Source organism: Osmerus mordax, chromosome 10, assembly GCF_038355195.1.
Source record: "Osmerus mordax isolate fOsmMor3 chromosome 10, fOsmMor3.pri, whole genome shotgun sequence".
In the NCBI taxonomy this organism is placed as follows: Eukaryota; Metazoa; Chordata; class Actinopteri; order Osmeriformes; family Osmeridae; genus Osmerus; species Osmerus mordax.
The window spans coordinates 1,278,681-1,422,859 of record NC_090059.1 but is presented as its reverse complement, the minus strand read 5'-3'; the positions used below and the strand labels follow the sequence as shown (position 1 = coordinate 1,422,859).

Below are 144,179 nucleotides of genomic sequence, written 5' to 3'. Positions count from 1 at the left end.
ATAGCAAAGGTATGACCATTCATAAACCAAAATGATGCAGAGAAGTTAATTCATGCTTTTATATCCAGCCGGCTGGACTACTGTAACGCACTTTTCACTGGTCTTCCCAAGAAAACCACTGAAAGACTACAGCTCATTCAAAATTCTGCAGCTAGATTATTAACCAAAACTAAAAGGAGAGAACACATTAGTCCTGTCCTAGCTACTTTACACTGGCTCCCTGTTACCTTCAGAATTGACTTTAAGGTCCTTTTCCTCACATACAAAGCTCTACACGGACAAGGACCTAGCTACATTGCTAACTCCTTTATAAACTACACACCAGCTAGAACACTGCGATCATCAAATGCAGGCCTATTAGAGGTCACCAGAAGCAGTCATAAGAAGATTGGTGATTCAGCCTTTGTCAATTACGCCCCAAAACTATGGAACAAATTACCCATAAATATTAAGGAAGCTAACACTCTAGACATTTTTAAAAGACAGCTTAAAACCTACCTTTTTACCGAAGCATTTAAGTAATTTTATCTCAAAAGGGTTTTCCTACTTTTTAAAGTTGTTTTCTCTCTTGAACAGAGATCTTATTGGGATTTTTATTATTGTTTGAATTATTTATCACTTGTATTATTGTTTTTATTGATTTTATGTAAAGCACCTTGAGCTACAATTCTTGTATGAAATGTGCTATATAAATAAAGTCTTACTTACTTACTTACTTACTGTATAGTACAACTTTTGTCAATGTGAAACTTCTTGTTACTTGAAATGCAAAACCACTTATAAGTATGTGTATATTGTCTTCAACTGACTATTTCAGTCAGGAGAGACCTGGGATGAGTAAAGTGATGTTTATTTACAGAGATGATAAATGTACTACAAGTGTTTGGAGCTTAAACCCAATGGGGAATTAAATGATCAAAGGGCGTCTGCCCAGCATCCGAAGAGGAATCCCCAAAAGTACAAGGTCCGAGAAAACAAAACGTAATCACCGACCGGAGGGAACCATGACGACGCTGAGCGAATAAGCAAACAAGAATTAGAAAAAGAAAAGAGATGCCGACCGTAGGCGCTCAGCACCGATCGGCGCCACTATAATAACTACATGACAGTGCAACAAAATAGGTCCTAAAACCCATACATACCCTGGCCAGGAGATGGCAAGGCAACGGACAATCCCGTTGAACCAGTCCTATACCAACGACGGCCAGAGGAAAGCGATGCAATGTGAATGTACGCTACAGCCAGCCAAGGCTAGCCGACAGCATGCCCTAAAGTGCAATAGCCAGTGAAAGCCAGAAGACCGACGCCCACTTGTGTTTATGTGATAACCTGTGTTGCTGGAGGACCGATGCCCTCTGAATGTATGCAATGGCCTCCATGTAAAAGGCCTGGTGATATCCACCAGCAACGGAGAGGGCATCGATGCCTGCGGACAGAGGAAGCAGTTTACGCAAGACACAAAACGTTGCCACCAGTTATATGCAAATGCTCACTGAGGGCAATCATTTCTTAATAACTGGCAATCATTTCATAAGCTCTACTGCTTAGGCTAATTAATTTTTTACTCAAAAAGGCTATAGCCTATATTTTGCTCTAGCCTTTTGTTTTGTGGCTCAGAGCACTGATATTTAAATGTACAGTGCATTATGTACAGTGCATAATATACTAACCCCTTTGGGTTAGAATATTAGACTACATGATCAAAATTGGCCAACTATGGACATTTCACAAACCACATAATAAACATAATGTATAAATATGAAAGTGACTCTATTCACTATTTTGCCTAATGTATCCTACACATAGGCCTACCAACATTTGACAAGCATATCATGGCAAACTATTCAGTCTAATCCAAAATTACGCTCCTTGACTGGGGAATGGGGATGAACGCAACCATAGCCTATAAGCACAGAGCATGCAAGGAGAGTGGAGTCTCAATGCTTATACCTTGCGGGCAGATATGCATTACATTTACATTACATTTATGCATTTAGCAAACGCTTTTATCCAAAGCGACTTCCAAGAGAGAGTTTTAAAAAAGTGCATAGGTTACTGATCATAACAACGCGATAGCCCCAAATATTGCGGGTAGCCAAACATGATGCATACTTTGTGAAAACCAAGTAAGTCCCAAAGGGAAGAACAGTAAGAGCATGTAGTTAAACAAGTTACAATTTAACAGCAAGAACCTTAAAAGTGCAAGTGTACCTGTGGAAAAAACAAAGCAACCAACAATAATATATTTCACGGTGAGTACAATAGTTTTAAGAAAGTTACAACAAACCAACAAGTCTCTCAGTAAGAGACATTGTGATCTTGGAGGAAACCAACATCAGGTCCAGCCAATCATCCCTAAGTGCCGTTGTACTCCCGGAACAAGTGCGTCTTGAGCCTTTTCTTGAAGGTGGGGAGAGAGTCAGTGTCCCTGATGGAGGTGGGGGGCCTGACAGGAGAAGAGCTTGTGTTGGGACCGGGCGCTGTTGAGCGGTGGGACCACCAGATGGTTGTCAGAAGAAGACCGTAGGTGGCGGGTGGGGGTGTAAGTCTGGAGGAGAGACTTGATGTAGTCGGGTGCAGTCCTGTTCACCGCTCGGAAGGTCAGTACCAGGATCTTGAATCTGGTACGGGCCGTGATGGGAAGCCAGTGGAGGGAGATGAGGAGCGGGGTAACATGGGAGCGTCTGGGTAGATTGAAGACGAGCTGCCGCATTCTGAATCCTCTGGAGAGGGCGGTTTGCGCATGCTGGCAGACCGGCGAGCAGCGAGTTGCAGTAGTCCAACTTTGGGAGGACAAGTGCATTTAGGGTTTGAATGAGGTTGTAAATAAGTGATGGGGTTAAGATCAGGAGACTGTGCCAATCAGTCCACTACTCTCAGTTTATGCACCTGTCTGTTTCTTTGACCGCAAATGTTTTTTCTTCCAAATGTGACTTTTTCTTTGCATTTATACCCATAAGGCCAGCACCCCTGACTCTTCTTTCTTCTGTTGTACATGAAACTGGTGAGCAGGTAGAATTCAATGTCGGCTGAGGACATGTGAGGCATCTTTTTCTCAAACTGAGACACTGTCCTCTTGTTTAGTTTGACATCTGGGCCTTCCACATCTCTTTCTGTCCTTATTAGAGCCAGCTACCTTTTGTCTTTGAAGACTGTAATGTACACCTTTGGAGGAAATCTTTGCATAGTCTTCATTCCTCAACTGACTGATGACTTTCTAGAGAGAGCTGTCTCTTTTTAGCTATTTCTAAACTAATATTAAACTTACATTTACTTTATTGACACAGCACTCCATTGTATACTGTGGCGACTCACAAATACAAGACAATGTGAAGCTTCAAGATCCTGTGAAGTAAATTCCATGTTTTGCTTCTAAGTACATTATATACGTGTGAAATTAGTTCCTGAAAGCATGTGCAAAGCGCTAAAACTTTGTCGCACTGAAATGTGGAGTTAGACCGAAGAACAGTTTCTCTTCTGTTTTCAGATCAGGTTTTAATGGGCGGAGCCAAAAAATGCCCTATCTACGTCAGATCACTGAATGTCTCCTCCTGCTGTACTGTTATTGTAGCTTACATCAGCTAGCTAGCTAGCTTCAGGATGTCTCCCACCACCCGCAACTGCATCTTCCCTGGATGCAAGAACTCCAGCTGCGCTGCAACGCCATTTAAGTTCCCTGTTGATAATGAAAGGAAAAATAGGTGGATAGATTTTGTGAAGAGCCACGCTCATGGAAAGCTTCGGATAAACTCCAACAGCCGCCTCTGCGCCACTGACCATTTCACGGCGGACAGTTTTAACATGGACCAGAGACAGACAGGGTTCACCAACGCACTGCTTCTCTTGCAGCGCGGAGCCGTACCGAGCATCGCCCCCCCGGCCATTCATCCTCCGGTCGCACCTGGACCATCCACCGCCGCCTGCAGTTCATCACTCAGTTCTGTGCGCTTGTTATAATTATACTAGATAACTTTTCCAGAGGTATCTCTGCTATAATTAGTGCAAACCGCTAACTTCATATTAGGCTACTCGGTGTAGAATGATGGTATTTTGGTGAAATGGTAGCTAATGTGCTAGAAGTAGTTGGAGAGCTCACTGTCTGCTGTCTCTGCTGTAAATGTTTACTCTTGTGTTACAGCTCAGGGGAATATTTCATTTATATGCATCTGTATGTTTCACTTATTGAACAAAGACATTCTAATTCTATACTGTTTTGTTCGGCTTGACATAGCGTCCATTAGGTTCGTAGGTTGCTTACTTGAGAGGTGGCGCCTTCCAGCGAGGGGGCCGAGCTTCAGCTCCTTCAGGCGACATGCCCCCCCAGTCTCGAACAGAGAAAACTGCTGATTTTCTTACGATTTCAAAGCCTAATTTAACATACTTGTCGGTGTTTTCTTTTCATTCGAATTTGGATGGGTAGTTAATAACACATTATTGTGTGGTGTGGTGAACTTGAAACTCGTTTTTAATTTCACTTTACAGGATCTTTCATTTAACAAACCAAATATCTTTCACCTGGGTTTTATATGAAAAGTGATTTTATCAGACAAAATTAGAAATTTAGCATGATACTCAAGGATAAGGTTGGAGATATGGATGCTGGAAATGGGGCCTGTCGAGATGTAATTAAAAAAAAAAAAATATATATATATCTAATAGTGATGCTGCTCTTTATGTTACATTATATCAGTATTGTCCTGACTATACATTGTGATCATTTGAATGCAACATTGGTAAATACATTTACAATATACATTACTTTCCTTAAAAGCAAAAATGTTTGCCCCCCAGTGTATGTAATGTACAATCAACATTAGTAAGGCCTCAATAAAATATTTTTTACTTCCACTGAAACTGAACCTGTCTGGAACAGATACATACACTGATGAGCCAAAACATTCTTAGCACTCACAGGTGAAGTGAAAAACATTGATCCTCTCCAAACAAGGGCACGTCAAGGTCTGGTTACATTAGATGGTAAGCGGACAACCAATTCTCACAGTCAACGTGTTGGAGGCAGAAGAAATGGGTAGAAGACCTAAGCAACTTTGACACAGGCAGAATTGTTCTGGCCAGATGACTGGGTCAGAGCATCTCTGAAATGGAAAAGCTTGTGGGGTGCTCCCAGTCTGCAGTGGTGAGTGAAGGTTGTAAATTCCTGCTGAATAAACACGGATGTTATTCCATACATGAGCATGAACTTCAGCAAGACAGCTTGACAGACTGGAACCTAATAAACCATAACCTCTGCAACGCTTGGCACAATATTTGATACATTCTATGATAGCCTAATCACTGCACATGTAGACATACACATAAAATAGTCCCTGGACAGTACACTCACATGACAGTGAGTATCTACTGAAAGTGGTCCGAGGAGGGACAAACTACAAACCTGTGACATTGACATTGATGCATGTGGGCAATTCAGGCTATGCTGTCTGGTCCAAACTGACAGAAGGTCTGTGGTCTACTAAGTCACAGAAAATGTTCATGATGGTTACGTGAGGAATGTGTCAACAGTTCATCACACCCTGTTGTGTATGGGGCTGTAGAGGCCTCCACCTCACAACTTCTACAACTTGAAGGTTCTGCTGATGATGTCGTGGTGCCAGATACCTCAGGACACCTTTAGGAGTGTTGCCTTGCATGTAGGTGCTGTTTTGGCTGCACACAGAAGACTAACAGCATATAGGCAGGTGGTCATAATGTTTTAGCTCATCGGTGAATAGTCCTACAAAGCTAGTATTACTTATTCAGTTGAACCAATTTAGTTTGGTAATTACAGTGCCACGAAAACAAATGTAAACAATCACAACAATATTTATAAAAGTTTAGTTTATTATATTTTATAGTCAAATATGTTTACTGGCTTTTTAAATGCCAAAACATACAAAACATACAATCGATGAGACCACATACGACATCCAAAAGTTACAGAGAAACACAGTGATACAAAAAGATGAAAAAATAAGTACAAATTATTACACAAATGGGATGTTGACTGGCTTGGGCTGGGAATCATCACGCTTCTCAACCAATGAGAGCATTCGGGGTGCTGCAGCCTGCACATAAATCAGAACAGGACTGGCCGTACAGAAAAATTGAGAAAGGTACCGAAGTCTTACATGGACATTTTTATTGTAAATAAAATAACGTGGGACCACACCGTTGATGCTAGCAAATCACCCCGTTGATGCTAGCAAATCACCCACCCCAAAAAATAGTGGAGGGAGGCTTCAGCAGACTACGTTGGATGCAATTCGTGGGAGAAGTATAGATAAACAAAAACAAGATAAGCTGACAAATGCCATAGCGAAGTGGATAGCTACAAAATGCAGGCCGACTAGTATTGTGGAAGATGTCGGTCTGAGGAAAGTTATTACTCAACCGTTGAGATTTACAATAAATATTTTAGACTGTGTAAAGGAAAGACGTACCTTATTTGTTTAAAATGTTTGCAAACCAAATGTTATTGCACTTTTGTTTCATATAGCAGTACTTTTAAAATAAAACTGCGCAATACACTACTTAATTAATTATTGAATTTTGCACATAACAATATGCGAGTTGACCAAAGATATGCTTGCTGGGCTCTGTTGTAAACTAACGTTAGTAAACAGCATAGTTTAGGGTATAGTAGCTCTCATCTGTATAGTTAATAGTGATTAGTCTACCTTATTTCATTCTCAAATCATTACATTTAACTTGTTACCGGTTCCTTTGTAAATGTAATTATTTAAGTAACTATTTTATTGATTTAATATTGTCAGATTTTCACATTTGTATTTGAATTTAAATGTGTACATTTTGTATAAGAAGGAAACTTCACAGAGGGAGGTGTTGTATCTAAGTTATTGGATTTGAACTGTAGTTAATTGTTGTTATGCACATTGGCACACAGAAAATAATTTACACCAAAACCAATTAAAGTGCCTAATTTGTTGTTCTGTGTTGTTCCATGTTATGTGTGTGAAACCTTGCGGGGTTTGAAGGGGTTAAAGGAGAGGTCTTGTGGAATTCGTTTTCAGTTCTCCCTGCAATTATTCTGGAGTCTTGTAGCATGTATTAGTTAGTGGCGTAGGCTGGGGCCAGAAAAACAGCCTAGTGAGTTATTATATTGGTGTTGTTTTTACGTTGTGTCCGACTCAACTTATTTTCCCAGCTCGAAAGAGCTAGAAAGAGGGAGCTGATCTGGGGCGCGGAAAAGAGCGGCGGTGCTGACAAGCAGCCTGAGGTGAGAGCAGTGGTGGCTGGAGGACCGGAAACGGAACATCGACGAGTTGAGTGGGTTGGTCAAGGCTGCTTCACTGGTCATCGAGAAGGGCTCCAGACAGCGTCGTAACACCAGCTCCACCCCCATGCTGGGGATGTGGCCAGCCTGGCCATATGCAGCGGGACTGAAAACACACAAGCCCCTTCACCCCAACTGACCAGGAGTGGGGGAGAGGAGGCCATCAATGCTGTCGAAGCTCTGTAGCTGAAAAACTGTCAGGGCCTAGACGAGATCCAACAGAGCCAGTTGAAACAGCTGCTACTAGAGTTTTAGCAATAGCTTTGCATGGGGGAAGGAGGAGGTGGGGCAGACACACTTGGTTCGGCACAAAATAGACATTGGGAATGCCCGACCGATTAAAATACGACCCCGTCGTATCCCGCTGGCCCTCAGGGAAGCAGCAGACAAAGCTATCGTTGACATGTTGCGGACCATCCGATAGCCCATGGCACCGGTTGTCATGGTGCCTAAGAAAGGGGGTAAACTTAGGTTCTGTGTCGACTACAGGGTGTTAAATGCTGTCACCATAAAAGACTCCTACCCCATACCAAGGGTAGACGAGACGCTGGACCATGTGAGGGGGTCATCGTGGTTCTCCTCCCTTGACCTGCGCAGTGGCTACTGGCAGGTGCCCCTCTCACCGTTGGCACGGGAGAAAACTGCCTTCTCCACAGACAGGGGCATTGGCAGTTTTAGGTGCTGTGCTTCGGCCTCTGCAACGCGCCTGCTACCTTTGAGAGTCTCATGGACAGTGTGCTAGCTGGGATTCCTATATGTGAGTGTGTCCCCGGGGGGAAAAAAGAGGTGAAAAGCTTCCTGGGGCTGGTGGGTTGCTAACGCAGGTTTGTGAAGGGGTTTGCGGGGATAACTACTCCGCTAAACCACCTTCTAAGAAAGGACACAGTCTTCCAGTGGGCCGAGGAGCACCAGCAGCCTTTTGAAGCACTCAAACGCGGCCTAGCGGAGGCCCCTGTCTTGGCCGCACCTAACCCGAATCATGGACACTGACACCAGCAATGAAGGGTTGGGGGCTGTGCTTGCCCAGCTTGGGCAAACGCTATTGTGTAACCAGGAGGGAACTATTGGCGGTGGTAGCAGCGGTACGCAACTTCAAGTACTACCTGGGGGGCCTGCCGTTTGTGGTCCGGACGGATCACTCTGCCCTGCAGTGGCTTCTCTCCTTCAAGGAGCCAGAGGGTCAAATGGCCTGCTGGCTAGAGGAGCTGCAGCACTACGACTTCCAGATAAAGCACAGAGCTTGCTGTCAACACAGTAATGCCGACGACTTGTCTTGTCGCCCGTGTGCCGAAGACGGCTGTGGGTACTGTGCTAAACGGTTCGAGCAGGAACGGGAGCTATGCACGGAGGAGGGAGTCACTGCCACGGTGAGCCAGCTGGTGGTGGCAGAGTGCCGAGGCCTTGAGACTGGGGACGTTGAATTGCGCCCCATTCTACAGTTGGTGGGATAAGGAACCCGACCACCGTGGGCGGAGGTGGCCCCTTTCTCACCAGTCACCAAAGGGTTGTGGGCAAAATTTACTAACCTCAGAGTAGCGGAAGGGGTCCTTCAGAGGGGGTGGAAAAAGCCAGCAACCGGGGAAAAGACGTGGCAAGTACTGGTGCCTAAAGGGCTGCAGGGGAAGGTGTTACAGCAGATACATGGGGGGGTAGGTGCCGGGCATTTTGGGTTCTCCAAGACTTTAAAGCGTGTTCGGCAAGGCTTCTATTGGGCCAGGCACAGGAGAAATGTGGAGGACTCTTGTAGGAGGTGTAATGAGTGTGCTGCTAAAAAAGGACCCCCAGGCCGGTCACACGCTCTCTTACAACAGTTCCCAGTAGGGGAGCCCATGGAGAGACTGGGGGTGGATATAGTGGGGCCATCCCCTACCACAGACAAGGGGAACAGGTTCATTCTGACCGCTATGGACTACTTTACAAAGTGGCCAGAGGCCTATGCTATACCAGATCAGGAAGCAGAGACTGTAGTGGAGGCTTGGGTATTTGATTTATAGCAAGTGTGTGAACGATAAAGCATTGACAATAGACAATAGTATTTGCAACCCCGAGGTAGTGTGGGGGGTTCTAAATCTAATACTGCTTGGGCCCCTAAAGGCTTCCACCGGCCTTGGCTGCATCAATGAGTGAGGTTGAAAAAAGTACATTTGGGAGAGAGGGCATGGCCTGTCTCCCAAACTAGACCCAATTATGAGTTTTTGAATGTTTTTAACCTCTTTTTTTCCCCTAAATTGGTCGGTATTGTTCTACTATGTTATTTGTTTTTTAAAGGTCCCATGGCATGCTGTTTTTGTATGCTTTTATACAGGCCTTAGTGGTCCCCTAATACTGTCTCAGCCTTGGTGAAGAATTATAGCCACTACGAGCAGTCCCACAATGAGCTTTCCTTAGGACGTGCCATTTCTGTGTCTGTAGCTTAAATGCTATGAGGAGGAGAGAAGCGGGGCTAACTGCCATGCTTCCGTCATTTGCCATGTGTCAAAAACCAATGTCACGGTCGTAGATCATTTTCTCATTGGTGGGCCAAATTTTCTGTGCGGGCAAAGCAGAGAAAGGGGAGGTAACCTTTCCCCTTACGACGAAATAAGGGGAAGATTTTCAGATCAGAGCATTTGAGCTTTCATTTTTTCCAAGGCAGAGAAGAATTCCCAGGGATTGGTTTACACCTATCAACATTTCTAGCCACTGGGGGACCAAAGGCAGGCTAGAGGAACTCTTATTAATGTCAAATAAATCCTCATAGAGTGACATTTTCATGCCATGGGACCTTTAAGGTTGTATGCCGATGTGACTTAGACTAGTTTCCCACCGGGGATCAATTAATTTAGATAAATCTCTGTATACTATATTTGATTAAACATTGAACATTTAAATTTGTTAAGTTAAGTCTGAGTCAGACCATTAAGGTAATCCCTTTACCCGATAAGCAAGGAGATTTGCATTTCAATATTTCCTCAATAGCTCCAACTCATAGTATAGGTGCATCAGAAGTGCCTCTTCCAGATTCCTCTCTCCTTTGGTAAAGTATGATTATTTTGGCGTCATGGAGTCTTTTCCAGGTTTTCATCTCCAGGTTGTAGTCATGATTCACGAAGAAAATAATGCTGGTTTTCTTATGTCTCTCAAAATAGTAGTTTGAGTATTTACTGTGGTCTTCAGTAATAAATCCATACGCATCCACCTAAGAGAGCAGACAGATTTCATACATTTACTTGATTTGCATAAATAAAACTAGTTGAAACTAAGTGTTTTAGATAATGCACTGCCTATGAATTACTTAGAGGGAGACAGTATGCCACAGTTTGGTACTTGTTACTATTATCCTGACTGATTTCAATGAAACATGTTCAAAGCATGAGATACTTAACAATGTTCATGACAAAGGGCTGACTTGAAGACAAGAGCACGGTTTGGCCTAGCTAGCCTACCGTATTTTTCGGAAAATAAGCCACATTTTCTATAAGCCGCACCCCACCAGAATGGGAGCTTTGTGTTTGTAAATCGGAGTACAGATCGCACCGGAATGTAGGCCGCACTTTAAACGGGGACAACGATTCCGTAGCGCCGACTAGCATTGAGCAAAACAATGCTCACAACTGTTGGTTTGCTCAAAAAAACTTTTACATTGGACAGCTTGGATAGTCATCTAACTAGACAACATTCCCAATCAGGGTGAACACTCAAATTATCTAAACTACAAACCATAGCATTACACATATCAAAACAAAACGAACACAACAATAGAACTCCAAACTGGGGCCCGTTCTCCGTACATCGCTTATTACATCCGAGATCAAATGACACATCCAAGACGACTTCATCTTTCTAATCATGACCTCGCTAATTCGGTTCTTCGAACACCCATGTTGTTTATAATTAGTATAGCTGGATTGAGTTACGCGTTGGTCTAAAAGGGGGTATGTATCGATAGTAGAAACCTTTATCAGCAACGCTGCTATTGGCTGCTCACATAAGTCTATGGCTGCTCACCGTGGCCAAAATGAGCGCCCTGTTTTTTCCGCAACAGAGCCAACAGAGCAACAGCTTGCTCGAAGGCTACTCCGAATTTGAAGATTTTATCAGAACGCCAGGGAACACCTCAAAGTCTGCAAAATCCAAGAAAGAGGGCTGGCAAAAAGTAGCAGACGCGTTTTATCACTTATTACAGTAAGCTAGGCCTATGTTTTTTTTTATTTTCATATTTTCATTTATCATCTTTAATGTAATATGTGGTTTCAACAAATGTATTATGTAAATGACACCCTCACAAAAGAACGATAGGCTATCAAAAAGTATAGGCTAGCATTTGGCGCTGTGCTTAAGGAGCCTATCTATCACGCAATGAGCAATTAATTCGGTTTCATGTTAAATTCTGCTAATTATTCTTGCACCTCCTGCAACAGGTTCCTGTAGTAAAAACGGACAAGGCATGTCTGTGACAGACTTCCTGTATCACCTCTGCTTGTAAAGCCTCAATCTGTGTTTACATAAAATAAACCTGCTCCCGAGCAGGTTTAAGCTTACGGACCTGTTGCTATGACAGCAAGTCCAGGATGAGCTTCGAAGAACCGAACAATCCAAGATAATGACAAATCGTCAACAATCAAATCCAGCTAACTGAGTTAGCGACGTACGGAGAACGGGCCCCTGCTTATCTAACTAAGCTAATGCCTTTAACTTCGTAACTTTTCAACTTGCCACGGGGCATTGTGGGTACCAAGAGCATTGTACCTACAATACCAAGCAGTGGACGAGTATAGGCGATCTTACAGCATTGTGTATAGGGTTGCCACCTTCAATACAGAAAAATAAAGGATGCCTGCCGCAGCGTGAGACTGCGGGGCCACGATGACCACAGGCCCGATGACGTGCCAGTGGTGGTAAATCACAACTTAAAACACGTTTTCATAAAAATATTAAGATTGATACATGGACATTATAAAAATAGATCTGCTATGGAAATCAGTGTGAACAGATGCACTCAGTCTATCTCTATATCACAACTCAAGTGGTCATATCGTCATGGCTGAACACAGCTATGACGATCATAAACATAGTCCAACAAAGTTTGACAGTGAGACCACAAAAAATAGGCTTTTGGAGGAACTTGTGAGATGTGAACCATATTTTTTATTAACTTATTAAATTAACAGATCTATAACTTATTAACTGTAAATTAAACAAATGCTTTGATACTCAAAAAGGTATATTGTAAAAAATATATATAGTGCAGGAGACTTGCAAAGGATCTTCCATGAACATCATGAACATGATAACATCAGTGGACCAGAAGTAGTAGTGTGCAGTATTGGAGCATGTCAAGCCTACTTACTTTTATAAGTGTACTTCTTATTACGCGGGGGGGTATCTGGAGCATTCTTTCAAATCGACTCTCCACCAAGAGACCCGCCCTCCTCTGACTCTGATTGGCTGTGAACCTTAAACAAACCGATCAAACCAACGATGGCAGCGAGTATTACCCAATCAGGGGTAGAATAGGACGAGTCTTCACAGAATGCGGGTGGGATGATTTGCATGGGATGCTGCGTTGAAGATAACTCTGAAAATTGATTCAAAACGGGACGCGCTATTTTATTCTCAAATACGGGACGAATACGTATTTTAAGGGACGGGTGGCAACCACTTCGGTTGTGGATAGTATGTCCAGAAATAAAGCCAAGTCACTCATTTAGTGGCAAAATCCATTGTTATGTCTACAAAATTATTTTAGATATAGTATAAGGAGTCAGGTGGCTGAGCGGTGAGGGAATCGGGCTAGTAATACGAAGGTTGCCAGTTCGATTCCCGGTCATGCCAACTGACGTTGTGTCCTTGGGCAAGACACTTCACCCTACTTGCCTCAGGGGGTATGTCCCTGTACTTACTGTAAGTCGCTCTGGATAAGAGCGTCTGCTAAATGACTAAATGTAAAATGACTAAATGTATAAGTTTAGTTAGCTTGCAAGAGGCGGTTAGAACCGAAACTGTACTGACTGTAGCGAGTGGTACGTGCCAGTGGAGCAAGTGGTACAAGACAGTGCCTCTAATGTAAAGTCTGCTTTACATTACAGTCACACCATTACACTATATTCAACATAATGTATAAATTATGTTGAATATAGTGTAATGGTGACTACTTTGTACGCGACAGTAAACAAAAGCTGCAAGACACCCAATGCAACTGCCACGAGACACTTGCTACCACTATCAACAGAACAGTAACTGTCATGTGCCAGTAGAGGCGCTGTCACGTACCACTAACTACTGTCACGTACCAGTGGAGGCACTGGCACGTACCACTAGCCACTGTCACGTGCCAGTGGAGGCACTGGCATGTACCACTAGCTACTGTCACGTACCACTCACTAGTGATGGGAAGTTCGGATCATTTTACTGATTCGGTTCTTTGAATCTCGTTCAGTAATATGAACGATCGTTCGTTTCTTCTAGCTACCACCACAGAGCCTATGAAGGTCACGTGAAAAATGATCCAAAGACTCGTAGAAAGACCGAGTCGGGAAATGAACGAATCGTTCGTTTCCTCTAGCTACCACTACAGAGCCTATGCAGGTCACGTGAAAAATGATCCAAAGACTCGTAGAAAGACCGAGTCGGGAAATTAACGAATCGTTCCCTCTAGCGTTTCCTCTAGCTACCACTACAAAGCCTATGCAGGTCACGTGAAAAATGATCCAAATACTCGTACCCGAAGACCGAGTTGGGAAATGAATGAATCATTTCTGTTTACTTGGACGAGCCTATGCAACAGTCCCGATGCGTGGCCACGAGAAAATGAACGAATCACTCTTTGAGAGGACTCGTTACTCCCGAGTCCTTGTAAGGATTCGTTCAATTGAACGAATCGTTCACAAACGACACATCACTACCACTCGCTCCACTGGCACGTACCACTCGCTACAGTACAATACAGTTTCGGTTCTTACCGCTACTGCTACTGTAGAAGACCTTTCTATGTTCAATGGACAAGGGTGTTTTGTCCCTCGGGAGTTTCCGTAGGCATGATGATGACGTAAGCATTACGTGAAGTCAGTGAGGGCTGTTCGAATGGCGATGTCAAGAAGAGCAGTGGGAAAATAAAAGTTGTGAAAAAAGACTGCGTCTGTGTCTTATTGTCCACACGACCATATAAAATTATATCTAAACCTAACTCCAATTACCAACCTACAAAGAGCTTGGTTACTCTACCGAAGTAGAGTACCGATGTCATTAGCGATGCTAGCGTTAGTTTGCTAGCTGTATATAATATTTCACTAGGTCTTGCAGCTGCAGCTACATTACATTTACATTTAGACATTTAGCAGACGCTCTTATCCAGAGCGACTTACAGTAAGTACAGGGACCTTCTCCCCGAGGCAAGTAGGGTGAAGTGCCTTGCCCAAGGACACAACGTCAGTTGGCATGACCGGGTATCGAACTGGCAACCTTCGGATTACTAGCCCGATTCCCTCACCGCTCAGCCACCTGACTCCCAGTCAGCATTGCTACAGACGTCTGGCGCAAATTCGGTGCAGATCTGCATAGTGAGTGTGACTGCTGCACGAATCTGCTGATTCGAAAACGGATCTGGCACAGATGTAAATGCTGTCTGGGCAGTGCTCTCCGGCAAATCGAAAGGCGGTGGTACTTGTTTTTACATTAACAGTGGCTGGTGTGAATATGGGACAGTGATTCTGCAGCACTGGGGCCCGTTCTCCGTACGTCGCTAACTCAGTTAGCTGGATTTGATTGTTGACGATTTGTCATGATATTGGATTGTTCGTTCTTCGAAGCTCATCCTGGACTTGCTGTCATAGCAACAGGTCCGTAAGCTTAAACCTGCTCTGGAGCAGGCTTATTTTATGTAAACAAGATTTGATTGCGGCTTTACAAGCAGAGGTTTTTACGACAACAACCTTTCTCAGAAGGTGCAAAAATAATTGGCAGAATTTAATATTGTAATGCTGGGGGGTAGAACCTTGGGGGGTGGGACTGAGGAATAGACTGGGGGGGGGGGTTGGTTTACACAAGTTTGAGTGTTATTGGTTAATTGGGGGAGATGTCTAGCCTGGTTTGGGTATTGGTGGAAAGGTTGAAAGGTATGAGGGGCCGTGAGGGACATTATTCAGAATACCCTCTCACACACACAACTGAAATGCTTTCACAGACACTACTGAAAAGCTCTCACACACACTACTGAAAAGCTCTCACACACAACTGAAATGCTCTCACACACACTACTGAAAATCTCACACATACTAGTGAAATTTGCTCATATACACAACTGAAATGCTCTTGCATAATATTGTGGAATATAACAGTTCAGTGGTGAATACGAGCATTACAATTAAAAAGGAAAGCCTTCCTTTCAACTGAAGGAAACAGGTAGTCCACACCTGGAAGTGCATGTGCTTTTACTGGATTTGAAGTAGTACTTCAACCACAATGCATGTTCACCTGATCCTCTTTGTTTTTCACGTCCAAACTTTATTTTTTGAGGTGAGAGGCAATGAAGAGGATATTGTACGTTTTTTTACTAGTGCTCTGCAATGTATTGAGTCATTGCAAAGTGAGGAGTCGAACAATTTCGGTCAGGAGAGGCTTTATAGAGAGCTTGGTGATCATACACAAACTCTATCTGCATTTCTTGCTGTGTCCAGATATGATCATGACGATAGTGATGTGAGTAATCTACTAGGATCATTGTATAGATGCTTTCGCAACTTGCTTTATGAACATGCGGGCAGACAGGGATCCAGTGATGTGAGTAATCTACTAGGATCATTGTATAGATGCTTTCGCAACTTGCTTTATGAACATGAGGCCAGACAGGGATCCAGTGATGTGACCAATTTGATACCCCCAACAATCTTGACTGGCCATCCAGGTCGGCCCCCATACAGCATAGCCGCCATACATTAATTGTAGACTAAGGTGAACATTTGTAGACTTTATACAACAAAGTTGTAGACTTTATATATATTTTTTATATTACTTTGGAGGCCTACGTACCCTAGGTACTTTACCAATATTCACCCTATATTAAATAGGGTGACCAGATTTGATTTTGCGAAAAAGAGGACACTTCGTTTTGTCGGATACACTTTCCAAAACTTGTAAGGGCCTAATAGTTTGTGAAAGACCCAGAGAAACACAAATATCCGACAAGGCAAAATCCCGGACAATTTTGGAATCCCTGCCGGACGCATTTTTTAGGTCTCAAAAAGAGGACATGTCCGGGTAAAAGAGGACGTCTGGTCACCCTATATTAAACCTAACTACACAATGTTGGTAACGAACGGCCTTTACATGTGGTTATCGTGATGAAAACGAATGAAAATAAATGGATTGATCTGTTGAGCTGGCATGCACGTAGTTGTTTTGTTTGTTTGAGAGAAACGAGTTGTCACGCGTTGCACACAACACACACGCGCGTTCAGACACAGCCTAACAAGAGAGAACCCCCAAGTCGATTTCTAAAATCAGCGAAAAGTTCAAGGAGATGGACGACATCAAATTATTACGAAGTTGAAAAGCACAGGGAGTTGTATGACCCCCAGCAACAATTTTACAAGAATAACGTAGGCTAGATAAGGATCAATGCTGGGATATAGCCAATGCCATGTTTATGTACCATGTCAGCGTAAAGGAAAGCTCAGAGTACATTTAGTCATTTAGCAGACGCCCTTATCCAGAGCAACTTACAGTAAGTACAGGGACATTCCCCCCGAGGCAAGCAGGGTAAAGTGCCTTGCCCAAGGACACAACGTAATTTTTCACAGCCGGGAATCGAACCGGTAACCTTCAGATTACTAGCCCGACTCCCTAACCGCTCAGCCACCTGATTCCCTAGAGTAGCTGAAAAGCTTGGTGACCGGCACGGAGAAATGCGCTGGTGTGAACAGCTTTTGCTCAGTCGTAGCCAATCGTGGCGCTGCGCGGCGCTTCCAGGCGCTTCGCAGCCAGTGTGTCAGAGGCGTTAGACAATGTTCTGATTGTCTCCGCTGAGGCCAATATGTTGAGTAACGCCGTTGCTTTGGCTAAATTGCTTGAGGGCTGTTGAGCACATGGTTGAGCTGACATCCTTGTGCACCTTCCGTTTCATCTGAGGCACCTTCCATTTCATCTGAGACACCTTCCGTTTCAACTGAAACACCTTCCGTTTTCACTGAAACACCTTCCGTTTCAACTGAAATACCTTCCGTTTCAACTGAAACACCTTCCGTTTTAACTGAAATTTTCATATGTGTGTATGAGAGCTTTTCATATGTGTGTATGAGAGCTTTTCATATGTGTGTGAGAGCTTTTCAGTAGTGTGTGTGAGAACTTTTCAGTAGTGTGTGTGAGAGCATTTCAGTTGTGTGTGTGAGAGGGTATTCTGAATAATGTCCCTCACGGCCTCATAGAAAGGGGAGGGTTAACGTACGCGGGCTTTTGTACCTGACCGGGTAGGCAGACAGTTGGGTTTGGTTCTGAACGGGTTTCACCAACCTGGTTTATCTCAACCCCGGGGTAGCTGGCGTGTCCGCACAAGGAAATATATATATATATATATTTTATATATATATATATATATATCAGATATATAAAATATATCTGAGCTCTTGAGCTATCAAACTGACAACATGGTCTCTGCCTCTTGTGTCCTGAGTCCTGTCTGTTTCCCCCGCACGCTACAATATTAATCGCACATTGCATGATAGACAGATCCAATTATCACAGCGAGACAGGCTACTATACTTTCTGAGAGATGGCCTGGTTTTCTCGTGAGGGTGTCATTTACATCATTAATTAGATGATAAACAAAGTAATTATGAAAATAAGAAAATACAAAGACAAATAGGCCTAGCTTACTGTAATAAGCGATAAAACATCTAAGGTGGTCACTACATTTAATTTGTCTGCTAATTTTTGCCAGCCCTCTCGTGGATTTTGCAGACTTTAAAGGTGTTCCCTGCTGTTTTGATTAAATCTTCCAATTTGGAGTAACCTTCGAGCAAGCTCTTGCTCTGTTTGGTTCTGTTGCGGAAAACACGGGGCGCTCTTTTTGGCCATGGTGAGCAGTCAAAGACACATGTGAGCAGCCAATAGCAGCGTTGCTGATGAAGGTTTCTACTATCGTTACATACCCCCTTTAAGACCAACGCATAACTCAATCCAGCTATACTAATCATAACAACAAAGGTGTTGGAAGAACCGAATTAGCCAGATCATGATTAGAACGATGATGTTATCTCGGATGTGTCATTTGATCTCGGATGTAATAAGCGACATACGGAGAACGGGCCCCTGTTTTCCTGATCTGGAATCATTTTTTATTAACTGCAAACAGAAACGTTGCATGGGTTGTGCCAACAGTGCAACCGCACAGGGCCTCGCGCCACTGGGGGCCTCACGCCTGACTGCCTGTTATTTTATTTTTTCTACTTTCAATATTTTGTTATTTCTGTTCTTGACTCGATGTGCTCTAAAATGAAATTACCGTACAAGATTCAAGATTTACGTTACGCCACAGGGTGAGTGCGAGGAGGAAGAAGGAGAAGACCGGGAGAAACAATGTCAGCTACAAGAGAGCTCGACCGATTTCGCAAACATGAGTCGGTTGCTGAGTCTTGCAGAAATGGGGTGGCTCCGCAAGAACACTCACACACACGCGCGAGCAGTATATGACTATATAGCTGTCGGAATTATGGACAGTCCCCGTGTGGGTTGAACGTGATTGGGTTGGACGTCCCCCTGCGACGGCTCTGACTGCAAACCTTTTTACTCGCCACGCGAGTTCGCGTCATTCATCCTGGCAGGTGTATACATGCCTCCGCAGCCCAGCGCCAAGCAGGCACAACGTGTGTTCGCCGAACAGATATTGAGTAGGGGTGGGCGGATCGATCTAAAGTATCGATAGTATCCACACCAACGTTGGTATCAGTATTGATCGATACTCGCGTGATGAGATCAATACTTCAGTTTCAATTTCTCTTCTACATTCAGTACACAACTCCCTTTACATCCTAGTGGTTGTGCAAACACCGCTCTTCTCGCTTCGTTCAAGCTGACTTTGCCCCTCCCCTACTATGCTGTGTGTTGTTGCCGGCGTGCACGTGCATTAACGACTCAGCAGCACACTATACTAACAGTATTTTTGACAAAACTCTTTGTCCTGTGTTTTATTATGATCATAATCATGAACAATTAATTAAAGGTTAAATCATTCAATGATCATGAAAATTCAATGTCAGTTCAAATTCAATTTCCATTTTCATTCAAAATTGCATATTGATGATGCATTCACTTAATAAATGATGAGGCTTTGCTTTCCCCGACACGAAAGTAGATAAGCTGCTTTTCTAAGTAAAAAGTATCGGTATTGGTATTGGCAACACTGGCCCTGTATTTACTTAGTATCGGATTGATACCAAATTTTGCAGTATCGCAGACTGTAGCACTGGGTCACTCTGACCATGCCATGGTCCACCTGATTCCTGCATACAGACAGAAGCTAAAGCGCTGTACGCCTGCTGTGAGGACATCAAAACAGTGGACCAGTGAGGCTATGGAGGATCTGCGGGCGTGCTTGGACTGTACTGACTGGGACATGTTCACGACTGCTACCAATAGTCTGGATGAGCTCACTGAGACTGTGACATCATACATCAGCTTCTGTGAGGACTGCTGTATACCAACACGCACCAGGGTGAGCTACAACAACGACAAACCCTGGTTTACAAAAAATGACTAAATGTTTACAGCTAAACTCAGAAGGCTGAGGCTGGACAAAGAGGCCAGGTTTAGGAGTGGGGACAGATACAGTTTCAAGGAGTCGAAGTACATGTTTAATAATTAAGTGAGAGAGGCTAAACGACTGTACTCAGAGAGACTAAAACATCAGTTCTCTGCTAACGACTCTGCTTCTGTCTGGAGAGGGCTCAGGCAGATCACCAACTACAAGCCCAGAGCCCCCCACACCGTTAATGACTCTCGCCTGGCCAACGACCTGAATGAGTTCTACTGTCAATTTGAAAGTCAATTGGACTGTCCTGGACAACCCCTTCCCACACTATAGCCCTCTGCTCTTCTCCCTGTACACAAACAGCTGCACTTCAAGTCATCCGTCCGTCAAACTCTTTGCGGACAACAACATCCTCATTGGGCTCATCTCTGGTGGAGATGAGTCTGACTATAGGTGGAAAGCTGACAACCTGGTGACCTGGTTTAGCCAGAACAACTTAGAGCTAAATGCTCTTAAGACAGTGGAGATGGTTGTGGACTTCAGAAGGAATACAGCCCCACTCACCCCCATCACCCTGTGCGGCTTCCCTGTCAACACTGTGAAGTCCTTCCGCTTCCTGGGCACTATCCTCTCCCAGGACCTCAAGTGGGAACTGAACATCAGCTCCCTCACCAAGAAAACACAACAGAGGATGTACTTCCAACGGCAGCTGAAGAAATTCAACCTGCCAAAGATAATGATGGTGCACTTCTACACAGCCATCATTGAGTCCATCCTCACCTCCTCCATCACCATCTGGTACGCTACCGCCACTGCCAAGGACAAGAGCAGACTGCAGCGTATCATCCGCACTGCTGAGAAGGTGATTGGCTGCAATCTGCCTACCCTCTAGGACCTGCACACCTTAAGGACCCTGAGGGCGAGCGAGGAAGATTGTGGCCGACTCCTCCCACCCTGGACACACCCTGTTTCAATCACTCCCCTCCGGCAAAAGGCTGCAGTCCATCAGGACCAAAACCTCAAGCCACAAAAACAGTTTCTTCCCAACTGATTCTTCCCTGGCCTCTTCAACAAGGCCAAGGGCTCACATGGACTTTAGCCACTATCTGTACAATGACACCTTGACACCTTAATTCAAATTTGCACTATGTTACACTATTTGTATTTTTTATACTATTTGGATTTGTTATACTATTTGGATTTTTATATTGTATATTATCGCCATTTTATATTTCATATTCTTTCTTTTTATTCTTAGGATTAGTGAGACTTTGTAGCTTTAGGATAGGTAGACCACATACTTAAGTTAAGATTCCTAAATGTTGAATGTATACACCTTCCTGCCAAAGTAAATTCCTTGTCTGTGCAAACTTTCATGGAAATTAAAACCTTTCTGATTCTGATTCAGATTAATGCAAATGATCAATAGCCCTCCCCATTTCAGAATGGGTTGATAGACAAAAAGTTTTATCCAGATTTGTGTTCTCAACTCAAACTATAGCTACTGTAGCTGGCTAGCTAGGCCAAACTGTCCTCCTGTCTTCAAGTCAGCCCTTTGTCATGAACATTGTTAACTATCTCGTGCTTTGAACATGTTTCATTGAGATCAGTCAGGATAATAGTAACAAGCACCAAACTGTGGCATACTGTCTCCCTCTATTACTACAGCCCAAGGCCGTAATCATAATATATATTGGGGGGGGGACACATCCCCCCAATATTCAAATCTGGTCAAAATGTCCTCCCCAATATATTGATCTAAAAATATAAATGTGCTACGCTACGAAAGGCAACCATGCACGCTGTCTGAAATTATCATTAAAAATGTAATTCGTCCCCCCCAATGTTGACTCCATGGCTACGCCTTGCTACAGCCCACATCACCCCACCCCCATCACAACATGTACAAAATAACAACCATCGAGAATATATCAGTCGCAATACTTTTACTACTACTGTATACTGCTCTAATTCGTTATTAATTATTCAGGAAGATCTGTGTTTAGGGGCAAGATCATCAACTGAGTATTTAGTCAATTGAATTATCCTCTTTCCTCTCGCCTTAAGACTCACCACGTCACAGGTGTGCAGGGCAAGAAAAAGTGTTATTGCTCCATTAGAGGGTCTGACAATTGCCCAATTCTCTTCATTCAGGAATTCAGACTTCAAGAATCTATTTGAGGTGTAGGACACACATTTAAGTATAGTAAAATCAAAAGGATGAAGCAAGTAGGTACTTTAACCAGCTATTATCATTTGACCTGTTACGGATGTATCGAAGGAAGTCTGGGTGAAGAACGTAAAAGCGTCTCTCATCAAACTGTCCAGCATAGTATGTCCATGGCCTAGCAGAGAGAGGAGGAGGATGAAATGGGAATTCACGGTATTTGAACCCTTACCTGCCTTCAAGAGTCTCCACATACTCTTCTGTCTGTGCTTGTACATGTTGGGGCATTGCCTTCATTTTTCACTCCTTTGCTTCATTGGTCCACTCAATTTCAAAGGCTATCACTCAAACTATTAGTAGGCTTCTCTCATTGTATAATTTTTATTGGCTATTCAAACACTATTCATAGCCCCCTGGCATTAGCACTGATGCATGTTTGTTTAATATAGTACACGTTAGTCTGATATTGGCACAGATGCATGTGTGTTTAGGTGTGGTTCACAAGTCTGATATGCCTGATATGCCAGTCTGAGATGTTCCTGGAATTCATAGTTCCTGTATAGTTCCAAGAATTAAGATGTATAGAGGAGGAATGTATATTGAATATATACAAAATACTTACTGTATGCTCTGGTACAGCCCAGAGGAAATTGCTGTTTTCGCAAAAAGACCATCAAGCCACTGGTAATCAGCCAGACCCTCAGGAATCATCACATACTTTATACCCTAAAGGGGCAGAGCAACACAAAGAACCTGTTTATCCATTGTTGAATGCATCGCTCAGCTTTGGAGGGCACTACTTGAATGAAGTTGTAGGATTCAATACCTCATCATGGGGAACGCTTTTATACCCAAAGTCTTTAAAAAGCAGAGGTGACGCGGTTATGGAGAAGGCTGTGTGAACATAAACTGAAGTTCTCTTTCCTACATCCTCTTCAAAACCCTGTATGACAGCACCATTCATCCTTCAAAAAGACAGCACCATGAAGTCAAACATAATTAACAGGTATTAACATAATCATCATTAAATGAATAAATGCAAACTGCTTGGTAATTCTTATGTATGATTTTACATTTGGATTGCCAATGTAGAGCTGTATTGACAGAGACATAAAAAATAAATCCCCTTTGTCACTTACAGGGGTGGTCTTTTTTTTTTTGCTGGGCAGTTTTCGAAAACGGTACGTACCTCCTTGGTGTTATCAGAACAAGCTAGCACAGTGAGGCGTTTGGTTAGAGTGTCTGAAGGCCGAATTATACTTCTCCGACTCCGTTACAGACGGAGTCGGACAGATTGGTTGAATTTATAGTACTCCGAAGGCTGTGGGTGCTGAAAACACTTCACTGCCAGAAGAGTAGGTGGCGCTGCACTGCGATGCTAGCTAGGTTATCGAAAAGTCGGAGCTAATTTACAAATTAGCCGTTTCATATATAAAATAAGCACATTTTCAGCAACAACACTGCCCATTTCTCGTCACATTTAAATTCAGATGCTGATTTACATGTACTGTTCAGCTGAAATATGAATTGTAAACTTACAGCAATGGCGGTCAAAGAATTCTGTTCCGTCTTGTTGGTCACAGCAACCCCGCCCCTGACGCAAGCAGTTCTTAATATGGACCAATCACAGCCAAAGGGTATCCGTAAAATGACGGCCGGATAGACGGATAGTCAGGAAAATCAGGAGGTGCACGTAGAGCTCTCCGAGGGCACGGAGAGTGCATTCCCTGTGTCCGTCTCCGTAAAAACGGAGAAGTATAAATCGGCCTTGAGCCAAAAATCGAAAAACGGAAGGGGTACGTACCTCCAGAGAATGTCTAATATAGAGAGAACTGCCACTCTCGGGAAACTTCTGGGTTCTGAACTGGTTGCAGTTCCACTCTAGTTCCATATGAGGGCGCTAACGGTCGAGTGCAGAATGAATGGAGGTCTAATGGAGCTATACCCCTCAAAATCCACTTTTCTCAGGATACCATTTTTTGTCTAGTAATTTGAATACTGAATTCGAAAGGGGAGGCAAAAAAAATACACACCGCTGGGTGATAGATTTTTTTAAAGTCGCCTTTCTGTTCTAAAAAGCCTTTTAAAATCTCATTGACGTCATACACATTGTACGGCCTGAGATACTGCTTGACGGCAAGCTCTGGTTACTTCCACTTTTCTCTCGAGGCATTGACAGGTTGCCTCGAGCTGACAGGTTCTCCCTGTCAATACACATGCTAGAAAGAGTTTTGGTTTGCTAATGTTGTTGCTAATTTTGTTAATGCTCTGACATTCTGGTTCTGCTTCGGATGCCATCAAGCGGGATCTCTGGTCATAGTCAGTCCTTCACTAACCAATCAGCATTCGTTAGCAGAATGCTAGCGTGTTATGGGCAACAACGACTTGCCCTGTAAGAAATCGAAAGGACATAAGTACGCGTTCATTCAACTTTTGACCTGTAATCCATGTTGAACATGCAAAAACTACTATCAAATCTGAGATTTCTCAACGACAATCAGGTGAAAGAGACAAATTTAGCCGTTTAGCTCCATAGACTCCCATTCATTCTGCACTCGACCGCGATCACTCCCAGTGGAACTATGGTGGAAGTGCAACAAAATTTGGTACAATGGGGCTTAATAGGGAGTGGCCAGGCTCTCCTTAAACAGGCTCTGGTACTAGTGATGGGAAGTTCGGATCATTTCGGTTCTTTGAATCTCGTTCGGTAAAATGAACGAATCCTTTTTCGAGTCATTCGTTCATTTCAACGGGGGGGGGGGGGGGGGGGCTATCCGTCCACTGCAAACACGTATAATATTCTAATGTAGGTTAGTGCATGACATGTGCACCAGCAGATACTATTTTAAAAGAAATTCCAGCATTAAAATAATGTATTATGACAGTTTGTATGATTTGGTCATTTATTATCACACTAGCATTTAATTATCACGGCAAACAATTACACTGCACTAAACTGTAAGTGTAAATGTAAAGTGAAATCACAAAACCAGTCAGTATGATGACTTGAGCGAATATCATTCACATCTTACTAAAACAGCGGCCACGCGAAAGGCAATGAGGAAACTGTTTCCTCTACTAAAAAATACAATGCGGGTCACGTGAAAAAAGGATCCAAAGACTCGTAGAAAGACCGAGTCAGGAAATGAACGAATCGTTCGTTTCCTCTAGCTACCACTACAGAGCCTATGCAGGTCACGTGAAAAATGATCCAAAGACACGTAGAAAGACTGAGTCGGGAAATGAACGAATCGTTCGTTTCCTCTAGCTACCACTACAGAGCCTATGCAGGTCACGTGAAAAATGATCCAAAGACACGTAGAAAGACCGAGTCGGGAAATGAACGAATCGTTAGTTTCCTCTAGCTACCACTACAGAGCCTATGCAGGTCACGAGAAAAATGATCCAGAGACTCGTAGAAAGACCGAGTCGGGAAATGAACGAATCGTTCCCTCTAGAGTTTCCTCAAGCTAAAAGAAGAATGAAAAATGATCCAAAGACTCGTACCCGAAGACCGAGTCGGGAAATGAACGAATCATTTCTGTTTACTTGGACGAGCCTATGTAACAGTCCCGATGCGCGGCCACGAGAAAATTAACGAATCACTCTTTGAGAGGACTCGTTACTCCCGAGTCCTTGTAAGGATTCGTTCAAAATTAACGAATCGTTCACGAACGACACATATCTGGTACCTCCTTGGTGTTATCAGAACATGCTAGCACAGTGAGGCGTTTGGTTAGAGTGTGTGTGTTCAAGAACTTTGAAGAACGAAATAATGAAGAGGCAAAAGCCATCCGGGGCGGAATTTAAAGAAAAGAAAGGAAGAAGAGAAACGTGCAAAGTCGGGTCCGTGTACCTTGTGGCCATTGGTTTTTCTATTTTGCAACCCGTGTTGACAAACGTAAAATAGGGCCGTAATATCGTTTTGTCATTTTAGTAACTCAAACACACATTTAAGTATAACGGCTTGTTTTGGTTGTTTAGTTTGTTTTGGAATAATGAAATAACCATATAACACAAATGGTATAACGAGCCATTAATCGTTGTTTTGATTATTCTATATCCTTTATGCTGATATCTGCAAAAGATGAAAAATAGGCTCGTAATAACGATTTGTCCATTTTGGATGTCAGAACCAGATGATGGGGAAATGCGTGGTTTCCGTTGTTTTGTTTCATTTTGGAATTACGGAATAACCATATAACACAAACGGTATAACGAGCCATTTACTCATTTGTTTGATCGGCCGTATTATGCATACTGGCACAAGTGAAAAAGAGAGAGAGGGGGAGAGACGTGTAATGATTGGGGGTGTAATTACTATCGAACACCAGAGGGCAGCAACGACTAGCTTTTTTTTCTTTTCTTTTTTTCTGTGATCTGTAGGCCTACAATCTTGACAACATAGCAGCAGGTTCTTTAGTAGAAGACACACACACCAAACTGGAAGCACATTTTTGCTAGTTGATACTTAGTTAATAAATCTTTGATGAACCCTAGTTTCTTTAATATATATTAGAAACATTACAAGACGGGGCTCTAGTGTGTGTTCAAACAAAGCCAAAAGTGACAGACGGTATAAGTTGAAAAAGACAATCACACCCGTGCAAGAAACACTCCACAACCCTCCCTCCCCCCACCTAAATTACTGCTTTCAGTTCTGTTGTACGTTTTAATGAAGTGCATTGAGGCAATCATCGTAAGAAAGTTGAGGTCATGTGGGCTACCTTTGCAGTTTACATAGACACACAACTGACAGAGACTGTTGTGGATACTTTTTTCAAAGTTCTGATCATATTTTATGTCCAAATTCAACTCCTTCAAAGTCCAAAAACAGCACGGAGCAGCAATGAGAGGGTTCCCAGGAAAATCTGATTTCCTTCGTCTGTGCTACACCTTTTATATCCAACAAATTGAACTTTGAAAAAAGTATCCACAACAGTGCCTCTGTCTTTTGTTTGTTTGTTTTTATTTGGATCCCCATTAGCTTCAGCATAAGCTGAAAGCTATTCTTCTTGGGGTCCTACAATCTATCATGTGACAATACAATTTACACCATACACACAAGACATTATTCAGATTACAAATCATATTTTACAATTAACACAATTAATCACACACGAAAAATAAATAAAAATACTAATATTGAGAAAATTGACAAGATTAGGCTACCCCAAATACATAACATTACATTTAGTCATTTAGCAGACGCTCTTATCCAGAGCGACTTACAGTAAGTACAGGGACATTCCCCTGAGGCAAGTAGGGTGAAGTGCCTTGCCCAAGGACACAACGTCATTAGGCACAGCTGAAATCGAACTGGCAACCTTCAGATTACTAGCCCGATTCCCTAACCGCTCAGCCACCTGACTAGATTTTTTATTATTTTTATTTATTTTTAAATAAGATAACGAAAGCCATATGACTGAATCTCTCAAAATTTATCTTAGATATTGAAATGTCTTTGAAGGTCATAGTTCTTAAGTGATTTTTTAAAACCATACTGAGTGTTTTGTTGTTTGATGGTATTTGGAAGAGAGTTCCATTCACACATTGCTCTATACCTGACTGAACGTTGAATTGATTTGGTTCTCACTTTAGGTAAAATAAAACTACCTCCTACTGCATGCCTTGTTGGATAATGATGTATATCATTACTAAATGATAGTTTTGAATATACAGTAAAAGGTGTTTTGTTTGTTATAACATTGTGTAAAAAAAACATTAGTGAATACCAAAATCTGTTTTTAACTGTAAACCATGAGAGGCTTTCATGCATTTTATCCACATTTGATCTAAACCCACATGAGAGAGCCACACGTGTCGCTTTATTCTGCATCACTTGTAGTTTTCCTATATTAATTGTTGAGGTACTGGACCAAACAACAGAACAATAATCAAGGTGTGAAAAAAACAAAGCATGAATTACTTGTTTGACGGTCTGTGGTAAAGTGTTTTTCACACCTTTTAATAACAGACAAAGCGTTGCCCATTTTAGTTACCAGTTTTTGAACATGTCTATCCCAACACAATCTATGATCAATCGTCACTCCCAAAAGTTTAGCCTCTTCTCTTTGCTCTACATAATTTTTCTCTATGCTGAGTTCAAGTTTTGGTTTGGAACATAAAGAAGAAGGAGTTACAACCACTAAACAAGTAGTTTTAGATACATTGAGAATCAATTTGTTACTCCTTATCCAGTCCACCACTAACTGTAGCTCTATCTGTAGTTTTGTATTTAAATCACCAATATCAGTTCCTGCTAAATATATAGTGGAATCATCAGCAAACATTGAAATGCTGTGTTTCAGTTGTGTTTATATGTAAACTGCAAAGGTAGCCCACATGACCTCAACTTGCTCATGATGATTGCCTCAATGCACTTCATTAAAACGTACAACAGAGCTGAAAGCGGTAATTTAAGTGGGGGTAGGGAGGGTTGGGGAGTGTTTCTTGCACGGGTGTGATTGTCTTTTTCAACTGATACCGTCTGGCACTTTTGGCCTTGTTTGAACACACACTGGAGCCCCGTCTTGTAATGTTTCTAATATATATTAACTAGCAACTAGCAAACGCGGTCAACATGTGCAGTGTCAGTCATGTCCAGATCTTATCCAGAGCGACTTACAGTAAGTACAGGGACATTCCCCCTGAGGCAAGTAGGGTGAAGTGCCTTGCCCAAGGACACACCGTCATTTGGCAGAGCCAGGAATCGAACCGGTAACCTTCAGATTACTAGCCCAACTCCCTAACCGCTCAGCCACCTGACTTCCGGGTTACTGAAATGAATTTGTGCAACAGGCAAGGGATCCACCTGAACAATCAATTTACTTCATTAGAGATAGCCATTAGAATTATCTCTACCTGCATAGACTACAAGTAGTTAGATACTGTGGTGAACCTGGCTTGTTTTGCAGTGGTTTACACAGTCTCGCTAAACAGATGATCAGAGTGTTGTGATGGGCTCAAATAAACACGCATTGCTATGTTTTTACAACCGGAGGATTGATCGGAAGACTAGAAACCATTTTGTCAGAATAAAAAATTAAAAACTATGCCTCTGACTGGTTTTGAACCTACAACCCTTTGCTTACCAGCACAACATCTCAGCCAATTGAGACATTCCCAGACAGGGATTACACAAAACTGGATAATAAAAAAAGCTGTTTCTCCAATGGCGAGCATTGTCAGATTTGGTCGAAGTTCAAACAGCTGTAATTCAGTCATATTTCAACATATCAAGGTGAAACTTTGCATGGGACTTCAGGGTCACCTTAAAGCCTATTAGGTTTGAACCATCCTTCAAAAATACATTTGATTTAGTGACACAAACATATTGAGGCAATGTGGACATTTACATAAATACACCCATTTCAGCCATTTTGTACTTGATTCAATTGCCTTAAGTAACGTTTTTAAATACGTCAATGATAAATATCTGTACCAAATTTCAAGTCAATTTCACCTTTGGTTCAAGAGAAGAGGAATTTTGAAGGTTTTCCCAAATTATCACAGTACAGGAAAATCCATCATGGCGGACCTTATGGGTCCTTGAGGCTTTTTTGTTCCTCATGAAAAATGAGGCATGCACACCAAGTTTCAGAAGAATTGGAGCAATGGGGTGGAAATGCCATCACTTTGAAAATCGTCCCATAATTGGTGTGGGGGTACCCACTTGGATGTAGTATCAATGTGCCAAATTAGAAAATTTATGACCAGGGACTTTTTGAGATATTGGGGCGCAAGGAGAAGAAAAATAATAAGAATAAGAATAAGAATACCAACAATAACAATAGGTTCCCTCCTACCGGAGGAACCTAATAATAACCAACAACTTAGGAACGGTTCGCTTGACCCGATGTTAGTTTCCTCAAGGATCACAATGACTCTTGCTTAGAGACTTGTTGCTCTTGTGGTTAGTGGTAACTGACTTAAATTTTTGTACTCGCTGTGATATATTGTTTTTATTATTATTGCTTGCTTTTTCCACAGGTACACTTGCACTTATAGCGGTTCATGTTGTTTAATTGTAACTTGTTTAACTACATGCTCTTATGGTTCTTCCCTTTGGCACTTATTTTGGTTGGTCACAATGTGTGCTTCATGTTTTGGCTACTCGCAATGTTTTGTGGCTATCTTGTTGTTATGATCAGTGACCTATGCACTTTGTAAAGCTCTCTCTTGGAAGTCGCTTTGGATAAAAGCGTCTGCTAAATGAATAAATGTAAATGTAAATGTAACAATAGGTTCCCTCCTAACGGAGGAACCTAATAAACGTCCATTTACTATGATCTAGTTATATATATTTAAATATTCCACCGCTGAGCTTGCGTCACTTGGCGGATCCTCGCAAAGTGACACGGCAGATTCTTAGCTGAAAGAAGCTAATTACTACGTAAACATTAGAGGTATAATAATCCAGCTCTTGTTTAACGTAACAGTCATTTAACTCATGGCTACAATAGCAAACCAGCACAACAATGACAATTTCCACTCAACAAAACGAAATTCATGAAGTCACATTTGTATTTCGAACAAACGGCAAACTTATCAGCAAATTTTAACACTATTTACCGCCTTGCATCATGGGAATTGACCAGCCAATGAACCACGCTATCTTCATTTTTTCACGTCATTTCATTCTTCGGGCAGTTTGACAGTTTAACCTTCAAATGCAACCCTTCTGTCTGCTTCTTTCTCAAGTAGCTTTTTCGTTTTTTCCATTAATACTCCAATTGATAATTATTAGTATAAGATTATAGGGTTTCAGAATGTTTTGGCAGTAATTAAGGTTGCAGCTTCAGTAACAAAAAAGATTCAGTGTGCAATGCATAATAGACTTTCCTAGACATGAATAATTAGAATGAGATGGATCTAAAAAAATTTACCTGTATTGTACTTTTAAATTATTTTGGCTGTTTTTGCTGTGTAATAATAGAAAACGTACATCCTACTCCAGAAGAAATGTATACCATTTTCTGTTTCTAAGCATATCAAAAGTGAACTATTTTCTAAGTATACTTCTTACAAAAGTGAACTATTTTCAAAGCATACTTAAAAGTATATCAAAAGTGAACGATTTTCTACGTATACTCCTTAAAAGTATATCAAAAGTGAACTATTTTCAAAGCATACATAAAAGTACGTCAAAAGTGAACTATTTTCAAAGCATTTCTTAAGTATACTTCTTAAAAGTATATCAAAAGTGAACTATTTTCAAAGCATACATAAAAGTATATCAAAAGTGAACTATTTTCAAAGCATACATAAAAGTATATCAAAAGTGAACTATTTTCTAAGCATTTCTTAAGTATACTTCTTAAAAGTATATCAAAAGTGAACTATTTTCAAAGCATACATAAAAGTATATCAAAAGTGAACTATTTTCTAAGCATTTCTTAAGTATACTTCTTAAAAGTATATTAAAAGCGAACTAGTTTCTAAGCATAGGCCTACATCTTAAAAGTATATCAAAAGTGAACTAAAAGTGTACTATCAATATTTTAGTATACTTATATTATACTTTAATTTACTTCTTTTTTTGTAAGGGAAGTGACAAAACGATATTACGGCCCTATTTTGCGTTTGTCAACACGGGTTGCAAAATGGAAACACCAATGGCCACAAGGTAGGCCTACACGGACCCAATTTGTCCAGAAGTGAGGAATACTGGTAAAAATCCAAGTGTTGTATTGTCAACTTTAGCGAATGGATTGTATGTAATCTTGCTAGCTAGTTAGTTAGCTAGCCAGTGACTTGTGACGTTCCTTGTTATTGCCATTCAGTCGAAACATCAGTTCAAGTTCAGCTGTACCACAATTTGCGTCATTTTCGATGTGTCATGAAATAAAAATGTGAGTAATCGTAACGTAAGTTTTGGTGGAGCGAGCTAGCAAGTTTAATTAGACATGATTTTACTAATCAAATGCAGTCTTGCAGGGCAAAATAGCGTTTGAAAGTTGCAATTCCGTTTTCGTGCAAAATCGTTTTAAATTTTTTGTCCCACTTAGATATTCATCTGGGACAGTCGTTAATTTGCACAAAAAGGACAGTAGTGTACAATGACAATCACAGGGCTCTCAAGTTTTGAAGACAGGCAAGAGTGACATTTCCCCTCCCCCAGCCCCCCCCCCCTCAAATTAATTAATTAATTAATTGCTTTTTACCTGACATCTTTAAAAGGCAGCAATGATTAATGCATCCATGGCCAGGATATAATGATAAAGTATGACATGACTTTAAAAGTGACCTATAACATCGACTATGCAAAACACTTAAATGTATTTAGTGCTAATAAAATTATTAAGCCTATTTGGAAAAATATGTTTATAATGTGACAATATGTCAGTCATCGTGTGATAACGAAAATATGACTAGGCCTAGACTCAGGGGCGATTCTAGGATCAGACCTTTAGGGGTGCTCAGCCCCCAATGACAATGTGACATGAATACAGTGCCTTGCAAAAGTGCAAAACCCCCTTGCTAATAACAGGAATGCAAACAGGTCAAGGGTGAAAAAGGTGAGAAGGATACGGCGAACCCCCGACCCTCTAGGGGGGTCTGGGGGCATGGTCCCAATACATTTTAAAGTTAAACGCAAAATTAAGAGGCTATATCTATGTAGAATCTGTGCTCTTGTAAACAATGTCATGTTATTTTAACCATAAAGACATTTTTTGTATAGCATTGGTTCCAGAGCCAGTTGTAAAGTTGGGAAGCATGGGTAAAATGCTGTGTTGGCCACGGCCACGAATCACGTAGGTTACCCATTTTGGTTTCAAAAAGGTGAGGAGTTTGCATGCCTGTAAATAAATCCCTAATTTCACTGGATAAAAATTCATACATTTATGTAATATTATGCAAAATATTGAAAGAATGAAAAAACTAAGGATGTCCCTTTCTTCATGAACTTTTTAATTATTATTCTTTAAAGGGGTGCTTCAGCACCCCTAAAAAAGGTCTAAAATCGCCACTGCCTAGACTACTTGTTCTGAACAGGTGTTGTCAGTGAACAGGCTGTAAAACTGTTGGTTTAGTTACAGACACTCATGAAAAACTGATGCTAATTATCTGGGAAACATTTTTCTAACATTTTCTAAGTTGTCATTGTTTGTGTCAAACAAGTTGTTAATTAGTTGTAACATTAAAACAGGAGATCATGACTTGCTCTGTGCTCAAAGTGATGCTCAAGCTCACGTGGTTTCCTCTGTAGGTGAACGAAACTTTCAGAAGACGTTGTAGCAGAATCACGTGAACAATTCCAGGATATGCTTTTTTCCATTGGTTGTTGCGTTAAATCTTACCCAGATACAATAGTCGTATTTTCTGATTAGCTATTGTGTAGACCTTTTCTTATTTTGGATTGGGTGATAAGTGGCAGGCTCGACTAAGAACTTCAGGGGAGACGCACTTGATTCCTGCCGGTTCCATAGTGAGAGAGGCGCGGCCAGAGAAATTTCGTTTGGGAGCTGTGGCATATTAAATATATTATAAATAGTTTTTCCGCGTGAGAAATACAATGTGTGGCGGGAGTGCGTGACAAAAGACCGAAATGAGTGACTGTCACGCTCAATGCGTGACACTTGAGAGCCCTGCAATCACACTTTAATGGCACACATCTGGGGAGGTGGTCTCAACAGTTGAAGAGGAAGGTGAACCGAGGAAGAATGAAATTGGCCGGGTTTCCCAGATTCGTACAAGTTGTGTTCTTGTAAATATAGTTTGTAAGAGGACATGGGCCTACTACGCCCTCTAGGGGGGAGTGAGGCGGAGTAAAGGCGTTGCCAGAGTGACCTGTTCTGATTGTGTCTCCCCAAATGTGATCTGTGTTGAATGAAGAACTCAATAAAAAATGAAATGAAAAATATAGTTTTTCTTTATTTCGAGCCTTGTCTCTGGTTTTCTTTCTTTGTCCGGCTGTCACAGCGGAGCCGTAATATATACTGTCATACAAACGCTCACAAGTTCTAAACGGGTTTAATGTCATGTTTGATGTGATTTTGTGTCTTATTTTACTTGTCACATGTTAATATTGTTTTCAGTCTTATACGATTTATATTTTACAGGTTTAGCACAGTTTTGTGCAAGCAGTGGACCCAAATGTGTTACTTTATCTTCCAAAGGCGTCACATTTGGTTTGCTGCTTTTTTTTAAACTTCAGTTGTCTTTTGTTAATACAAAAATACTATGCCATCGGTTTTATTTGTTAATCATCATCACTAATCCTAACCCAATTTAAAAAGCAGATTAAGTTGCTGTTTTTGTTTATTTAGACTCCTTTAAACTCCTTTTTTATAAAAATGTATATAAAACATTTATTGACGTCAATGCTTAAAGGAAATCTTAAATCTCACTTACCGAAACACATAGTCATGTGCATCTATCTCCTTCCCCATGCCAGAGCCATTGAGAATGCCACCATTGGCCACCACAGCACAGCGCACACATCGTGTGGGATCCCCCTGAGCCATAAACGGGATGCTGTCCTCAGGGATTCTGTCCACGGCTGCCTTCACCTCTACACACACACACACACACCTCATCCAGACATGTCATTGTACAGCCTTGTTCATGACCACATATTGTAATGGAGCAATAGGCATAATGTCCTTAAGGTATGATATAAGTCAAGAGTGTAAAACTAGTTTACTCCATTCCCAAGGAAAAATTACACTGTAAAATCTATTCTAAAATGTGCATTTTAAAATTCAGAACAGACACAGTCCCATTTTGACAAATACACAGACCAGAATAGTTGTACTCCATGAAGCCAAATGGGTTGTTAAAATGTGCCAGTCTGTTCCATTCACTAACATTGAGGTGATCTTTGTGCATAAACAGCTGCACATTAGGAATAAAGGCGTGTTTGAAGCCAAAGTCCTCAGTGTGTTGCAGAGACCGGGGACACGTCTAGTAGTAAAGAAAGACAAAGAGACAGAGGAAGATAATTGACTCAGACAACACATGAATCAATCCATAACGGTAATTGTGAAGGAATGATAACATACTGCTGATCAATGCTGCTATACCAATCAATACCTCGTATGTATATGTATACACACATGTCATGTAATGCGTAAAGGAGACATGACATCCTGTTTTTTGATGCTTTTATATAGGCCTTAGTGGTCCCCTAATACTGTATCAGAAGTCCCATTACCGAAATTCAGCCTTGGTAAAGAATTACAGCCACTACTAGCAGTCCCACAAGGAGCTTTCCTCAGAACGCGCTGTTTTGGTGTCTGTAGCTTTAAATGCTAATGAGAAGCGGAGGGGCGGCACCATGCGCTAATGTTTACAATGGATGTATCGCAATGGCTGTATCCCCGTTGCTGTAAGATGCTTCGAATTTGCCCATTCTCATCTGATAACCCTGGTTTGCAGAGGTACACACTCAGTCATTTCAATGAGGGGAAAGGCGGATATCGCGCGCGCCATAACACCAACAGCAGAACGACATCCAAATAACAAAGAAGTGTACAACACTCATGTTACAGCATGTGTATTCACACACATACTTGATGCTATCTACCTTTCTATTAGCGACAGTAACTCAGCTGTTAGCTGCAGAGCTAATGTTACAGCCACATTCTAAGGGTAGCAAGCTAGGTAACCATATACAGTAAAGCTACAAAATGATATAGCGTTAGTTAACTTACTTGTCCGAGGTTAGTAGATGGACGAAGGAGAGTTAGTACTGATCCAGAATTTAATTTCAGCAAGGCCAGTTTTGTATTAGCTCAAGTTGAGGAAACAGTCGTGACTGAAGTGTTTGGCGCAGACATACAAAACAAATGCGCCGACAACAGAAGTTGTGTAGGCGCATTTCCAGAGAAAATTAAATTAAGATACTGGGTTTTCAGAGGCTCGGATGAAGGAACTGTAAAAAGATTTTTGTTTTCCTTTGTACATCCAAACTGAGCAAATGTAATGCTTTGTTCGTTTGCAAGCCATGATGTCTCTCGAGGATAAAAACACTTGCATGGTCAGAGCTCAGTTTCTTATGGGCAGGCCAGATTCTCTGGGCGGGCAAAGCAGAGAGAGGGGAGGTAACCTTCCTCCTTGTGACGTAACAAAGAGGAGATTTTCAAACAGAGCAATTGAGCTTTCATTTTCTGAAAGGCGGAGAAGAACACCCAGGGCTTGGTTTACACCGATCGAAAATTCTAGCCACTGGGGGACCAAAGGCAGGCTAGAGGAACTCATATTAATGTTAAATAACCTCCTAAAGTGAAGTTTTCATGTCATGTCACCTTTAATACTAATAGACATAGATATATATAAACACTAGATGTCTTACGGCGGAGTCTAGAACGTCCGCACGTGGCGGCCATCTTGCGACAGTCAACTCGCTCACCCATAACATTGTGTTGAATCTACATGTACTTTTTAAATGACCATAATTTGTGGCCGCCACGTGCGGACGTTCGACTCCGTTGTCCGGCAACGCGGACGAGACATCTAGTGTTTATATATATATCTATGCTAATATATACATATATCCAATGATTCTAAGTAAGTGGAATGCTGAGGTCAAGCAAGCCAGCATGGGAGTCGAGTCTGTGGCACTCAGGGTCTGGTGTGAGCACAGTGGGCTATTCAGCTCTGGGGAGCAGAGTGTCAAAATGAGAGATAAGGTGATGCTGGGACAGTAACTCTTCTCTGCTAAAGGACGAGTCAGACCGGCTGGTCTGACTTGCAGTTCGGATATACTCTGTTCTGAGGTCACATTCCCTTGGAGACCCTGCCCCTGTCCCCCCTTTCACACTACCCCTCCCCTTGGAGACCCTGCCCCACCTGCTTTCCCTTGGAGACCCTCCCCTCCCCCCTTTTCACACTGGATGATCTACCCCTTCCCCTTGGAGACCCTGCCCCACCTTTCCCCATACATCATCGACCCTGGCCTGGTCTGCCTCACCCCTTCTCCTGGAGACACGACTCCCCCCCTTCCTGGGAGGCGCAGCTCCCATCTCCCTGCACGCCATCAGGACCTTGGGGCGATCTACTCCCTTCCCTGGAGCCCCCCCTCCCTTGTATTACCTCAGACCTGTGGGTCTTGTCTGCCCCCCTCCCTGAGTAGACCTGTGGGTCTTCTCCGCCCCCTCCCTCTCCGAACATCACCAGATCCTTGGACTGCCCACCTTGTGCCACCATGAACGCCCTGGACATTTAATTGGACAACCACATTCCCACTCCACGGTCTTCTGACGAATCGCCTGTCACAGACCTCCCTCTCTGGGGGGGGGGGGGGGTACAAGACCTGTCTCCCGAAGACAGGGAGACAGAACTTGGTGTGGGCAGAACTCTCTCTGATCTCTGTCATGACCACTTTCTCAACGAAGGCCTTCGTTTGTTCTATTCTGAGACTCTGTTTCTGTGAGACTGCTGTTGCATCATCGACTGATTCATTGTACTAGACTACGAACATCCTGGTGTGTTGTTTTCATTGTGTATCTTGTGATTGCATCATTACTTACATTAAACTACAAATAACTTGGTCCGATGTTTAACCTTGTATTATTCTCCACTACCCAGTTACACAATCCTTAACATAATCTATCAACTTATTTTAACTTTAACAATTAACAATAAACACAATTAATTCTCCTGTCACTTCTTCACCACCGTCACCTCTGATAATAGTATCACACACCCATCTATGCTTGATACTAATATGCTCTGCCTAAGGCAATGCACATTATAGAATTTAGCACCCCAAAAAATATGTGTTACATGCATACATGAATTACTTATATATTGAATTACCGTCTGTCTTGTTTGAATATCCTGGACGTAAATTTCCTCAAAATCCCAAACAGGCACTTTACTAAAGTCCTTTTTGAAAAGAATAGGCATGAGGGTCTCCTTGTGTGCAGATGCAGTTGGCTTGCTTGGTCTCCTGGTTTGCCTCCCAGATGTCAGAGTGTTCCCAGTTTGGATAGTTGGGTTTGTCTTTATATAATTTGAGGTGTCACTGGTTGATGCAATCTCTGGAATGGTTATACTTTCTATTGGAGGGGAATGGCTGGCAAACGAGTCAAGTTGTTACAAACTTTCAAAAAGTCAGAGATGACCACACAAACATTTATCTCTTGAGGCCAATTAGAGTCAGCATTTCATGCAGGAAATAAGATATGCAAGAAAGTACATGTTACAAAGTTGTGGGGAAAATGTTATATTTTGACAACTTACCGCACACGGCTGTATCTGGATATATGTCCTAAAAACCAGTAGAGGATGGAACATGCCACCAACCCTCTAACTAGTAGATGAATTCTCCTGTAGTGTTGAAATTTCATTATGGACAATATTTTCTAAAGTTACACTTGGACTATTTGACCATGCAGCACTTGTAAAGGTGTGACGTGTGTGTGAAAGGTGTGTGTGCAGGGCCGGTTGCCCTTCCCAGGCTTCTCCTATCTCACCGGGCAGTGGACACCCATAACTCCTCCTTCAGGGTAAACTTCAGAAACGGATGCAGTAGTTTGCCTTGTGGGTGTACTTTGTCATATATTGACTAGCCCATTCCTACCAAATAATAATATTAGGACAATAATTGTAACACCAGTATTAGTGTTATCAATATGATTATATTTTCATATAGGTCAAAGAGAGAAATTAGTCTTTGGCTGATACAGACAGGACGGCACTACAGTGACGAACTAGACGCGAACTAGACTAAACGCAACACACAGCCACTTGTAATTGAAGAAAAAGGAAATATAATAGCAGCACATGTGTTTGGGTGAAAGTGTTAGGCAATCTGTAAGCTGATATAATCATATGGCCTGGGGGTAGAACCAGTTTTTGTGTCTACTAGCACAGGGATTTTCAAATCAAATAGTATTAATATAGCCTGCCATCTATAACCAGCCTAAACCCTTAGCAAGACCATGAGAATGTCCCAGAGAAAAAAATAAAGAAATCTTGGGAAGAGCAATCCAGTGAGGGATCCCCTCCTCCCCTTTCCATATGACCAAATGCATAAAAAAGATTGTGAAAATGGTTTATACCTCTTTGGAACCATTTTTGAAAGAATAATGATTTGTTGTGTAAAACTGGGTGTCACCTTGACCCCCCCCCTCTCATATGCTAAAATCTGGAGTTGCATTGCTAGCCATTTGTTGATGAGTAAGGATCAAGATGTGGTCTGATTGGTTGTTCTTGTGTTTAAAGTAGTGCCGTCAGTTAAACGCGTTATTAGGTATGTTCGACATCGACTGCATGAAACGACCGGCGAGAGATGCCGCTTGCAGTCGGGGAGGGGTTAACAACGCCTCCTTAAAGGTCGGACATTCCTGCTTCTTGTGGTTTGGTGCGTTGACGTCAGTCATGGCCGATCAAGCGCTGTTTTCTGACTTTACTTTATTTAGAATTAAACGTAGTCTTTCCGTTAGTGAAGAGGCGGACTAAAACCCTTTCTTCAACAAATTTTTTATTCAATTAAACTGTTTGGTCCGGATTTGAGCATCGGCGAAACTGAAGGTGTCAGAATAAATACAAAACACGCGTCAAAGTTGTCGTGTGTGATTCTGGCCAATTATCAAATAGCTGCGTCGTCATTAGAACCCATGCAGTTGCTCTTGAGAAAATGCGCTCGGCTACACAGCCGGCAGTTCTCGAATTGATCTCACGGTACTTTGATGGCTACGTCAGAGTGACCTAGCCTCGGCGCCGTCTCAAGTCGGACAAAAAGTCTAACCAGAATTCTGTGTTTCAAGTCAGCCGCTTGTAGCCGGCTGCGGCGCTGCATGAAGTCAGTCCATGTCGAACGCAAGTACCTATTAATGGCATTAACGCAAACCCATTTTAACAGCGTCAATTTTTCTATCGTGAGATTAACGTTCTTTTGGCCTAGCAAACTTTGTAGTTTTTTTCACATGCTGTTGCAACAACTACTGACGTTAGAAAAACTACAACACCACACCAGATCTAGCTAGACCGGAAACAAAACAACAGGCAAGCCGCACACACTTGTTTGGGCTTGCGAGCCGGCTAAAGAGTAGTAGGCTACGTTACGTTTTGAGTGGATGGCGAGCGCGAGACGCCGAAATGGATGCCAATAAGATTCTGAATGGAAAGTTTACTTTAAAAAATTTGCCAAATGGTTTCATTGACAAGACCAAAGGGATCTGTGTGTTTTGTCGTTGTGAACTGAGCTATCATCGCAGCACGTCCAGTCTGAAATAGCACTTGATGGCCAAGCACACAGCTGATGCTAATTCTCCGCCCCCTCGTCAAAGCCAGGTGATTGCATTGTTGTTTAAAAAAAAAAAAAAAAAAGCAATCAGATCCACTTTTCCATTTTGATAAGAGCATTAAAATGAGAAAGAATTATGGGACAAAAAGAAATCAAGGGACATTTAGAATAGATAAAAGTGAACTATGACATTAATGCAATTAAATATTTTAATCGTTTGACAGCACTAGTTTAAAGGTAATTATGAAGCATTGTTCTGTGGATTCTTCATCTCCTGAGCTCTGTCCTACTCCTTCTCCTTCCTCACCTCTTGCTTCTTCGCTGATTTACAATAATCATGGTAGAGTAGGTAGGAGGTAACCTATATTTTGTAACATATTTCCCTTTTAATTGATTTAATTCATTTGCAATGTTATTAAATGTATATTTTAATTTAACCTTACTCTTGACCATTCTTGCTCTGATTTAACACAGTCAAATAACTGTAATTATTTATTTATTTAAATCAGGCACCTGGCCCATATTAACATATACAGACACATACACAAAAGGAGAATACATAACAGCTAAATAATTTACCGAACATACGTGTCACCTAAACTAAACTTGCCCCCCCCCCAAAAAAGGAACATTTAAAAAAAAAAGCTACCTCTTGAAGGCCATTTTTACATAGTGCCTCCAGAAGGAGTTACGATTGTAAGAATCTGAGTGGGCAAGTGTCTGGATGATGGCATTATTGGAACAGAGTAGTTGAGAGACAAATGCATGTGTCAGTTTGCGGCGTCTAGTGTCAAAGGTATCAAGCCTGCTACTGGCAAATATGGTACTGGTGCTGGTCTGTCTACTGACAGCAAGCAACATTTTAAAGGTGCTACATATACTTTTGAGATAGCGCCCACACTGTAGTGAAATTTTTTTTGAGAGCAGTACATTGATGAGCAGTAAGCCGAGAACAAAATTATCTTCACTTCTGTAGTGCTGTAGCAAAACCAGCGAAGGAGTGAATTCGCTCTGGAATAAAAACCTCTGATGTGGCTTTGAATGGCTGAGTCGTCAGAGAGGTTGGGCGTGATACAGTAGCCCAGATAGTTGGCGGACGAAACATACTTTAAAGTGGAACCGTACAGCATCAGAGGTGGAGGCAGGTTGTTCATACAGAAGCGGCGACATGGGAGAGCACATGGTTTTCTTTTCATTAAACAGGATGTCGATATCTGCTCCTGAGAGCTCGCATACATGGAGTAACTTCTGCAGGGCTTTAGCGGATGGACAAATAAGGCAGATGTCGTCCGCATACATAAGGTGGTTAACCACGGTGGGACCCACACAACCAACAACCAACCCCGGGCCTTGACAACTCTACACTCAAATAAGAAACATACATTAAACAAAATCGGTGAGAGTAGGCTGCCTTGCGGCAGTCCATTAATGGGTTCTTCTTTTCTCTCCTCGATCCTCTTTACCACCTGGGAAAGGGGGCATCTTCCATTCCTCACCATCCTCTTCATGGTATGCAAGAAACTTTCAAATTTAAAGCCACTGCAGTTGTCCAACCCATCAAACAAAACGGCATCTGCAGTTATGTGGAGCATTGTGTGCGTATTGTACACAAGAAACGTTTTGCCATAAAGCTCCCGTCCTCTCACAACAAAGTACTGCAGTAGTTGTTGAGCGTATTGTGAATACTGCTTGAGAGTCGTAGAGCTCACTAAAATGCACATCGCCACACTGAAGGACAAGAAGTGGAGGTACAGGTCATCCCTCAGGATTCCCCTCAACACCACCTTACCGGTGTACAGCATAAACTGCCGGAATTCCGTGGCTTTCCACCTTTCCAGCTCTTCAAGACCTAGTGGTTTGCGGGAGAAGATGGAGGGAATTTCAGGTTTAAGGTGAAGAAGCCTGCTGCTCACCTCCTGTATTTGTGTCACAGACATTCTACAACCTTTCTCTCCTCTGCTCCAGATGAGGAGAAGCTTTTTCATGACACCCAAGCATGCCTGATGCATGTAGTCAATGGGGAAAGCTTTTACCATGTCGATAGGCAAGTTGAGCAGGGGAGTGTTGCCATGATGGTGCTCTTCTTGGGTTTGATGTCTGAATGCTTCGTCTGTTCGCAGGGTGAGTTCTTCTGTTTCCTGATATGTAACTCTGTTAAACCACTGTCCTTTCTGAGTGCATTTATCACAGCCGTAATAACCTGAGCACAGCTTTGTGTTACGGACCAAGGCTTTTGCTGGAGCATCGCACACAATGCAAAGAACATTAACTTTAAATGTTTTCTCTCTGTGTTGCAGGCCACTAGATAGTAGATCATTGAGGTCTGCCACCATGTCATCTAAAAAATGCAGGTCGTTTGGCCGCTTGTTTCCGCACGTCAGTGTGATTGGGAAAACAGTGATGGGCTTGAGGTGAACAGAACATAGGACAGGCCACATAGCTTTCCCTGAGCTCTTGAACAGCGGCAATCCATCAATGTTGAAGGACAGATTAACTGTGTCGTAGTCAGACAGCTGTTCAAATGGGTATTTCTTCAGGGTGTCTAGCAATGTATCACGCAATGGATAATTCAGATACTCAATTCCAGACTTCTGTGTTGTATTTACCTGCCTTGGTGTTTTTAGCAGGGTACGAGCGGAGGATGGGAGATCCGAGTGGCCATGATTCTGAAGAATCTTCAACAACTGATCAACGGCATTGTTCTTCACCTGACAGTGAGTGGCCCAGGTTGCCAGATCTGATGCAAGTGATGTACTTTCTATGTTGTTTTCTTGGTCGGATTCCTCATCATTACTTTCCCCAAGGTCAGTGGGTACCTCCCCATCATCCTCAAACGCTACCTCCCTGTCGTCTTCATAGGCTACTCCCCTATCATCCTCCAAGGCTACCTCCATGTCATCCTGCAAGTATTCCTCCAACTCTAATGATGCTGTAATCATGGACTGTGGGGATGACATGTTTTCAGTGTCGTCCACGTGGTTGTCCATGTGGCTGTCATCAATCAGATGCTCTGTGTCTATCTTTTTGAGCACACGTTTAGCTGATCTCCAGGATCGGAGGTATTGCCTTGATCTTTCTTGCTTCCCATAACTCATTCTGTTGAGAAATGTATTTAACAACAATTGTTGTGTTTTAGATTGTATCACACTTTGGGCCGCAAAGATTAACTTCTTATTTCACTGGTTGCGCAATAAATGGAAACATAAATGTACATGAAACAAAATAGCTGGCTTGTATGGAAGCAAATCGTTACCAAAATTCAAATGCAAATGCATTTCCAGAAATGCATTTGCATTTTAAGAATGTGGCTGCATTATTTGACTCATAAATGAAATTAGTAATCAATCATCCTATTTGCATTTTAATTTTCTTCTTCAAGAGTGCTCAATCTTTCACTTAATTAAAATGAAAAAGAAATAGACATTTGAGAATTAATTTTCAAAACATGCCCCAGCAAATAGATACTAAAATTCAATTTGAAATGTAAAATTTGAAAATTCATTTGAAAATTCATTTGAAAATTCATTTGAAAATGAAAATGCATTTCTGCAAATGCATTTGAATTTGAATTGTGGTCACGATTTTACAGCCACGTTCTTAAAATGAAAATGCATTTCTGGAAATGCATTTGAATTTTAATTGTGGTCACGATTTTACAGCCACGTTCTTAAAATGAAAATGCATTTCTGGAAATGCATTTGAATTTGAATTGTGGTCACGATTTTACAGCCACGTTCTTGAAAATGAAAATGCATTTCTGGAAATGCATTTTCTGGGTTAGGGTTATGCATTTTCATTTTAAGAACGTGGCTGTAAAATCGTGACCACAATTCAAATGCATTTGCAGAAATGCAAAATGAACGAAAAAGCATTCTGAGCGGCGCAGCAGAGTGACGTCAGTAGCCGCTCTTCTTCAGCTCCCTGCTGACCGAGCTATCCATCTTGTTCGGTAGGGGGCGGTGTGCACATCTGCATTGCATTACATTGCAAATGTGCCGGGAAATTGATTGAATTGCCGGGTCTTAAGAGCAGCGTTCCCCAACAGGTGCCCAGCGGTTGGGTCATTTCGTATCGGGCCACACAAAAAAGAATTAATAACATTATTTCCTTTTAATTGATTATCAGAGTCTGAAAGACGTTTTATTCTGAAAAATGACTTGATTCTCTCCTTCTCCGCGGGCCTTTTCCCCTGAGCAAAAAAGCTCTGCAAAGACATGTGTTTACTCATTTTTTAGCAAGTTTGTGGGCTTTATTGAACGGTATCATGCGCGTATCTTCCTCTTGACACATGACAAGTGATAGTTACCACTCAATGAAGCCCGTTTGAGACAACAACTCTATCGGTGTTTTGGATGAAGGCTATCCTGAGATCGCCACTAAAGCACTGAAAACCCTGCTTCCATTTCCAACATCAAGCGGGATTTTCTGCCGTGACAGCAATCAAACAAAATTATGGAATAGGCCTGAACTGGATATAAGGAACGCACTTCGGGTGTCACTGTCGTAGCTTATAGTCACACACAACAGTGGGAATGACACATCGAAAGCTAGCTAGTAACAATATAACGATGGAAAACCAGGCTAAGAAACTTAAAGATGGGTCAATTGAAAAACCGGCTGTTTATTTTACATAAAACTCCAAAAACTATTTTTCGCTCAAATCAGCTAAACTATTTTTCTCGCGCGCTCTGCGCGCTCGCATTAGGTGTGGAAGTCACTAACTAGGATCACATCAAACCCAGAATGTACATGCATTAGCAGCGCAGCTGTCCAGGGCTTATCTTTCCTCCCAGTCCGTCCTGCCGGTCCGTGAAAATATGTCTTACATGAAAGCGATCCGTGGCGCAAAAAAGGTTGGGGACCGCTGCTTTAGAGGACGCATCACAGACCATGGCGCTCCCTCAAATTGTGCAAACACTGTTAGAATTAGCTGAACAGGTAGAATCTAATAATATATCTGAGTCTGATGCCCGTGACCGAGTAGAACAAGTCATAGAGAGCTTGGCTGCATACTCTGCCGTCACAGATTTACACATTAGTAGTAGCTCTGCCACTGTTTTAGTCATTGTTTGACATCAAGTTGCTCAGTCTGTGATGCGTCCTCTAAAGACCCGGCAATTCAATCAATTTCCCGGCACATTTGCAATGTAATGCAATGCAGATGTGCACACCGCTCCCTACCGAACAAGGTGGGTAGCTCGGTCAGAAGGGAGCTGAAGAAGAGCGGCTACTGACGTCACTCTGCTGCGCCGCTCAGAATGCTTTTTCGTTCATTTAGCATTTCTGCAAATGCATTTGGATTTGAATTGTGGTCACGATTTTACAGCCACGTTCTTAAAATGAAAATGCATTTCTGGAAATGCATTTGAATTTGAATTGTGGTCACGATTTTGCAGCCACGTTCTTAAAATGAAAATGCATTTCTGGAAATGCATTTGAATTTGAATTGTGGTCACGATTTTGCAGCTACGTTCTTGAAAATGAAAATGCATTTCTGGAAATGCATTTGAATTTGAATTGTGGTCACGATTTTGCAGCCACGTTTTTAAAATGAAAATGCATTTCTGGAAATGCATTTTCTGGAAATGGAACTTTACATTTCAAATTGAATTTTGGTATCTATTTGCTGGGGCATGTTTTGAAAATTAAATCTCAAATGTCTATTTATTTTTCATTTTAATTAAGTGAAAGATTGAGCACTCTTGAAGAAGAAAATTAAAATGCAAATAGGATGATTGACTACTAATTTCATTTATGAGTCAAATAATGCAGCCATATTCTTAAAATGCAAATGCGAACTTGAACGAGGGGAATCATCCACAACACTCGGGAGAGGTAAGTTGTTTCATACAAAAGGATATGCTTGGTGTAGATTAATGGTGCCATTGTCACATAAATATTTGTTCATCAGGTATCATGATGTCGTGTATTTGAAGGTTACCGCCAGTAACGTAAGGCTGATCAGTACGTTAGCTCTAACGTTGACACCCAGCTCGCTAGCTCTAGCTTGTTCATTCGCTCGCGCAATTGCGTTTAGCCGTTAGCTCCGAGGTATAACTGTCACATTAGCATAGGGAACCTGACCTTACCAAATGGTTATAGTAAGAAAAATCAGATTAATAACTAAATCTTTCACATCCCCATCAACGCGTAAATACTTTACATTTACATGTACAACTACATACACAACTATAGCTAATACACACACAGTCTCACCTGATTGTTGGTCTTGGTCAGCTACCGTACCGTACAAACCTAGCTCTAGCTACTGTAGCTCTAACTGTAGCTACTGTAGCTCTAACTGTAGCTACTGTAGCTATCTATCTCTAACGCTAAAACTAATTTAACTACAATATACAGCAAAATATCTACAATAAATGACACTAAAAACACTAATCGAAAACGAAGGATTAAACTACATATAATATTAAACTATTCTTACGCTAAAAAATACAAAAAGCTAATCTATACACTAACGCCAATAACAACTATCAAAAACGATTAGGCTACTCTATATAAAAGATTAAATAACGACTGTAATAAAACTTATATAAATGCTAGCTAAACTCCAACTCTTATCTCTAGGTCTATACTGTACGTCTTGTTTTTCTGTAATCCACCAACAACTGCGAAGAATAACGTTAGCAGAATTTGAATGTTGCTGAACCATCCACGAGACGTTCCGACCATAGGCAGGTGCCGACCCGCAAGCTCAGTCTCTGGCTCTATTCAGCCAGCTTGATGTATTGCGCTTCTGTACCCAATGTAAATACAGACTTTTGTCCCATACGTGTTGTATAATCCAGTACTGTGTTAGTAGTACTGGGAACATGTTACAAACTTGTACAAGTATGTTTTCCACTCATGGACTGTTGATGTAACTGACATGCATTCTGTCAAAGTAACTTTGTGACCAATCATCTTTAATATATAGATGTTGATCTACTTGATACTACTGTAAAACGAATATTACCCTCATAGAACGTATCTTTGTCTCCAGTTTCAATTTCCCCGGTGTCCACATTTCTGAAGACGTCTCCTGGTCCCTTAAACCTCAGTGCAAGAAAGGTGAAACATTGGTAATGAAATGTGTTACACTTTAGTAGTTGTCTTAACTAAGACATTTATATTATAACATTACCCAAGAGATATATATTATAACATTACTTCCCATCATATGGCAATAGGATCACTAAGGAAGAGCTGCATCTCCTGAAATGTAACTCCAAGAACACTCACCTCTTGAGGCCATTTACCACTTTCAAAAAGTATACATTTGCATCTTATTCTACATTGAAAGTTTTGGTTTGCAATACAAAATTATGTTTTCTGACTCAAACCATCTGTGGCATGTGCGTGTCTGTCAATGATCACCTATGCCAGTCATTTTTCCCTCTGCCTCAGGAACGTCACACCAGACTGCCTACCGCTCCTGTTGTCCAACCACGCCACAACCTCGACAGTTCCACGTCTGCCATCCTCGCCTTTCCCTCATCAGCTGTCAGCAGTTTGTCCACAACCTTTAATACATTTACTTTTGCCAGTCCACTGATTGTAGCCAGAATACTGATTGTAGCCGAACATAGTGTAGTTGGGTTTGGTATGAACAAAAATACTGCTTCAATACTATAATGCTCCTCCAGATTTATTGACACAAAAGGACTCCGACATATTGATAATTGAGCTTCCAGCTTGAAGTTACTGTGAATACAAATAGACTAATCATACTCAATAAATGTAATTCTCAGAATAATAATACCATAATACGCCAGAGTAAAAAAATGAAACTGATGACACTGTTTTTAATCTGTGACTTGATAGGTAATATGGTTATGCTCAGTCTTACCCTTGATGGCACCAATGTTTTAGATGATAGGCTATTTCACAGTTATTTAAAGGTAATAATGCAGGCTATTATTCTTTTAAGCCATAATGTGCTTGTATATAGCTAGGCCTACTTATTAAAATCATACAACTGTTTTAAACATTGATCATTTTATTAATCTTCATTCTCCTTACAAAATATTTCAGAGGAATTGGGTTATATGTGTGTAATGTTGTGGTGACAAAGGTTTGTTCATCAAATTACGTCCTAGTTACGTATGGGCAACGTAACTGTATTAGCTATAGTTGCCAGGTGGTGACTTTGTGACCAACAGATAATTGGTCACAAAGTTACCATTGGGAGACGTAACCACAACGTCATGGATTGGTAAGATCTGGTTTAAAACTCCTGGTAATGAAATGACCGTCAAATGACGTAACCACAACGTCTCTAGCTGGTAAGTCAGAAACCGACCAAAAAGTACGAACATACAACGTTGCCGTTACGTCGTGTGTTACAGTGCGTGTCCCCTGCAGCGACGCGAATCGCTTGCCATCGCTCGCCTTCCCACAGTTCACCACGCTCAAGGGCGTTTCAAACAGATGAATGTAGAATTTAGTTCTCTAAAATCACTGTTGTAGTTCTCATGGCCAAGTGTGCAGACTTGGGGTTACGTAGTTGCAACATCGATCAAAATACAACTTGTATACAAAATACAAAACTGTTTTTCGTCCGGGCCCGCCCGCGGGACCGAAACACTGCCCCCTACTCCCCCTGTTACTACGCACTAAATGTTAATAAATATATTTTTTAGACTACTACACATGTTATACATCATTGGAAAGCTACGATTCTTGTGCTTGTAGATATGTAAACCATTTCAAGATCGAGTCACAACAACAAGTTTAGTCAACGTCTTTGTCCAGGCACCACTTTGGTGTTGTTTACAAAGCCAAACGTCTCTACTTACCCTCAAAGGTTCTGTGTCGTCCAGGGGGGTATTCGTCGTAGCTCGCTAAGCGGTTTAGCGAGCTAATTTTCAGGCTAAGATAAAAAACGCCCCTCTTTTTGGTTTGTGGAAGCAACTTTCGATAAATCACCATAGTAACATATCAATTAGCACTAACCTGCTCCAGAGCAGGCTAACGTAAGTGTAGCTGGATAACCACACCCCCGGAAAATAACATGGCAGCTCCCTTTTTGAGAGACCCAGTTGACCAAGGAGCTATATTTTAGTTCGATTAGCTTTCCATACCAATAGAGTTCTTCGCGATTGCCAAGATCCTTTATTTCACACGGATGACTTCTTGTTTGAGCGATATCGATTCAGCCGACAAGGACTCATTTATTTGCAAGACCTTCTCGGGCCGTACATTGCAAATATCACACGCCGCAGCAAGCTTTATGCTTTATTATGAGCTTATGCTGCTGTATGTGAATATGTAACGCTATGTTTTACGAAATGTCTTGTCTTATCTGTTGTGCCTGTGCTTTTTATATGTTTCACTGTGGGAGAGTGGGAAACGTCATATCGATTCCTTTTTATGTCTTGACATGTGAAGAAATTGACAATAAAGCTACTTGACACTTTAACTGTGCTTCAGACTGCATAGCCTTGAGGTTTTTTGCGTCAGGTAGGCTATAGGCTACATTTTTATACAGTATAGGCGATGCAGAAAACATTGGCAAAGCCGCAGCATGCGTTGCTGTAAGAAAAGTGTACTTGGCGCTTAACCAGCTGATGAATCAATTCATCATATTCCCTGGCCATGTCCCAGTCAATGAAATCAAAGAGGGATTTACACATAGGCCTACATGCATATACACATATATAGTACATGATATAAGCGCAGTAGCCTACATATATCCTCATAATTGTCTATGAATTCGTATCAATTAGATACTCGTTGGCCTTGTTTTTATCTAGCCTACTTATACTGAAAGAGTTGAGATCATTATTTTCGCTAGCAAGATCTCATTCGATTATTAATTTCCATTAAGTCTATACCAGCAGGCACATTTAAAGAAATGTGATCTGATTGATTGGGGTAATGAGGCACTTAAGATGAGCCTATACATTTCCCCAAAACTTTTGCATTTAGCTTATCGGCAATATTTTGCCAAGCTGCTTGTCTTGCTCTGGCAGCGGTGACGGTGTTTGACTTAGCCATGATAATATGCTTATTGTCTTCTTAGAGACTCATTATAATAGTTTGCTCGGATGGCGACAATAGCCTATCACCGCTCTCTCTTTCGTCTTTTCCGCCATCATACCGTTAAAAAATCACGGTTTTGGTGATCGACCTTTCCTGCCTTTTGAAGTAGGACGTGCACGTGCAATTTCCCTGATAAGTTTAGCCTGATTGAAATTAACCACATGATTTGGATGCGGATCAGCCGTTGACGAACCGATATTTGCTGTTCTCACTCATCTCGCTAATGTTAACGGGCTAAAGGGACAATTGATTAACTTAGCTTCAACCCTTACGACGAACGGGGCCCTGGTATGCAAACAACACATCAAAACTTGATCTGCGTACATTCCCAAGGGTTCAAAGTATCTAACCATGTAAAGTAATTCGTCCAAATACAATGTTTTACGTTCATGAATAGCCGTTATCCTTTGTTTCATTATGCAAGTTAGCCGACGGAAGAAACAACTTGTTCACATAAAAGTGTTCTTTGCTCCGGTTAGCAACGGAGTATTTACGATATGAAGGCATCAAATTGTCCGTTGAACCCTCCCCTTTTGATTGACACCTTGTTTGACCCAATAGGAGCTTCCATGCCCCGTTGACAGCCCTCTAAAGCCAACTAGGTCTGTGCGTCCCAAATAACTTCAGAGTGTCAGCTTTCAAAAGAGATCATTTACATGCATGTACTCCAAATGGTTCAAGAACAGCTTTCAATTTACTTTGGGTAAGCTGTTTAGGCGTTTTCAGGCAAATTTAACAGGAGACTTACACGTTGACATGTGTAAAAAACTTTTACTATATTCCTCAGTCTCTGCTAATCTGTCGATACGATAGAGAGTTCCAGCCGGGCTAGCTAGCTAGCTAGTTACTACAGAACGAAGTTACGTAATGTCACTAGACTGAATTAGAAAGGACAAGCACCAACAACTTCGGCAACCTTGCGCCATGCATCGTTTTTTTATTATTAACATCTCTGTACAAATACAGCTATGTATCGTACAGGACTGGGTAAGCAGCCACACAAACGATTAGTTTCTCCTCCACCTTGAAACCTAGAAAGCTAGAAATGTTTACCATGGTTGCTACGTTACGAGAAACAAGAAAACACTCCGATTGGCCATCGCTAGCGAAAATCGCTCCTCATTTGCATAAAGTTGAGAACATCTCAACTCTGTTGCGTCGCGTCGCTACCCACAATGCACCACGCAAGCGATTCACCTGGCTCCATAGAAAATGAATGGAAAACATGTTGTCGCTCGCATCGCGTCGCTGCAGTGGACACGCACTGTTAGCTGGGATTACAGGCGGAAAAGTTATCAGAGAGGGTTTGACCCCAGCGTACAGAGAAAGAGAGCGTATTGTACCAGACAACAATAAATCTAACTAGGTACATAGGTACACCTCGATCAATAAGTTTTTTAAACAACGTCCAGTGATTTACACGGTCAAATGCCTTCCAGGCGTCTAAAAAGCATGCAAACACAGAAGACCTCCTTTGACGATAGTACAGTAAAATCTCCTTGAGAGCAAAGATACAGAGGTCGGTACCATGCCTCTTTTTGAAGCCAAACTGGTTACAGGGGGAGAGTAAGAATTATTCGAGGCGTTTCAGTAACACAGACTCGATAAGTTTAGAAACGGGGCTTGCGATGGCAATGGGACTGTAATTGTCCATATTAGTAGCATTGCAGCTGGGCTTCTTCAGAATAGGAAGGTGGTACATAGCCGTGTCTAAACATAGCAGTGATTAACATCGAGAGCAGTAAGGGCAGCCGGGCCCCGGCATGTCTAAGATGCTCAGCTGAGATGCCATTTACATCACTTCCCATTGGGCAGCTTATTAATGGCCTCGCACACCTCCCCAACTGTTACCGTGGTAACATCGCTAACACCGGATTCCATTGAGTGCGAAACAGTTGGCTTGTGGTGGGTGGATTTAACGGAATTAAACAGGGAGCTGTAGTGGGTTTTCCACATGTTGGCAATTTCTATAGCTCCCGTGTGGCCATCAACTTTATGGGGAATGTCCCGTCAGGACAGGTGTTAAAATCACCCAAGATGCATATATTAGAAATACCTAGATTATTTGAAAGTACCTCTATCTTTTTCCATAAATAGCTCAACATGATTTACACAATCAGTGGGCATATAAACACACACAAGAAGCATTTGTCTGTCTCCAGACTTAACACTGGCAGCTAAAATTCTATCATTATCGAAACTCTCAATACTGACCTCCAGACCGATATTCTGTCTCCAGAGGACAGGTACGCCGCCATATGGGCGACCGTGGAGAAAACCCTCTTCCGTGTTAACGGGAGAGGTACCGTAAGCTAGGAAGTCAACATCAAGTTCAGATAAAAAATGCAGGTCATGCGGAAGGAGCCAATGCTCCTGCAATAGGACAATGTTAGACGATTTACAGAGGTCTTTCACAGTCTGGACAGAGTTCTTGATTGAACGGCAATTGTATGTCACAATGTTCAGTGAACTTAACTGTCCTTGGTGGTTATCCATCATGAATCAAGAGGGGCCTTACTTGGGTAGAACTTTCTCACCAGGATACCACTGGGCCAGAAGTCCGGCGACAAAATCTTTTCAGAGTCTGGCTTTTCAATCACCAGCTTAAAAGACGCGTAGGAGTCAAAGCGAGTCTTCAGTTTCTCACAGCCTACAAGCTCCGTTTCGTTGTCGTGCAGAAACTGAGTCAGGGATTCAGCGGATTTTTCCACACTGAGTCTGGACACAAACATCTCGACAGGTCGGGGCTTTGCCACTAGGAGGGATCCGTTGGATGCCCTACCAACGATGGCCTTGCCGCGACGACGACGACGGACTTTCGTGAAGCCGCTGTCCTCAGTAACACTGGGCCTAGCGGACGAGGAGGCCGACGTTGTTGTTCCTCTCGGAACTACAGCTAGTTGACGCTTTGGTAAACGAGGGGAGGGTGAAGGTGACAACTTACCCTGGCTTAGCACAGATACGTAGGATGTGTGCCCTTGTCTGTTCGGGGCGTCATTCGAGTGATCAGGTTTGTTGTTGCGAAGTAGCTGCACTGATTCGAGATTCGCGACCGACCGGGCATTGTCCGCCATGGTTTGGGTGAACTCCGACCTGAGCCCGATGTTAACCTTCGAGGCCTCTCATATCGTAGCCAGCTCCTGCCTGATCATCTTCAGCTCCTGCAGACAGAGATGCATCGATGTTGGTCAAATCCACAGCCGGCAGACGAATCGTTACTGAGGCGAACATTGGCACTTCTTCCGGCGGGGTAGAGTGCAGGACTTTAAGGATATCCAACATGTTAGACGTACTCTTGTTGGCACCCTGTCGTTTCTTGTATCTATCCGAAGGATTGCAAAGGTTGTACAGCAATTTCTTGCTGGTCTCAATGTCATCCTCAGTGTATGTCTCACAGCAGACTTTCACGATGAGGTCATTAGGCACAGCGTCCATTTTGTTGACGACATAGCACAGCAGGTCGTTCACAACAACACTAGTATGGTCACAAGTAGCGTTACTAGCACTGCAGTTAGTATCATAGTCACTGCAGCTCGTTGATCTGCTGTTTGTGATAGCGGAAAGGGACATAGCGGCATTTCTCGCAATTTAACGCTAGCTTGGTTTCCAACCAAGAGACAATTCTGTGTGGTACAGTCTAGCCGTTTCTCGTAATTGTTCGTAATTATATTGGTATTAGCATTATTTGGTTAATGTTAAAACACTGTTCAGTTTCCCCTCTTCCTTTAAACTTAAAGGAATAGTTTTGGTTGTTTGGCAAATATTAACCCGCTACAGTTGTTTGTTGCTTATTCAATCGGGTTATTTCAAGGGCCTGTTGTCAAAACCCGATCAAGAAAAACACGACATGGAAAATATTACATTTTGATTAATGGCAACTAAAATTTCAACATGCTACAAAGAAAATTCCCTGATATTCTTTGACTGTAGATTCTTTGCATATAGATTACTCCAGAAATTCCATGACTCATGAGAACCCTGTGGTTGTGTTGCAAAGAACCCCAGAGTGCACTGTGAATTTAAGGGCTTTATTTGTTGTTTGTACAGCTTGCCTAATAAGACATTTTTTAACTCCACTTTGGTATAATACAGCATACATGTTAGTAAATATATAACACTACGTATAACATTCAATATTTCTCAGTTTTGTACATTTTCCCCGATGGTTAAAGAGATACTATGAAGTAAAACACAACAACTTGTGATGCTTCTCCACATTTCCTCTTGTCCCTGTCTTGCATGGATAATCCCTTCACTATTAAGATAATGTTTTCCCTCTGAGCTATAATATACTTGCTTTGAAGTGCAACATGACATGTAAGTTAGCCATCAATTGATTATGCAAAATAATTATTTAACTTTACTCTGCAACAAAGGGAATTTTGTTTGAACAGATGAGCCTGTTTTCAGCTCATTTCCTTGTCATAGTTTCCAAATGTAAAACTACAGTAATTTTTATGGCTCTATTACAAGGGGGAAATCATGGTTTGGCTTTATAGGGGAGTCGGTGCCTTCACCGATTACATCATTGTAGATCAGAAACTACTTTAAGGAATAAAGTAGGGTTTTCAAACGGCCCCTCTGATTGGACAGAAATATCTGGTCTGACACAAATTTCATGAACCACCTAGACTTCAAAATAACCAAATTCATTAGGATGAATTGCAAAACTATTAATATTAGAAATTTAACATGCATTCCTGACACAATACAATTATTTGTTACCTGAAACAGAACAGGCACCTGTGATGCAAAATACAGTATATACAGCTTTTAAACGTTTAAGTGCTAGAACTTGCCTGATTAGAAAAAAAGGGGGAAACTATTATTATTACAAATATACAAAAGCAAAATTATGATTAGCGTTCATTAATAGTTAATTTTTGTACAACTGGTAGTTCCAATCTCAATATCTGACCGGTGGAAAATATTCATGTTTGATTAACAGACAGACATTTGGTTGTCTGAGCTTGGGTGGTTTCTTGAGTAGTTTTAACACCATGGGTTAAACCACAGCACAGTTACATTACAATTATTACTGTGCCACACATTCACTAGCTTTGGTTACTTAGGCTCATTTTGTGTTGCTATGAAAATGGCATTGCTAGCTAGTTTGCACCAGACGAAACAGCCATTACAATGCTAGCCCAATTGCAGTTTCTCATTTCAAAGATAGAAAAGAATCCATAAAACATTTTTTTAAATTTAAATACAATTTAGTTAAGCACATTTTAAATAATAATTGAAAGAAGGACTATGGGCCTTTGTCCATAATCTTATCATAATCTTTAACGATTCATTGAGTCAGTTATATAAAAAAAATATGATGCCTTGCATATGCAGTATATTAGCGTAGATTATTTACGTGACTTCCTGTCATTTATGGTTTTAGTTCGCAAAGCATGGAATTTACGGGTGTTTGTTTCCAACAGTCTAATAAGTAGCCCTTAATTCAAAAGGCAACAAGGAACTAAGATACTTTTAACATATTCTCTAACCTGCTTCCATTCCTATGATTATGTATGAAGGATTGGCAGTTGCAAGATCACAACCTGAGTAAGGTTTTAAACACCTGGGATAACTGTACCAAACCAAGAATCCCCTCATCCAAATTACCATGTGCAATACTAGTGACTAGAAGCAGTGCACAATTCTATACATTTCAGTTAAAAAGAAACCACCCCAAAACCCTGAGGAATAAAACTAAAATTGAAACATTTCTGGAGTTTTATGCCATATTCATAGAAATGGCGTTGTGTTTAACTGTATGTTGGGTCTGTGCAGTGTTTGTATGTTTTTGCGTTGAATATGTTGTGTATATTCAACATAACATCGACATAAAACTACACACTCTCCTATAACTCTGGCAGTGAGCATATCATCATATATCAATTGTGAAACCGAGCCCTCACTTATGTGTGTTCTCATTGTGTATGACCTGTGTGTACATGTACAGTACGTGTTTGTGTTTGTAAATGTGTATTGTTTCCATGTGTATTTCCTCAGTGACTCAATCTGGAGTCATACTGCATAGTGAGTTACAGCACAGACCACCGTGTTGCGACTGTTGATCCATTAGAATCTTATTCTAAGTATTTTTAAAGGTTAGGAGGTTAGGTCCTCAGACTAATTCCAAGTACAGAAAGTCAGATGGACAGTCTATTCAAATATACTGAGGTGAAATACTAAACATATGGATTAAATTGATGCAAAATACTAATTGTTAGCAATAATAAAAAAAGAGGGTTAATGTATGGTCCTTGATTTCATGTTGATTAGTGGGTCACTATCTACTTTGTAGCCAGTTGGCAAGTTTTTTCTGTACATTGCTAATACTAGCGAAGCTCCTCTATGCTACAATATGTAAGTATGTTTGCAATGTCATGAAGAATTCACTGCACATACAGATTTTAAGAGTTATGTAACACTATGCTAAGTGAGAGAGTAAGAAGAAAGTGTACTAAGATGAAAACAAGGCTTCACAAGGTGCAAGGTGGTGGGTGGGGTTTGTGTGCATAGTGCCTTTTACCAAAGGGCTTTAGGTTCAATCACAGCAAATACACCTATTCTTGTTGTTAGTGACTGTTATTCCCAGACTGATCCTATGATCTCCTTACATGTTTCATCGAAATGTGTCAGTCAGTTGTCGTGTGTCCTTCCTCCATGACCTATTGTAGTTGGCAGTGCTGATAGAACCCCCCAACATATTACAATGCAAGCTTGACCTTACCTCAATGTTAAGACACTGATGAAAAAACTGAAATATAGGAAATACAATTTGTGGTACAGATGTGTCTTGTTGATCCTTCAGTTAATGGAGTGCTGCAAAAAGCTAGAGGTTTCAGTGATTTGAGAACTTGATAATAAATACATTATTTACAAATTCAGTTGCAATCGCACAGGGAATCTGATGCAATGTTTCATGTTGCATTCAGGAAAAAATACCTTAAATGTTGGCATGGCTATAATCTTTCAGTGAGATTATCTCAACATTGGTGTTACAGGTGAAACTGTGGGTGTACTGTGGGAGTGGCCCTGTCACACTGCCGATGTGGCAGTAGGCTTGGTGCCACTGGGGCTGAGGATCAAGCTCTGAGTAATGTCATCCCGGTTGATCTTGTGAAGAGCTGTGCAGAGTTTGTCCATGCTGGCACAATCCTGGCTTGCCCAATCAGAAAGCAGTGCACGGACAGGATTTTCCTCCTGGAGAAAGTCAGCAATGCGTTCTTTCTTGTAACCCAGAAGACCGGCTAGATTGCACCAATCACTATCCTCTGAGTGATCCAACCCCACCCCTTCAGAGTCCTTGTACAAGAGCTTCTCCATCTCCTCTTGTGCGTGGAGGGGAAGGAGCAGGCAAGGTTCTTCATCTACAGAGACCACTGCAGGGAAAGAAACACACTGGATTAGTACTAACCAGAAAGAAAAAAAAAATGCTTAACTTTGTTTTTGTATGCGGTAAAGTTTACATTTACATTTAGTCATTTAGCAGACGCTCTTATCCAGAGCAAGTTACAGTAAGTACAGGGACATTCCCCCGAGGCAAGTAGGGTGAAGTGCCTTGCCCAAGGACACAACGTCAATTGACACGGCCAGGAATTGAACCTGCAACCTTCTGATTACTAGTCCGATTCCCTAACCGCTCAGCCACCTGACCCCACCTGAAAGTTGTCGCAATACGACGGTGGGTCACAATGACTGATGGGTCAGAATGACCCGAAGATAACAAAAGGGTTAATAAAATTTTTGGTTTCGACATGGGAACCTTCAATTGTGAACTGAGCTCGGGTAGCTGACGTCATGCAATCACAGCATGCACCAGTCAATATCAAAGACTACAAAAGCCTGCAAAAGCCTTTTTGAGACTATTTCGTTGTTTATGATCATTGACCAATGCACTTTTAGTAAACCTCTCTCTTGGAAGTCGCCTTGGATAAAAGCGTCTGCTAAATTAATAAATGTAAAAACTCCAGAGTCCCTTACAAAAAAGAAGTATACTTCAAGTTTATTTTGTAAGTATACTTAGTATAAAAAGTATTCTATTATCATGTTACTTAAAGTATACTAGCAGTGTACTTATTTATATACTATTTTTGTACTTATTTATATACTATTTTTGTACTAAGTAAACTGAATTGACCCATTTTTAGGTCACTTAGTACACTTTAAAGTACACTTATAGTGTATTTCAAGGTTTACTTTTGAATACTGTAAAGTAGCCTGTGTAGTGCACTTTCAGTTCATCAAGTATACTTCCTAAAGTACTTCAAAGTATACTTTGGAATACTCTAAAGTAGCCTGTGTAGTGCACTTTCAGTTCATCAAGTATACTTCCTAAAGTACTTCAAAGTATACCTTGGAATAGTCTAAAGCAGGGGTGGCGAACCTGCGGCTCTTTGCCTGCTGCTGTGAGGCTCTTACTGAGTGGCTGGGGGAATAAAAGAAATACAAAAAATATATACTTGTATATATATATACATATATGGACCCTTTCGTATTTCATATTGCGTATCACATCATTGTTTAAGACTTGAACAAACCACACAGAGCTGTCGCAGGGAGGGTGCCAGGTCGTGTGCAAACTTAACATGCGAGGCACTGATTATTGACATACACGTGATGCACGCGCAAGAATCACTTTCAACCAGCACGGAGACTGTCCATAATTTCCGACAGCCATTATCCTGCGCGCGCGCGGAGCCACACCATTTCTGCAAGACGTGCTGACAAATTTATCCAGCGATCCTCGAATCGACTTGTGAAATTCTTGCTTCTTTTTAGTTTTATTCCTTTTCTCAGCACCCGACTCATGTTTGCAAAATCGGTCTTGCTCTCTGCTCTCTTGTAGGTGACGTTTGTTTCTCCCGGCCGTCTCCTTCCTCCTCGCACTCTCACAGGGCGTGCACTAACGCCCTGTTGGGTAACGTAAATGATGAACGAAAAAATATGAGATTTCTTGACAAACGGGAATTTCATTTTAGATCGAATCATCGAGTCAAGATATTGAAAATAGAACATATTTTTGTGATTGCAAACCAGGCAGGCGTGAGGCCCCCAGTGGCGCAAGGCCCTGTGCGGTCGTATAAAAACGGTTATGCTTTGTATTATGACTGTCATTAGATCTGTAAGCCGCTGTTGTAGTGCGGGCGTGCATGTGTGGCTTCTGCTATGGGTGCTATGAGTTTTTTGGGGGGGCTTTATGCTGGACTGGTTAGCCACCCCTGCTCTAAAGTAACCTGTGTAGTGCACTTTCAGTTCATGAAGTATACTTCCTAAAGAGCCTCAAAGTATACTTAGCAATACTTTTAAGTGCACTATCAATTAATGTAAGTACGTCAAGAAGTAAACTTAATAAATGTAATTTTTCTATTAATTACTAATATATTATAATGTTTAGGAACCCCTCAAACGCCTCAGATTATAAGTCACTTAGCGAGAACGGGGGCCCTTGCAAAGTTACACTGCAGTTTCTTAGCGGAAAGAAGCTATTCACTGCACATGCGTTAATACTCCAATTTATAATTATTAGTATAAGATTATAGGGCTTCAGAATGTTTTGGCAGTAATTAAGGTTACAGCTTCAGTACCAAAAAATATTCAATGTGCAATGCATAATAGATTTTCATAGACATGAATAATTAGAATGAGATGGATCTAAAAAATGTAACCTGTAATGTACTTTACAATTATTTTGACAGTTTTTGCTGTATAATAATAGAAAACGTACATCCTACTCCAGAGGAAATGTATACCATTTTCTGTTTCTAAGCATACTTCTTAAAAGTATATCAAAAGTGAACTATTTTCAAAGCATACTTAAAAGTACATCAAAAGTGAACTATTTTCTAAGTATACTTCTTACAAAAGTGAACTATTTTCAAAGCATACTTATAAGTATATCAAAAGTGAACTTCTTAGAAATATATCAAAAGTGAACTAAAAGGGTACTATCCATATTTTAGTATACTTATAGTATACTTTAATATACTTCTTTTTTGTAAGGGGTAGGATGAAGGAAAGTTGATTTGATAGTTGTGGAGGGGCAACGCTCCTGTTACCCAGAATGCCCCGCGGCGAGCTGGAAAGCTACAAAGTTAAAGGTTTAAGCTTAGATAAGCATCGTTTGGAGTTTTATTGTTGTGTTCGTTCTGTTTTGATATGTGTAATGTGATGGTCTGTAGTTTGGATAAATAAAGTGTTCACCCTGAGTGTGAATGTTGTCCAGCTAGATGGTGATCTAACCTGTCTACAGCAATCTGGTACTACAGTTGTAAATATCTGGATACTGATTGTAGCATCTGGATGCTGTATGTTGTGCTCACCACATGTTTTGAATGAACATGTTAAATCAGAATCAGTAAAGGGTTTTAATCGCCATGAAAGTTTGCACAGACAAGGAATTTACTTTGGCAGGAAGGTGCATACACTAAACATATAGGAATCTTAAAACTTAAATATGTGCTCTAACTATACATAAGGTACTATTCTTATGAATAATGTATATGATTAAAACATGCGCAAATTCGCATTAGTTGTGACCATGTGCAGCCACAAGGTGGGTACATTTTTGTGGGATAGAGCGAGTCATGGAGCTGCTGGTCACAGCTAAAGAGAGTAATCTCTTATAATGCCAGGCCTCATGTACTAACGCTTTTGCGCCCACTTCAGGCGTATTTGTTTCGCAACGTGTGCGTAAAAGCATGCCGAGGTATGTACAAACATGCCGCACTGAGGTAAAAGCACAGATTGCCTGTCGCGGGAACTGAAAATGGCAAATTGTGCTTTTCCATGTCATGCATATGCATTCACTGGAGGGTCAGGGGAAAGTGGGAGTTTCCCATAAAGAGATGGGAGGGGATGCGTTAAGTGCGCCTAATTATGTATTCTGCGGTATGTACATAAAACGCCTGTGAAAGCGCACCTCTATTTTGCAGTGAAAATTCTCCGCCTTTAAAAGCAGGCTTAAACCAGGATGCGCAAATGCTTCCTGGTGAAATGGCAGCAGTAACCCAAGCAAGACGAAGACATAGGCCAGAGGATTTTTGCCACAAGGATCACACTTTTTGAGTTGAGTGAACATGAAATCAGTACGCGTTACAGATTAAGCAGCCATGCAATATTGCAGTTACTGGAGGAAATCAAAGATTACATCGAATTTCAAACAGTCATCACTGTTTTGACTTTGGTGGCTGATCCATGATAGAAAGAGAGAAGGCGGCCCATTCAATTGCACGTTTAAATGCTCGCAATGTACGGTATAGTGGGAAGAGAAAGGTGCTGATTACCCGATGACCTGCAGGTTTTCGTAAATATGACGTAAACTCAAGTATCAGAGCGTGCGCTTTCTGCATGGCCATGGCGCTAATAACGTTATGTTTGCAAATGTACATACATGAGGCCCAGAGTGTGTGTGTTTAGAATCAGAATCAGAATGGGTTTTTATTCGCCATGAAAGTTTGCACAGACAAGGAATTTACTTTGGCCGGAAGGTACTAAAGAATATATTGTGCTTATAAAAGTTATGAACTTAGAAGTGTGCTCAGGCTTAAACATTGGGTCTCACACTGGGTGTGGGAAGCAGGCTGTTCTTTGTGTTTCTATCTCTTCATTTTCAGAAACAACCTTGAAACCGGGTGGAGACGGCACCCGAGCAGGTGGGACGCGCGTAGGCAAGAACAACTCCCTGACGCACGAGAGAACAAGCTGAACCCTTTTTTGATACTTGTGTTTCAATTGCACTGTATAAATATATGCTGGGGAGGGACAGATAGCCAGTTGGACTTCGTGAACCAGCCCAAACTCTGTTGCGGGTAGGGAAACTTAGACAACCCCAGAGCTCTGTACTTGTTGATTTCCAACTGCTGCATTAAAGCTGATATTATCGGACCTCTGCGACTCCAGACCACTCTTTCTAGAACACAGATTTGTGTCATTGAATACCATCATTACATATTGGAATAGACATATAGAATATGAATCCTTCAGTACCGACCGAGGCAGCCATTATCGGCGCCCTCTTGAAAAATTTCTGCAGAAACATGAGGAGAGGAGAGAAAAAGTCAACCCCCAGACTATGCTCCTAGAGGAGTACAGTGTGGGAACAGGAAAAAACACCTCAGCACATAGGCACATACATTGTACAACATTACAGAACTCATGGCATGGGGGTGGAAGCCAGCGCAAACAAGCAGCATCTGGACCTGCGGCCGTAGAAGGCGCTGTTCACAGACCCGCCTGCCACACTGGGGGAACGAAGCAGGCAAAGGTGTTGGATGGGGGTGGGGGGGTGATGGCATATCTGTAGTAGGTGAAAGTTAGTGTATGAGTAGGCCTGGGCTGACGCCTTCGCCTAGGCCACAATCAGTCAGATTCACAGTTCGCAGATTGTATTGCCATGGAGACATCCTTGGTCGTGACCCAGACAGAGACTGCAATCCACAGGTGTCTGTGGGAGGGGGGAAGGGAAGAGAATACAAGAGAGTCTCACTGCAGCGCTCTCCAGGGGAGTTGTTGTTCCAGCAACGGCCTTGGCCAAGGCCTGTGCTGGTTACGGGGCCGAGAGCAGATAAGATTGGGGTTGTGGTTTGGTCGAGTAGCCGCATTCAATTTCCACGTCTACACATTATGGTCTCCAAGTCGGTCCATTTTCCATTGCAGAGCCACTAACTTCTCCATGATGTTATCCATATTGCGTTGTAAAGTCACAGTCTGAGCGCCAACAGCTCTGCCCATCGCATCAATCATGTCGGGCAGCCTTAGGGGGCTTTTGACAGCTGTAGCCGTTTAATCAATTTTCCGATATACCAGGGCAGCGCCCAATCCAATCAGCAGAAAGCCTGTAATCATGGTTCCGAATAGGAAGATGTCTTCAACGTCCTCCACGGAAAGCACCGCTAGGCACACAACACGCCAATTCTCCCACGCGTCCATCGAGTAGCCAGCTGCGAACGTCCCGTCAGGACAGTTAGGTTCCCCCGAACCCAAGCTTCTCTTCGAGAAGATGGTGTCAATTGCGTTGAGAGACCAGCTAATCAATTCCATGCTTGTTGCTTCGGAGAGTGATGCGGAGAGAGTCTCTCGAGTATATACAAGACAAGACGATAGAAGCCAAGCAGGGAAGGTCAGGGGAGGGGAGGGAGAGAAAAATGCGTCCGCCTTCGTCGAGAGAGAAAGTAAGAGGTGCACTTTTGTAAGTTCCCTTATATACTACGTCTTGAAGTGAAGAATAATTCTAAGTGTTGTGAAGGGCTAGATCCTAAGTCCAAACAGGCGCACTGGAACTCAGAGTTTGATGCAAAAGTTTATTCAGACACAAACGTATCTAAACAAGTGAGTGTGTTCCCGGGAGCAGACTGGAATTTTTCTCCGGACATTCCTCTTTTATATCAAAACCTTATCAGTTCTGTAATTTTGCTATTGGTACATTACTGTTTGTCACAGATGCATAATGCATTTTACACTCTATTGGTCTCTCTCTCTAAAGGCTTCAGATTACAGGTGCATAGAAAACTCTCTGGCCGTAAAGTCGTAAATGGGGAGTCAGGTGGCTGAGCGGTGAGGGAATTGGGCTGGTAATCCGAAGGTTGCCAGTTCGTTTCCCGGTCATGCCAACTGACGTTGTGTCCTTGGGCAAGGCACTTCACCCTACTTGCCTCGGGGGAATGTCCCTGTACTTACTGTAAGTCGCTCTGGATAAGAGCGTCTGCTAAAATGACTAAATGTAAATGTAAATGTAAATCTGTCCCATGATATCTGGGCCTTGTAGTTTTCTATGGAAGAAGCACACACACTATCTTCTCTCGCCCTCAGCCCCTAAATATCCAGATTTGCACTTTTAGGCTTAATATCTTCTACATATTAGTGGCAATACTCATCAGTCAACAGCTTTGCATCTGGTTTTCAGTAATATAGCACATAATGGTAAAAAAATGATTAAGGGGTTCATTTTCAATCATATAATCCATAATCGTAACCCATGTTCATAATTACAACAGTGTGATGTTTTTTTCACAACACTTCCTCTGCCAGGAACCTTGGGGTTACCATGGATGACAAGCTCTCCCTCACAGCCCACATGTCTGCAGTCTCCCGGTCATGTAGATTCACCCTCTACAACATCCGGAAGATCAGGAGATACCTGTCTGAGCATTCCACCCAGCTGCTAGTCAAAGCACTTGTCCTCTCCAAGTTGGACAACTGCAACTCGCTGCTCGCCGGTCTCCCAGCATGCGCAACCCGCCCTCTTCAGAGGATTCAGAACGCAGCATCCCACCTGGTCTTCAAACTACCCAGAGGCTCCCATGTCACCCCGCTCCTCATCTCCCTCCACTGGCTTCACATCACGGCCAGTATCAGATTCAACACCCTGGTACTGACTTTCCGAGCGGTGAACGGGACTGCACCCGACTACATCAAGTCTGTCCTCCAGCCTTACACCCCCACCCACGAACTACGGTCTTCTTCTGACAACTGTCTGGTGGTCCCACCGCTCAAGTGCACCCGCTCCCAACCAAAGCTCTTCTTCTGTCTGGCCCCCCAATGGTGGAATCACCTCCCCACCTCCATCAGAGACACTGACTGTCTCTCCACCTTCAAGAAAAGGCTCAAGACGCACTTGTTCCGGGAGTACAACCGTACTTAGGAATGATTTGCTGGACCTGATTTTTGTTTCCTCCAGGAAAACAATGACTCTTATTGAGGGACTTGTTTCTCTTGTTGGTTAGTTGTAATGTGATTTAACTTCTTGTACTCGCTTTGAATTATATTATTGTTGCTTGCTTTCCTACAGGTACACTCTACACTTTTGAGGTTCATTTTGTTTAATTGTAACTTGTCTAACTACATGCTCTTAAGTTTCTTCCCATTGGCACTTATTTGCTTTTCACAATGTATGCTTCATGTTTTGGCTACCCACAATGTTTTGGGGCTATCTCATTGTTTATGATCATTCACCTATGCACTTTTTGTAAAGCTCTCTCTTGGAGGTTGCTTTGGATAAAAGCGTTTGCTAAATTAATAAATGTAAACATAAGTGTCCTTTTTATAATCCAACGGAGTGCAGTGCCGCTATTGACGTTTATTGGATAAGCATTTTGACATAAAAATAAATAAAATTTGCCACCAATTTTGCTCGCTTTGTTCTCAACTCTCTGCCATTTTGACTTGACTGAGCTGCACTAAGATAGCTCTCGCGAGCCAAAATGATATGGAAATAGAAAGCCAAAAACAGGCACAGGAACCATTTTATTTGTCAGTGTGATACAGAAACTCCAAGACCATTTTACTGATGAAATACCGGCTAGCTAACTAAGAAAAATACTTTATTTAAAGTGGATGGTTTAATTTAGTAGATATAGCTGGAAGGTTGTTAACTACAATTAGTTCGTAGTGAGGTTTTAAAGGGTTTCCTTTATGGATGAAATGCTGGCTAGCTAACAGAACGACAATATGAAGTGGACACTTTTAATAGTAACCCTTTCATTGAATTTTGTCACATAAATCAATGTGTTTACTGATGTTAAAATTTCCTGCACATTGCAAATGTGCACAAAACTCTCAAAACCAAATCTACTACAATATAACCAGCTGCATCATGGACATGGGCACTATTCCTAGCACTTTAGCCTCCTTGATCGATCCCTTAACCCTTGTGCTGCCTTCGGATTACATGTCCATACCCCCCCCCCCCCCCCCCCCCCCCCCATCAACCGCTGAAGAATACTCCATCGACTGAAGTGAGACAGGTGACCAGGTAGGATCCTTTGAGACACTTTTCACTTCCCACCGTGCAACATCATGCCCTCCGGATCCCTTACCCTCTACCCTTCACAAGTCCGTCTCTGATGAAATCCTACCTTCTCTTTCCTCAGATGTCACCACAACACCCCCTCAACATCAGACTTCAAGATGGATCAAGCCACACCCCTGCTGAAAAAGTTGACCCTGATCCCATCCCATGTCAACAACTTACAGCCAGTATCTCTTGTCATTCCTTTCAAACCTCCGGATCACCATCCAGAAAGCACTCTGGACCCTGACCCTTGCCAACAAGACAAGCCCCACATATACTTACTTATATCAGATTATATCATCTGGATTCATTCCTTTATGCAATGTTATAGCATTTGTATTGCAATATTCCAGATCAAGCCTACCATTATCAAATCATGGAAATGAAAAACAAAAACCGTTGTTTGTGTGCGTTGGAATAGAATATTATTCTTTCCCATGTAAAAGTAATATCATTATTCCAACACTGGTCCTGAAAACTGACAATGAATGATATCCTACTACGTATTGACAAAAAATACTATTAATGTCCCTACTGATCACCTTGGTACGCGATGGTAATTAGCACGCAGAGAATTACCAATATAATACCAATATATTGCATTTCATGTTTAAGGTTGAATTTTCATGTAGGCTATTAACGTTAAAAATATTATTTAGGAGGAATGGTGGCACAGTGGTTTATACTGTCACCTCAAAGCAAGAAGATTTGGCTTTGATTCTGATGAAGAAAGTGTTTTGTCCGTCTCTTCATAAACGGAGTGACTAAGTTCAGTTGAGTTCTGGATTTGAATAAGTATTATCAATCTGCAGATTGGGAGAGGAAACCAGTCTTCTGACCATAAATGACAACACAACAGCAAGCTTAGGTCTCAACCAGGTCTCTCACAGCTCTGAAAGCCGGAGGACCATCTTTTATAGGGCACAAGAATGTAAACATAGATTGTGACAGTCAAGCAGGAATGACGTTACAACAGTCTCAGAGAAAAGAGATTCACTGCTCCCAACACATGACAACTCTCAGACTGGAGAGTTCATAGTTGGAGCTCTCCTTGTAGTCATGACAAGGGACATTTAGCCAGTACTTTCTCCTGACCCCGAACATCTATTAACCTGACACAGACACAATATACTCTTATTAATAGCAAGCTTACATGAGAACGTACTAACTAGTATCCAATGACTAGTTCTATTGATTAGTGAATAATGTAAGCACACAGGAAATCCCAATTTCTTCCACAATTCCCACTTTAGTCTTATTGGTGCTCGGGTATGTTATCTGTTATCTATAATTCTAACCACTACTATACAATGTAAAACAATAAATCAAAATAAAAGTACAATAAGAATAAAATAAGATATTTGTGTCCACAGTTAAATCTACTATGCATAGATCTACTATGCACAGACTTTAAATGCAGTTGAAGCACTTACAATCAAAAAGCTGATAAATAAGTTCCTGGCTCACCTGCTTTTGAGCTTTGATGCTCTGAAACCGCCTCCAAAGGGCATTTTTCTAAATGGCCTGTGGAGGGGGAGGGTGCCCAGGACAGTTAATGATGGCAGTGGCTGGCTCTGGGTCACCTTGACAACCTTACTGGCTACTATCAACCTCTTCAGTCTGAGTGTTACATACACTAATTGGTCAAAACGTATTCAGTAAAATACAGTCATCACCTTACTACAGATATGAAAGAGTTCCTTGTCCTGGTGCACCTACCCTACCTTATATACCTACACTGGAATAAATATGTTAGATTATTTCGCCAAAAATTGCCCAAAAGGTTTTTACAACTAAGCTCACCTGCTCTCACTATTTACAAATAAATTACTGCTTACAAAAGTTTACATGATTTCTTGACTACAGTTGATTATTATGTAAAAAGCAATGATCTTGTGTTTGTTCAGCAAAACTTTGTGTCTACATAACCAAGATACACTATATAGACACCTACAGCAGTTTTTATGACATCCCATTCTTAATCCTCTGGCAATAATCTGGAGAGGTGTGTGAAAGTCAGTCAAAGTTTTTCACACTAAACTCAACAAAACATTTCTGTATGGAGCTCACTTTGTGCATAGGAGCACAATCAAGTCATGACAGGAAAGGGCCTTCCCCAAAATGTTGCCACAAAGTTTAAAGCACAGAATTGTCTAGAGTAACATTTTATGCTGAAGCATAAATAAATCCATCAGTACAGCTAAGGTTCCAGGCCCAAACTACCAAGTACTGCCTCCATGTATAGTGGCTTGAGTGTGTGCGTGTTTCTACCTGTGTGTGTGTTTCTACCTGTGTGTGTGTTTCTACCTGTGTGTGTGTGTGTGCGTGGGTCTACCTGTGTGTGTGTGTGCGTTTCTACCTGTGGGTGTATGTGTTTATACCTGTGTGTGCGTGGGTCTACCTGTGTGTGTGTGCATGGGTATATCTGTGTGTGTGTGTGCGCGCATTGTGGAAGAAATTGGGATTTCCTGTGTGCTTACATTATTCACTAATCAATAGAACTAGTCATTGGATACTAGTTAGTACGTTCTCATGTAAGCTTGCTATAAATATGAGTATATTGTGTCTATGTGTCAGGTTAATAGATGTTCGGGGTCAGGAGAAAGTACTGGCTAAACGTCCCTTGTCATGACTACAAGGAGAGCTCAAACTATGAACACTCTAGTCTGAGAGTTGTTTTGTGTTGGGAACAGTGAATCTCTTTCTCTGAGACTGTTGTAACGTCATTACTGCCTGACTGTCACTATCTATTTTTACATTCTTATGCCCTATAAAAGATGGTCCTCCGGCTTTCAGAGCGGAGAGAGACTTGATTGAGACCTAAGCTGTCAGACGTCTGGTTTTCTCTCCCAATCTGCAGATTGATAAAAACGTATTATAATCCAGAACTCAACAGAACTTAGTCACTCCGTTTATGACAAGACGGACAAAACACTTTCTTCATCAGCGTGGGTCTACCTGTGTGTGTGTGTGCATGTTTTTACCTGTGGGTGTGCGTGTTTCTACCTGTGTGTGTGTGTGTTTCTACCTGTGAGTGTATGTGTTTCTACCTGTGTGTGTGTTTCTACCTGTCGGTGTGCGTGTTTCTACCTGTGGGTGTGCGTGTTTCTACCTGTGTGTGTGTGCGTGTTTCTACCTGTGTGTGTGTGGCTCGGGCCTTGTTGGTCCTGCAGGCTCTGACTGTCCACAGAGATGCCACTGTCACTGTGCAGTTTCTCTCCTTCCGCTGATGGGCTCTGAGTTTCATTGGCTGTGCAGTTGTTTGCGCCCTGCTTGTTCTGCTTACAGCTGTTCCACCTACAAAAGAACACATTTGGTTAAATCAATTCAGATCCTATTTGGAGATAAAGCATCAATATTAAGTCAGTCTGTTTGCAATTGCTTAGCAAACATACTGTAGTAAAAGGTGGAGAAATGTTGAAACAAGGAGGCAGATTGTGGGTAACAAACAGAGTAAAAGTGTGTGGCAAGCAAACAATGAATCCCAAATTTGGAAAAACAGATGTTCTGTGGACCGGTCTTTTAACGTTATGTTGTTGTAGCGGGGTTTGCTCGTTTAAGATTTGCAATACTTAATTTATAATTAAGTATGTAGTTCTTAGGGGCACCACCTCTTAACCTTAATTACTGCCAAAACATTCTGAAGCCCTATAATCTTATACTAATAATTATCAATTGGAGTATTAATGGAAAAAAAGAAAAAGCTACTTGAGAAAGAAGCAGACAGAAGGGTTGCATTATGCATTTGAAGGTTATACTGTCAAACTGACTGAAGCACGAAATAACGACGTGAAAAAATGAGATAGCATGGCTCATTGCCATGCTATCTAATTTTTCCCCAATTCCCATGATGCAATGCGGTAAATAGTGTTAAAATTTGCTGATAAGTTTGCCGTTTGTTCGAAATACAAATGTAACTTCATGAATTTCGTTTTTTAAATGTGTACTTTAGGAAGTGTACTTGATGAACTGAAAGTGCACTACACAGGCTACTTTAGAGTATTTCAAAGTATACTTTGAAGTACTTTAGGAAGTATACTTGATAAACTGAAAGTGCACTACACAGGCTACTTTACAGTATTCAGAAGTAAACCTTGAAATACAGTATAAGTACTTTAAGGTGTACTAAGTGACCTAAAAAGTGGGCCAATTCAGTTTACTTAGTACAAAAATAGTATATAAATAAGTACAAAAATAGTATATAAATAAGTACACTGCTAGTATACTTTAAGTAACATGATAATAGTATACTTAAGTGTAAGTATACTTACAAAATAAACTTGAAGTTTACTTCTTTTTTGTAAGGGAAACTCTGCCATAGCCTACTTTGTCGGTGTTATTAGTCAAAATTGCAAAGAAATCTGTGGTATGGCAGCATTTCATTAAAGTACATTTACATTTACAAAGTACCGGGTGACTCGAAAAACGTTGAATGCAAACTCTGCCAACAACGGTTTATTGTTCATAGTTCAACGTCGAATATGATGTAGCCTACCACCTGAAAAACGTAAATTGGCCTAGGCCTACTTCGCTCATGCTAACGTGCTGGGTTGAAAAATGAATATGCCTATTATAAGAATCACATCCAAATCGAATGACATTATCTTCTGTTGCCAAGACAACAAAATCTTTCTCTGTTGCACCGTTCCCCACTCAGCTTCTACGTAAGTTCGCATACTGCAAGTTTTCAGGCAGTGATAAGCACGCTCTGATGATTTGCATGTTAAACAAACTATATTTTTAATTTGTAGTACATTGTAAGAGATACTAAATACCATCGGCATTTGGTTACAACAGGACTGGTGATACGAGTCTTATTATTAGTAGGCTATTAGCGGCTGAATCTGCAATGTCCAGCAGCCATTGAGTCAGATCGGGAAAATGTTTGTACGCTTTTTTTTTTGTGAAAAAAAAAAAGCGTACAAACATTTTCCCGATGAAATGTTTTAATGAGATTCAAAAACACATACAAAAGTATTGGAAACAATTCCACCGCACACAAACATTCCAGTGTCCTTGGGCTGGTGTCTTCTCCAGATCACTCCACAGGTTTTCTAAACAGCTGTGATTGATTCTTTGGTCAGTAATACCTTTTCATTTAGATTTGATAGATCATATCATTGAATCATAGTCCTGCTGACCGATCCAAAAATGACCCAGCCTCCTGGTAGAGGTTTTGACCTACAACCTCCAGGGCCTTTTCAAGTAAACCAGTCCCACAACATGACAGACCCACCGCCGTACTTCCCACTGGGGATTAGGTTACTTTCTCTGTGACCAAACTGTAGCTCGTTACACATCAGGGGGGTATTCCAGGTAGCGGGTTTAACAAACTCTGAGCCTAACCCTAAACTCTGAGTTGAGTTACTCTAAAATGGGAAACTCAGAAAACTCGGCTCCAGAAAAGCTGATTTGAATTTGTTAACTCAACTCGGAGTAAGTCAACTCTGAGTTAAGCGTGGGAATGAGAACTATTAAAAGTCAACATCAATGAAGCTCCGATACTAGGATCCACCATGGCACCCGGCGACAAAAAACGTGGTCCTACTTCATCACACTTCAGATATAAGTTTTTATTTTGTGTTTATGGTCAATCTGAGCACATATTCTGGAAAAAAAGCAACACGGCTGTAGCAGCGTATTCAATTGGAGTGGGAGACAAACTGCCAAGTCAATGCATACATTTGAATGTAATAGCCAGTCCATACATTGAACATTTAACCCCACTGTCCGTTAATATTACAGGAGAAAAAGTGGTGGACTTAATAAAATAGCATGTTCAATGTTATATTAAATATAAAAACATACTACGAACAGCTAAGACATATTTTGCTTAGGCTATACGCTTGTGATTGTAGCCTCGACGTCACCTTGGTTTTAATCATTTTCGACATGATACAAAGTAAATATCAATTGGTGCCTATTTCAACTTGTAGTAGTAGTTTCCCCCCCAACAGAATGCTTTTCATCAAAGGATGATGATGATGATGATTAAGATGACGAAGAGACATTGACTGCTGCCGCAGAAATGGATGCAGAGAATTATGTATGGTAGCTACTGGTAGTTCTCTCCCTGTGTACTTTTATTTACAGGTTTGTGTGGAATTGTCAGTTACACTGACATTATGAGAATAATGAATATAAAAAACGATTTGCACATTCTGATCCTGTTGAACAGAGCATGGATGCAGTATACAGTGAGATGTTCTGCAACTGTGAAATGTAATGCAATCTCATGTATTCTCAGTTACAATTAAATGAGTTGTACAAACTGCACCTCATGAAGAAAATGCCAAAAACTGACCAAGAGATGGTGTAGGCCTACTTAGGGTAGAAGAATAAAGGCTAATCTTGAAAAAGATTTACTGGAACACCAGTTACAGGAGGATGCATGGTCACAGGTGATGTTAATTGTAGGAACAATAGCCTATATGAATATTAATGGTTGAATTTGCTGAATTTTGAACAAGAGATGGTGTACTTAGGGCAGAAGAATGAAGGCTGATCTTGTAAGGCTATCAACCTGCCCCCACCTCTCATATGGTAAAATAGGGAGTTACTGGATGGAGTCTCAACACATCATTGTGTAACTTACTGTAGCATTGCTAGTCATGTTGATAAGTAAGGGTCAAGATTGTGGTGTTTAGTTGTTCTGGGGTATAAAAGGCATTGTGAAGCATCTGTGGAATTATTGATCTCCTAAGACCTTCTCCTCAGCTCTGGCTTTCTATCTCTGGTTTACAATAATCATGGTAGAGTAGGTAAGAGTTAACCTTCATTGATTTCATTCATTTGCAATATGATTAAATTATTATATTATTTAACCTTACTTTGACCATTCTTGCTCTGATTTAACCCATAGAGTCAAATAACTGTAATTCCATTGGTAGGTATTGGCATTATTTGGTTAATGTTAATACACTGTTCAGTTTCCCATCTTCCTTCAAACCATAGGGGAATTAGTTTTGTTGTTTGGCCAATATTGACCCCATACAATCTTGAAATAGATTTGCTGAAACACCACTTACAGGACGGTACATGGTCACAGATGAATCATGTAAATTGTAGGAACAATCAGTGTGCGAATTACGGGGGGCTCGGACCCCCCTAAAAGAGGTAAAAACCACAGGTCGGGGGGGGGTCGATACATTTATATATCGTTCTTACCTGTAATCGTAAATATTACAATATATTACCATATTCATTCAGTAACAGGTTGGCGATACACAGAAATGTTGACTTTATGGCAGGGAATATCACACACAGTATTACACTGACTGCCATCTAGTCAAAATTCACTCAATAAATACAGCGCGAGTGACAAGTGCCCAATACAACTCAAGAAACAGCGTGAGTGACCAGGCAGTGTGCTGGTTCAATCACCTCAGTGTAGCTACGTAGCGGTACGTTCCGCGTCGTGAGAAAGTTCAAGAACAGTAGCGGAGCCAGAGGGGTGTTCGGGGTGGCACTGGACACCCCTGACATCTGATTGGCCACCCCGGGTGCCACCCCAAAATGTAATTCGCTACTGGAAATTTGATGCTGATTGACATCTCATTTGACCTCTTGTTGAAAGAAGCATTTATTTTCCTGCTTTGCGATGCATTATTGAAATCGAAGAGACGTTTGTTGCGAGATACAGAAGAATAAGAAGAAAAGACAGCAGAATAGAGAATATTTCCACAGCTCCACAAGCTCTTTTCGCGATTGAAAAAGGCATAATATTTGAAGTAAGTTTTAAGGTTTGCATTGGGTTTAGGTTTCCAGAATTTTTTTTACGATGTTGATTAGCGTACAGTAGCTGTGTAAGTTAATGTTAGAACTTCGACTCCAATAACAGACAAACTGAGACAGACAGTAGGCTTGTACTCCGATTTTACAGTTTTCTTGTGCTTGTGCGGTTTATATTTCGAAGCAGTTTATAATCCGGTTTTAGAACAAAAAAGTGGCTTCGTCTCAAGATCTCTACAGACCTTGCAGCTAATTTAATGCTCAACACTTGAATGGGGGCTTATTACTTGAAAGAGGAATTATTTAGGCTATTGTGTTGTCTCAGTTACACTATCAGGGCTTGGAAATACAGTGACTTGCTAAAGTAGGCAAATGGCTAGTCAGTAGCGGAGGGGGGGTTGGGGCTGGGGCGCCGAAAACCCCGGGCCCCGCACCCGAGGGGGCCCCCGATCTATGTATTTTTTTTCATAATTTCTCTTTGGCAACAAAACGTTGATTGTATCCATGGTAGACAGTTTTCCTAAATATATATAGGCCTACATTTTCCGAAACATTTTTGTCACCGCGATGCTGCTTGCAGAGTTCTATTCGGAGGATCTGTCTAAGGCCGATGATGTGGTTGACGAATTTGTTAAATTTCGTAGGCTACTATGTACCGTGAGCTGAGCATGGAAAAACATTAACTAAACACACACAGCATTTACATTTACATTTATTCATTTAGCAGATGCTTTTATCCAAAGCGACTTCCAAGAGAGAGCTTTACAAAGTGCATAGGTCACTGATCATAACAACAAGATAGCCAAAAAACATCGCGAGTAGCCAAAACATGAAGCACACATTGTGAACAACCAAAGTAAGTGCCAAAGGGAAGAACCATAAGAGCATGTAGTTAAACAGTTACAATTAAACAACATGAACAGCTATAAGTGCAAGTGTACCTGTGGAAAAAAGCAAGCAACAGTAATGAAACAATATTGTGATCCTTGAGGAAACTAACATCAGGTCAAGGGAACCGTTCCTAAGTACCGTTGTACTCCCGGAACAAGTGAGTCTTGAGCCTTTTCTTGAAGGTGGAGAGACAGTCAGTGTCTCTGATGGAGGTGGGGAGTTGATTCCACCACTGGGGGGCCAGACAGGAGAAGAGCTTGTGTTGGGACCGGGCGGTCTTGAGCGGTGGGACCACCAGGCGGTTGTCTGAAGAAGACCGTAGGTGGCGGGTGGGGGTGTAAGGCTGCAGGAGAGACTTGATGTAGACGGGTGCAGTCCCGTTCACTGCTCGGAAGGTCAATACCAGGGTCTTGAATCTGATACGGGCCATGATAGGTAGCCAGTGGAGAGAGATGAGGAGCGGGGTAACATGGGAGCGTCTGGGTAGATTGTAGACCAGGCGGGCCGCCGCGTTCTGAATCCTCTGAAGAGGGCGGGTTGCACATGCTGGGAGACCAGCGAGCAGAGAGTTGCAATAGTCCAACTTGGAGAGGACGAGTGCTTGGACTAGCAGCTGGGTGGAGAGCATCCTACCATTTCTCATTGACAACGACATGGACCGTGCTTTCCCCAACCTTTCCATTCTCTATCGCATTTACTTGACAATTCCCATAAGCAGTTATATGGCAGAGAGGACGTTCAGCCGTCTGAAAAGTTTCTTGCGATCAAGCATGGGAGAGGAGCGGCTGACCAACTTAGCACTGCTGTGCATCGAGAGGACGTCGAGATTGACATTAACAAAGTAATCGCCAGATTTGCTAACGATAAGGACAGATGATGATTTAAATAGGCAAGGGCATTTGTTGTGGCCTATGTTTCATGTCTGCATAGGCTATATTCTCTAACTAAAGTTAAATAATGTGTTTGTGTTTTGATCTGTGTGTAGGCTATGAGTTTGCTGGTTTTGAATATCCCAATACATGTCAGTTCGGAAAAGAAAATGATTATAGTCTAATGGAATTTGAGTTTAACTTTAGCATGCTGGCTGTAGGTGGCCTACTGCAGTGTGCGTCATGCGTGTGTTGCGGACTCGTTTTTTTTTCATGGGAGCTTGGTTCGCGCGTGTAGCTCGAGCCAAATTGTTGCTGAAAGAATTGTTGTATAGGCCTATGTTTGTTTATTATAAGTTGTCACTGTTAGGATGACTAGGCTTCTGTCTTTAACTTCATTTTGGGGGGCTTATGACCTCTTCATTGAATTTGAATATAATGTATTTGGTAAATGGACAGATCATTAAACCCATTTTATGCATGGATTTGTGTAGGCCTACAGTATACTGTGTGTGAGAGATTCTAAAGAAGGCTGAATGCGAGCCAACTGGCCTACATTTTGTTCGCACATTATGGGCTATGATGACTGAACAAATTTATTATAGGCTAATATGTGCTGTTCACAATAGAGGTTGCTATTGGTTACTTTTTATTGTTATATTTTATTGCACTGCAAAATATTAATAACAGGGGGCCCCCCAATCAGTTTCCGCCCCCCCTGAGACACATCCCTTGCTCCGCCCCTGTGGCTAGTAGAACATAACATTTCATAATAATTTCAGTTAATCAAACAGCTGCAAGACCCAGTGAAATTTTAAAGGTTAGCTAGCTCTAGCAAAATAACGCTAGCATCGCTAACAACCTTACTAATTCAACTTTGGTAGTGTACCGAGCTCTTTGTAAGTTCGTTTTAGATCTAATTGTATATGATCGTGTGGACAATAAGACACGGACTCGGTCTCTTTTCATAACTTGTATTTTACCACTGTTCTTCTTGACATCGCTTTTCGAACAGCCCTCACTGATTTCACAAATGCTTTCAGCACCAAGCCTACGGCAACTCCCGAGGGACAAAACAGCCTTGTCCGTTGTCACATAGAAAGGTCTGCTACAGTAGGCTATCCTCAGGATTTGCAAGTTAGCTAAACTTATACTATATCTAAAATAATTTTGTAGACATAACAATGGATTCTGCCACTAAATGAGTGACTTGGCTTTATTTCTGGACATACCATCCACAACCGAAGTGTGTTACACAATGCTGTAGAGGGGGCGGGGGGGGGTCCTTATACACGATGCGGCTTATTTTCCGAAAAATACGGTAATCAGATAGACGAGAGATCTGTTCCCAATTTAGCCTAACATTGTGTTTACATCTGTGTTAGTAGGTATAATAAATAATACCTGCACTGTGTAATAGCTTGTACACTGACATTCTAAAATTATACATCCAACAGGTTTCTTATCACACAGATTTAATTTGGTCTTGTTTTGGACAATTTCAAAACCTTTCTTTGCTATTAGTTAACATGATATATATGAACATAAATATTATACTGTAAATTTGTAATGTGGTTGGGCACCAAGTTATTTATATTTTTCAAGTCCATTTCTGCTTGATTTCTGCTACCTGTCAAGTCAAATTGCAGTGTTTTTTTGGGTGTGAAAATTCACTTTGTTTTGTAAATAAACTATGCACTGTGTTATTTCTGTAACACAGAAATGCTATTATAAATCCCTGGTGCTTGAGCTTTTTTTCCAAAAATATTTGGGATGTTCCAGCACTTATAGACCCAGATTATACTGTATATATTAATGAAAACAGTGACCCAAGACTCTGGACCCCCTGAAGTAGCCTTGGTCACCCCTTGGCCACCCCATGTATAAAACTCTAGTTCCGCCACTGTTCAAGAAAGGCAAGTTATCTAATACCCCCCAAAAATCTGTCACAAATGTATTTGTAATGGCAATTAGCTGTATAATATTCACAAGAATGTTAATGATAGAAACATGGTTAACCACCCACCAATTTAAAAGACAGCTATCGTTAGCTCTGTATCAAGCAATATAGTAGCTTAATTTATCTGTCTCATTGCTTTTCAGAATCTGGAGAGATTTCCAACTACCGTATTTTGTGATGAACAGTCAGATATGTTCCTCTGGTAGTTTTGTAAAGATCAACTTTTTTATTTCAGAAAGAAATGACTACAATAGTGTTTGTAGTGCGTGTGTGCCATTGCCGTTAAGTTGGTTGGGGCGGCGGCAGGGGTGAACGTTGTTCCGGGGGGGGGGGGGGGGCACTGAGTTGACCCTCCCGATTGTCATTGTATAATTCGCACACTGGGAACAATAGCCGATAAACATACTCATTGTTAGATTTCTATTTGTAGGCAATGAAGAAGACCAAATACAATTTCAATTATTTGTCATTATTTCAGTGCCAAAAAGCATTTGGTCAGTTCTGAGTGCACGTCCACGGCGAGTAACATATAGGCCTAAGGGCTGAGAATGTTGCTAAAATAAATTACAGATTGTGACAGGAAACTGTAACATTAACCTAGGTATTTACCAGGGAATTAAAGCGCATGGAATCGCAGTCTTAAAATCCTCTCCCGGCATATAACTAAGCAAATTAAATTTTGTTTGAGATCGGTCGACTGAACCAGGAAAGGATAACCCATGTCTGCCAACGCTATCGGGCTCAGAAAGTGGGAGGGGAGAGGTAGAAACACGAGTTTGGCATGGAAAACCTGCTAGCGAGCAGGGCTGCGTTTCCCGAAAGCATCGTAAAGGCCGATTTATACTACTCCGTTTTCACGGACACAGGGAACGCCCTCTCCGACATGGAACTCCCTCTCCGAGCCCTCTCTGAGCCCCTCGGAGAGCTCTACGTGCACCTCCTGATTTTCCTGACTATCCGTCTGTCCGTCCGTCATTTTATGGATACCCCTTGGCTGTGATTGGTCCGTATTAAGAACCGCTTGCGTCAGGGGCGGTGCCGTGACCAACAAGACGAACCGAATTCTTTGACCGCCATTGCTGTAACTTTTCACAATTCATATTTCAGCTAAACAGTACATGTAAATCAGCATCTGAATTAAAATGGGACGAGAAATAAACAGTGTAGTTGCTGAAAATGTGCTTATTTTATTGATGAAACGGCAATTTTTTTAATTTGCTCCGCTTTCTCGATAACCTAGGTAAATAAACACTCGACGACGACTTACAAAAAAACGTTGCGCCACCTACTCTTCTGGCGGTGAATTGTTTTCAGCACCCACAGCCCTCGGAGTACTATAAATTCAACCAATCCGTCCAACTCCGTCCGTCCGTCTGTCCGTAACGGAGTCGGAGTAGTATAATTCGGCCATAAGCCTAAATTGATCGTAGAGTCCATCGTACGATGGATCTTAGTTGTACGGGCCATTTCCCGAAACCATCGTAGCTAAAGAGGCACTTGAAAATCCTCGTAGATTAACGAGAGCTCCAGACCAGTCGTAGATCACTAAGTGCATCGTAGCGCAGAGACTCAGTGGAGACACACGTAGGCCGACCATGAAAACTACATTAGACTAATGCTGAAAGTTACTTCCGCTGGAAAATAAGATTATTTTGGTTCTCTTTTTTCAACAGTTACGCTGGAACTGGGATATTTCTTAGTGAACCATACAAGTTTAAGTGCCGAAAAAATATCAGAATCCGTTTTTTTCTCATGTAAATTTAGGTTACACAAAATAATTTTATTTGGTGGGTTTGGCGCATGCAATGAAGGTATTTAAAAAACAAATGTCAGTCTTATTCAAAGTACTATAAAATTGAAATATGGCTGTTGTAATGTGCAATAGTAACTAAAAAAGCATTAACGTAACACTTTTACAAGTACAATAACACAACAACAATTGAACATTGAAGATGTTTATTAGAATTATAGGGCTGGTAGCACGCCAAGCCCGGTGGATGAAGAGGCTGGTGGCAGAGCCGAGCCTGATGTTAGGAGATGGTGGCGCCCAGGAAATGGAAACACTCCACAGGGTTGACTGGGAAGTCACACAGGGTGAAGGGGCTGGGAGGGAGTGAAAACTCGTACAAAAATCATAAAAGCCATTGAAGATAGCCTAAGTCCTGCACCGCAGACTTGTCCCCTCTGGTTGTGGGGAATTGGATGTGGTCTAGTGTAAGGCAGAGTTTCTGGGTACATGTACAGCTTGTGTCTCTGTAAGGTCAAGAGGTCATACAGCGAGGCTCCCTCTGAGCAGAATATAGCATGCAGTCCAGACAGTGGGGAGACAGTGAGGAAAATCATGTACAAATAAGGCTTATGTGATTAACGACCACTTCACATGTTGAACGTTCTAGTGTATCAGTGTACTGACCACTGAAGACCCGTTAAGGAAGCAATTCTGTGCATTCTATGTTTGAACATGTCCAGATACTGTATTTAAGCACTCTTGTAAAAGAGAGTCTTCACTCATGCTAGCCACTCTGTTGTGGATTGGTGGCATGATCCGACGTCGAGCTAATAAAACCGAGTCAACCCTTTTCATAATTGTCGTGACTCCTTCCGGCCTGCCTTCTCCAGAATTTACATCTTATCATCTAGGATGTGGCAAAGTAATGCAGTTGTGACAGCCAGCACAGATCTTGACACTGAGGCCTTGGAGAGCCCATGTCCATCTCCAATAACCTCCAGAAAACTGCCAGTGGCATAGAACCTTAACACTGCCAGTAGTTGGGTTGCAGGGGTCAGTGCAAAGGACCTCCTTGTTAGTCTCTGCATGTCTGCTTCTATGTGGTTCAGGAGCAGCATGATATCATGATGTCATCTGACATATCTTACACTCATAATGAGTATAATTGATCAACCATCATTTAAAGTAGAGTTGATTATTCATGTCAGAAACAATGATTCCATGTTGAAGACACGGGGTATTCATTACTTATGTGTTTGTCATTTGTCACAATGTCATTTGTGGCCAATATGTGAGAATTATGAGATTGCAAACATGGTCTGGGAAAGCTTTTGGCCTATGCAAGATTGTAGATATAGTCAGCACTAGAAAATAAGACAGTAAATATGTTGGATTGAGATGCTTGTATTTGTACATTGAATTATTTAGGCTGCTAGCTGGGACATGCCATGTGTGATACCATTTATATGCATGGTTTTTAACCTTGTAGTTCAATCAAGTAGTAAATATAGGACTCATATATATATATTTGCCTATGGAAAGTGGAGTAGCCTATCAAGAAGAGTTCAAAACCAAGGCACAAGTAATTTGAGAAATATTTTTTTTTGTGGAGTTTGTTCTCCCTGCTCCTGCTCACATGGATCTATAAGGTAAACATGTAAGGATTAGACAGGCAACTCTGAATATATGATACAATACACAATTCAGCCTTTACTTAATTTAAATAAACATTGTATGCTTAGGCTATAAGGTAACCTAAATTTGACACTACCTTGTTGATAGGGAAGAAGAATAGGCACAGAAATGGAGGGCCTTGTGAACTTCATCTCTTCAAACAAGAGCTTCCTCACCTCAATTTGGAGACAAGCCCACTTAATTTCCAAGACCTCCCCTATTGGTATTTAGCATCCTGTGTCGCTGATTGCAGGTTCCTAACACCGGTGTAAAACTCAGATGCAGCATAGTTTGCACGTTCACCTTATTGTCTTTGCCTTCATGTAGCATCATACAATGTACATTGAAAAGTACTCAAATAAGTATCCTATAATAAATTGTAAGTTTTCTGTAGCGACAGAAAATATTTTTTGTGTCCCGTAATTCGTCAAATATTTTGGTTAACGTTTACATTTTTAAGTCTTAAAGTTGCGTCAGAAGAATCACATTTCAGTACAATGGACAGCGTCTTGTTAAGTGCAACTTAAGAGACACGTACGATGGTTCTCCTTAAAGCATGTTCGGGAAACACACGTAAGAAATAACGATGGATCGTTATTTTGATCGTAGAGAACCCTCGTAACAGCTACGATCCATCGTTATCGGGAAACGCAGCCCAGGTTAGTTTCACGAAGTAAGTTACCATGGAAACTTACCAAAAGGTTTCGTTACCTCTCTTTCTGGAACGGAACCCTGAGGTATTAAATACTAAAACGAGGGATCTGAATTTGGTTCTTCAGCTATCCCTAGACTCTGTTGCCCCTCTCAAACCAAGGAAAAGAAAGGACAAGAAACTGGCTCCATGGTATTCAGAGGAAACCCGCACTCTTAAGAGGTCCACTAGAAAACTAGAACATAAGTGGCGTACCACTAAATTGGAGGTTTTCCGCCTGGCCTGGAAGGACAGCCTAATGGAGTACAAGCAAGTCCTCATTAGGTCCTGATCAGATTATTTCTCTAGGTTGATTAGTAAGAACAAACACAACACTAAGTTCCTATTTGATACTGTTGCAAATCTCACTAAGAAAAGTACACTCTGTGTTAGTTCAGATTTCTCTCCCAATGATTTCTTAGATTTCTTTGACCAAAAAATCTATGCAATAAGGGACAAACTACAGACTAGTCCTGGAGGAGTGGCCATCAACACTGAACTTTCCCCTATACCAAGCATGCTGCATGTTGAGGCTCTCACTCACTTTAACCCTATTTCTATGGAAGCGTTCATCGAGCTGATAGACTCCTCGAAACCCACTAGCTGCCTTCTCGATCCCCTCCCTGCTAAACTCTGTAGGGAACTTCTCCCTATTATTGGACCACCCATGCTTAGTATTATTAATGAATCTATTGTAATTGGCCAAGTCCCCAATGATTTCAAACAGGCTATTATTAAGCCCCTTCTTAAAAAAACAAACCTGGATCCAGGTTGTCTTAGCAACTACAGGCCAATTTTTAATTTGCCATTTCTCTCCAAAATTTTAGAGAAGGCCGTGGCACAACAGCTCACTGAGCACCTCTCCTCAAATCAGCTTTATGAACCTCTCCAGTCTGGATTTCGTCTCCACCACAGCACTGAAACTGCATTAGCCAGGGTAGTCAATGATCTACTGTTAGCCTCTGACGCGGGTTCTATCTCTGTCCTGGTTCTTCTAGACCTAAGTGCAGCTTTTGACACGGTGGATCATGAGATTCTCTTGGAACGTATGGAGAACTATTTTGGGATTTCTGGTACGTCACTTCAGCGGTTTAGATCGTATCTATCTGATAGATCACAATATGTCCACTATGATGGCTGCTCATCCAGGAGTACCACAGGGTTCAGTTCTAGGCCCTCTGTTATTTTCTCTCTATATACTGCCCTTAGGAAACATAATTAGAAGCTCTGGGGTAAATTTTCACTGTTATGCAGATGATACTCAGCTATATATGTCTATAAAGTCTGGAGAATTTCCACATGCTATGGAAAAATTTGTTTCTAGGTTGAGAGCTTGGATGACTGCAAATTTCCTTCTTCTAAATTCGGATAAAACCGAGGTTCAAATTTTCGGTCCTAAAAAATATAAAAATAATTTTTCCAATCTGACCTTAGACCTAGACGGCGTCAAAGTCTCTCAAAGCCAGCTAGTAAAAAATTTAGGAGACACAATGGACCCAGACCTGTCGTTTGAGTACCATATTAAGCAAATTACCAGAACTGCATTTTTCCATCTACGTAATATTGCCAAAATACGAATATGTCTCTCAAAGGATGATGCCGAAAAACTAATACATGCATTTGTTACGTCCCGATTGGACTATTGCAATGTGTTGTTCTCTGGCCTCCCAATTACCCACCTAAAAAATTTACAGCGGGTGAAAAATGCTGCTGCTAGACTATTGACCAAATCAAGAAAGTTTGATCACATAACATCTACTCTTGTCTCTCTACACTGGCTCCTTATCCAAGCCAGAGCTGACTTCAAAGTTCTACTACTAACCTACAAATCTCTGCATGGATTGGCACCACTGTACCTCTCCGGTCTCCTTGCACCCTATTGCCCCGCAAGGACACTTAGATCTCAAGATGCCGGCTATCTGGTGGTTCCCAAAGTTAAGAAAAAAACAGCTGGAGGTAGGGCGTTCTCATATAGAGCACCTCTTCTCTGGAACAAATTACCCGTCTCAATTAAGGAGTCTGATACTGTTTCGACATTTAAAATTAGGTTAAAAACGTAATTGTTTAGTCAATTCTACGACTGTTAAAGGTAAGTATGTTACTAGTTGGAGGCAACGGGGGACGGGTTGCTTCCATCCTTATTCTATAAGTATAACTTATTTTAGAGTTCTCTTCCCCTGGAACAGATTTCATGCTCCAAATGAGGGGGGCTGTCGCTGTCTTGGTGTGTGGGGTTGCATCAAATTCCCCTTTTTTGCTCTGTTAAATTGCTGCACCAGTCCACACTTGACCGGTGGGGATCTCATTCTATTATGACTGTAACTGTTAGCTGCTCCTGGCATTCTCTAATCCCTGCTCTCCTCTCTCTGACCCCCCCCCCACACACATCCCTTGTGGTGTGGGGGGTTTGAGTTGTCAGCACCTGCCTGGTCGTCGGTCAGCCAACGCTGAACCTGGTCACGAGTCTCCCGGTCCTGTCCTACATCTATAAAGTTGAACAATGGATTTTGGTGTTTTAAAAACCCACCAACACTGTATGACTATGTTTAGCCTGTGTTCTGCTCCTCTCTCTCACCAACCGTCTCTGGAGGAGGGGATCCCTCTCTGAATTGCTCCTCCCAAGGTTTCTTCCATTTTTTCCTCCTGTTGAGAGTTTTTTGGGAGTTTTTCCTTGTCTTCCTTGAGGGTTTAGGTTGGTTGAGGGGCAGTTCTATGGGCATATGTGAAGCCCTCTGTGACATGCTTGCGTGTAAAAAGGGCTATACAAATAAATTTGATTTGATTTGATTAGATTAACCAACTCAGAGTTTTCACTAAACCCGCTACCCGGAATACCCCCCAGATCCGCCTCTGGTGTTGTCTTCTATCTTCTATCAACAATGAGAAGTGGATACAATGACATAATGCATCCTCCTTCCAACATGAAACATGTTTCATCAGAGCATATTTTACAATACTTAATTATTGTCCTAATAGTGGGGGCGTCCTGTAGCTATCTTCTTATTGCAATTTCTCGGTTTGTAAATGTCACAAAGAAAAATTTGAAGGTGCTTTATTGACTTGCGTATCAATAATTATTGACTTGACTGTATTCTTTAAACTTTTAGTCCAAAATTTGAGCTCCATGGATTTTAAGTTCATGCTAGTAAATCAATCGGATGTCTTCATAATGATCATATTTAACCGTATTTGAATGTCTTGAATTAGGGATGAAAAATTATGCCTATCAAAAGTGTTCTTTTCTTTTTCTTCAGTAGTTAATCAACATGTTGATTGCGTGAATCATTTGTTTTGCTGTTGGACAGAAAGTTACATTACACTTGCACTTATCTGTTAGTGTCCCCTCACCTTCCTCACCTCTTAAAAATAATGAAGGCCAAAAGGCCAACAACAACGGCTGCCAGGATGGAGCAGTAGATAGGAATGAGGTGTTCATTCAGACCCTGGTAGATGAACTTGGGGAAGTCCACACTGGTGGTGGGGCTCTCCGTGGTGGTGTCTGGCAGGAGATCCTCATCTGTGAAGGGGGGCATCGAGGACCCCGGAGAGAGAGAGGGCGAAATGGAGGACAAGCGAGGGTTTAGATCTGCAAGAGCAAGAGAGAAAATAAAAGAAAAGAAAGGAGGTTACTGTGTCCTGTTATGAAGAGTTGAGACATAGTCATTCCATTTTAGATCAAATGATCCATGCATTTTACAATCCTCTTCTGATATAAAATTCTCCTCAGTCTAAACATTAAAAAAGTTATTTAAATTATAGTTTGTTACGATTGTTGACAATTCAGAAGATGCAATGGGTTGTCAACAGGGTTCAACCATACACGACAGCCAGGGGCGGTTTTAGGCACGGGCAGTCCGGGCAGCCGCCCGGGGCGCCATGAAGAGAGGGGCGGCATTTTCCACATGTTATGTGTTTGGTGCCCTCTGCTGGCATAAAAAAGGTATTGCGATTGTGTTTGTGCCATTGGTTCCGTGTACTTGGTAGGGGCGGCGGGGGGTGTAAGGGAAAAACTTGCCCGTGGCGCCAAATGTGCTAGGACCGCCACTGACGACAGCTTGATACTTTAATCTGGCGACAGCTCCCTCCCTCACTCGAGGCAGATGGAAGAGCATACTGTTCAGTCTTTGATACCCTTCCCAGTGGGAGATCTTGGGGCTTTGAGATATGTTGGTATAGATCCACAAGGATCTGAGAGGCTGCAATGTGTCAGTTCAGGGTCATAAGCCCTAGGCCTAAAAGAACAGAATGTTAAACCACCCCTCCCTAAGCCCTACTCTGAGTGCTTCACTTCTACTACTGCGTCATCATTCAACTCTCTCTTCCACAAACACTTACTCCCTCTTCCCATCTACATAACTCGGTCATTTCCTACTCCCCTGGGGAGTCATTTACAGGGTAAGAGCTCGGGCATCCATCCACTCTCACCCACGTTACCTCGCAATTAATGCACATCAGACATTCTACTTTGTGCAAATGTAGAAACTTAAGTCTGTCATTTACTTCAGTTACTGACAATCTTCTTTGAAATGAGGCCAACATGTTATTCCTGGAAAACACACTGCTTATGCATGTATACATTTTGCCAGAACCTTAATTAATGCCTTTCTGGAAGCTATTGGACAGTCACCTCCTTTTCTCTTACTCTCTCCCACTCTCCACCTTCCCTCCTTCATAAATTTATGTTATTGCTTCCAGTAAAATAAATCAAATTTTTACTTTTTTACCTGACACATATGCACATCCATACTTATTGTCAAGCAAATGCCAGATAAGCTGTCTGAACCCTCAGGGGACATGTAAATACTGGGGGCAGCCCACCAACAGACTTCTGAATATTCAGGTACAAGTCATCTAGACTTAATCCACCAAGGACATTTTGTCAGAGCACCTGTAGACTTGGTGTGCTCGCATTTGAAGCCTTAGTCATCTAGTCCCTGTGTGCTCTGCTGAACAACAGAGGGCTGTATTCTGTGCAGCCGCCATCCTCTTTCATGTGGGTTTCTGTGTCCTCGTTTTCAGAGCGCAATACAGGAGGCAACCAGACAGAAGGGTGTCTCAGTTTTACTCATCAAGTACCCTGGCTGGTGTGTCTTAAAAGAGGTTTTGACAATGTAACCATCAGTATGGTTAGGCTCTGCAGCCTTTCAGTGAAAAAGGGTTGTAATCCTATTACAAGAGTCGTTTTACCTCTCTCAAGTCTAACTCATGTTACAAATAATCATTGTACACACTGTAAAAAAAAAAGTTGTAAAAAAAACTGGAACAATCTTTTCTTTTTTTTTTATTATTGTAATTTTCCTGTACCAAATTTACAAGATATATCTGTACTATTACATTACATGCTGTTCTTTACCAGTAAATACTACTTTAATTAATTAAACTTTAATTTAAAAATACAGCATTTTCAATAAATAAAAATATTCAATAAAGCCAAAACAAGATATCACAATTTAACATGTTCATTCAAAACAAGTTGTGTGCACAACATACAGCATCCAGATGCTGTAATCAGTATCCAGATATTTACAACTGTAGTGCCGGCTAGCTGTACGAATTGGAGAGGAACTTTGCTCGCTGCATTTGTCTTATTAGTAGTGATGGGTCGTTCGTGAACGATCCGGCTCTAAGAGCCGGCTCTTGAAGGTGAACGTCGGGAGCTGGCTCGCATTTCTGAAGAGCCGACTCTATTTTTTATAGATTAATACAGCCTATAAAAACTAAATGATTATGAAATAACTCATTTTAATTGTATTTAAAATAATTGAATAATTCAAAGAACAACAAAAAAATGATTGTAGGCTCAAAGGCGCACACGATCATCCTCACATTCTGTTCCTGTCAATCCTGCATGAGGGAGGGCCGAGCCAACTCACAGTCAGAGAGTAGTCAAAACTCGGAGAGCCATGACAAATCAATGCATTTTTAAAGATATGTGGTTACGGTCGAGTATGATTTCATTTCATAATTTAATTCAAATTGTTTTCACACCCATCATAGTCAAATTTATAGTTAAAACATGTATTTTTTAAAGAGCCGTTCGGGAGCCAAGAGAGCCGGCTCTTTTTGGTGAGCTGAGCCATACGAGCCGGCTCACGAAAAAGAGCCGGAATGCCCATCACTACTTATTAGACAGGTTAGATCATCATTTAACTGGACAACATTCACACTCAGGGTGAACACTTAATTTATCCAAACTACAGTCCATCACTTTACACATACCAAAACAGAACGAAAACAACAACAAAACTCCAAACAATGCTTATCTGACTCAGCTTAAACCTTTAACTTTGTAGATTTTTAGCTGGCCACAGGGCTTTCTGGGTAACAGGAGCGTTGCCGCTCCACAACTATCTAATAAACTTTCCTTCGTCCTACTCTAGAGTCTTTACATTTATTCATTTAGCAGACGCTTTTATCCAACGCGACTTCCAAGAGAGAGCTTTACTAAAAGTGCATTGGTCAATGATCATAAACAACGAGATAGACCCAAAAAGGCTTTTGCAGGCTTTTGTAGTCTTTGATATTGACTGGTGCATGCTGTGATTGCATGACGTCAACTACCCGAGCTCAGTTCACAATTGAAGGTTTCTATGTCGAAACCAAAAATGTTATTAAGAAGTTATTTGTCCGTGGGATGAAAGTAAATATCTGCAAAATAACTGTTAAAATAGCTAGTTTCGATTAAGTGAAATTATGTGTTTTAACAGAACATGTTGGTGAAAATTTTATTAATATTAAGTAACAATATATTTCTGTAATTTTAATGTTAATATATAAATTTACATTTTGCCATTGTCTTTCTATCTGTATTTCCTGTCATTCAGAAATACAGAAAAAAACACGTAAAATTTACAGGAAAAGTACTGTAATTTAATAGTTTTTTTTTTGTGGTTATCGGCGTTAACGCGCGTTAACGCGCTGTGACTCTTATCGGCGATAAAAAAAAATATCGCTGTTAATCTATTCTCAAACTTGGGTTGGGAGCTGGGTCTATACTACGCAAGCTATGATGACTTTCACCTTGATATTTTAGCACGGATGTATACCTAGCCGAATTGCACTGTAGGGGGCGAGAACGAGTCTTCGAACCTGTGTGTATGCCTTGTGTATGAAATTATCACATCAAACGTGACGTGCTAACATGGATGCAGCTATGAAGCCGCCTGGTTTGCTTCAGGGAAAATGTATTTTTAAGAAGCTTCCCAATGGAAACCTCAACAAGACTAAGGTTGTTTGCACCTTGTGAACCTAGGAGTTCTTCCAGTCTCAAATACCACCTAAACGCAAAGCATCCCTTAGCTAATGCGGAAGATGCCGGGCCAAGCACTGATGTAGCGCAGTGGAAGAGTCGTCGTCAAACTACGATGTTTGAGTGCAACCGAGGCAAGCCCGTCAGCACAGCTCTGTCAGCCAAGCTAACTAATCTAATAAGCAGTTAATTACATTTACATTTAGCAGACGCTCTTATCCAGAGCGACTTACAGTAAGTACAGGGACATTCCCCCCGAGGCAAGTAGGGTGAAGTGCCTTGCCCAAGGACACAACATCATTTGACACAGCCAGGAATCGAACTGGCAACCTTCAGATTACTATCCCGATTCCCTAACCGCTCAGCCACCTGACTCCAGTTAATAAACACAAGTACATCTTTTTGAACATAATTTGTTTTCATCACCAATTATCATAGTAGAACAGCTTTCTCAAGCAGTTTGTGATGCATTTTGGAAACAGGAGATGAGCTCCTGGTCTAATGCGCCACCTGGCTTGAGAAACCCGTTCTCAAAGACTTACTTTTAGTCATTATTTGGGTAGCACACATATTCTGAATGCCTTCGGCGGCATTCAAATGAGCCATTTTAATCTAGATTAACGCCAAGATTACAGTGAGATTAATCTAGATTTAAAAAATTAATCTATGCCCACCACTATTTTTTTTACAGTGTACTTTGTGTGGCGCTATTCTATCTGATGTGTTCTATCCTGTTACTAGTTTGTGCAACTTCTATCCTGGCCTTTAATCCATCTCCTTTCCTTTTCATGGTATTTGCTTAAGTTAAGTGTCTCTGTGTCTCAGGACCACACAGCAGAGCACTGCTTAGATGCAAGTGACTGGCCCCATGTCTTTCAACCACTGAGCTGCAAATATAGTCTTCTGTTAGCCTAGCAGCCTAACATTAGTTTTTCCACATGTAATGCTACCATATTCCCCCATTCCTCTATGTGGCCTTTCCTTCTCTCTTTTGACCCCTCCCCATTTCTCTCCAGCGCATCAACCCCCCTTCCCCCCTCCCCACATCCACACACACACAACCCCCACCCCATTAGAAAGGATACCAGACACCATACAATGACATAGCCCTCCTTTGTGAGACACAGATGCTCCTCCTGTCTCAACCCTCTCTAACTCTTGGAACAATCAGCCAAGCTCAGCTCCTCTCCACATGAGAGAATAATTCACTACTATTGGTTTGTACTGCCTCTAAGATCCCCCTTACTGTACCCTTAACTGGAGGATCTTTCCATCCATGTGATTGGATCTTTCCATTATTATGACTCATTTAGACATTTCAACACAGCACCTTTTGTATATTGTACATTTATGGCACTAAAAGTATTTGTTCATTTGACTACAATTATATTCCATTACGCAGGTGTAATCATTTGTGTCACTGAATGCATGGAAAAGCTGACGTTTTCTTCATTATAGGCTTTCAATTCAGCTTGGAGAGCCACCTCAAAAACACCAATAAGCTCAAATCTGGAAAATGACCAAGGAAGTCATAAGCACCAGACTGTAGGCATTGATGTATCCCGGCCCACCATCCACAGAAGACCAGCAGACCTCAGAGGAAACCCAGTACAAAGAAACCTATTAGGAAACCTGAAGAACATTAAGGTCAGGTTACAGTTCGCTATAAAAAAAATAGAGAGCCTGCAGATATGTGTAACAAAGTATTATGATATATGTAATCTGTCTGGGTATGGGTCACAGATTTCAGGCAGTCATTGCATGTAACGGATATGCAACCAAGTATACATGATATAACATCATATTTTACTGTCCAAGGATTTCTGGTGCTCACTTTACATATGCAACCCTAGGGAATAGTAGTGAATGCTGTGTGTATATGTGTATGTGTGTGTTTGAGAGTTCCTTCATACTCAAGACTCCTACAGTACCATTCAGCTTTCCAAATGCCTTCACACCTTGACTTTAACGGTGTTTGGAAGACATCATCCACTAAGATTGTTCTATATTATCTAGTATTACAATAAAACAGTAGATCATACGTTTCTCATGATTGTATATTTTCTATGATTTTCTCCCTGCTTCTTATTTCCATTATCTACAATATATTTCTCTTTTCCCTTTCCTACTGTCTGTTATGCAGTATCATGCATACACAGGCATGTTTACACATGCCTGTGTATGAGTGTATGACCATGTCAGGGAGTTGGGTTGCTTGTGTGTGAGAGAGATTATGTGTGTACAAAGGCACATGTTGTGCTGCAGTTGAAATGTTATTGTCGCACTTTGCCTGTTAAAATATAGACTGTTCCCTGGCTTTATCCAGAGAAATACTGTTAGAACTATACACTTCTGATCCTTAATTCTGCTGCACTTTCTACATGCACTATTTGAATGAAAGTGTATGCTAAATTAATAAAATGTGTGTGTTTGTGTGCGCTCTGCAGCAGAATGTGATCAGCACTCGTAGAGGTCACCCAGCGAAACCTGAGAGTGTAAGAGAGTAACTCCATCGCTTTTATCGACCAGTACACTCTTCTAAGCATCTGCTCAATCTGTCTCTGAGTCTCTCTCTCGGTTCCTGCACCACCCGTCTCTCTCTCTTTGTTCCTGCACCACCCGTCTCTCTCTCTTTGTTCCTGCACCACCCGTCTCTCTCTCTGTTCCTGCACCACCCGTCTCTCTCTCTCTGTTCCTGCACCACCCGTCTCTCTCTCTCTGTGTTACTGCACCACTTGTCTCTAAGTATCTCTCTCTGTTCCTGCACCACCCATCTCTCTCTCTGTTCCTGCACCACCCGTCTCTCTCTCTGTGTTACTGCACCCCCCGTCTCTCTCTGTGTTACTGCACCAGCAGGTGTCTCTCTCTCTCTGTTCCTGCACCACCCGTCTCTCTCTCTCTCTGTTACTGCACCACCTGTCTCTCTCTCCCTCTGTTCCTGCACCACCTGTCTCTCTCTCTCTGTTCCTGCACCACCTGTCTCTCTCTCTCTGATCCTGCACCACCCATCTCTCTCTCTCTGTGTTACTGCACCACCTGTCTCTAAGTATCTTTTCTGTTCCTGCACCACCCGTCTCTCTCTCTTTGTTCCTGCACCACCCGTCTCTCTCTCTTTGTTCCTGCACCACCCGTCTCTCTCTCTGTTCCTGCACCACCCGTCTCTCTCTCTCTGTGTTACTGCACCACTTGTCTCTAAGTATCTCTCTCTCTGTTCCTGCACCACCCGTCTCTCTCTCTGTGTTACTGCACCCCCCGTCTCTCTCTGTGTTACTGCACCAGCAGGTGTCTCTCTCTCTCTGTTCCTGCACCACCCGTCTCTCTCTCTCTCTGTTACTGCACCACCCGTCTCTCTCTCCCTCTGTTCCTGCACCACCTGTCTCTCTCTCTCTGTTCCTGCACCACCTGTCTCTCTCTCTCTCTCTGATCCTGCACCACCCATCTCTCTCTCTCTGTGTTACTGCACTACCTGTCTCTAAGTATTTTTTCTGTTCCTACACCACCTGTCTCTCTCTCTGTTCCTGCACCACCCGTCTCTCTCTCTATCTCTCTCTGTGTTCCTGCATCACCTGTCTCTCTCTCTCTCTGTATTCTTACACCACCTCTCTTTCCCTCGCTCTCTGTTCCTGCACCACCTGTCTCTCTCTCTCTCTGTTACTGCACTACCTGTGTCTAATTCTCTCTCTGTTACTGCACTACCTGTCTCTAAGTCTCTCTCTGTTACTGCACTACCTGTGTCTAATTCTCTCTCTGTTACTGCACTACCTGTCTCTTCTTTACTACACCCCATATCAATTTCACTGTACTTTTGTTTTGTTAATCTTTGTCTCATTATACTGTATTATTCTAATTCTGAATGACATGACTAAAGACCACACAGAACACCAACTCTGCACATTAAATGGGAAGTTTTTTTTTATTTACTTAATTTAATTTCCCTGTATGCAAGTGCTATGAGTTATGGGTGTGTTCAAATATGCCCTTGCATGCTAACAGGAAGGAATAGGAATGAGTGAAATGCTCTTATTATTTGTGAATGCCAATCCAATGAATCTATTTAGCAAATATGAGAAAACACAATTACCAATGCAATGAAGTCTCATTCATTTATATAAACTTGGGTATGAAGCAGGGCAAGTACACTGACAGTGTCACAAACCTATAGGAATTTTTGGGAATGGTTATATCCAAATTCTAAAATTGAGTCATCGCAGCAAGGAAACCATTCATTGTTTCTAGTTAGGAATTTGAGACATTAACTGCCTTCATCAGTATAAGGCTCACATTGTACTGAAGAGGTTAACAGGTCATAATCTGGCCATGGAGCTTTAGTGAAAAGAAATGAAACCAAAGTTGGTAAAAGAATGTAGTAGCCACCAGCCATGGTTTTAGACATTATGATGACACACATAAAACATTCAATGAAAAACTATTGGTCAGAGTTTGGGCACAGCTTTTGATTTGATAATTTTATTATTAAAAAAAATTGAATGTAGATGTAGGGAATACTTTCCTTGTCGCTTAAAAAAAAAATTCTAATGGAATCTAATGTCTCCCTTCCTCTCCCTCTGCACTCCTGCTTTCCACCCTGCCTGCTTTATTCCACAGAAATACCATGCATCCTTGAAATACCCCTCTACATCCACTCCCAACCTTCCATTAACCTTTGACCCTGTTAAGTGACCTACATCAGGATTGAAAACCTACAGCACTTTCTTTATCTATGGTAAGACTCTGCAAGACTAACCAGGGACAAACAACTTCAGGTATGTAACCAAACCTCAGCTAAATGAGAAGCTAACTGTAGAACAATGACACCACATTTAAAGAGGGTACAATGGTTACGTCTGTCACCTCAGTAGCAACTTAAATAAGGTGCAAGGACACAAAATAAAATACAGCTAAAATTAACAGTCAGCAGAGTATCCCTCAAAAAAAACTAAGCTATTACAAAAACTCAGTAAGGAGAGAACTTAAACAACCTCAGAATGTCATAAATATTTTTCTGTAATGCCAGAAAAATCTGCTCAGACTGCATTCCCTGGAGGATGAGACACCAAAGACGTCATCTAACTGGCCTGGAGGGAAGGACGCACAAACCACTTGTGTTTGGAGTCAGCAACCTGTGTTTATTTCCAAACAAGATCCCTTGAAGTTTTTTCTTCAAGTTCTCTGGAACATTGTGTGTTTATAAGGCAGATAAAGGAAGTTAGTTTAAAAAATATATATTTAAATTACATACAGATGTTTAGTAATACTACTAACCTGATGTCAATAATTCTATCAAAACAAGTGATGGGTCGTTCGCGAACGATCCGGCTCTAAGAGCCGGCTCTTGAAGGTGAACGTTGGGAGCTGGCTCGCATATCTGAAGAGCCGACTCTATTTTTAATAGATTAATACAGCCTATAAAAACTAAATTATTATGAAATAATGAATTTTAATTGTATTTAAAATAATTGACTAATTCAAAGAACAACAAAAAAATAATTGTAGGCTTAAAGGCGCACACGATCATCCTCACATTCTGTTCCTGTCAATCCTGCATGAGGGAGGGCCGAGCCAACTCACACACAGTCAGAGAGTAGTCAAAACTCGGAGGAGAGCCATGACAAATCAATGCATTTTTAAAGATATGTGGTTACGATCGAGTATGATTTCATTTCATAATTTAATTCAAATAGTTTTCACCCCCATCATAGTCAAATTCATGGTTAAAACATGTATTTTTTAAAGAGCCGTTCGGGAGCCGAAAGAGCCGGCTCTTTTTGGTGAGCTGAGCCATACGAGCCGGCTCACGAAAAAGAGCCGGAATGCCCATCACTAATCAAAACCAAATGGTTTTCCAGTTTTTCCTTAGTAACCGTTATCACCTACGAGATGAACACTGAGGGCCTCATGTACGTACATTCGCAAACGTAGCGTTATTAGCACCATGGCCAACCCGTAGATTGCGCACACTGTGATACTTCAGTTTCCGTCGTATTTACGAAACCTGTAGGTCATGGGTGTCAAACTCTGGCCCGGGCCAGAGGTAATTATATTTGGCCCGCGAGACAATACCAAATTACTACTAGAGCTGGCCCGCCGGTATTATACAGCGCATTCACCGCTAATACTACGAATCCCATAATGGTCTGCTGTCTTCCCATAATGCTCTGCTGTTTTCGCGCGCCAATCAGGACAGGACCCAGAAACGCTCTCTCCTCTGTGACAGTAGTCACAAAGGAGAGAGTCAGGTGGCTGAGCGGTGAGGGAGTCGGACTAGTAATCCGAAGGTTGCCAGTTCGATTCCCGGTCATGCCAACTGACGTTGTGTCCTTGGGCAAGGCACTTCACCCTACTTGCCTCGGGGGAATGTCCCTGTACTTACTGTAAGTCGCTCTGGATAAGAGCGTCCGCTAAATGACTAAATGTAAATGTAGTCATAGCAACAGACGCTCCAACTGTCAGCGAGCTAACCCTTCCCAAAAATGGCGAAAAGAAAGGCAGAAAACAGGAGCTTTCTGGACAAGTGGGAGGCAGAATATCTGTTTACATATGTAAAAGACAAACCTGTTTGTCTTGTTTGTGGAGTCAACGTGGCTGTAAGTAAGGAGTACAACATTAGACGACACTATGAAACGAAACACCATGACAAATACAAGGACCTGGACATGGCTCAAAGGAGCCAGAAAGTAGAGGAGATGAAAAGAAGTTTGGTTCCACAACTGAATATGTTTAAAAAAGCCACATCACAAAGCGAGGCTGCTGTAAAGGCTAGTTATATAGTGGCAGCAGAGATCGCAAAATCGGCCCGGCCCTTTAATGATGGAGAGTTCGTGAAAAAGTGCATGATGAAGGTTTGTGACCTCGTATGCCCAGAGAAAAAACAAGCATTTTCAAACGTGAGCCTGAGCAGGAACACAGTAGCTGATCGCACATGTGATCTTGCCACCAATCTGTATGACCAGCTGATGGAAAAGGGAAAAGATTGTGTTGCGTTCTCCCTCGCTGTGGATGAGAGCTGCGACGCATCTGATACTGCTCAGCTGTCAGTCTTCTTCCGTGGAGTGGACTCAAATCTGTGTGTTACGGAGGAGCTATTGGGATTCAAATCAATGCATGGCACAACCACAGGAAAGTAAATCTTTGAGGAGGTTTCCAAATGTGTAACTGAAATAAAGCGCACAGCGATGTGCGGTAAAAAGATTGTACTGGTGGGCATGGTTCGGGAGAAGATGCGGGAAGAGAACTGTGCAGGTGAGCTAACTGTTTACCACTGCATCATACATCAGGAAGCACTGTGTGCAAAAGTCCTAAAGATGGAACATGTTATGACCACAGTAACACAGGTAGTTAACTTTATAAGGGCCAAAGGTCTAAATCACCGCCAGTTTAAATCTTTTCTGGAGGAGTGTGGTTCGGAATACGCAGACGTGCCGTATCACACAGAGGTGAGATGGCTAAGCAGAGGAAAAGTACTGAACAGATGTTTCGAGCTGCGTGAGGAAATATGTCAATTCCTGGAAACCAAAGGGAAGGATACAGCAGAGCTCCGGGAGCAAAAGTTCCTGTGTGAGCTGGCCTTTCTCTGTGCCATCTCGATGCGCTGAACCTGCAGCTTCAGGGGCGGGGGCGCATCATCACAGACATGTACGCTGCAGTGAGGGCCTTTTTCTTGCTACAAGGCATGGGCTTGAATGGTTGATTAATTTATTATCATTTTATTTTAAAATTATTAGCCAGTGGAAAAAGTTTATTTTGGTATTTAAATCAGAAGGCTGCAAATAGAAAAGAGGCATACCATTTTTATTTAAATTTTATTTATTTAATAAATGAATGCCATTGATGTGTTTTGTCATTTGAAATTCGATTTTGCATGTCTCCACTATTAAATTATATATTGTATGGTAATAAGCGATGCTTGTTCCATATTCAATGTTAAAGCAAAACTTTTTTGGGTCCATATTAAAAGGTTAATTTGTTCAATGTTGGCCCGCGACTTTGTTCAGGTTTTACATTTTGGCCCACTGGGTATTTGAGTTTGACACCCCTGCTGTAGGTCATCGGGTAATCAGCGCCTTTCTCCGCCAACAATAGCGTACATTGCGAGCATTTAAACGCGCAATTGAATGGGCCTCCTTCTCTCTTTTTATCATGGATCAGCCACCAAAGACAAAACAGCGATGACTGTTTGAAATGATCCATGTAGCGAGTAGTTTAACAACTGCTGGAATGGAATGTGAACGCTGAGTCGGAGATTTCGATGTAATCTTTGATTTCTTCCAGTAACAGTAATATTGTATGGATGCTTAATCTGTAACACGTAATAATTTCATGTTCACTCAACTCAAAAAGTGTGATCCTTGTGGCAAAAATCCTTTGGCCTATGTCTTCATCTTGCTAGGGTTACGGCTGCCATTTCACCAGAAGGGCATGTGCGCATCCTGGCTTATGCCTTTTTTTAACAGGAGGAGAATTTTCACCGCAAAATAGAAGTGCGCTTTCAAAGGCGGTTTTTGTACATACCGCGGAATACATAATTAGGCGCACTTAACGCATCCCCTCCCATCTCTTTATGGGAAACTATCACTTTCCCCTTCACCCTCCCGTGAATGCATATGCATGGCACGTAAAAGCTCAAGGCCGCAATATGCTTCTGCGTCTCCGTTTACGGATGGGCGGGCGCACGGATACGCACGGATACGGACGGATAGACAGCGTTTATGGTTCTCCGTAGGCTGTGGGTGCTGAAAACAATTCACCGCCAGAAGAGTAGGTGGCGCAACGGTTTTTTGTAAATCGTTGTGGAGTGTTTATTTACCTAGGTTATCGAGAAGTCGGAGCAAATTTACAAATTTGCCGTTTCATCAATAAAATACGCACATTTTCAGCAACTACACTGCCCATTTCTCGTCACATTTTAATTCAGTCAGGTGGAGTCAGGTGGCTGAGCGGTGAGGGAATCGGGCTAGTAATCCGAAGGTTGCCAGTTCGATTCCCGGTCATGCCAACTGACGTTGTGTCCTTGGGCAAGGCACTTCACCCTACTTGCCTCGGGGGAATGTCCCTGTACTTACTGTAAGTCGCTCTGGATAAGAGCGTCTGCTAAATGACTAAATGTAAATGTAAATTCAGATGCTGATTTACATGTACTGTTTAGCTGAAATATGAATTGTGAAAACTTACAGCAATGGCGGTCAAAGGATTCTGTTCGTCCTGTTTATCCCGGCAACCCCGCCCCCGCCCCTGACGCAAGCGATTCTTAATACTGACCAATCACAGCCAAGGGGGTCTCCGTAGCTCTCCGTCGCTCACGACGGATAGTTAGAAAATTCAGGAGGTGCAAGTCAAGCTCTCCGGGGCTCTCCGAGGGCTGACGGAGAGCTCGTAGAGGGCGTTCCTCGGAGAAGAGGGCGTTCCCATGTGTCCGTTTTTCGAAAAACGCAGAAGCATATATAAGCCTTCACAGTCAGTCTGCGCTTTTACCTCAGTGCGGCATGTTTGTACATACCTCGCCATGCTTTTACGCGCAAATTGTGAAACAAATACGCCTGAAGTGGGCGCAAAAGCGTTAGTACATGAGGCTCTGAGGGCCTCATTTATCAAGCCGTTTGCGTCGGTTTCCAGGCGTTAATTGTTCACAAAGACTGACTTAACGATGCGGGGTATTTACAAACAGGCCGCACTTGGGTAAAATCGCAGATTGCCTGCCACATGAGCGAGAACAGGCAAGTTGCGCTTTCAATATGCGTTTGTGGGAGGGTCATGGGGAAAGTGGGAGTTCCACCCAAAAAGGTGGGAGGATACGCTCAATTATCAATTATATAGTATTTACAGTATTTACAAAGACTGCCAGTAAGAGTGCGCCTCTATTCTGCGGGGGAAATTTTCTGCTTCTTAAAAGCAGGTCTTAACCAGGAGCGCATTTTCCTGTGTGTACAAATGTACGTACCTTATTCAATGGCAGGAGTGATCCGAGCAAGGCGAAGACATAGGCCAATTATTTTCCTAGGGTGTGGATGTTCTTCGTGTTCGTATGCTTCATGTTTTGGTTACAATGTTTTTGGGGCTATCTCGTTTTTTATGATCATTGACCTATGCACTTTTGTAAAGCTCTCTCTTGGAAGTCGCTTAAGCGTCTGCTAAATGAATACATGTAAATGTAATTGTTCTGCCCTGTAATATGTTCAGGTTTGCTGTTACTTCATGCACGTCACTACATTTAAGCTTGCGCTTTCTTTTTCCCGTAGGAAGATCCATGATAGAAATATGCGAGCCCATTGTTCTTTTAGAGGCGCGCAAATTACGCTTGAGGGCGGAGTATGCGCTGATTGGCTGATGGGTGTAAGGTTTGATAAATACTACGCAAAATGAGGAAGCATAGCGGGTGCTATTACCAAACTCGCAAAAACAGACGCAGCGTAAACTGCACCATTGTTAGTAAATGAGGCCCTGAGTGTTTTAACCACATTATCAACAAGTAGGTAGATGGTCAGTGGTCGACCATTTAACCACAGATGAAGTGGTTCCAGGTTGAAATCCCCTTCTGTCAATCCCAAAAATAAATATGGGGAAAAAAAGAAGCCAACATGCTGCAATTGCAATTGTGTTGCATTGAACCAAGCCCTTCCAATGCAATGATCATATTAAGTGGTTAACATCTGTAGTCCCATGGAAGATAATATAACCTTAATTTAAAGTGTTGCCAACTTGTCTTGTTATTATTCAAGTATAATTGAGGTTAGGGTATAACTGCACAGATGTACCCCAAAAACTGTTTAATTTCACTAAGATCAAAAGTGGAAAGCTTCTGTTGAGGACTGATTTTACACTCAACATATGATATTTTTACCGACATTACACTCCTAAAGCAACACCAATGTTTTGTCAGCATCAAAATAATGTTTATTATCTGAGACAAATACTATAACAAAGTAAACAAAGGGGACAAGAGTAGAGTAGTCGCCTTTCTTAAATATTAACCATCAAGCATCCTCAGTTTGAGGAACTTATGTAGTGTATTAAGTGTAAATTGCAATGCTTTGACCAAGTCAACACAAACGTAGTTCAGTACAATAGTAGCATTGACGTAATGTGCAGAAATGTCTAACTCTGATTCTTTGTCTCTGTTGAAGTTATCTGTAGGTCCCTCAAATAGTCCAACTGCCCCATGAGCTGAAGACCCCGACACCAAAAGGGGATCTTAGGAGAGCACAAAAGATTCATTTTTAGTCCTGCAAACTGTCAGCACCATCAAGATAAGAACTGACCGCCTACAGCCCAGCAAACGGCTATTCAACAGACTCCCTTTATCGTTACCTCACAAAAGCGTTGATTTAATCGGGGTAGCATAGAACTTGGAATGTGTGGTGACATGGATCATGGGGAATTCATGTAATGCCCACAGGGTGGAATGACAGAAAAGTATCTCCCTGGCTTTGACCTTCCTACAGTCTTCAGGAGACAGAGAGAGGGTGGTCTTTGTATGGGATGAGCATGAGACATTTACATCTATCAGACAATAACAACCATAGTGTCAAGAGATATGATACAATGATAGGGTGCCATATGGTTTGAATTGCGGTGTTGAAGTAGGCATGATAGCTCAATTTGAGATAGTGTCATGGATGTTTCTTCCTTTATGCTCACACAGATACTGATCAGCAGACGTTCACATTAAAGATCCTGTAAAGTCAATTCAATGATTTGCTTCTCAGTACATTATATACATGTGAAATGAGTTCCTGAAAGCATGTGCAAAGCTCTAAAACCTTGTCGCACCGAAATGTGTAGTTAGACCGTAGAACAGTTTCTCTTCCGTTTTCAGATCAGGTTTTAATGGGCGTGGCCAAAAAGTTACCCATCTACGTCATTTCGACCCATCTACGTCAGATCACTGACTGCTGTACTGTTATTGTAGCCTACATCAGCTAGATAGCTAGCTTCAGGATGTCTCCCTCCACCCGCAACTGCATCTTCCCTGGATGCAAAAGCGTCAGCTGCGCTGCAACACTATTTAATTTCCCTATTGATGAGGAAAGGAAAAATAGGTGGATTGATTTTGTGAAGAGCCACGCTGATGGAAAGCTTCGGATAAACGCAAACAGCCGCCTCTGCAGTGGATAAGAGAGTCTGCTAAATGCAGTGACCATTTCACGGCGGATAGTTTGAACATGGACCAGAGACAGACAGGGTTCACCAACACACGGCTTCTCTTGCAGCGCGGAGCCGTACCGAGCATCGCCCTCCCGGCCGTTCCTCCTCCGGTCGCACCTGGACAATCCACCGCCGCCAGCAGCTCATCACTCTGTTCTGTGTGCTTGTTATAATTATACTAGATAACTTTTCCAGAGGTATCTCTGCTATGAGTTAGTGCAAACCGCTAAATTGATATTAGGCTACTCGGTGTACAATGATGGTATTTTGGTGAAATGGTAGCTAATGTGTTACGACTGGGACACACTGCCTGCGATCGGCTGCGACCTGCTGCGACGCGCCTGGAAGCGCGGCCTTTTTTCTTTCAGCGCTCATGTTATCAAATGGGACTGACCACACTGGTTGCGAAGCGCCGCGATCGCCTGCGATCGGCAGCGACCGTTTCGGCAGCTGGTCGAATTTTATCGCGAGACGCTTGTGAAATCGGCTGCAGGATGATGAAATACACCATATTAGTTGATATATTTTAATTAAAAAACATGTTGTACGATTTTACTCCATTAATTGTAGACTACGGTGAACATTTGTAAAGTTGTAAACTTTATAATTACACAATGTTGGTAACAAACGGCCTTTACATGTGGTTATACCCTGATGAAAACTAATGAAAATAAACGGATTGATCTGTTGAGCTAGCATTCTCGTAGTTGTCACGCGTTGCACACAACACACACGCGTGAAGACATAACCTACCGAGAGTCGATATCTAAAATCAGCATCAAATGAATTCTCGAAGTTGAAAAACACAGGGAGTTGTATGACCCCCAGCAACAATTTTACAAGGACAACGTAGATAAGGATCAATGCTGGGATATAGCCAATGCCATGTTTATGTACCATGTCAGCGTAAAGGAAAGCTCAGAGTAGCAGAATGGCTTGGTGACCGGCGCGGAGAAATGCGCGTCTGGTGGCAACAGCTTTTGCTCAGTCGTAGCCGATCGTAGCCGATCGTGGCGCTGCGCGGCGCGTCCAGGCGCTTCGCAGCCAGTGTGTCCCAGGCGTTAGTAGCCTAGTTGGAGAGCTCACTGTCTGCTGTCTCTGGTGTCCATTTTTACTGTTACAGCTCAGGGGAACATTTCATTTATATGCATCTGTATGTTTCACTCATTGAACAAATAAATTCTAATACGGTTTTGTTCGGCTTGACGTAGCGTCCATTATCTGGGTCGGAGGTAGACAGCGAGGGGCGGAGCTTCAGCTCCTTCAGGTGACGCGCCCCCCTAGTCTCAAGCAGAGAAGACTGCAGATTTCTGCACGATTTCAAAGCCCAATTTAACATACTTGTCGGTGTTATTTTTTCATTTGAATTTGGATGGGTAGTTAATAACACATTATTCTGTGGTGTGGCGAACTTAAAACTCGTTTTCAGGTCCACTTTACAGGATCTTTAAACTCATTCCACTGTAAGATTAAATCATTCTACCAGATCATTAAGCAATGTCATATTCATCTGACATACACACATGCCGTTTAGAATTACGCTCCTTACAAGTTTCTTGATTGATTAGTACATTCAAACAATTGCCAGTAAAGTCAAAACAGGTTTTACATTTACATTTAGTCATTTAGCAGACGCTCTTATCCAGAGCGACTTACAGTAAGTACAGGGACATTCCCCGAGGCAAGTCGGGTGAAGTGCTTTGCCCAAGGACACAACATCATTTGACACAGCCAGGAATCGAACTGGCAACCTTCAGATTACTATCCCGATTCCCTAACCGCTCAGCCACCGACTCCCTCCCGTTTTGTTAAGTTTCAAACATTAAATATTTGGTAGATCTTACCTTGGCAGACAGTATCACTGGAAGAGTTGCAGGCTTTTACTTCCAGCTCTCCCTCATCGCAAATGGTGCAGGGTAGACAAGGCTCCCGGGAACTCTCCTGGTCAGAGTAGGAGTCCCTGGTGCATTCCTCACACACCGTGTCACGATCATGGTCACAGCCATACTCCATACCCCGGCCCTCAGGGCATTTGGTGCAGCGCTCACACCGGTTAGACAACTTGTTCAGGTAGTAGCCGTAGTCACACACACAGATGGCATTGTTGGAGTCAGTGCAAGGCGTCTGCATGCGAAGGAGGCCCGTGCAATGCGTACAAGGCTGGCATTTTTCTATGTGGCTGAAGATTTCTGAAAATGTCTCACCTGGGGAAAAACATGTTTAAAAATTACTTTTAAAAAGGTAAAAAGCACATACATAAGCCATTTTAACAAATGTTCTCAAAGATATCACTTTCAGTTCTTAATTAAATGTAATTCTCTCCATTGTGAATATATTATAAACTAATATATTATTAGTTTGGGATGCACCAAATGCCGCAAAAATCACAGTGATAAAGTTAGTTTGAAGTTTGATATTACAAACAAATATTTTGACATCCAGTGTTGTCTCGTCTTATCTTGCCGACTGTACTACGATGTACACCGCGACACATTGGTCTTTACAACCAGCCAGAGCAAATGCAAATGTTTAGGGACCGTCAACAAACTACTGAATAAGTAGGCTAAGTAGGTTTATGTCTAGGACAATTATTCATTTGTTGTGAGTTCGTCCACTTTTTTGCACTCCTGTCAATGCACTTTTGAATGAACTTATGCATACTATGCTAAAGATTCAACAGGGGGTTATCCGTCCCTTGCAGGATAATTATGACGTCCACAGTCAGTGGTGATCATGTTGGCCCAGACTAAAGTATTCTCAGCAGGCCCTTTGACTGGTTTGGACAAGTCATGAGCATTTTTCATGTTCGTCACCATGGTAAGTTTCCAGTACTGGATCTGGGGTTGCTTCCCCATAGGTAATTCCTGGCAATAGTTTATCCTTGTGGATGCTCCAGGTGATGCAATCTGGTACTATAATTCTGAGCCAGAACACTCGCTTCAGATCTGAAGGCTTTCGACTTTTGCTTTGTCCTGCCTATTTACCTCTGAACTGTTCTGCACAACTGGTCTAGCCTTTAGGGATCTTACGAGTTTGAATTGTGTGCACAGCTGTCTTTTCATCGTGGCTGATGCAGGTGCCACTTTTGTGGTAGAACTAGTTTTTTTTGGTGCATCAACTTGTTCAAAGTGTTACAGTACCTGTTCTGTATTGTCTTTTTTGTCTGTTTTTTTTGTCTGTTTTCTGTGTCTAAATCTGGTTGCCACAAGTAGCTAAAGAGTATTTCAGGCACCTTCCTTCTCAGTGCCAGTGTTATATTGACTCAAAGACCCCATGATGGATGATTAGCATCCAGACTGAATAGTGAGCTCATTCCTCCTCATCTGATAAGGCTTTACATGCAAGGGTAGCTGATATCTTCTGTCAGTGAGTGGGAGCTTCTAAACTGACTGATATTACAGGGGTATACCATGTCAGTGACATGGTATACATGGTATGTCAGTGAATATATTATCTAGATGGTCTGCACATGCAGAGTACTTTGCCAGGGATCTTATTCGGTCCAGGAGTTTTACGTGAATTCATCCTTTTGAAGATTTTTGATCTTTTGATCTATTTTTACAAGCTTCTAACGACACTCTTCTGCATTTCCCACAGTGGTAGCATGGCTCGCAAGACAGCGGCAATCTGTAGAAATGGTATGTTCATGAGTCGATACTCTTTGCTACTGCTAGGGCTGTACGTTTCTGGATTAAATAAGATTCAGGATTCTCCCCAAAAAACTCTATATAATTTAACATGTTTTATGCATTTGACCCAATATAAACTGAAAAAACAATATGAATGTGCCTGATTTAGGACCGGCACATCACCATTGTAAGTTCGGAGTGGAGCCAGGAGCCAGTTGTGTCAAGAAAAGCCAGTTGAGGTGGTTCAGGCATCTGACGCCCAGGATGCCTCCTGGGCGCCTTCTTTTGGAGGTTTTCCAGGCACGTCCAACTGGGAGGAGACCCCGGGGTAGACCCATACCTGGCTGGAGCCTGGAGGGATGATATTTTTCATCTGGCCTGAGAACGCCTTCCCAGGAAAAGCTGGAAAGCGTTACTGGGGAGAGGGACATCTGGAACGCCCTACTTAGCCTGCTTACACTGTGGCCCGACCCCAGACAAGCGGATGATGATGGAGGACATCAGCTTTGGACAACAGAAAGGGATCGCTCCTGTTTTTCACTTAAACTAGTGCAGTGCCCACTGGCAGTGTCTGTTGGCAGATCGAAAGATCTATGTATCCATGATTATTAGATTTATTTCTTCCTAATGCAGTTTGTGGGGAAGTTTATTGTGATTATTTATGTATGGTGTTACCCTGCGGTGTTGCTACTATGGCAAAAAAAAAATCCAGAAAACCTTTACACCCCACGATATGAAGCTTTTTTCTTTGGGAACAGTGGGTTTAACTGCTTGCTGACAACTGCAGTGTTTGCAACGTCATTATGTTGCCAGTTAAAACTAAACTAGCTAAGAGAACAATCCGACTGGCCGACGCTTGCGCTTAAAGCTCCTCATTTACATAACGTTTAGAATATTTCAGCTTGCAACGCTCTGCTCCTTCCCACAATGCACTACACAAGTGTTAACGCCCGGCTTCGTTGAAAATGAATTGGAAGCCGTGTCACCTGCTCCGCTGTAGTGAACACGCACTGTAAGGACTCCCACTGTCAGTGAACACTTTTATTTATAACTCTTATTTATAAGTCCATAAACAGTCATATCTTATAATTTGTATCTTATTTTGATATTTTACATTGTATAGTATTGTTTAGAATTTTTGGGACTGTTGTAACTTTTTCTATTTAAGATTCGTATATGTTTATCGTATGCACCTTCCAACCACAGTAAAGTCCCATGTTTGTGTGAACTTACCTTGGCGAATAAAGCAAATTCAGATTCTTATTAATTTGGATATTTTTAATGAACGTTAGTGGAACGGCTTGAGGCTTAAATCTAAGTTGACGTTTACCTAAGCAAGGCTTTTTCGTGTAAGCGCGGCTTTCGTTAGAGACGTCATGGGCGGAAATCCCGGGGGGGACACGACCCCCCCCAATCCTGGGAAAAATATGATTTGTCACCCCCAATAAATCACTGTAAACATAACTATGTAATTTCAACAACATTGATAATATGCAATGAAAGCGCTTTGCTGATTATGGACACAATGGCGCTTTTTGAAGTTTAAAAATATTTCGAACCCGCCCTTGGTCCCACAATGGTTTGATCCACAGCCCCAACCCTCAGCAGTGATGCAAGTGCGTGTCTGAAAATCGGACAGTATCTGTTTGTGTCGTTGGTGGCTGATGTCCAGTAAGTAGTTGTAATATCTGACAAGGTGACTTGGGTGTCTACCATTTGAAATGCACGTGGCTAACGTGAAATTAATCCAGTTAATCGCACCATAGCGATTTCACTATGTTGGCAGGGTTCACACACACTAAGCTAGCTGCATTTGCATAGCTAGCAAACAAACCGATAGAGAAAACATTAGCTAGCACTATTCCATTTGGCGTCGTCAAAAGATGGAAACTTTGCTATCGTCAATTTAATCCAAGATCAGCACGGATATTGTAGTTCTTCTAAATCCATTTGCCATGCTTAGCGATACTGAACAGAACTATACTATATTCTACCATTGTCATAATTATCTTAAATGGTCTCGTTGCAAAAGCTAAATCGTCTCTAGGGACTTTGAAGCATCTGTGTGCCGATCTGGAGTAAACTGGCTATAACAAAGATGATGGCAAATACCACACAAATGGAATTGGGGCTCGCTAGCTGCATATTCAGCTATTCTGGGAAGCCAGCCAAAAATAAAACCAAAACATGAATTATATTAAAATGACAAAAGGTTGCAGTTTGCGTTGTGTAAAGGGTGAACTCATACAGCTGTCAATCCAGCTGTCAATGCAATCCGTTTCACCTTTCCTAACTGACTGTCTAGCTACCTGGTAGATCGAAGCCTATTCTAGAAGAATGGTAATAAATGATAAAAGCCCATCTCCTATTGTAAATAACCTATACATTGTGTGTGCGGCCAGCATGGTAGAAAAATTGCAGAAAAAAGAAAGACGGACATCAGAGCATTTCAGGACACCAAAACGCAAAGAAAGAACCCTAGTGGCCTAATTTCAAAGACTAGTTGATAAAATGTTCATAAAAATTATGTGAAATGTGCTAAAATAAGTTTGTTGAGTCTCTTGTTTGGCAACATGACGGGTTCTCTTCTTTAGACTTGTAAAATAGGGACATAATTGGACAATGCCATGGATACCCCCACTCTCTACTTAAACTGGTGACTGAACCAAGATTAATTTGAGGCAATGGTATTATTGTTGTGATTAATTGTGTAGTATTGGGTACTGGTAGTTAGGAGGATGGGAAACATCTTATTTCTTTTCTAGGAGACAGACTGTGAGTCAGTGAGGGTGGTGAAAGGAAAGAGCCAGGGAGAGACTTCAGATGATAGTGTCACAGCCATGGCAGGACCGGGGCTCAACCTTTTTGCCAGCAGCACCAGTATAGGAGACAGTGGCACAGCACTGTCTAGTCACCTCAGTGGTGGCACAGAACCATATCAGCCACACCCACAATTTATAGAACCGCAGACTCTTGCCAACAAAGTGTTGACATTTCAAGAGAAATGGTTTTGCGATTTCCCCCGACTTTATGATGGTTCAATTGAGATTATTTTAGATGAGACTGCACCATGCCCATTGTAATTACATAAACTGCACCCATACAGTGTACAGTACATACTGGCCTTTCTTGGTATTGCTGGTTGTAAATACTATACACCTGCATTCATACTTGATTGATAAGAAACACTATTATAACTACATTTGAACAAGTTGAGACAACCCTTCAGTTACTAACTATAAATGATCCAGGAGTATTAATTATGGTTCCTCAATATACATTTAACATATTACAATGTAGGCTGTGTTACAGCAGTCATTTTGGTGTCCCCCTCAGAAATTGCTTGAGAAAATGTCATATAATTGTCCCCCCCAAAGTTGATAGCAGATTTTCGCCACTGAGAGACGTTGATGATGATGACCCATCAATGGGTCAATGGGTTTCATAGAAACCCATTGACCCATTCATTCTATAAGTAATGCAGTGTGCTATCGAAGTATAAAGGTAGGCATCAGTGTGTGTGTTTGTGGCACAATCATCTTGAGATCCATTCACAACATATAAATATAAACAGGTTTTTGCCACAGTCTAGCTAGCCAATGAATGGGAAACACATGTTTATAGCAGCAAACATGTTTATATTTATATGTTGCGAATCACTCATACAAAAAATCCACTCGACATGGTACATCCTATGCGCCCGCCATAGTCTAATTTATCCCATCATAAAGTTTCAAAATGAATTAATCTATGAGTACACAATGTAAGTATTTTCAGTTGGCTTAGTTGGTTACTTTATAGATCTAGCCAAGGCTTTTGACTCGGTCAACAATAACATTCTCCTGCACAGGCTTACCTGCATTGGCTTGTCCAGTAGATGTTGTGACTGGTTTGCTAGCTACTTGGCTGATCGTGTCCAGCGGGTGAAGACTGAAAACATCATGTCTGAACCTCTTACCATCTCTAAAGGTGTGCCTCAAGGCTCCATCTTAGGTCCTATTTTGTTTTCCATTTATATTAATGAGGTAGCCAAAGCAGCAGGTAACTCCAGGATTTATCTGTATACTGATACCATCATATATTCAACTGGTCCTTCACTCCACTCTGCTGTATCCACTCTTCAGCAAAGCCTCACCTCCATCCAACAGTTTTTCCACAACCTCCATCTGCTCCTCAACTCCCAAAAAAACAAATGTATGTTGTTTGACCGGAAAAACCTCATCATCCCCAGCCCTCCCAAGATCTACAGTGCTGATGGCTCAGAGCTGGAGTTTGTCAGCTCCTATAAATACCTTGACTTCTGGTTGGACTCATCTCTCTCATTTAATACACATATTAATAACCTTCTAGCTAAAGTCAAAGCTAGACTGTGTTTTTTGTATCGAAACAAGGCCTCCTTCACACACTCTGCCAAAGTCACCCTTGTGAAAATGACAATCCTTCCTCTTTCTGACTACGGTGAGATAATTTATAAAATGGCATCAAAGACCACCCTCAGAAAACTGGACACACTCCACCATTCAGCAATCCGTTTTGCCACAGGTGTCCCCTTCACCACCCACCACTGTGATCTTTACAGTCTGGTAGACTGGCCCTCCCTTCACACCAGGCATTCTGGGAATGACCCCTCGCTACCTATCAAATCTTCTGCACATCTCTGACAATAATCGCCACTTAAGATCAAGTGACTTCATTAGGCTCAGCATTCCGAAAGTCCGTACAGTGTTTGGTCATAACGCCTTTCATTTTGATGCTGCAAATGACTGGTTGTGTCACTTGTGTGGACTGTGCTTCTGTCTCCTGGACAGGTCATCATTGTAAATGAGAATTGGTTCTCAATTGATTTTACCAGAATTAATAAAGGTCAAATAAAATAAAAAGCTGTGCGAATTGGAGAGGAATATTGCTCGCCGCACATTAGGCTTATTAGACAGGTTATATAGCCATCTAACTGGACAACATTCACACTCAGGGTGAACACTTGATGTATCCAAACTACAGACAATCACATTGCACATATCAAAACAGAATGAACACAACAACAAAACTCCATACAATGCTTATCTAACTAAGCTTAAACCTTTAACTCTGTAGCTTTTCAGCTAGCCGCGGGGCATTCTGGGTAACAGGAGCGTTGCCGCTATATAACTATCTAATCAACTTTCCTTCATCCTACTCTGGAGTCTTTACATTTATTGGGTGTGCTCAAGCCTTCGGCGAGAGCACAACCTTTGTTCTCTCACATATATATTTATTGGGTGTGCTTTGCTTTCGGCAAGGGCACAACCTTTGTTCTCTCACATATATATTTATTATTATATATATATATATATATAATATATATATATTATTATTACTAAGTCTCAGTCAATATTTGGACTACATAGACAACCTAGGTGTCAAATGTTTCGTCCTGGTAGCGATTGAGTTACTTGTATTTGTATTTACCCTCCGTTGCATGGTTTAGGCTCAAGTTAAGTTTTTGTGGCGAAAAGTGAAGCTAACGGTGGCTAATTTGCTAGCCACAGTCACTGACGTTACTAACGTCACGAAAACACGCGTGACTAACTGTAGCAGAACATTCGTTTCGCATCTGTTAACTTGGGGGATAGCTAGGCTAACTATAGCTTTACTGCAAGGCAGCTGCAGAAACGCCACAAGCAAAGAGGCCAGGGTGATAACTATTTACTCATTTTACTTTGTGATGTGAAACACAATTGTGAAATGTAATGTACAACATTAGCTGATATTATTAAGGAAGTAGGACCACATCTACTCTCGGAAACGGTAGTCTACTATTTCACTGAAGCAATAGGTGCGTTCGACTTCATGCAGCGCCTGCGTCGTCTGCAGCCGCCTGCAGCCCGGCTAACTTGAAGCAGCCAATGGCATTCTCAGATTCAAGGCAGCCAGCTGCAACCGGCTGTCGGCGCCGCCGGCGCTGCATGAAGTCGAACAGACCTATTAGCATCATGACATTAGCCTCTGTTGCCCAGGCAACACATACCACAGTGGTCTATGATGCATCTGTTTTCAATCGTTAAAATGAACATTCCTCACAAATACATTTTCGTTGTAGGATTTATGACATTACAAGTAAACGATTTGTTGGTGAAATTATCATTAAGGCCGAAATATGCTTCTGCGTCTCCGTTTACCGATGGGCGGGCGCACGGATACGCACGGATACGGACGGATAGACTTCGTTTATGGTTCTCCGTAGGCTGTGGGTGCTGAAAACAATTCACCACCAGAAGAGTAGGTGGCGCAACGTTTTTTTGTAAGTCGTCATGGAGTGTTTATTTACCTAGGGTATCGAGAAGTCGGAGCAAATTTACAAATTAGCCGTTTCATCAATAAAATACGCACATTTTCAGCAACTACACTGCCCATTTCTCGTCACACTTTAATTCAGATGCTGATTTACATATACTGTTTAGCTGAAATATGAATTGTGAAAACTTACAGCAATGGCGGTCAAAGGATTCTGTTCGTCCTGTTTATCCCGGCAACCCCACCCCTGACGCAAGCGGTTCTTAATACTGACCAATCACAGCCAAGGGGGTCTCCGTAGCTCTCCGAAATTACGACGGATAGTTAGAAAATTCAGGAGGTGCACGTCGAGCTCTCCAGGGCTCTCCAAGGGCTGACGGAGAGCTCGTAGAGGGCGTTCCACGGAGACGAGGGCGTTCCCATGTGTCCGTTTTTCGAAAAACGCAGAAGCATATATCGGCCTATCAGCAATGGCGGTCAAAGGATTCTGTTCGCCCTGTTTATTACGGCAACGCCGCCCCTGACGCAAGCGGTTCTTAATACGGACTAATCACAGCCAAGGGGTATCCGTAAAATGACGGACGGACAGACGGATAGTCAGGAAAATCAGGAAAATCAGGAGGTGCACGTAGAGCTTTCCGAGGGGCTCGGAGAGGGCACGGAGAGGGAATTCCTCATCGGAGAGGGCGTTCCCTGTGTCCGTCTCCGTAAAAACGGAGAAGTATAAATCGGCCTTTACGGTGTTAATACAGTCTGTAAAAATACCACTTTGACACACTTGCAAGATGATCCGCTGGTTAGATGTAGCATGATCTTATTTACTACCCACAATAGTTCAGCTTTTTTTGCAGCAGCATTTTAATCAGAGTTAGCTCCAGGTCCTCTCTAAAATACATTTCAGACCTTTTGAAACCTGAGCAAATGACTTTCTACAAAATTTTCAAATTCTTCTGAATTATTTCTCTTTTTGCATTTTTCTTCTCTTTTCTGTAGTTTTATGCTTTCGTCCAGCTCCAGCCCCTTTCAAAAATACCTTTTGGGCGCTTTTAAGCTTTAGCTTATAACTTTCTACCAGATTTTCACAATTTTCCGCTTTTTTAGCATGGTCAGCTATCCCCATTCAGGTTTTCAGCATTCTCACTGCTGTTTCGCAGGAACAGCCTTTTCTAGTTATTATTTATTTTTGCCCCCCTAAGCCTCAGTCAATATTTGGACTACATAGACAACCTAGATGTCAAAAGTTTCGTCTTGGTAGCGATTGAGTTGCTTGTGTTTTTATTTACACTCCGTTGCACAGTTTAGGAGGTTACAACGTTTTTGTGGCAAAAAGTGTCTTCTGTCAACGAAAGGTACCAGTGCTAGCCTACGTCACTACGTCAGCACACGTTAGCAACGACGCATGGATACAACGTGATAGAGACGTTGTAGCACGCAAATTGGAGCTTGGATTATGAGTGAAAAATGCCAAAATTACTAACCATTGGGTTTTGTTGAGAAAGCAATTTCGAGTGGAACTGCCATCTCAGATTTTTGATTTAGGTTGTGAAAGTCTTTGTAATTTGAGCGAGTGCGGGTCGCCCGTGAGACTGCCTAGGCGGCAGCCATGCAAGCGTCATAGTAGTTTAGTATTTTCGTAATTTTATAGTTTGGTCAATTCTACACCAAAAAACAGAAGGAGGGCAATGTTATGACGATATGACTATTGTGAAGACAGCCAGATGGTGAGATTTTAATGTAGGTTGCTGTAAAAACTTTGATTGGTTTGCTACGTGAGAGCCCTGTCAGCCTCCGTTGACGATTGCGTCAGCTGTTGTCGATCTCTGATGAGTATTTTCTTAATTTCGTACCAGGGTCAATTCTACATCAAAAATCAGAAGGAGGGCAGTGTTTTAAAGATATGGCGATTGCGAAGATAGCCAGCGGGTCAGCATATTTTTGTGATTTGTGTAAAACTTGGAATTTGAGTGACACCGCGGCTGGTTTTGACGTTAGCATCAGTCAGACTCGGCTCGCCCACTGGCAGTGTGTAGTACTGTCTTCAATGCCACAGCTAAACTTCACGTCAAAAGAAACGTTCTCATTTCCGGCGCTTTCAAACAATCAGTGAAATGTGGAGCAACAGCAGCTAGCTTGCCTCTAGCAAACTTATTTACGTTTTGGGGGGCATATTTTCTGTTTTAAAGGATGTTCTTAATGAAATATATTCAATATGAGTAGGCTAAATGCTTGAAAATATCACTAGAAGGGAAAAACTTAGAGGACGGACCCACCTACAACCGACGCAAGCAAGCACACCCTACAATTTCCCTAGAAATTGTACCCTCTCTAGTTCATTTAGCAGCTGCTTTTATCCAAAGCAACTTCCAGGAGAGAGCTTTACTAAAAGTGCATTGGTCAATGATCATAAACAACGAGATAGCCCCAAAAAGGCTTTTGCAGGCTTTTGTAGTCTTTGATATTGACTGGTGCATGCTGGGATTTCATGACGTCAACTACCCGAGTTCAGTTCACAATTCAAGGTTCTTATGTCTAAACCAAAAATTATGTTATGAAGTTATTTGTCCGTGTGATGAAAGTAAATATCTGCAAAATAACTTAAATTAGCTAGTTTTGATAAAGTGAAATTAAGTGTTTTAACAGAACATTTTGGTGAAAATGTTATAAATATTTGTAAAAAAAGACATTTTAGTGTATTTTTAAGAAACAACATTTGGCTGTAATGTTTATGTAAATTGTAAATTGTTTATGTAAAAATTCTCCTCCCTGAGTCACCACCTTACCGTGGTTGAGGGGTTTGCGTGTCCTAATGATCCTGGAAGCTATGTTGTCGGGGGCTTTATGCCCCTGGTAGGGTCACCCAAGGCAAACAGGTTCCAGGCGAAGGATCAGACAAAGCGTGGCTCCAAAAACTACCATGAAGAAAACTAACAATGCGGCCGAAGGCGGGGGCCTTGGCGGTCCGATCCTCGGCTGCAGAAGCTAGCTCTAGGGACGTGGAACGTCACCTCGCTGGCGGGAAAGGAGCCGGAGCTGGTGCGCGAGGTGGAGAAGTTCCGGCTAGATATAGTCGGCCTCGCCTCGACGCACAGCATCGGCTCCGGAACCAGTCTCCTTGAGAGGGGCTGGACTCTCTTCCACTCTGGAGTTGCCCTCGGTGAGAGGCGTCAAGCTGGGGTGGGAATACTTGTTTCCCCTCGGTTCGGCGCCTGTACGTTGGGGTTCACCCCGGTGGACGAGAGGGTAGCCTCCCTCCGCCTTCGGGTGGGGGGACGGGTCCTCACTGTTGTTTGTGCTTATGCACCAAATGGCAGTGCAGAGTACCCACCCTTTTTGGAGTCTCTGGGAGGGGTGCTGGAAAGCGCTCCTCCCGGAGATTCCCTCGTCCTCCTGGGGGACTTCAATGCTCATGTGGGCAATGACAGTGAGGGAGAGCTTCGACCATGTCTCGGGGGAGGTCGGGGACATTGAGTCCAAATGGGCCATGTTCCGGGCCTCCATTGTTGAGGCGGCTGACCGGAGCTGCGGACGCAAGGCGGTCGGTGCATGTCGCGGCGGTAACCCTCGGACTCGGTGGTGGACGCCGGAGGTGAGGGAAGCCGTCAAGCTGAAGAAGGAGGCCTATCGGACTTTGTTGGCTGGTAGGACTCCAGAGGCAGCTGATGTGTACCGGCAGGCCAAGCGGAATGCGTCTTTGGCGGTCGCGGAGGCAAAAACCCGGGCGTGGGAGGAGTTCGGCGAGGCCATGGAGAATGACTTCCGAACGGCTTCGAAAAGGTTCTGGACCACCATCCGGCGACTCAGGAGGGGGAAGCAGTGCACTGTCAACGCTGTATATGGTGGGGATGGTGCGCTGCTGACCTCGATGGGGGACGTCCTGGATCGGTGGAAGGAATACTTTGAAGACCTCCTTAATCCCACCAACACGCGTTCCGATGTGGAGGCAGAGTCTGGGGACATTGGGGGGGGCCCTTCTATCTCTGGGGCTGAGGTCGCCGAGGTGGTTGAAAAGCTCCGCGGTAGCAAGGCCCCTGGGGTGGATGAGGTCCGCCCGGAGTTCCTTAAGGCTCTGGATGCTGTAGGGCTGTCTTGGTTGGCACGACTCTGCAACATCGCGTGGACATCAGGGACAGTGCCTCTGGACTGGCAGACCGGGGTGGTGGTTCCCCTCTTTAAAAAGGGGGACCGGAGGGTGTGCTGCAACTTTAGGGGGATCACACTCCTCAGCCTCCCTGGGAAAGTCTATTCAGGGGTGCTGGAGAGGAGGGTCCGTCGGATTGTCGAACCGTGGATTCAGGAGGAGCAATGTGGTTTTTGTCCTGGCCGTAGAACTGTGGACCAGCTCTATACCCTCGGCAGGGTTCTGGAGGGGCATGGGAGTTCGCCCAACCAGTCTACACATGTTTTGTGGATTTGGAAAAGGCGTTCGACCGTGTCCCTCGGGGGCTCATGTGGGGGGTGCTCCGGGAGTACGGGGTACCGGACTCCCTGATCGGGGCTGTTCGGTCCCTGTACGACCGGTGCCAGAGTTTGGTCCGCATTGCCGGTAGTAAGTCGAACTTGTTCCCGGTGAGGGTTGGACTCCGCCAGGGCTGCCCTTTGTCACCGATTCTGTTCATAACTTATATGGACAGAATTTCTAGGCGCAGCCAGGGCGTTGAGGGGGTCCGGTTTGGGGACCTCAGGATCGGGTCGCTGCTTTTTGCGGATGATGTGGTCCTGTTGGCTTCATCGGGCCGTGACCTCCAGCTCTCACTGGAGCGGTTCGCAACCGAATGCGAAGCGGCTGGGATGGGAATCAGCACCTCCAAATCTGAGGCCATGGTTATCGACCGGAAAAAGGTGGAGTGCAATCTCCGGGTCGGGGAGGAGATCTTGTCCCAAGCGGAGGAGTTCAAGTATCTCGGGGTCTTGTTCACGAGTGAGTGAAGGATGGAGCGCGAGATCGACAGGCGGATCGGTGCGGCGTCCGCAGTGATGCGGGCTCTGCATCGGTCCGTTGTGGTGAAGAAGGAGCTGAGTCGAAAGGCGAAGCTCTCTATTTACCAGTCGATCTACGTTCCTACCCTCACCTATGGTCACGAACTGTGGGTAGTGACCGAAAGAACGAGATCGCGAATACAAGCGGCCGAAATGAGTTTTCTCCGCAGGGTGTCCGGGCTCTCCCTTAGAGATAGGGTGAGAAGCTCGGTCATCCGGGAGGGGCTCAGAGTAGAACCGCTGCTCCTCCGCGTCGAGAGGGGCCAGTTGAGGTGGCTCGGGCATCTGATAAGGATGCCTCCTGGACGCCTCCCTGGTGAGGTGTTCTGGGCACTTCCCACTGGGAAGAGGCCCCGGGGAAGACCCAGGACACGCTGGAGGGACTATGTCTCTCGGCTGGCCTGGGAACGCCTCGGGGTCCCCCAGGAAGGGCTGGTGGAAGTGGCCGGGGAGAGGAAAGTCTGGGCCTCCCTGCTTAGGTTGCTGCCCCCACGACCCGACCCCCGGACAAGCGGAAGATGATGGATGGATGGATTTTGAGCTACTATGATAGAACATGTTTTCGTTCATCAAAAGACAATGACGGATAAATATGAAATTTGTTTTGAGATTAGAAATGTTCTTCTCATATGTTTTGAACAATGTGTTTTCTATTTTTTGGTGTATTGTTTACTGACTGCTTGATAGTGTATATCATTTTGATCACTTTGTTTATGATTTGAGAGCAGTGTTTGATTTTGAGCACAGGTAAATCTGTTTTGATGCAAAAGTTTGATTTTGAGCACAGGTAAAACTGTTTTGAGGCTAAAGTTTCATTTTGCAAGATGATTCAGAGGTTTTGTAAATAGTGCTTGAAGATGAGGTTTTGTGTTTACAGTTTTGAGAGATGGGTGACTGCTTCAAGAAATGTGTTTTACCAATCGTGAAAAACTGTAATGATAATGTGTCAATATGTGTAACCAAGATGTATGTATATGTGTGTATATATCCAGTACTTTAATAATTTTAAGTCTTGTCCTTACTCCTCCAACTGTCCTCATCTCTTTCCCATCCCCCACCCAACTGTGCCATCAGATCCATTATAACGCCATGCATCAATAATGCAAGTCAATACAATAATAAAGCTAGCCTGCAGCTATGGGGGAGAGAGTGGGGCATGGCTCAGCATATATTAACAGCATGGAGATAACAATCTGTTCCTTTGTTTTCCATCCCATGAAATGACTCCTGAATGAATCAACTGTAGCAGAAATTCAAGGAAAAATGTGTAAATGTGTGAAGTTTGGACAGTGTGCCTGCCAGTGTGCCCTAATGTGAACTTGGGTCTGTGTGTGTTGGAAGTGTATGTAGACAACTGTGCTATACTGCAGGTGTGTGTGTGTGTGTGTGTGTGTGTGTGTGTGTGTGTGTGTGTGTGTGTGTGTGTGTGTGTGTGTGTGTGTGTGTGTGTGTGAGTGTGTGAGTGTGTGTGTGAGAGAGAGCAGCTAAATTCTCAAGATGTTTACACTTTTGATATTATTTTTATATACATAATGGCAAACTTTAAGGCATTATGCAATCGTCCTATTTCTGTGTCCTTTTATCCCTTTTAGTCCACAAGTCACAAGACCACTTGTGTGAATTTCATGTCCTAACAAGAAAGACCCAACATACTTGAACAAAGTAAATTTTACTTTACTGGCAACTACTCTGACACCAAATAACATAAAACTCCTGGGGTCAGGAAATGACAAAAGTATATATATTTTAATTTTCATTTGAAGTGACAATGTTTATACCTCTGCACAGTTTAGACATTTTACAATAGCATCTTTATTTGTCAATGTATCAATAAACCCAATGATGATCAAATATTAAAAGACTTACAATTTATCTTTGGAGTGTGACATTCTTTTTTTTGTTGTTGATAATTTTGGTTCCTAGTAAATTATGCATAATATGCAGCCAATAATTGAAATTGTGCTAATTTAAAAAACAGTACTGATGGTCAAGCATAATGGTTGCTTTTGCGCTGTTGGAGAACAGGCATCATTGAGACATTCACTTGGAAACCAGACTACTTATTGATGTTCCCACAACTATGTATGGTAAGTTGACAGGATGTGGACAAGGGGCTTCTTTACTTGCACACAATGATGATTGATTGGATGCAAAGTTATCATGCCCCATACCTACATACCCCATTAGCAAGGTAACTAATGTTGACCAGAGCTTAACACAGGCAGATTGTGTGTGTACATGATACTCACTGTCGAGGCAGGGGTCACAGACCGTCTGAGTGGCTCCACACAGCTTCAGAACTCCTTCTCCAGGCTGGCACTGCTTGCAGCATTCTTCACTGGTTGTGAACTGGCCTGAGGAACATGGTTCCTGATTGGCCAAAGTCCCAACCTGCAAAGAACAGATAAATACGCATTTTACATAACAACCAAGCATTTCAATAGGAGCAAATGTTTTTGACACAACATGAAAGGAGAAGTAATAAGGGTTCTGAACAGGGTGTTCTGCAGAGAAGTGAAATCCAAGTGATTCATGCCTGTGGAATCCTAACGACAGAAGTCAGGTCACAGATACAACATGTCACCTCAGGCAACCCGGTCAGTTTTCAACAGGTGGTGTGTTTGTGTGTTTGTGCATGTTCCACACTCCAAACAATTAACATCTACTGCACTCCCTTCATTTCAAATTCCTGTTTGTTTTTGAGAATTTGTCCATAATACCAACTAGTCTTCTCGTGGCCATATGATTCCCCATCTACTTTCAAGACTGTATAGCTCCTTAAAGCCTCTAGAGCTTAAGTCCTTGTTTTACACATTTAAAAAATGTCTTTGACAGTGTTGTAACACTTTTGACTTGACAGATTTAACAATGCATGATTACATGAAAGGTAAGGAAATAGTCAAACAAAACTAAATTTTGCTTGGATCTTGCCTCTTGTGTTTTCCACTCTTTCACGTACATGTTTAGTTATTAAACAATTGATGAAGTCAAGAAGACAATATTGGAAAAGTTATATGGGTTCTGGCCGAACTGGATATTTAGCCTAATTGGTTTATAAAAAAAGAATGGGGAAAGCCTGAATTATTGGACCCTGTTGTTGTCATCTGATATAGTCAGTTATCCCTCAGGCTAATATGATGGATTGATCATGAGACAGAGAAACTTCCCATCAAACTCACACATGAACATTTAGACTGGATTGCTTTAATGTTCCACGGAAATACACTGTGATTTTTAAATTAAATGTTATTGTGATTAACGTAACTTCAAATGTACATCAATAGGGACTAATAAGTAACATTCACACCTTTATATGGTGGTAACAGTGATAATGCATTGTTAACACAAACACAACACAACTACACTGACTGTTAATTGTTAATTATATGATATTTTATATGATATATATGGATGAGAGGGATACAACAAATGTGATAAGTTATTGATTTGGTGATGCTCTTGGACATATCCTCAGTGATACTCCTAGGGACAAAGGATGTTTCAAGTTTTCAACATAATACACTCTCCACCATGCAGAAAAACTAGCCTACAAGGTTGATCAGACCTTAGCTTGAGACTAAAGGCCCTTGCACACTGAGTGCGAAATTTTCATATGCGTTTTTTCGTAATCGTCAGCCTCAACATTCGGTGGCTGTGAATTGTCAAAAAAACTCTCAAAATGCTGGCTATGGATGCGAAAAACGCAGAAAATTGAACCCGATCTGAATTTTTTTTTGACGGACGAAAGTTTCGGAGGCAGTGTGTAAGCGCGATTGACATAAAGTGAGGTCGTTTTTTTTTACGTGCAAACATTTCGGACATGAATTTCTGACTCAGTGTACAAAGGCCATACATACCTCACGTCCCAAGGGCCTAATACACACTATTTGAAAGAATGGCCAACAACAGACAAATAGTTTCTCGAGACTCCTCACCTCTCAAATGAGAAGTTTATTTAACAATTGAAAGAAACATATTTTCATTTGAGTGTTTCATTTGTGCAAACATCAATGTATTAAACTTAAAAAATAAAAAGACAGAATCTCCTGACAACACTACAGAGAGAGAGAGAGAGAGAGAGAGAGAGAGAGAGAGAGAGAGAGAGAGAGAGAGAGAGAGAGAGAGAGAGAGAGAGAGAGAGAGAGAGAGAGAGAGAGAGAGAGAGAGAGAGAGAGAGAGAGAGAGAGAGAGAGAGAGAGAGAGAGAGAGAGAGAGAGAGAGAGAGAGAGAGAGAGAGAGAGAGAGAGAGAGAGAGAGAGAGAGAGAGAGAGAGAGAGAGAGAGAGAGAGAGAGAGAAGGCAAAAAATATTTCAGGAAGCCTACAGTCTTGGCCTTTCATTCACTCCACTGTAAGATTGTTATTGTCCTACTGTTCACAGCATGTAATTGAGAAGGGTGTAGCTGCAGACCCTGGACTTGCTGCTAGTCAGATTGTGTAAATGTAGCTTCCATAAGCATAAATATTTAGAATAAAACAAGAATTCAGGTTGAGGACTACTCATGAACAGGTGTATGGAACAACATAACAATTTGGGTTTAGGTTAACAAGTTTCACATATAAACTACAATAGGTGGGTGTGGCTAAGCAGCACAGACTCTAAGAAAAATTGATTGAATGGAAGGGTCAGTGAATACACTTCTAAAAATTAAAATGAAGATTCGACTGGCCGATTGCAGTTGCAAAAGACACCTTTTGGCGCACCCTAATTTGACAGAACCATACATTTAGTAATAAGCATGCAAAAGACTCATGACACTCACCGCTAGTAATAGTAACAAGACTGAGCTCATTCTGTTTCCTTTCGCACCGTCGATTACGTGAATAGTCCAATTTGTCAACGGGTTGATGCAGTACCAAAGGTTAAAAACTAATTTACCCCATTTGGAGGAAAACATAGACTCGTGGATCATCTCTGCAATGGCTGGTATAGTAACGACGAAAAGTGCAACTGTTTTAATCGAAAAACGTATTTTCCTCAAATTGTGTCTTTGAGTTCAGAGTCAATTTATTCATCCAAATAAATTTTGTAGTATTTCACCGATGAGCGCATTAAGATTCGTGACTCCGACTGTTTAGCTTTTACTATACACAGAGGTGCAACTGTGGAGTCGGCACTTGCTTTTGTAGGCTACGTGTCTCATATGACAGTTGGGTCAAGAGAACTACACAATTCCCCCACGCCCACAATTGCCAAATGTATATTTTACCCTGTAAACATCCCGAATAAACCGAATTGTGAAGGTTTGTTCCCGATTTTTTTCAACTCGAGTGTCATTAAAGCCTTTCGACCAAAACTTCATAATTAACATTTTGATTAGATCCGAAAAGGAAACGTATAGCCTACTCATTAAAATTGTGATTTATGATTATTTTGTCTTTTGTGACAGGAACTAGGCCTATATAGCAATTGTCGTAGCTTATCTTATTTTCTTATGGATTTCAATATGAAAATCAGTCAGGTAAGACAAAAACAAGCACAGTTATCCTATTACAAAGCTCATAGCAGTTGTGTAATGACCAGGGCAAAACCAATCTTAATTATGGTCATTGCAATTATTAGCTAATGCTTAGGACACATATATACATATATGTATTCAATCACCATTTTCATAAAGTGCAATACCATAGGCCCTACATGGAGTTTCCAAATGGGAGTGCCTGCAAGCACGGCCGTGTCTACCATCTTTTTCGAGCTGTAGGCCGATATTAAAAGTCATAAAATAATTGCCTTATAATAGCTAACTCTTTGGTTCCGCAAGATAACCGACCTCCTCAAGTGACTGTTTGCTTAAGTTGACAATGGGGGGCAGGCTTTGAACTCCACTGTGCTGGACAGAGCCATAGATAAAAAAAAATTTTATTAGAGCAGAGTATTTTGCGCTCCATTTAATGCTCAAACATTTCTCTATTGTAATGGAAAGTTGTCTCCGCAGCGGTTGACACGCTTACTAAATCTTTGTACAACATACTGGTAGTCGGAGACTTTGACACCCAGAATAAGTGAACACCCACAATAAGCAGCCTTTTAAACCAAGAAAATAAAAGTATTTAGATTTAATACCCTAACCACAGTGCTTATATTTGAGTTATGTACATAATTTATATAGGCCTACATAATATATTTTAATGGGGTACCGTATAGTGTGTTAGAGTAGGTTCTGTTATGGAGATTATTGGAAACGAAGTTTACTGATGTAACAACTCACGAGAAACAGTTGTTTAGAAAAAATGATCAATTGTTAGGCGTTTGATATATCCTATACACAGTAACATCACAGTAACTCCACAGTAACATCTGCTGGTTAATTCATGGTATGGCTTCAGTATTGAGAGATAAGCCTAGGCCTACCAAGCGAGAAGAGCCTGCAGTATCGTTCGTCAGATTGATGTCAAAAATCGAGAGCGCGTAGATTATTTCACATGCGCAAATATTAACTTTTCACTCACAAAATATAGGCTAAGAACTGGTGCACAAATTAAACAACCGAGTTGTAAAGCAGCGAGCGAGCGCCTGACACGCTCATAGATTAGATAGATTTTGTATAACTTTTTTTGCTTACAAAAAAATGCTTAAAAGTAAAAGTAGATCTTAATATGTTAATGTAATGTTAATCATTAATGTGCAACAAATCCTGACAGAATATAGGCCCACAACTCTCTGACATCACTAAAATTTCCAAAATAATGTGATCGTTTTCTTAAATTAATTAGAAAATGTAAATGTTTTCATTCCAACGGTATCCACGGTAAAATTGGCTATGGGGGGGAGTACTTACATTCTGTGAGTGAAAGGTTAATGGCCGGGTTTCCCAGATTCGTTAAGAAGCTCTTAACGCCCGGCCAATATCTGCGCGTGTGAAATAATCTACGCGCTCCTAATTTATGACATACATTTGACGACAGGCCCGGAGCACTGACCGTTATACGGCCCTGCTCTTCCTGATGCATTTTATAAACAGGGCCGGATTAAGACATTTTGAGGCCTGGGGCTAATTACCAGGATGAGGCCCCTACATATATATATATGTGTATATATATATAGGGATATATATATGTGTATGTATATATAATATATGTATATATAATATATACATCATGACACGCACACAAACCCACGCCAGGTGCACTGACACATCAGTGCTTTAAAGTCCACAGAACCACTATAAATATGATCAGTTTAAACATGTGACTCACCATCATCACATCAATGATATTAAAAGGCCCGTTTTCTGCTCTTTCAATGCAAACTCATCAATGAGCTATTCAAAGTCCAGTTGGCGCAGTATGTCATGCTGTATTGACTAGGGATGCACCGAATCCAGGATTCGGTTTCGGATTCGGCCGAATATTGGGTTTTTTGACGGGATTCAGTTTCGGCCGAACCTTAGATTTTTTTTCCACCAAACCCGAAACACTACGCTTGCAGTAAGCGCGATACACTGGTATTTACTATTGTGTTAACATTTTAAATGCGTTAAGAACACGTTCATCTCGAAGACGAGTTCGTTCAGAATCAGCTAGCAGGTCGACTGACTGATTTCCTTCTCATACATTCCCGTAGCGCCACAGTGCATTTCCCTGTTGAAGCGAAGCTTCAATGGACTTCAATGGGGCTGCTTTGAACAGTTTTTTTCAGTGCTTCGAAACTATACGGTCATTGGATAAATGCTGCGAATGCGATTACGTCTCGCCCACGGACGCTCAGCGTCTCTGGGGGTGAATGGAGGAGTGGGCTGGCCTGGATGCTGGGCTTCTGCTTGATGATTGGAGGGTCTGTCGAAAGACTCCATGTCCTTTTGATTGACAGCGATTTTGTACTATAAAAAGTCGCCGAAACTATTCGAGCTCAGTCCCATCGCGGATTTTGCCCCACTCTGGTGCTGTCTTTGACCGGACATTTTCGCACAATATTTTTGTTTTCACTCAGAATTTTTCTAATGTTATGCAGCGCGTGCCGTTGACTCACTCGACATCGGGCAACCTGGAGCCAAGTGCACCAGCTGGGCGTAAAAAAGTTGGTCTTAACTCCTACGTCGGTCTTAAGGCCGCAATATGCTTCTGCGTCTCCGTTTACGGATGGGCGGCCGCACGGATACGCACGGATAGACTGCGTTTATGGTTCTCCGTAGGCTGTGGGTGCTGAAAACAATTCCCCGCCAGAAGAGTAGGTGGCGCAACGGTTTTTTGTAAATCGTCGTGAAGTGTTTATTTACCTAGGTTATCGAGAACATTTACAAATTAGCCGTTTCATCAATAAAATACGCACATTTTCAGCAAGTACACTGCCCATTTCTCGTCACATTTTAATTCAGATGCTGATTTACATGTACTGTTTAGCTGAAATATGAATTCTACAAGTATACTTTGAGGTACTTTAGGAAGTATACTTCATGAACTGAAAGTGCACTACACAGGCTACTTTACAGTATTAAAGAATGTATTGTGCTTATTAAAGTTCAGTCTTATGATCTGAGAAGTGTGCTCAGGCTTAAACATGGTGTCTCACACAGGGTGTGGGAAGCAGGCTGTTCTTTGTGTCTCTATCTCTTCATTTTCAGAAACAACCTTGAAACCGGGTGGAGACGGCACCCGAGCAGGTGGGACGCGTAGGCAAGAACAACTCCTTGATGCACGAGAGAACAAGCTCAACCCTCTTTTCATCTTTCTGTTTTAATTGCACTGTATAAATATATGCTGGGGAGGGACAGATAGCCACTTGGACTTCGTGAACCAACCCAAACTCTGTTACGGGTAGGGAAACGTAGACAACTCCAGAGCTCTGTACTTGTTGATTTCCAACTGCTGCATTAAAGCTGATATTATCGGACCTCTGCGACTCCAGACCACTCTTTCTAGAACACAGATTTGTGTCATTGAATACTATCATTACATATTGGAATAGACACAAAATAATTCAAATCCTTCAGTATTCAAAAGTAAACTTCAAATACACTATAAGTTTACTTTAAAGTATACTAAATTACCTAAAAAGTGGGCCAATTCAGTTTACTTAGTACAAAAATAGTATATAAATAAGTACACTGCTAGTATACTTTAAGTACCATGATAATAGTATACTTTTTTATACTAAGTATACTTACAAAATAAACTTGAAGTATACTTCTTTTTTGTAAGGGAGTAGACTACTGTTTCCCGAAAGCAGATGTACTTCCTTAATAATATCAGCTTATATTGTACATTACACATCACAATTGTGTGTCATATCACAAAGTAAAATTAGTAAATAGTTATCACCCTGGCCTTTTTGCTTGTGGCGTTTCTGCGGCTGCCTTGCAGTAAAGCCATAGTTAGCCTAGCTATCTCCCAAAAGTTAATGAGCTGCTAAACTAATGTTCTGCTAGAGGTAGTGACGCGTGTTTTCGTGACGTTGCTAGTGTGTGGCTTGTGGCTAGCAAGTTAGCCACCGTTAGCTTCGTCTTTCGACACAAAAACGTAATTTCTACTAAGCAACTCAATCGCTACCAAGACGAACCTTTTGACAGCGTCGATGTAGCCCAAATATTGACTGATGCTTAGGGGGGTAAAAATAATTAATAATAATATATATGTGAGAGAACAATGGTTGTACTCGCTGAAGGCGTGAGCACACCCAATAATCCATATTCTTGATCTGTGGGTAAGGATCTGTTAACAGCGAATATGGTTTTACGGAATACAGACCAGGGGTGAACCAAACAAAGAAATGTATATGTTACTTTTAAGATGCATGTTTAAAGCTGAAAACTTTAGTTGAACAGAGATCTTATTAGGACATTTTATTTTGGTTTGAATTGTAACTGTATTACGTTTTGTTTTAGGCTTTTCTCTTTTGAACAAAGATCTTATTGGGATTTTTTTTTAATTTTTGGTTGGAATTATAACTGTATTAAGTTTTGTTTTGGGTTTTCTTAAAACCAAGCAGTGTAGGTGGGCGGTCATAAAGTATTGGGGTCAAAGGCTTTATGCGAGAGACCAACTTTTAAGAGTAGCATGTACCTGCAGAGCCGTAGAGCTGCAGTTTCAGGACCACAGTTTCAGGACCGCAGTTCTAGGACCCTAGTTTTATCTGACAGCGCCACCTAGCGAATTGGATAACCATGGACCGGAACAAGATAATCAATATTTTCCTGCAGTAGTGAATGCAGGTTACGGCTCGACATTAAATTATAACAAGAAGAAGAGGAAATGATGTAGTTTATGACAAGATGGACGAGAATCAGAGTGTAAGTAGCTAATTTGAATCATGTATGGTTATGTATAAAATAATTCTGGTGTCTTGAATTGGACAATAAAGTTAACGTTAGCTAGCTAACTTCAACTTTGCTGTCGAAATTTTTTCAAGACACCGGAGTGGTTTTATACTAGTGGTGGGCATAGATAATTTTTTAAAATCTAGATTAATCTCACTGTAATCTTGGCGTTAATCTAGATTAATCTACATTAATCTAGATTAAAATGGCTCATTTGAATGCCGCCGAAGGCATTCAGAATATGTGTGCTACCCAAATAATGACTAAAAGTAAGTCTTTGAGAACGGGTTTTTCAAGCCAGGTGGCGTATTAGACCAGGAGCTCATCTCCTGTTTCCAAAATGCATCACAAACTGCTTGAGAAAGCTGTTCTAATAATTGGTGATGAAAATAAATTATGTTCAATAAGATAGATGTACTTGTGTTTATTAACTGCTTATTAGATTAGTTAGCTTGGCTGACAGAGCTGTGCTGACGGGCTTGCCTCGGTTGCACTCAAACATTGTAGTTTGATGACGACTCTTCCCCTGCGCTACATCAGTGCTTGTCCCGGCATCTTCCGCATTAGCTAAAGGCCGATATATGCTTCTGCGTTTTCCGAAAAACTGACACATGGGAACGCCCTCGTCTCCGAGGAACGCCCTCTACGAGCTCTCCGTCAGCCCTCGGAGAGCTCGACGTGCACCTCCTGAATTTTCTAACTATCCGTCGTAATTTCGGAGAGCGACGGAGAGCTACGGAGACCCCCTTGGCTGTGATTGGTCAGTATTAAGAACCGCTTGCATCAGGGGCGGGGTTGCCGTGATAAACAGGACAAACAGAATCCTTTGACCGCCATTGCTGTAAGTTTTTACAATACATATTTCAGCTAAACAGTACATGTAGATCAGCATCTGAATTCAAATGTGACGAGAAATGGGCAGTGTAGTTGCTGAAAATGTGAGTATTTTATTGATGAAACGGATAATTTGTAAATTTGCTCCGACTTCTCGATAACCTAGGTAAATAAACACTCCATGACGACTTACAAAAAAACGTTGCGCCACCTACTCTTCTGGCGGTGAATTGTTTTCAGCACCCACAGCCTACGGAGAACCTACGGAGAACCATAAACAAAGTCTAGCCCGCCCATCCGTAAACGGAGACGCAGAAGCATATTTCGGCCTTAAGGGATGCTTTGCGTTAAGGTGGTATTTGAGACTGGAAGAACTCCTACAGTAAACTAATTCCGCATAGCACAAGGTGCAAACAACCTTAGTCTTGTCGAGGTTTCCATTGGGAAGCTTCTTAAAAATACATTTTCCCTGAAGCAAACCAGGCGGCTTCATAGCTGCATCCATGTTAGCACGTCACGTTTGATGTGATAATTTCCTACACAAGGCATACACAGGTTCGAAGACTCGTTCTCGCCCCCTACAGTGCAATTCGGCTAGGTATACATCCGCGCTAAAATATCAAGGTGAAAGTCATCATAGCTTGCGTAGTATAGACCCAGCTCCCAACCCAACTTTGAGAATAGATTAACGGCTATATAAATTTTTTCGCCGATAAGAGTCGCAGCGTGTTAACGCGCGTTAACGCCGATAACGGCCCACCACTATTTTATACATAACCACACGTGATTCACATTAGCTAATTTTACCTATGAGCTACACTGATTGCCAAACATACAGCTGTTAACAACCAAGTTGAAGACAGAAATTACTGTTTGTGGGGAATACTGCTTTGGTCGCACTCTTTTTGGTATTTTGGTGGTCGCGAAAATCTAGAAATCTTTCAAAATGTTGCTGGTTGATGGATCGGAGGGAATTATGAAGAGTTGGATGGAGCGATGCAGGTGTATTTGGTGGAGGGGTGGATGGATGTGATACTGCGATTGTTATTGGTTATTATTGTATATATATTTTAAATATATCCATATCTGAATAATAAAATTCCCCAGTTTTCCTTGTTTCTTGCCTCTCTCAAACCATTCAAATAGCTTGTCTTGTTGTGATCTAGTGACACGTACTCAATAGTATATTTCGTCATCCAATTCGCTAGGTGGCGCTGTCAGATAAAACGAGGGCCCTAGAACTGCGGTCCTGAAACTTCGGTCCTGAAACTGCAGCTCTCCGGGTCTCCGGCTCTGCAGGTTCATATTATTGACTTTTTAGGGTAAAGTGGGTTTTAAACAAGTTAGGGATACTTTGACAATGTAAAGGGACAGTTAGGATTTTAACTGACAAAATTGGCATTAAATGATCAGCGAGGGACACAATATGTTTGATTTACATGGATTTCAAGCAGTGTCAAATGGCATGCGTGGACTAATCATGACCCGACACATTGTTTTCCGTTGGAGGGAATGTTTGACGTAAAAATATTGGAGAGTTTAAAAGCAGTTTAGAAAGACAAGTAAACAAGTCGGACATGTTAACAATTTGTCAGCTGGCCAAAGTTTATGATATGGTTAACTGAAGCTACGAGACGACGTGTCATTGGCTATCTTGAGAAAATACGGTCAGATCAAGCTAAAACGGATTCTAATAGAGAAGCTAGGAATGAACTAGAGCATCTTGACAGACACAAGATGAACAGAAAAGTGAGTTAGAACGTTTCGAGCGAGACAAACAAGAGGCTACAATTTCAAAGAGTGAGGGAACTCGAGACATTGCTTGAACATGCTAACATGAAGTTGCTTGAACAGACTAATAGTGCCAAAACAAATTGTGAGGAGTCAGTAGTTGTGAAACAGGCTGAAGGTAGCGGTAAGTCTCAAGGGAAACTACTACCTAAGATTTGTAGCCTATTTACCGACGATGAAGATGATGTTGTTGCTGTGGCTGTGGCTATGCAGAGGAGAGCCAGAGACAGGGAAAATGCATTGTTAGGTGAAGCAGCGGGCCAGGTGCAACCAGCACAGAAACTACCAGAGAAGGTTGAAGAGTTACTTGCTGCTACAAGCACCACTGCAGATGTGATGGATCCGGTAGACCTAAGTACAGAAGAAACTCTACTGCTGATGAAATTGAGACAGTTGAGCAAAGACCCACAGCGACACACAGAGAGGGTAATCTCTAGAGGTCGGGGTTTGTGATCAGCTCGGGGTTCATGTCAATCAAGCAAAGAAAGAGAGCCCCATACACATCAAACACGAAACGTGTGTAACACAGACCAGTTGGACCCACCAGTGCCCATGTATCCTATGCAAGCTTATGCAGGTCCTGATGCATTACAGCCTATATACCTTTTTTCGCCCGTGGTCAGTGACTGAGCTGAGGGAGCTAGGAAATGGTTTCCCTGACATAAGAGAAGACCCAGCCAAATTTATAGGAGAACTGCAAATAACTTGACTTACTTTTCTAGATTTGAATCAATTGTTAGAGGTAGCACTCCAGCCTGGAGTGTTGAGAAAAATGAAAGCATTGATTCCTGATGAAGATGACACAGCACTAGTCTGGCCTTCACCAAGTGCTGAACTCAAAAATTGAACATATGAAGCACTTAAACGCCGTTTGATAGCTGTGATACCAAAAATGGGAGTTGGTATGCTGGACTGGAACAAAGTGTATGATTGCAAACAGAGAAAAGATGAAAAACCTACAGATTACAAAGGTTTACTAGCAGTGTTGGGGTAGTTACTCAAAAAAAGTGATAGATTACACATTACTAGTTACTTAAAAAAAAAAGTAATGGTTTAGTTTACTAGATTACTCACTGCTGAAAGTAACTAGTTACACTACTAATTATATTACTTTTGGATTACTCTGTGACATCACCTGAGATGCACTTGCCAAATAACAATATACATGCCCAAATCAACTCATACTTATTATAATGAGGACAGATCTCTCTTTTATGCTTTTTAATAAACTGACAAAAAAGTTGTGAACATCAACCTAAAAGTTGTCAAGCATAACAAGGCTACAGTACTGGCAGTAAGCAAAATGTCTCAAAATAAAATAATGCTTAAAACTTTAAATGGCAAAATTTCCTCTACTATGTATGCTGCTACAAGCCTGTTTGTCTCTGCTTTGGTAACCTGCTGATGTTGAAAGTCAAGTCGTGGCTGCTTGGCTGGTGTCGGCAACCATGGCAACGGCAACCTTTTATCGGCGTCAGTGTCACTCAGGGTTCGGGGATCCTTAGCTATAGTCTTGAGTTAGAATGTTGCCGTTGAAGATGCTTTGACAGATTAGAGGTTGTGTTCGCGGCGGTGGAGAGGTGTTTTTGGCGTTGGCACAATGTACAGTTACGTTTTTGTCCTTTCGCGCAACTAATACGAAGTAATGTGCGTATCTCCATCCCTCAAAAGACGTCCTTAGCGGCTCTGCCATTCTTGTTTCGCCTCCTGAACTCTGGGGCTAAGTCAACTGACGAGTGTTAAGCAAACACACGTAGCCTACTGTAAAGGGAAGTTTGATTTGTTGTTTTTTTGTCCTCCCGATATGCAGATCGCAGTATTGCAAGTAACGCAAGACATTTTTGTATTAGTAACTGTAATGCGATTACTGAAGTTATCAACAGTAATGCGTTACATTACTGCGTTACAGACAAATGTAATCTGATTACAGTAACAGTTACCCCCAACACTGCTTACTAGGATATTTGACAAACACTCTGGGTTTACAGCGGCCACTTCCCCTGTGCCACTTTGTCATGTGTTCATGTGTGGTTTGCTCCCTAAACTCCAGGTAGAAGTTAAGAAACAGGTTCTGCATTGGGAGAACAAAACTGTTGATATGATTATGGATTATGCAAAGCATAATTTTACATTAATGCAGACAAATGCAGGAAAGAAAGTTGAAAAACTAATGGCTTTGCAAATAAGCTCTTTAGAACAACAGGAAAAAGTATTCAAAGGGAGGGGCCGAGGTAAAGGTAAAGGAAGATGGAGAAACTCGGGGGTAGACAGACAGATGACGTGGATTGGGATGTTTGTCGACGCTGCAAAAGGTCACTGGGCGAGGGATTGCCCTCAGGCGCAAGTGCAGTTTGGTAATAATCCCCAGCAGTCAAATGGGAACCTGTCCCCCTCTAACCAACAGTATCGCCTTGAGTACAATGGTTTTTCACAGTCCCAGAATCACCACCCCCAACAGAGACAGCTGACGTGGCATGGTGCTGAGCTGTTTGAGCCGCCTCAAGGTCAGAACCAACAACAACAATAGGGAGGCCTAGGACTCGAAACATCAACATGTATGCCGGTAGTAACTGTGTCTAGTGATAATGAACCTATGATTACGTTGAGAGTGGAAGGCAGAGACCTTCCTTTTCTGATAGACACAGGAGCACCTATCTGTTATTGCAACACAACTATCCAAACTTTCCAAAATCAAGACACACAGTCAATGCAGTGGGAGTAGCTGGGATTCCTGTTCAAACAGTGGTTAGCAAGCCGTTAAGAGTTGATATTGGTCCATTGAGTGATGAGCATGCGTTCCTTTTAACCCTTGTGTTATCTTCGGGTCATTCTGACCCATCAGTCATTGTGACCCACCGTCGTATTGCGACAACTTTACCGCATACAAAAACAAAGTGAAGCATTTTCTTTTAACCGTTGGGCTGTCTTCGACCCTCCACATTGCGAAGGTTAAAAGAAAATTATTTTTATTTGTTTTTGTACTGGGTAAAATTGGGTAAACACAACAATGGTTCGTTATGAACCTTTGGGTCATGTGACCCGAAGGCAGCACAGCGGTTAACTACGGGGTGTGAAGTAAATCTGTTGGGAAGGGATTTGTTGTGCAAACTGAATTGTCACATTAAATGCACTACTGATGGAGTGTTCCTTTCTATTCCTCAGGAGAAGGAACACTTGGCCTATCACATTCTGTATTCCCATAAAGCTCCATTGGTGGACTGCAGAGATAGTTCCGACTTTTCCACCACAGATACGGCCTTGCTAGCAGTTGTGCACGAGCAGTTATGGTCTGAGCATGCAAATGACGTAGGACGCATGAAGAAAGCTATCCCAGTTGTAATCACTATAGATCCCAGAAAACCTTTGCCGAACAAACCACAGTATCCTATCAGTAAGGAAGCAGAAAAGGGAATTGAGCCAGTAATTGAATCATTGTTAGCACAAGGAATCATTGTACGTTGTTAGAGCAAATGTAATATCCCAATTTACCCTTTGAAGAAGGCCAGTAAACTCTGGATATGCGGTCTGCACGGACAGTGAGACATTCTAATCTGGTAAACTGTTTCCACAATGCACTGCACAGCAGGCAGAGTAGTTTGCTTTGACAAGGACATTATAGGAGCAAAGTCCAAACTGGCATTCCTTGGAGGTGCAAAAGAAAAGAATCGTACGCGTAGAAAAAACACTAAACCAGAAATCTTAGAAAAACGTAGAGTACAAGTTTTATTGCCCCAAAAACTTATATGCAAAAAACTTACATCTTTTTAGTGCTTTCAAAACGGTAAAATAAATATTTCTTCTTGCATGCTGCTTGCCTCCATTACCTTACAGCCTCATGGCCTTTCTTACTACCATTTCTCCTGTGAGTGTGGCCAGGCAGAACTGCGCAGGCGCCGCATGCCTACAAAACATTTAATATTACAAAATAAATGGAATAAATAAAAGAATATACACCTTGTACATATCCAAGAAACAAATACTAATCACATTGTAAACCTGTAATTATTAAGAAACAAAAATAACAGGCAATTTACACAAACGTTGAATTGGCTCTTACATTCCAGCCCCTAATTGTCTTTGATTTCACAAAACAATTACATTTTAAACAAAGGAGCCAAACAGAGTGATCAAAACTTGAAACATACACTGTTCTCATGGCATTCAAGAAAAGAAAAACGAAGACTATAAGTCTGCGCCTAAAAGTAAACAAAGTTTAGTAACAGGCCTTAAAAGAACATTTGTGTTTGTTTTAACTTGTGCTTGTCTCACAAGACCCTTGTTGTCTGCGAATACCTGCAAAATTCTGCCCATTACCCAAGAGTTTCGTGGAGCTGTGTTATCAACAATCAGCACAACGTCCCCAGTCTTAAGATTACTTGTGATGCCTTGCCACTTTTGTCTTTCTTGTAGGTCTGGCAAGTACTCTTTCACCCAGCGCCTCCAAAACAAATCAGACATATACTGTACTTGGCGCCACCTACGCTTGGAATATAGATCCGATTTATCAAAAACTCCAGGAGCAAACACTGGCTTGCCTTTTAATAGCAACAAATGATTCGGCGTAAGAGCCTCAAGATCATTCGGGTCACTTGACACCTTAGTAAGGGGCCGACTGTTAACGATTGCCTCAACCTCACATAGAAGCGTTTGCAAACCTTCTTCATCCAATGATTGCTGCTTTACAAGAGAATTGAGAACTTTTCTGTTTGTACGTATCTGGCGTTCCCAAACTCCTCCAAAATGAGACGCGGCCGGAGGATTAAAAACCCACTGAATGCCTTTTGAAAGCAACATGCTCTGAATCTTGCATGCGTCTAACCCCTGTATAGCCTCACGTAACTCCCTTTCTGCCCCAACAAAATTTGTACCATTATCAGACCTAATTAACCGAACTTGACCCCGTCTTGCAATAAATCTGCGAAGAGCATGTACACACGAATCTGTGTCTAAGGAGCTTGCCAATATGGATAGCTCTTAATGCGAGGCAAGTAAAAATGACCCCATACCTTTTAATCAAAGTTCTTCCTCTTTTGATTTCAAATGGGCCAAAATAATCAAGACCTGCATTTGTGAACGGGGGTTCATCTGGCATTATTCTGTCACGAGGGAGGTCTGCCATAAGCTGTTTGTTGGTACTGCCATGTAAGCGCTTACATCTCACACACTGAGTCAAAATCTTTCGTATGGCAGCTTGCGCTCTAGGAATCCAATAACTTTCTCGCAACCTTGACCGAATGTGGTTACGACCACTATGACCTAGTTCAACATGTATAGATCTTAAGATCAGGTTCGACACATGATGTCCTTTTGCTAAAATAGCAGGATGCTTGGATTCTTCCGGCATTGCTGATTTGCTAAGCCTACCACCCACGCTCAAGATCTGGTCCTGTAAACCTGGCGATAACTTGTAAAGAGCGCTACTGCGCTTTACCACCTTTCCTTGTTGGAGAGTTTTGACTTCCTCAGGAAACATGACTGACTGACTATAACGGATGATTTCCTTTTCCGCCTTTTTAATGTCGATAACCGATAATGTAACCTCTGGCAAAGAAGCTTTGACGTTCTTCATACTCCTTTCAACATCAGACACCGCCATGTTGTTTTGTCCCACACATTGAGACAGCTCTTTTCTTTTCTCGACCAGCAACCTAAGTACGTTCTTAACCTTAAGAAGCCATGCTACAGCTTTTTTCAACCTGTACCAGTCTGAGTAGTGCAAAACAAACTGAGAAGTGTAATCAAAACCTTCGATAGACAAGGAGTTGACTGTGATTTCCTTAACCTCTGAGTCGCCGACAGACATCTTGAAAGTGTTAACTGGTATTACTGGCCACTCTAAGTTTGGCTCTGCTAAAAAAGGTGGACCTGAAAACCACAACAGCGATTTAAGAAAAGCATCTGCAGTGAGACCTCTTGAGGCACTGTCAGCTGGATTCAATGACGTGTTTACATATCGCCATTGTGAGATGTTTGAAAGCTCCCTAATCAAAGTTACTCTGTTAGCTACAAAGGTTTGAAACCTTGCACTTTCATTGTTGAGATACTTTAGGACTGTAGTACTGTCCGTCCAAAACACAGATTCCTGGAGCTCCATGTCCAACTCAAATTTCAACATACTGTCCATTTTTGCAGCCATTGCTGCAGCAGTAAGCTCAAGACGTGGCACAGTAACTGGTTTTAATGGGGCTACTCTCGCTCTACCCATAACAAAAGCACAGTGCTGTTTACCTTCCCTGCTCTTCATAAGTATGTATGACACGGTGCCATAACCTCGTTCGCTGGCATCTGCAAAATGATGCAGCTGGGCTGAAACGACTTCACCTATGTCAATTGGTTTTATACATCTCAACCTGAAAATTGTTTAGTTTTTGTAGGTCTGCCAACCATTCAACCCATTGATGTCTGAGAGTCTCAGAAATGCTGTCATCCCAATCGTGTCTCATTCTACAAAGCTCTTGCAATATCTGTTTTGCAAGAAGAACAACTGGAGACAGAATTCCAAGGGGATCATAAATGGAGCTGACCATAGACAAAATCCCTCTCCTTGTCAACGTTTTTTCCTGTAGATTTACCTTGAACCTAAAGGTGTCCGTCTCTATACACCACCTCACTCCTAAAGCCCTTTCCATAGGCAACCTGTCTTTCTCCAGATCCAAGTCTTTCACTGCCTTTGCCCTATCCTCTTCGGGGACAGATGCCAACACACTTCGACTGTTAGAAATCCACTTGGTTAAAGTGAACCCTCCAGACGCACATACAGCACGCAGATCACGAATCAATGCGATGCCTTGTTGCTCAGTAGCCACGGACCTTAAACAGTCGTCAACATAAAAGTTTCTCATCACTGTTCTAGTTACCTCAGGCTCGTATAGGTCCCTGTTGTCCTCTGCACACTTTTGTAGTGCATATATTGCGCAACTTGGAGACGACGTGGCACCGAATATATGAACGGTCATCCTATATTCCTCTATATTTAGTGCAGCCTCTTCCTGCCACCACAGAAACCTCAGCAGGTCTGTGTCTTTAGCTGGAACCCTAACCTGATGAAACATCCCTTCTACGTCTGCTGCAAAAGCAACCGGCTCTTGTCTAAACCTAATTAACACACCAACAAGAGAGTTGTTCAAATCAGGTCCCTGCAACAGTTGAGAATTAAGAGATTTTCCTTGGTAAGCAGCCGCACAATCAAACACCACTCGAAGTTTGTGCTTCTGGGGATGGTACACCCCATGATGAGGAAGGTACCAGGTTCTACCAGGGATACCTTTAACCTCACCATCATCGATTTTCTCTGCATGACCCTTTTTTAACATGTCATTTATGAAGTTGCTATACTCCTGATGGAAACCCACGTTTCTTTTGAATTTCTTCATTAGAAAATGAGCACGCTGCACGGCAACTTCACGGTTGTTGGGAAACACTGCATCTTTTCTCTTTAACGGAAGGTCAATGCAGTAGTGACCATCGACAAGCTTTGCGGATTGAGACACAGACTTCATGAACTGCCTATCCTCTATAGACATTTCCAATCTTTCGGCCTGCTGACATTCAGGAAAGTCATACTTCAGTTGCTGCTGAGCGAGATTCTCTAAGCTTACAACAGAAATCTTATTAGCCATCGCCAGTGGCGCTTCCTCGTCCTTCTGAATACCTTCTCTAACCAAAGGTCCGTTAACGACCCAACCTAATATTGTCTTGACGGCGTAAGGCCCATCTCCTTGGCTATTGATGACTCTCCATGGCTCGAGTGCCTTGGGTATGTTTGTCCCTATTAACAACCCAACTTCCGCATCAATTTGAGGGAGATTTACCTCCTGGAGGTATTTCCATCTTTTGACATCACATTGTTGCGGGATGTTCTCTCTTCTAACAGGTATTTCCTTGAGGAAGATCAACAAACTGATTCCCGCTCAGACCGCTTATCTCGAGATCAGTGAGAACGCATGTACCAACAGACCTCTCCTGACCCATTGTACGTAGCATAATGTTTGACCTTTTGCCGATAAGTTTCAGCTCATTCATTAACTGCTCAGTACAGAAAGTGGCTGAACTACCTGTGTCCAAGAATGCATAAGTCATCACTTCTTGACTACTCTTTTTTGACTTAACTCTGACTGGCACAATGGCAAGAGCGCATGTCAATTGACCAGCCCCAGTAAAGCCACGCATTTCATCACTTGTGACATTTGAACCTGCATCAGCTGATACCTTTTTTTGACTATGAGGGGTTAAAGAGCTCTTATCCGTTATATGAAGCACAGTTGGATGCTTCAGCGTACATGTCTGACAAGTCTCTGTAAACAGCCTTTGCTCAGATGTCCTGGTACCAAGCAACCATAGCACAACCCTTTACTCTTGAGAAAATCGAGCTTATCATTGTGTGGTTTATGTTTCAGAACGTCACAAAATTCTAAGCTATGCTCATTGCTACAGCACGGACACAACTTACTGTGAACTGCAGTCCCCTTTTGTGCTCTGTTTCTTAGACTCTGGAATCACGATTGCACTGGTTGCAAAAGCGTTTTTCTTTTCTTTACTCGTTTCACTTTTCGATCTGTTCCATTGTAACTTTGTATTGTCTTTTGGTGGCTTGTTGTCCTGAATATTACCAAAAAGTGGATGTGAAACAATCTTTGTTTGCTTCTCCACAAAACTAACCAGGTCAGAAAATCTGGACCTTCTACCTGTTCTTTCTTGATATTCACAAGCCATAATTCTCCATTTTTCTCTCCATCTGAATGGAAGTTTTGATAAGATGGTGCGCATATTGCTAGGGCTATCCATCTCTTCTACATACCCAACGCTGCATACTGTATTGCAGCAACCGGTAAGAAAGACAGCAAATTCTGTTAAAGCTTTGCTATCCTCAGGCTTGATAACTGGCCAATTGAGAGATTTCTCAATATATGCGGTAGCTATGGTGAACTTGTTACTAAAATGTTGGTAGAGAAGTTTCTTGGCCTCTTTGTAGCCTCTGTCAAAAGGCATGTGCTGACAACTGCGTACAAGTAGTTTAGGTTGCCCCTGAGTAAACTGGTCTAAGAAATACAACCTATCTCTATCATTCTGAGTTTTACTCTCTACCCCATGCTCAAATGCTCGGATAAAAAAGATAAATTCGAGCGGATCGCCACTACAGACTGGGATGTTCATAGATGGGAGAGCAAATAAAGACTGTTGTTTTATCAGAAACTCAGCTATGTCGTTTTGACGTTGCATGATGCTGAACAGACTTCCTGCTTCAACCTGTGCTGGGGCATTTGCATCAGACATAGACTGTTGAACATTATCAAACCCTCGTTGAACACTAGCATGCTTTGTAAACATATCAGCATCAGTTGGAGCATCACTATAAAACGATTTTGGAATAACTACATCATCCAATGCAGTTTCGACCTTTTCCTCTGTTTTACTGCTCGTATCTACGATTACAACAGCCTTTGACGCACGATTAACAACAGAACCGCTTCGTACTGTTTCGTACGTTGATAACACCTGAAGCTTGGCTTCGGCTGCGGCTATAGCTGTTTGAAGCTCCAAGTTTTCTCTCTTTGCAGCGAGCGCTGCTTCTTCTAACTCAAGCTCTTGTTTTTGCTTCAGAGTAGCGGAAGTTGTAGATGAAACGTTTGACCCTATTTGACTAGTAACGGATGCTTTCCTACAGAGGGGTATTTGAGAGTACGAGAGTATGAGAGTATCCTAGAAACGCTATCGTCGCATCCAATCTCATCGTCACATTGTTGAGCTTCGCAAGGTCGAACCTTTACTCTTTCTACCCAATCCTTAACCTTATCCACAAAATGCTCAACTGCTTGTGCTTTAGGTTCGAACCAGTTTAACTGATCTAAGTATACGTCATCTCCAGACATAAGCTCTTTAGCCGCACTATTAATGTATTGGAACACAGCAAAGGACTGTGCAAACTCACCAGCTATACATTCATATACATTGTTCACGTTACCAGAGTCCTCTAGTAAGGCTTCGATTTTGCGCATCTGCCTAGTCAAATGTCCCAACTTGGCTCTCCGAGTTCCTATTAACTGGTTTAGCCGTTCCTCTTGGGCTTTGACAGTCATCTTCGGCACTCTTTTCGAAGCAGCTTTCCCGTCCTCTGGCTCCATATTAGTGTCCATGCTTGCAGCGCGTGACTAATCAGGTGCAAGAACCACTCTCTTGCGTTAGCATAAGCTAACTACACGTATAGCTAGCGTGTCCAACTCAAAACAATTCAGAAATGGTTGAAAATCCATCGAAAAGCGTGGAAAAGTTAATAAAGTCCACTCAAAGATTGCCCTTCAACAACATTTACCGATGACAATCATGTTCCAGGCTTAAAAATCGAAATTAACTCCGCGGCCAGAAATTCTCCTCACGGATACGTAGCACCTAGTTAGCTAACTTTCTCGTGTTACCAAAAATAAAAAACTTTTCAATAAACAACAAAAAAGAAGATTTATTTTACTAAATATAGGAGCAAAGTCCAAACTGGCATTCCTTGGAGGTGCAAAAGAAAAGAATCGTACGCTAGAAAAAACACTAAACCAGAAATCTTAGAAAAACGTAGAGTACAAGTTTTATTGCCACAAAAACTTATATGCAAAAAACTTACATCTTTTTAGTGCTTTCAAAACGGTAAAATAAATATTTCTTCTTGCATGCTGCTTGCCTCCATTGCCTTACAGCCTCATGGCCTTTCTAACTATCATTTCTCCTGTGTGTGGCCAGGCAGAACTGCGCAGGCGCGCCGCATGCCTACAAAACATTTAATATTACAAAATAAATGGAATAAATAAAAGAATATACACCTTGTACATATCCAAGAAACACATACTAATCACACTGTAAACCTGTAATTATTAAGAAACAAATAACAGGCAATTTACACAAACGTTGAATTGGCTCTTACAGACATGTTGTTTGTCAGAAGGCAAGGTCGTTAATATTTACACTGACTTGAGGTATGGATTTGGAGTTACTCACGATTTTGGTGCCATATGGCGAGAAAGAGGTTTCATTAACTCCTCAGGTGGAGCAATCAAGAATGGTAAGATGATTGATAATTTGTTGTCTGCAATACTACTACTGAGAAAGCTAGCTATTGTTAAGTGTGAGGCTCATACTAAAAATACAGACGATGTTTCAAGAGGAAATGCTATAGCTGATTTAGCAGCAAAGGCTGCGGCCAAATCCTCTGATGTGTTCCAGGTCTCTATTTTTTCTGTGTCCCAGCAACCGGAAACACACACTCCCTTTCTTCATGATGTGGCGGACCTTCAAGCCTCTGCTGATAACACTGAGAGGGATGGTTGGTTATCCGTTGGTTGAAGATCCAACTTCAGCAGTGTGGAGCCACCCCGACGGCCGTGTGGTGGCGCCACGTGCATTGTTCCCATGGTTGGCTTGCATGGAGCACGGCTGTGCCCATACGAGCAAGGGGGGTATGGTCTCAATAGTGAATACTGATTGGTTTGCACCTGGTTTTTCCACATAGGCTGAGCAACATTGTGCTCAGTGTTATACCTGCCAGCAGCATAATACCGGAAAGGGACCAAAAAGAATAGACACAGCCCACCCGCCACCAACTGGTCCTTTTATGCATTTACAAATTGATTTTATTCAGATGAACAAGTTTTGTAATTTTGAGTATGTACTTGTAATTAGGGTTCCTCCGGTAGGAGGGAACCTACTGTTTTTGTTAGTATTCCTATTATTATTATATTTCTCCGTTAAATGGCTCAATAGTTCAAAAAGTCCTTGACCCGATTTTTTCAAATTTGGCCCAATGATACAACAGGTCACTCACTACTCCCAGACCGCTAATGGCCCATGTACGCCCATAGGTGGCGCTATAAGCCACGCCCAAAGTCTACGTGATTTCCCCAGTGCCCCATTATTCCAAAATGCCTGAAAATTGGTATCCATGCCTTATTTCTCATGTGGAACATAAAAACCTCAAGAACCCATAAGGTCCGCCATGATAGATTTTGCTGTACTGTCCAAATTTGGTACAACCTTCAAAACCCTTCTCCTCAAGAACCATAGATCCAATCGACTTGAAAATTGTTACAGATTTGTAGAATACATGTCTTTCTATAGGGTGAAATTGAATAAGGAATGCAATACAAAATGGCTGAAAGAAGTGTATTTATGTAAATGTCCACATTGCCACAATATCTTTGTGTTAATAAATCAAATATAATTTTGACTGATGGTTTTTCAAACCTTTGTGCCTTCAAGATGACATCATTCTGAAGTACCATACGCAATTTAATCTTGATATGTCAATATATGATTGAATTCAATTGAATTGCTCCACAGCGCGTGTGCTCCAAATTCTCAGACTCATCCTGCCCCTTGACACTAGGGTGACCACCTGTCACGCTTTGCGTTGTGTTGCACAGCATTTTCACCCCTTGTCCCGCACGTCCCATATTGAAAATGCTGTGCGATACAGCGCAAAGCGGGACAGGTGGTCACCCTACTTGACACACGCGCGAGCTTGGCGAGACGCACACACATCCTTTCTGGAAATTGTGTGCTGACCAAGCCCCCACCCTCTGCTTTTAGCTCCTGTTTCATTTAGCTTCCAATCGCAGCTCGCCATTACGAATATAAATTATTTTTCGGCGGCCATTGTTGTTTTCAACTGGAATCGCCTGATAGTGTTGGAGGCAGCCACGTTCGGTAAGTCCTGTTTTTACACATTTTAAGCTAGAATCAATGATTGGTTTCATGAAAGTACACTACTCTTGAATTATGGTGAAGGTTTTAGTACTTTTAGACCTTTAAATCGTGAGTCTGAAGTGACGGAAAACCGAACTCGAAAAGTAGCTACTGTAGCTCTAGCTTTTTTCCTCTTGTGTTTTTAATTAGTTAGTCATTTTGCATGTCGGCTAATTGTTCATCAAAAAGGTCGAGGAGGGTAGCCTTTAGGAGAAAAAGCAATTCCCCACAGACCTGTCGGCTCAGAATTTTGATTTGGGGCGTGAAAGTCTTTGTAATAAGCCTATGCGCCAGGGAGACCGCATAGGCTTAGGCGGCAGCCATGTTTTGGTCACGTCATGTTCATAAGTTCACCATTTTACAGTTAGGTCTTAAAGAATGTATAATACATTACAACACATTCTAGAACTGTAATCACCAGCTGCATATCAGGCACGGCACTAACTATGATCCCAGTTATTAATATGTGTGGCATTTTAATCACTGAATGCATCACGGGCACTGTGCACGAGTGAATATAACAACATGATTTATGAAGGATGCATGTCCTAAAGTTATGTATTGTGCTTATTAAAGTTATGTCTTATGAGTGTGGGAAGCAGGCTGTTTTTTGTGTCTCTATCTTTTCATTTTCAGAAACAACCTTGAATCTGGGTGGAGATGGTACCCGAGCAGGTGGGACGCGGAGGCAAGAACAACTCCCTGATGCACGAGAGAACAAGCTCAACCCTTTTTTGATACTTGTGTTTTCAATTGCATTGTATATGATATGCTGGGGCAGGGAAAGATAGCCAGTTGGACTTCGTGAACCAGCCCAAACTCTGTTGCGGGTAGGGAAACGTAGACAGCCCCAGAGCTCTGAACTTGTTGATTTCCAACTGCTGCATTAAAGCTGATATTATCGGACCTCTGCGACTCCAGACCACTTTTTCTAGAACACAGATTTGTGTCATTGAATACCATCATTACATATTGGAATAGACACAAAGATTTTGAATCCTTCAACTGGTGACCCCGACGCTGAAAAGAGGGAATCCAGAGGGTTCCAGCCCGACCGACGGATCGGGGGAGAGACCCATACACCGGTGCGAGGAGACAGACGTAATCGTCAGAGGCCTCAACATAAAAAAAGGTAAGCAGACACCTGTTAATTCAAAGTACTGCTATTCGGAACTGAGAACCAAATTTAGACGATTACTATGTTTCATCGTACCTAACCAACAGTGGTGGGAAATCAACTGTGTTTACTCGTTGTCTTTGTCCAAGGGGAGGTTAGAGTCCTCTCCAGGGGTTAGAGTCCCTAAACTCGTCCTTGTCCAAGGGGAGGTTAGAGTCCTCTCCAGGGGTTAGAGTCCCTAAACTCGTTGTCCTTGTCCAAGGGGAGGTTAGAGTCCTCTCCAGGGGTTAGAGTCCCTAAACTTGTTGTCTTTGTCCAAGGGGAGGTTAGAGTCCTCTCCAGGGGTTAGAGTCCCTAAACTCGTTGTCCTTGTCCAAGGGGAGGTTAGAGTCCTCTCCAGGGGTTAGAGTCCCTAAACTCGTTGTCTTTGTCCAAGGGGAGGTTAGAGTCCTCTCCAGGGGTTAGAGTCCCTGAACACGTTGTCTTGTCCAAGGGGAGGTTAGAGTCCTCTCCAGGGGTTAGAGTCCCTAAACTCGTTGTCCTTGTCCAAGGGGAGGTTTGAGTCCCCTCCAGGGGTTAGAGTCCCTAAACTCGTTGTCTTTGTCCAAGGGGAGGTTAGAGTCCTCTCCAGGGTTTAGAGTCCCTAAACTTGTTGTCTTTGTCCAAGGGGAGGTTAGAGTCCTCTCCAGGGGTTAGAGTCCCTAAAATCCTTGTCTTTGTCTAAGGGGAGGTTAGAGTCCTCTCCAGGGGTTAGAGTCCCTGAACTCGTTGTCTTTGTCCAGAGGGAGGTTAGAGTCCTCTCCAAGGGTTAGAGTCCCTAAACTCGTTGTCCTTGTCCAAGGGGAGGTTAGAGTCCCTAAACTCGTTGTCTTTGTCCAAGGGGAGGTTTGAGTCCTCTCCAGGGGTTAGAGTCCCTAAACTCGTTGTCTTTGTCCAAGGGGAGGTTAGAGTCCTCTCCAGGGGTTAGAGTCCCTAAACTCGTTGTCCTTGTCCAAGGGGAGGTTAGAGTCCTCTCCAGGGGTTAGAGTCCCTAAACTCGTTGTCCTTGTCCAAGGGGAGGTTAGAGTCCTCTCCAGGGGTTAGAGTCCCTAAACTCGTTGTCCTTGTCCAAGGGGAGGTTAGAGTCCTCTCCAGGGGTTAGAGTCCCTAAACTCATTGTCCTTGTCCAAGGGGAGGTTAGAGTCCTCTCCAGGGGTTAGAGTCCCTAAACTCCTTGTCTTTGTCCAAGGGGAGGTTAGAGTCCTCTCCAGGGGTTAGAGTCCCTAAACTCCTTGTCTTTGTCCAAGGGGAGGTTAGAGTCCTCTCCAGGGGTTAGAGTCCCTAAACTCCTTGTCTTTGTCCAAGGGGAGGTTAGAGTCCTCTCCAGGGGTTAGAGTCCCTGAACTCGTTGGCTTTGTCCAGAGGGAGGTTAGAGTCCTCTCCAAGGGTTAGAATCCCTGA

At 42.1% G+C, this 144,179-nt stretch overlaps 2 protein-coding genes and 1 long non-coding RNA gene across 4 annotated transcripts; 1 reads left to right on the top strand and 2 right to left on the bottom strand.

The window, feature by feature from the left end:
* Nucleotides 1-10,257: 10,257 nt before the first annotated feature.
* LOC136950824 (alpha-N-acetylgalactosaminide alpha-2,6-sialyltransferase 1-like) lies at nucleotides 10,258-38,509 on the bottom strand. Its single transcript, XM_067245300.1, has 9 exons — nucleotides 38,374-38,509; nucleotides 37,948-38,206; nucleotides 34,929-35,091; nucleotides 34,540-34,699; nucleotides 23,009-23,147; nucleotides 22,805-22,908; nucleotides 22,277-22,360; nucleotides 22,089-22,188; nucleotides 10,258-10,472 (listed from the first exon to the last, which is right to left on the bottom strand). Exons 1-9 carry the CDS (start codon nucleotides 38,478-38,480, stop codon nucleotides 10,260-10,262), a joined length of 1,329 nt encoding a protein of 442 aa, XP_067101401.1. The 5' UTR covers nucleotides 38,481-38,509; the 3' UTR covers nucleotides 10,258-10,259.
* A 3,495-nt stretch (nucleotides 38,510-42,004) lies between these two features.
* LOC136950942 (uncharacterized) lies at nucleotides 42,005-43,461 on the top strand. Of its 2 annotated transcripts, none has more exons than XR_010877525.1 (4): nucleotides 42,005-42,502; nucleotides 42,679-42,732; nucleotides 43,009-43,095; nucleotides 43,241-43,461. It is a non-coding gene; the product is annotated as an uncharacterized lncRNA (long non-coding RNA). The 2 variants fall into 2 exon arrangements; XR_010877526.1 differs by having other exon boundaries at nucleotides 43,006-43,095.
* A 10,975-nt stretch (nucleotides 43,462-54,436) lies between these two features.
* On the bottom strand, nucleotides 54,437-121,124 carry ngfrb (nerve growth factor receptor b). The gene is made up of 6 exons (XM_067245590.1): nucleotides 120,785-121,124; nucleotides 118,273-118,414; nucleotides 102,989-103,348; nucleotides 85,115-85,343; nucleotides 69,349-69,509; nucleotides 54,437-57,804 (listed from the first exon to the last, which is right to left on the bottom strand). The coding sequence occupies exons 1-6, from the start codon at nucleotides 120,932-120,934 to the stop codon at nucleotides 57,461-57,463; spliced, it is 1,386 nt and encodes a 461-aa protein (XP_067101691.1). The 5' UTR covers nucleotides 120,935-121,124; the 3' UTR covers nucleotides 54,437-57,460.
* Nucleotides 121,125-144,179: the final 23,055 nt, after the last annotated feature.

Excerpts from the sequence above, each read along its gene's own strand:
- LOC136950824 (XM_067245300.1), bottom strand. The coding sequence starts at position 38,480 with ATGAAATTTCAACACTACAGGAGAATTCATCTACTAGTTAGAGGGTTG. Across the intron at positions 35,092-37,947 it reads ATATTCAAACAAGACAGACG|ACGTGTCCCCGGTCTCTGCA; the intron begins GTAATTCAATAT and ends CTTTACTACTAG. Across the intron at positions 10,473-22,088 it reads CCCTGCACACCTGTGACGTG|GTGGATGCGTATGGATTTAT; the intron begins GTGAGTCTTAAG and ends CTGCTCTCTTAG.
- ngfrb (XM_067245590.1), bottom strand. The coding sequence starts at position 120,934 with ATGATCCACGAGTCTATGTTTTCCTCCAAATGGGGTAAATTAGTTTTT. Across the intron at positions 118,415-120,784 it reads TCTTGTTACTATTACTAGCG|GTTGGGACTTTGGCCAATCA; the intron begins GTGAGTGTCATG and ends TGTTCTTTGCAG. Across the intron at positions 85,344-102,988 it reads CAGTGATACTGTCTGCCAAG|ATCTAAACCCTCGCTTGTCC; the intron begins GTAAGATCTACC and ends TTGCTCTTGCAG.